The sequence below is a fragment of the Oncorhynchus masou genome, chromosome 12, assembly GCF_036934945.1.
Source record: "Oncorhynchus masou masou isolate Uvic2021 chromosome 12, UVic_Omas_1.1, whole genome shotgun sequence".
NCBI lineage: Eukaryota > Metazoa > Chordata > Actinopteri > Salmoniformes > Salmonidae > Oncorhynchus > Oncorhynchus masou.
In genome coordinates this window covers 48,904,766-49,048,944 of record NC_088223.1, presented here as the reverse complement: position 1 = coordinate 49,048,944, position 144,179 = coordinate 48,904,766, and the positions used below count along the sequence as shown (strand labels likewise).

The following is a 144,179-nucleotide window of genomic DNA, read 5'->3' as shown; positions in this document are numbered from 1 at the left end:
TTTTTTGCTCATCTTTATCAAGGGTGCCAGTAATTTTGGACCTGACTGTATATCTGTTCTATTGATAAATGTGCAACCACTAAAGATCAAACTGGATGAGCTCCGCTCGAGACGATCCTATCAACGGGACATGAAAAACTGTAATGTGCTATGTTTCTCAGAGTCGTGAAACAACAGTAAGATGAAGGGAGGACTGGTGTGTTTCTCTATTAACAGCAGCTAGTGCACATTCTCTAATGTTAAGAAAGTCTCAGGTTCTGCTCGCCTGAATTAGAATACCTCATGATAAGCTGCAAACCATACTATTGACCAAGAGGGTTTTCATCTATATTTTTCGTAGCTACCACCACAAACCGATGCTGGCACTAAGACCACACTCAACCAGCTGTATTGGGCCATAAGCAAACAAGAAAATGCACATTCAGAGGCAACGTTTCTCTTTGCTGGTGATTTTAATGCAGGGAAACTGAAATGCGTTTTACTTCATTTTCACCATCATGCCACTTGTGCAGCTAGAGATGACAAAACTCTAGATCAACTTTCTTCCACACACAGAAAAGAATACAACACCCTCCCCTGTCTTTTGCCAATCAGACCGTAACTTCATCTTCCTGCTTACAAGCAAAATCACAAACAGGAAGTACCACTGATGCACTTAATACGGAAGTGGTCCGATGAAGCGGATGCTAAGCTAGGACTGTTTCGCTAGCACAGATTGGAATATGTTCAGGGATTCATCCGATAAAATTGAGGAGTTTATCACATCAGTCACAGGCTTCATTAATAAGTGCATCGACGACGTCCTCCCCACAGTGACCGTACGTACGTACGTACATACCCCAACCAGAAGCCATGGATTACAGGCATCATCCACACTGAGCTAAAGGCTAGAGCTTCCACTTTCAAGGAGCGGGCACTAATCCGGACGCTTATAGGATATTCTGCTACAACCCCCGGTGTGCCATCAAACAGGCAAAGCGTCAATACAGGGCTAAGATCAAATCCTACTACGCCGGATCTGATGGTCGACGGATGTGGCAGAACTTGCAACCCATCACTGATAACAAAAGGGAAGCCCAGCCGATACGTGTCTATCGACGCAAGCCTACCAGACAAGCTAAATGCCTTCTATGCTTGCTTTGAGGCAAGCAACACTGCTCTCCATAGCAGATGTTAGTAAGACCTTTAACTTCTTGAAACTCCCCATCCCGGATCCGGGATCGTGACTAAAGCCTCAGGCTCATTAGCATAACGCAACGTTAACGATTTCTGAAAATCGCAAATAAAATGAAAATAATGCGTCTGCTCTCAAGCTTAGCCTTTTCTTAACAACACTGTCATCTCAGATTTTCAAAATATGCTTTTGAACCATAGAAATTGACTAATTTGTGTAAGAGTATGCAAAGCTAGCATAGCATTTTGAGTAGCATTTAGCACGCAACATTTTCACAAAAACCAGATAACCAAATAAATAAAATCATTTACCTTTGAAGAGCTTCTGATGTTTTCAATGAGGAGACTCTCAGTTACATACCAAATGCGCAGTTTTTCCTGAAAGGACACCGGGCGGACACCTGGTAAATGTGGTCTCTTATGGTCAATCTTCCAATGATCTGCCTACAAATACGTCACAATGCTGCAGACACCTTGGGGAAACGACAGAAAGGGTTGACTCACTCCTCTCGCGTTCACAGCCATATAAGGAGACAATGGAAAACAGAGCTTCAAAAATCCTGCTCTTTTCCTGGATGCCGTCTCATCTTGGTTTTGCCTGAAGCTCACGTTCTAGGGCACGCACAGAAAATATCTTGGTAGTTCTGGACACGTCAGAGTGTTTTCTTTCGAAAGCTATCAATTATATGCATAGTCGAGCATCTTTTTGTGACAAAATATCTTGTTTAAAACGGGAACGTTTTTCATCCAAAAATGAAATAGCGCCCCCAGAGCATCAACAGGTTAAACAGGTTAACATTCGCAAGGCCGTTTATTATCTACAAAATGGGATAGGTAATTATCTCTACATCTGTGAAGTGTGTGAAGTGATACAATCTACCCCGTCTCCCGGGGCAATTGTAACAGAGCTTAGGGTGAAATGTAACAGTGCAAGAAAATGCATAAATCATGACATTTACATTTACATTTAAGTCATTTAGCAGACGCTCTTATCCAGAGCGACTTACAAATTTGACATGGAACGAAATATTGAAAGCCTTTTTTGAGAAGATGAGAACAACATTGCCATGTTTAATATTTGTATGGCTGACATAATAAAATAATGATACAAATCATAAAATGTTTATTATTTTTACACTCCATTAACTGGCCCTTCTCAACATCTGAACTAAACAACTGAATGTTTGTGGTGTGTGTGTGAGTTCGAGAGAGACAGAGCGGTGGCGTGTGCGTGTGCACCCGCGCTGTGAGAGTGAGTGCTGGACATGCTGTTGCAACTAAGTTTGACCCTTGCAGCCATTAGCTAGCTTCAATTTTGGCTACATGTTAAAACTTTAGCATTGCTAACTTACGTCAAAGATAGACACCCACTGGTTATAAAGCTGATATACAGATATACATTTGATGAATCTAACTGCAAAGCAGGTGATGCCATCACAAAAACAAATTTGATCAAATGACTTTCTTTACCTCAATCTTTATTTTTTTCTCAATAAAATCTGCAGTCTGTCACAGGGTCTTGCTTCTTCATATTAGGGTTGAGGACTAAACTGAGCAAGTGCACAGTGAGTCACATTATTCTAGCTCGTTACTGATTGTAGGTATTGAGAGTGTTACAACTATCCCGTCACAACCATCCCCGGCCTCCCTTACCATATAAAGCGTCATTGTGTTCAACATATTCATCATGTCAAAGTAACTCAACAATCCACCCACTGGGCACACCACCTCATTTCAACGTGGATAATTGGGTAATCTTTGGTTGAGATGTTGATCAATGAGATTACAACCTACATTCACCCACTCAAAAATAAGACAAAAGTTAGTATAATTTCCAATGTGTTATAACTATGATTTCAACCATCTAAAAGCACAACCAAATTCCAGTGGAAAAACAATGTCTGATTTTTGGTTTAGCCGTCACCCAAATGTCTATCACTGTGCTTTCAACCATTTAAAAAGCACACTAAAGTTGAAATACAATGTCAGAAATGTTGTTTATTTATACAATTGATTGTGTCATCACTGTGCTTCATCTAACAGTACAACCAAATGACCTGTATTGCAGTTGCGATTACATTAAAAGTACACAGTGCAAGTAATCAATGCTGTTAGAGATTCTGCGTAGATTACTACAGCAATTGTCAAGATCTCCACGGACCTGCGACCTTTGCATGCAATCTTGAACTTGCACGCTTTATATGATTACATCTATAGTTAAGTAACCTCAATGTGGCCATGGATGTTGTTTCTCATTTTAAGGTTGAATGTGTTTGTAATGTTGAATTGTCAATGCAACCAAATATCAACATTTAAAGGAGATGCATCTAGTGCTTGGATAGTTTTTTTTATTTTACCTTTATTTAACCAGGCAAGTCAGTTAAGAACACATTCTTATTTTCAATGACGGCCTGGGAACAGTGGGTTAACTGCCTGTTCAGGGGCAGAACGACAGATTTGTACCTTGTCAGCTCGGGGTTTGAACTCACAACCTTCCGGTTACTAGTCCAACGCTCTAACCACTAGGCTACCCTGCCGCCCCTGGATAGCCACTGGCTTCATTCCATTCTTTGACTTGGATTTTTGGTTGCGATGGAGATTTGAATCCAACATATTGTTTATTAATTTGTAGACAAACTGGAATTGAAGCCAGACTAAGTCAATGGCACAGATGGAACTATCCAAGCCCTAGATACATCTCCTTCAAATGTTGATATTTGTTTGTGTTGACAACCAATCACAATTCAATATCATTAGAGGATCTAAGTCGCCAGAAGTATTTTTTTGGTGTGATAGGTGAAAGTTGGCACACTGTCATCAGGACATTGTTATTGTCATTTAAGTCATTCAAGGGAGAAGTTGGTTACCTGTTGCCAGAGGTGCTTCCGGAAATGAAAACCCTGGGGTAATCGGGTTCTGGGAAAAAATCATTCTGACAAAATGTGAATTTTTACTGTACATATACACATAAACATCCACCTGCCCCGAATGACTGGTTGCCACTGCTCCTTTTTAATCACATTGTTTTCCCACTCCGACGTCCGTCTCAAATACTTTTAAGCGGTCCATGACGATGCTAACTCTCTCTCTCTTAGCTAGCTCGACTATGCACTTGCCTCTGCTAGCAAAACACTTGTGCTAACATTATCGAGACTGTACCACTGAAAGTAACAGTTTTCAATTTGTAAAACCCAATTTCTTCTGGACAGAATAGTTCCTGTAGGTTCTGACTTACTCGTCTGAACCTACAGGAATATTTTGTTATGTCTCGTGGGTTTCATAACCACATCTTCATAACAGTTCAACAAGGACGAGATGGAAGACAGGAGTTTGGTTCAACCATTTATCTAGAACGTGATCAGTCAACACATGCAAACCCCCGTGATGCTCTGCGAAAAACGCCTATGGCAATACATAACAGTTACATTGATTGAGCTGTTCATGTGATAAAACTTATTTACCTGCCCTGCCAATCTGCCGCCCTTGCTAGCGCAGCTGCCGAACAGGTAATACAGGTGAGACTATGCTGCACAGATTTGTTGCGCGTAGCCCTCACACCGTCACTGTTGTCAGAAAGCAGAACAACCGAAAACCCCTTCAGTGTTAGGAGGGTAAGGAGTCTACAAGTTCCCTGACCTGTTATCACGCTTGTTTGAACATCGCAATTGAGCAGAACAGGAGAGCAGCGACAAGGTAAAATTTGAATAATATTATAATATTTAATTTAGGATTTCAGTATGTTTTTTTTTCTCTTTTTCTTAACACTTTGTTACGCAGAAAGCTAGCCATAATGTTCATTCGTAGTTATTTCACATGCTCGGAACAGGGGCAGGTGTTTGTTACCGTTGAACACAGGACAGCATGAACTCAGTTGTTATTCGGGGCTTATAATGGGGGATAAGCCGACGACTGTAGCTGAGAGCAACATTTCCAACATATACTATTAAAGATGCATTCCAACAACATATTCGAAATATATTGTTTGAATTGGATTCATACAAATAAAATAAAAACATATTTGAAATGGATGACGCAGTACACAACAAATGGGGAACCGTTTTGATTCGTGAGCACCACTCTCAAAACGAATGGCTGAAATCATTTAAAAAAAGTTCTGGCCCATCACTTTAAAAATGTTTGGTTTTTCCCCCCATTAAATAACCATGACAATATTTTCATGTATTTTCATACGGAAACGCTAACGTTTTGGAGGCCTTCAGACATTTTGAAAAGAAAGCGCAACAATAGTAGCCTACATATAAACTGAGGAGAAAAAAGACAATGAGATTATCTCCAGAATGTGTCTCAGCCTAAGTGTCAAAGAATGTGTCTCAGCCTAAGTGTCAAATAAAATGATAGTAGTTGCTATAACATTTAAGACATAAGCCTATCGTCATAGTGCATTTGAATTATTATGTTAGAATGTGTTTGGTCTTTTGTTAGTTCAATTAACAATATTTCATATTAAAAGGCCTTATTAAGATGAAATGTGTAATTTCAGACGTGTTTGTGCCCTACGTGTCTCCTACTGTGAATTCGATGTCTGTCCCCTTCGGTCCAGACATGCCTGTGCCAGTACCTAAACCACGGGCACGGTACAAGCGGGCTGGCGGGAGCTTACAGAGCCAGCTCTCTTCTGAGAGGTAACTTATCCTCATGATGTTTACTTGTTTTACCAAACACCTGATATGTTCTTGGTGATTATTTTCGAATTATATGTTTTTACATTTGTTTTCAAGGGATTTTCTATGTGATACACCTGATCCAGCGGCAAGTACAGGAAATCCTAGCAAAGGTAGACCCTGGTGCTTATCATGATGACAATGACATTGTTTGATCAATGATAAAGGTTTGGACAACATGTACATTTCCTTTGAAACAAGATGAGTTTCGTTAGAACTATCCTGTAATAACAGGTCACGTTCAATTGACTCGGCCACAGTGCGTCAGCTTAACAGCTCACCTTTCAACAACTCACCAGTGAGCGATCTGCTATTGTGCTAAACAAGATTTGTTCCGTGCAAGTCATAAAAGAGACTCCTCCCCCACTTGTCAATCAATAACGTCTGCATCCTTTTAAATGTGATGCTGAGTTTAATACGCAATCTCCAGTAAAACATTCCTGAAGCCAAAGATAGCTCCAGTGCACTGTCATAATAGCAACACAAGAAAAACTGGTTTTGTTCTAGTCACAAATACTTGTGAATCGGTGACAGACTTCTGTATGATTCACTGCTTTAATTTCTCACCAGACAATGCATCATATTTTACTGTATGCCATTTTATCTTGGGTTCACAGGTGTTCCACCCACAAATGATTTGCTGGTAGAAAGTGAAGACAATCATGCCATTATCCTAAATAAACCTCCGTTCAGCACTGCCTTCCCCAGCCCGGCTAATGACAATCAAAGCCAGCATAACTTCCCTCTCTCCAGATCTGATTCTGGAGTGACTCTGTCTTGCCCATTACTGGGCAGTAATGATCCAGATGGACTCCACGACAGATCTGCCTGGTCATCCACCCCTCCATACAGTTCTTCTGCAGATTATGACCCCGATATCACTGTGGTAGCTGACTGGGCAAAAGACCTTGGATCGGAATCTTCCAATGATGATGATGCCGTTACTGGAGAAATAAAGAACCCATCTCAGATGATCAAGTGAGTTTTAGCTATCAGGTGAGTGAAGTGAGTTTTAGCAAGCAGGTTTAAAGGCATATGTAACAAAACAGTACAGGCCATGTCCAAAGACAGCGTAGAATATGTATATCGATTTATGTAACAAGCAAAAGGTCACAGAAAACATGAAACGGTGGTAGAAACATTGAAATGGCTTTGTCTCATTCTTCTATGCCTCGGGTTCCAGTGTGGTGTCAAGGCAGGTTGGTGTTGTCCCCAATGGAGAAACCCCTCAGCCTCCTGTGGAACAGGCGTCTATGCAGACCAGACCAATCAAACAAAAGACCCCACGGTACGTCACAGCACCCCCATCACAGCAGACAGACAGTTAACAGACAGCTTTCACAGGGAGCTCAATAGAATAAAAATGATCACCTAATCAACAGAAATGTTAAGATAGTACCTGACCAATATTGTATTTCATGGTTGTAATGGTATGATATAATTGAAAACACATTGAAATTATCATTGGGGTGTAGCCAGATCAGACATGGAACAGCAGCTATTTGACGTTGAGCGTGACATCCTTGTTTACCTAACTCATCTCTGAACTCCACAAGCACCTTTGTTGATGTATTCAGATCACTGTATTCCGCATACCTATACCTAAATGTGTAGCGTATTTGTTCAAGATAGCTGACAGCTAATGAAACAGTTGTCCACGTGTATGTTTCTGTTAGATAACTCCTCTATTTGTTCACAGTGCTGCCACCATCCGCGTCAGCAGGAGAAAGCAGGCAGCAGCGAGCGGTGGTGGTGCCCAGATAGCAGAGTCCTCTCGTAGGGAGAGTGTTGTGTCCAGATCCAGCTGGCTGGATGTATGGAAGGGACGCAGGTAATGTGGAACACTGTGGGACGGGAGATATGCACTGTTAACATTTCAGCAACACCTTGCCGAAGTCACACTCTTTGATATGACGTTTCAGTTTCTATGTTTTTGGAAATGTTGAGATACTTTGTGTCCCTGAAGGCACAATGTTCTGTGGGCCACCCTGGATGGACAGTTGGTATCACTATGGAAGAAACGCACAGTGAGTGAACCACCACCACCACACCATGGTTCAATGGACCCTTCCTTTGAGTTTTGGCATAACGTTTGTTATGACATTATTGTATCGCCTGGGCTATGCCTCGCACTATTCCCCCATCTTCTGTGCTGCAGGACAAGTTCACAGACATAGTGTTCCACGTGTCAAGCATCACCGACGTCCGTAAGCAGGAGAAAGGACGCTTCTCTGTTTACTTCAGCAAGAAACACTTTGAGTTCATGGCACACAACAAAGGTGAGCCGCTGATGGATGTAGACTCTCCCTTTGGTTCCAAGTGGGTTTTGTGCTGTGCCCTGACTCTCCCCACCTCTCTCCCTGGTCCCAGAGGTGCAGGAGGGCTGGGTGACTTCCCTTCTGGCTTCTCGTGGGCGGGAACCCCCAGTCCCTCCGGAGCAGCATGGAGCCCTGACCATGAAGGGCCCTCGCAACAACAGAGTGTACGCTGCCATCTGTGGACACAACCTATGGATCTACAACAATAAAGAGGTGGGGATAGGGAACAGGGCTCAGCTATGCTCCATCAGTATATGATTGTTTGATGATTCCAGAAGACATCTTCAGTGTGTTTTGTGTCACTTAGTTACTGTCATTGTGCCGTGCAGGACTTCCAGTTGGGGGTTGGGATGACCTTTGTGTACATGAACGTGGCGTCAGTGAAGCAGACTGGCCGTCATAGCTTCAGCCTCATCACACCGTACAAAACCTTCAAGTGAGTGTCCAGCTCCTTCTCTCTCTCTCACTGTCTCTGTCTGAGCTGACTCAAGACAATTGCTCTTCTCGCAGATTATCCCATTATCTGGTCAGGTGCATTTGAGCACCTTGCTTTACTGGCTACTGAAACGCACAGTCTTTGTGTACTCTAGTTTCTCCACAGACTCGTTGAGGGAGCTGGGCGTGTGGCTGGAGAGCCTGACCCAGGTGATCCGCAGTGCCCTGTCATGCAGCGAGGTGGCCGAGAGACTCTGGGCCAGCCCATGGAACAAAGTGTGTGCCGACTGTGGCTGTGCCAACCCTGAGTGGGCCTCAGTCAACCTGTTGGTGGTCATCTGTGAGGCTTGTGCAGGTGAGCCGGTACTGCGGTGAGCCTAAATAAGTAGGCACAGAATGTGTATGGATTGCGAAATTTGCTCGACATGACCTTTGATAATAGTTTCCTTATTGTTTCTCTAAGGCCAGCATCGGTCTTTGGGCATGCATGTGTCCAAAGTGAGAAGCCTGAAGTTGGACATTAAAGTGTGGACCGAACCTCTGATTCTGGTGAGATTACTTTTCCTGTAATAGTGCTACAGTGTATGTCTTGCCAAAAACTCAGTCTAAAATAACAATGTGAAAATAGGCACTACTATATAAACTCAGCAAAAAAAGAAACGTCCTCTTACAGTCAACTGTGCTTATTTTCAGTGAACTTAACATGTGTAAATATTTGTATGGACATAACAAGATTCAACAACTGAGACATAAACTGAACAAGTTCCACAGACATGTGACTAACAGAAATGGAATAATGTGTCCCTGAACAAAGGGGGGTTCAAAATCAAAAGTAACAGTCTATCTGGTGTGGCCACCAGCTGCATTAAGTACTGCAGTACATCTCCTCCTCATGGACTGCACCAGATTTGCCAGTTCTTGCTGTGAGATGTTACCCCACTCTTCCACAAAGGCAAGCTGCAAGTTCCCGGACATTTCTGGAGGTAATGGCTCTAGCCCTCACCCTCTGATCCAACAGGTCCCAAACATGCTCAATAGGATTGAGATCCGGGCTCTTCGCTGGCCATGGCAGAACACTGACATTCCTGTCTTGCAGGAAATCACGCACAGAACAAGCAGTATGGCTGGTGGCATTGTCATGCTGGAGGATGAGCCTGCAGGAAGGGTACCACATGAGGGAGGAGAATGTCTTTCCTGTAACTCACAGACTTGAGATTGCCTGCAACGACAACAAGCTCAGTCCGATAATGCTGTGACACACTGCCCCAGACCACGACGGACCCTCCACCTCCAAATCGATGCTGCTCCAGAGTACAGGCCTCAGTGTAACGCTCATTCCTTCGACTATAAACGCGAATCCGACCATCACCCCTGACAACTGCGACTCGTTAGTGAAGAGCACTTTTTGCCAGTCCTGTCTGGTCCAGCAACGTTGGGTTTGTGCCTATAGGTGACGTTGTTGCCTGTGATGTCTAGTGAGGACCTGCCTTGCAACAGGCCTACAAGCCCTCAGTCCAGCCTCTCTCAGCCTAATACGGACAGTCTGAGCACTGATGGAGGGATTGTGCTTTCCTGGTGTAACTCGGGCAGTTGTTGTTGCCATCCTGTACCTGTCCCGCAGGTGTGATGTTCGGATGTACCGATCCTGTGCAGGTGTTGTTACACGTGGTCTGCCACTGCGAGGACGATCAGCTGTCCGTCCTGTCTCCCTGTAGTGCTGTCTTAGGCGTCTCACAGTACGGACATTGCAATTTATTGCCCTGGCCACATCTGCAGTCCTCATGCCTCCTTGCAGCATGCCTAAGGCACATTCACACAGATGAGCTGGGACCCTGGGCATCTTTCTTTTGGTGTTTTCAGTCAGTAGAAATGCCTATTTAGTGTCCTAAGTTTTCATAACTGTGATCTTAATTGCCTACCTAAGCTGTTAGTGTCTTAACGACCGTTCCACACGTGCTTATTCATTAATTGTTTATGGTTCACTGAAAAAGCATGGGAAACATTAATTTACAATGAAGATCTGTTATTTGGATTTTTACGAATTTTCTTTGAAAGACAGGGTCCTGAAAAAGGGACATTTCTTTTTTTGCTGAGTTTACATATACAAATGATGTTCTCTCTTTCTTCCATAGCTCTTTGTCCATTATGGGAACAAAGCAGCCAATGATGTGTGGGCTCACAATGTGCCGGGTGCAGAGCAGATCCTGCCGGACTCCTCTGTGGATCAGAGGGGGGAGTTCATTAGGGCCAAGTACACCAAAGGTCGATACAGACGGACCCATCCGTTAGCCTCCAGCCAGAACCTGCTCAACAAGGTCAGCCAGCCTCAGCCTACACTGCTGCTATCAACCAGTAGAGGACAGTGTACTTATTCAGGTTTTTGTTTAGATCGCTTCCAAACTTGTGTTATTACACATTTGTAAGCGTCCGTTTCGGGTTCCTTTCAATCTTAAAAGATAGCAACATACACCTAAACCTCCCAGTGTCTGTACAGGAAAAACTGTGCTAAATGAGAAGTGTTATTGGTTGTTATGGCAACATCATCCCCTCATCCTATATCCTCCAGAGGCTGTGTGAGATAGTGTGTGGCCCTAACGTCCCAGAGACCATGTCCCTGCTGTGCTCGGGGGCGCGGGTCCTGTGCCACTCAGGGGACCCTCATTGCTCCTCACCCATCTCACTGGCAGAGCGGGCTGGACAGGCCATGCAGACTGAGCTCCTCAGACACAACGAGTACACAGGTATCGACATCAGGGGTCCAGGCTCTAAGATCCACAGTACTGCTGTTGTTTTGTGTTTTTGCGTAGTCTCAACTTGTCACTTTCATGAAGTCAGTACATCAAATGTCGATCTTGTTCATCATGGTTTCTCCTATCTGTTTGTTATTCTCCTGTACAGAGCCCCCTGCCTATGTTCATCAGAAGCCCAGCAGAGACCCTGCTACCTCTGTCCCCTTGTCTGCTGCAGGTACACGTATACTATGAGTGCATCACAATTGCCTAAAAGGGGACTTCGTAGTGGGTGTGAAATTGTAAATGTGTGTGCGACAGGAGAGGAGCTCCATGGGAAGTTGGAGGAGGACCGCTTCCTGTTCTCCCAGGAGAACGACTCTGCTGCCTGTGATGTTCTGGACCTGAGGGAGGTCATCTCCATCTTCGACTGCTCCAACGGGTACTGCAACCTCGTGAGAAAGCACGCATTTTTATGATTTGATATGTGTTGATAAGACATAAGGGTGACTGTTGATTTTCGTCTCCCCCCCACAGACCAACTCATGCATTTGAGATGGTGACTCTGACGGACCAGTTGCTGTGCAGTTCTGATACAGAAGATGGTTTACTCATACACCTTCTCCATATTCTCAAGGTAGCACCAATAAACAGCTGTGAGGATAGCAACCGTTGTGCCAACTGTACTCTATCCTGTAAAGGGTACAGATAAACAGACGGAACCAATAAAGTCATGTGGTTAAAACTCATATGTTCCCCCCCCCCCTGACAGGTGGTCTTGCCCGGGCCCATAGAGGAGGAGCTGGGCAGGGGGTTTGCTATGTCCCGGGTGTCTCTGAGGGAGGGAGGAGGCCTGCAGCACAACGAGGTCTGGGCAGTGCTCCGTGGAGGTCAGGTCCTCATCTATCCTACTGACCAGCAGCGCCACAGAGAAAGGCTAACACTCAACCTCGAGACGCAATACAGTAAGTCCCATCTCGCCTCATTGTTCGGACTGCATGTTTACACAGTGTGATGTACATGCCTTGTGCAGATGAGCAGAAGTTTCATGATGAGGTAATATGACTGTGTATCTCACCCAACACTGACAGTTTTTGTTTTCTGCCCACAGAGATAGATTCCTCTGAGAACACCATAGAGCTGGTCACTGGAGAGAGGTCAGCACTACAGGAGCACTTTGTAATAACAAGTCACATTCGCATTTACTTATATCATAGCAGCAGTTTTCAGCATCATTCAAAGGAAGGAATGTATCCAATGTATCTATTGCTTGCTCTCTTCTTCCTGCTAGAACCATGTCCATGCAGTTTGAACGAGACCACAGCTGTCAGTCCTGGCACAGCCTACTGAAACGGGCAGTGTCCACAGAGAGGAAGCTGTACCAGCTGCCCCCCAACGCCATTGGCAATGTGCCCCCTGCCATCGAGAGGTGTATCTCACACATCACACAATATGGTGTGTTCCATTTGATACTGGAACAAGTATTGTAGTGATCTGGATAACAAGGAAAAATTATTCTCACGATTCTACATCAGCTCCACTCCTCTCTCTCTCTCTCTCCCAGGTTTAAAGGTGAATGGGCTGTACCGGCGCTGTGGCTTGGCCACAAAGATCAGTTGTCTGGTGGAGGCCCTCAGCAGTTCACCTACAACTACACCTCTGGAGACAGACGAAGAGGGTCTCCTGGACACTGCGGGGGCCCTGAAGCAGTATGTCCGCCAGCAGGTGGTGCTCATCCCAGAAACACACAGGAAACTGTGGGTGGAGGCCGCAGGTACACTTCATCTCTCGTGGACAGACTATGTAAACATAAATAGTACTGTAGATCTGTCCTGATACAATGAGACGGGGTAGATAACGAGCAGCATTAGTTCCGGTGCTTTTGGACAAATCACAATTCCGCAGTTGTTAGCATCTTTCGAATATTGGAAGGGGAGGGGATATTTGGACGATAGACTTCCCTGTAACTTGCAAAGAGAGAGGTTGGAGCTCTGTATTCCAGGTTCTGATCATTGTTCTATCACTTCTCTTAACACGTATGGACCCAGAACTTAATCGAGCATCTGACCAATTACTCAAGATCCTCTCCCCACAGTTTAGAGTCACCATGGACATATTTTACCAGTATCTAGAATAACAAACAAACCCCAATGCAGATGGACATTGTTTAATACAAGCTGTGATTTTAAATAATGGGGTTCTCATACATCGCCTTTGTCACCATAGCTCACACAGAAGAGACCTTTAGACTGACTACATACCGCGGACTACTGAAGAAGCTGCCCCCTGACAACAGAATCACACTCAACGCCCTCTGCGGACACTTCTACATGTAAGAACCACACACGTCCAACGATTGTCAAATTTAAAAGGGCAACGAAATTAACCTGCATGACTAATGGTTCACCATTGTCAACCCCTCCTTCTAGAGTTCAGCAGTATAGTGCAGAGAACCGTATGACAGCTCAGAACCTGGCGCTGGTGTTTGTCCCCACACTATTCCAGGAGCTGGCCATGAACACTGACATGGTGCAGCTCACCAGAGAGCTCATTATCCACTACACACTCCTCTTCCTGGTAAGACACTTTGAACTCCACCTCTTCTATTGGGTCATGGAACATATCGCAGCATAAAGCAGTAAAAGACTGACAGTGAACTAGACTAGACATTTATACCTACCATGTCTTGCAATCTACAGGGTAAAGAAGAGGAGTCTGACATGGAGAGTGAAGAACTAATAACTAAGTTATAGAAAAAATATACAGTACCAGTCAAATGTTTGGACACACCTACTCATTCCAGGGTTTTTCTTTTTTTTGGTACTATATATGGAATCATGTGGTAACCAAAAAAGTATTAAACATATCAAAATATTTTATATTTGAGATTCTTCAAAGTAGCCACTCTCTGCCTTGACGACAGCTTTGCACACTCTTGGCATTCTCTCAAACAGCTTCATGAGTGAGTCACCTGGAAAGATTTTCAATTAACAGGTGTGCCTTGTTAAAAATGCATTTGTGGAATTTCTTTCCTTAATGCGTTTGAGCCAAATCAGTTGTGTTGTGACAAGGTAGGGGTGGTATACAGAAGATGGCCTAATTCGGCTAAAGACTAAGTCCATATTATGCAAAGAACAGCTCAAATAAGCGAAGAGAAGCGACAGTCCATCATTACTTTAAGACATGGTCAGTCAATTAACTTTTAAAGTTTCTTCAAGTGCCGTTGCAAAAATACATCAAGCGCTATGATGAAACTGGCTCTCATGAGGACCCAGAGGAAGACCCAGAGTTACCTCTGCTGCAGAGGATAAGTTCATTAAGAGTTAACTGCACCTCAGATTGCAGCCCAGATAAATGCTTCACAGAGTTCAAGTAGCAGACACATTTCATATCAACTGTTCAGAGGAGACTGCGTGAATCAGGCCTTCATGGTCAAATTGCTGCAAAGAAACCACTACTAAAGGTCACCAATAATAAGAAGAGACTTGCTTGGGCCAAGAAACACAAGCATTAGATTGGACATTAGACTGGTGGATATCTGTCCAAATTTGAGAATTTTGGTTCCAACCGCAGAGTAGCTGAACTGATGATCTCCGCATGTGTGGTTCCCACCTTGAAGCATGGTGAGATGGTGTGGGGTGTAGGTGTGATGGTGTGGGGGTACTTTGCTGGTGACACTGTCAGGGATTTATTTAGAATTCAAGGCACACTTAACCAGCATGGCTACCACAGCATTCTGCAGTGATACGCCATCCCGTCTGGTTTGCTCTTTGTGGGACTATCATTTATTTTTATATATATTTGATTACAGGGTGCCCTTTCAACTTCTGCTAATTGTGGGGTTAACAAGAACATTTTATCAATAGTCATTTTCAAAACTTCTTTGAACTGTACATTGAGGTCATGGACAGGTTCAAACATATTTATTCAACATGGGGGTTTATTGTCATTTAGGTGACTGTAAAATAATAACAAAATTGTATGTTATCAAACTGTTCGAAACAGTATTATGACAAATCTCTTAGAAATAAAATGTATGACATAAACCAAGAAACATGTTTTTTTCCTTCTAATTTATTGGATGTTACCTTTTTTATTATTATATTTTTTTACCCTTATTTTACCAATAAGTTGACTTGAGAGCATATTCTCATTTACAGCAACGACCTACAGGGAAAAGGAGGGGGGATGAATGAGCCAATTGGAAACTGGGAATGGTTAGGTGGCCATGACTGTATGAGGGCCAGATTGGGAAGTTAGCCAGGACCCTGGGGTTAACAACAATACTCTTTCAATAAGCACCATGGGATCTTTGCTGACCATAGAGGGTCAAGAACCTGTTTAGCGTCCCATTCGAAAGACGTCACCCTACACAGGGCAATGTCCCCAATTACTGTCCTGGGGCATTTTGAATATTGTATTTTAGACCAGAGGAAATAGTGTCTTCTACTGGCCCTCCAACACCACTTCCAGCAGTATATGGTCCAGCAGACCAGGACCGACCCTGCTTAGTTAACAGACATTTGTGTAAAAGTTGTAAAACATTGTGCTCCAATTCTCATTGATGGTCACATTAACAAAAATAAAGATAACAAGTAATCAAAACTAGAAAAAAATCTAGTATTCCACAAAATACTAACAGGATTTCTAGCAAACAATATACTGCAAGATATTCAGATTTTCAAAATGTTCCAAAATATGCAAGAGGGGAGAACATTAATACTTAGGCCTCTTCAGTTTCTGCCTGAAATAAAAATTAGTGAAATGAATATAGGATCGTGTGAATTTAACATGCATTTATCAACATAATTGACAATGTGCCTTTTACGTTTAAACAATAAGGCATGAGAATCCTGGAATTATTGTGTGAATAACTCCCGACAAAGGGCTGTTCTTAGGCCCGACACGAAGCCAAGGGCCGGGAAAACAGAGCTTTAGGAGGGTGTTATTCATGAAAATTCCCAGATTTGAGGGCCTTATTGCTTTTATAAATGCTTTGCCAAACACAGATTAATGACATGTTTTCATTTTTTTTTTTTTTTAATGAGTAAATTAATTTTATTTAATCTCTTCACCAGATGATATAGTTCAGGCAAAAGCCAGTTATAATTCTGAGGTTCTGACCTGTTTGTTAATTATATTCATTCTCCAGTATTTGCAATGCTATGCTAAACAAATCATTGGCATCAATGGTGTATATAGAGTGCCTTCGGAAAGTATTCAGACCCCTTGAATTTTTCCACATATTATTCCACCGTATTCTAAAATGGATTAAATAAAAACCTAAATAAAACATTGCAATCTACACACACTACCCTATAATGACAAAGCGAAACAAGGTTTTAGACATTTTGCATTTATTAAAAATAAGTTGTATCTACAACTTGATTGGAGTCCACCTGTGGTATATTGAATTGATTGAACATGATTTGGAAAGGCACACACCTGTCTATATAAGGTCCAACAGTTGACAGTGCATGTCAGAGCAAAAACTAAGCCATGAGGTCAAAGGAATTGTCCGTAGAGCTCCGAGACAGGATTGTGTCGAGGCACAGACCTGGGGAAGGGTACCAAAAAATTATGCAGCATTAAAGACCCCCAAGAACACAGTGGCCTCCATCATTCTTAAATGGAAGAAGTTATGAACCACTGCCCGGCCAAACTGAGTAAGGAGGTGACCAAGAACCCGATGTTCATTCTGACAGAGCTCCAGAGTTCCTCTGTGGAGATGGGAGAACCTTCCAGAAGGACAACCAACTCTGGTGGAGTGCTGCAATCAGGCCTTTATTGTAGATTGGCCAGACGGAAGCCACTTCTCAGGAAAAGGCACATGACAGCCAACTTGGAGTTTGCCAAAAGGCACCTAAAGACTCTCAGGCCATGATAAATAACATTTTCTGGTCTGATGATCTCAAGATTGAACTCTTTGGCCTGAATGCCAAGCGTCACGTCTGGAGGAAACCTGGCACCATCCTTACGCTGAAGCATGATGGTGGCAGCATCATGCTGTGGGGATGTTTTTCTGCGGCAGGGACTGGGAGACAGGACAACAACCCTAAGCACACAGGCCCAGCTAGAGCCCGGACGTGAACCCAATCGAACATCTCTGGTACTGGTATTTTATTAGGAACCCCATTAGCTGTTGCAAAAGCAGCAGCTACTCTTCCTGGGGTCCACACAAAACATGAAACATAATACAGAATGACATAATACAGAACATCATTATAAAAGAACAGCTCAAGGACAGAACTACATACATTTTTTAAGGCACACAGCCTACATATCAATGCATAGACACAGACTATCTATATCAAATAGGGGAGAGGCATTGTGCCACGAGGTGTTGCTTTATCTGGTTTTTGAAACCAGGTTTGCTGTTTATTTGAGCAATATGAGATGGAAGGAAGTTCCATGCAATAAGGGCTTTATATAATACTGTACGCTTTCTTAAATTTGTTCTGGTTTTAGGTACTGTGAAAAGACCCCTGGTGGCATGTCTGGTGGGATAAGTGTGTCTGTCAGAGCTGTGTGTAAGTTGACTATGCAAACAATTTGGGATTTTCAACACATTGACTGCATTACTTCTTTTTATAAGAAACAGTCTCTCCTCAACTCTTAGCCAAGAGAGACTGGCACGCATAGTATTTATATCAGCCCTCTGATTACAATGAAGAGCAAACATGCTGCTCTATTCTGGGCCATCTGCAGCTTAACTAGGTCTTTCCTTGCAGCACTGGACCACATGACTGGACAATAATCAAGATTAGACAAAACTAGATCCTGCAGAACTTGCTTTTTGGAGTGTGGTGTCAATAAAGCATAGCATCTCTTTATTACAGCCAGACCTCTCCCCATCTTTACCATTGTAAACTGGTATGGTCAAAACCTATAGATTCAATCTAAGGTAACGCCAAGTAATTTAGTCTCCTCAACTTGTTTGACAGCCACACCCTTCATTACCAGATTCGGCTGAGGTCTAGAACTTAAGGAATGATTTGTACCAAATACAACGCTCTTCGATTTGGAGATGTTCAGGACCAATGCATTACTGGCCACCCATTCCAAAACAGACGGCAACTCTTTGTTAAGGGTTTCAGTGGCTTCATTAGCTGTGGTTGCTGATTGCTTTATGGTTGAATTATCAGCATATATGGATACACATACTATATTTAATGCCAGTGGCAGGTCATTGGTAAAAATAGAAAAGAGTAGAGGGCCTAGAGAGCTGCCCTGCTGTACACCACACTTGACATGTTTGACATTAGAGAAGCTTCCATTAAAAAAAACCCGTTGAGTTCTATTAGATAGCTCTGAATCCACGATATGGCAGAGGTTGAAAAGCTATAACACAAGTTTTTTCATGGTCAATTATGGTCAATAATATCAGTCTGCACTGAATTCTAACAGTACAGCTCCCACAATCTTCTTATTATTAATTTATTTCAACCAATCCTCAATCATTTGTGTCAGTGCAGTACATGTTGAGTGCCCTTCTCTATAAGCTTGCTGAAAGTCTGTTGTTAATTTGTTTACAGAGAAATAACATTGTATTTAGTCAAACACTGTTTCCAACAGTTTGCTAAGAGCTGGCAGCAAGCTTATAGGTCTGCTGTTAGAACCAGTAAAGGCAGCTTTACCACTCTTGTGTAGCGGAATGACTTTGGCTTCCCTCCAGGCCGGAGGACAAAGACTTTTCTCTAGGCTCAGATTAAAGATATGACAGATAGGAGTGGCTATAGAGTCAGCTACCATCCTCAGTAGCTTTCCATATAAGTTGTCAATGCCAGGAGGTTTGTCACTATTGATTGATAACAATAATTTGTCCACCTCTCCCACACTAACTTTACAGAATTCTAACTTGCTTTCATTATTAGTTTTTTATGCATGAATACAATTGTTCACTGTTCGTTGTTGACATTTCCTGCCAAAGTTTGTTCGCTTTGCCAATGAAATAATCTTTAAAATATGTGGCAACCTCATGGTTTTGTGATGAATAAGCCATCTGATTCGATGAAAGATGGAATTGAATTTGTCTTTCTGCCCACAATTTCATTTGAAGTACTCCATAGTTTTTTCCCCATCATTCTTTATATCATTGCTTTTAGCTTCATAATGCAGTTTCTTCTTTTCACATAATTTCTCAATTTGCAGTAAGCCAGTCAGATATGCAGCTAGACTTATTAGCCACTCCTTTTGCCACATGTCTTTCAACCATACAGTTTTTCAATTCCTCATCAATCCATGGAGCCTTAACAGTTGAAACAGTCAGGTTCTTAACAGGTCCATGTTTATCAATAATTGGAAGAAGCAATTTCATAAATTCATCGGGTCCCTGCAAGGTTGTGTGAGCTCAGCCCTCTTCTTCATTCTGCACACCAACGATTGCACAAATCAAAACACCAAGCATCACATCATTAATTTCTCTGACGACACCGTCCTGCTGATCCAAATGGATGACAACAGCAACTTCCCACTGTACCTAGGCAATGTAAACAGCCTTGTGCAGTGGTGTGACACAAACGCTCTGGTCCTGAATGTCACAGGAGCCAGGACGTCATTCACAGTGAACACATCCAGCAGTTAGACCTATAAATACCTGGGAGTACATGTTGACCATCACTGCTTGGTACTATGCAGAGTGGTTTGCAGTACAGCATTACTGCTTGGTACAAGTGTCACGCTGCAGATTTTTCTCCTACTTTCTGAGTGTGAGCAGAAAGTAGGTCACCACTGTACAGCACATTGAGCAGCTCTGACAGTCTCTCAGCTAACACCGCCATCTTCGCATCATCGTACGGTCTTTCTGTCTGCTCTCAGTCACGTACACTAACTGTATCTAACTGGATGAAAAACAGACTGAAGGAAATGTACTCACCCATCTGCCTCAGCCTTCTTCCTCTTTTTTATTTAACCTTTATTTTAGGCAAGTCAGTTAAGAACAAATTCTTACTTACCAAAAGGCATCCTGCAGGGACAGGGGCTGAGATTGTTTTTAAATAATTTAAAAAATAATAAAAAATATACGACAAAACACACATCACGACAAGAGAGACAACACAACACTACATAAAGAGAGACCTAAGACGACAACATAGCAAGGCAGCAACACATGACAGCAGGGTAGCAACACAACATGACAACAACACAACATGGCAGCAACACAACATGGTAGCAGCACAACATGGTAGCAGCACAGAACATGGTACAAACATTATTGAGCACAGACAACAGCACAAAGGGCAAGAAGGTAGAGACAAGACATCACGAAAGCAGCCACAGCTGTCAGTAAGAGTGACCATGATTTGAGATAAAACTGTCCAGTTTGAGTGTTTGTTGCAGCTCGTTCCAGTCACTAGCTGCAGCAAACTGAAAAGACGAGCGACCCAGGGATGTGTGTGCTTTGGGGAACTTTAACAGAATGTGATTGGCAGAACAGGTGTTGTATGTGGAGGATGAGGGCTGCAGTATATCCTCTTCTCGATGATCTGTGAGGGTCAAAGCACATGATTAATAAGTCACAAGCTCATTATACCCTACCTGACAACACTGTCAACCCTGTTAATGGAGCAATTAAATGATCCAATCCCAGCACTGAAAAAAGTGCTTTACAGCTAAAGCACAACATATGATTATGTTAGTTCAGAGCCAAGTTGAAAAAACACCCAGCCATTTTTCCAGCCAAAGTTGGAGTCACAAAAAGCAGAAATATAGATACAATTAATCACTAACCTTTGATGATCTTCATCAGATGACACTCATAGGACATCATGTTACACAATACATGTATGTTTTGTTTGATAATGTGCATATTTATATCCAAAAATCTCAGTTCCACCTTACGTGGAGTAATGTTTTGATTCCAAACATCCGGTGATTTTGCAGAAATACTCATAAAACATTGATAAAAGATACAAGTGTTATTCACAGACTTCTCCTTAATGCAACCGCTGTGTCAGATTTCACTTTTTTTTTACGGAAAAAGCACAGTCTGAGAATGGCGTGCAGAACCCAAAACAGCCAGAAGAATATCTGCCATTTTGGAATCAACAAAGTTAGAAACAACACCATAAATATTCACTCACCTTTGATCTTCATCAGAAGGCACTCACAGGAATCCCAGTTCGACAATAAATGACTGATTTGTTCTATAATGTTCCATCATTTATGTCCAAATAGCCACTTGTTGTTAGCGTGTTCAGCCCAGTAATCCATCTTCATGAGGCGCGAGCATTTCGTCCAAAAAAACACTCAAAGTTCCATTACAGTCCTTTAGAAACATGTCAAACGATGTATGGAATCAATCGTTAGAATGTTTTTAACATAAAACATCAATAATGTTCCAACCAGAGAATTCCTTTGTCTTCAGAAATGCACTGGAACGAGAAGTAACTCTGTTGGGAGCGCGCGTCATCAGACCAAGGCTCTCTGCCAGACCACATACTCAGAGGTCTCATGAGCCCCTCCTTTATAGTAGAATCCTCAAACCAGTTTCTAAAGATGGTTGACATCTAGTGGAAGCCCTAGGAAGTGCAACCTCATCCATATCTCAATGTGTATTCGGTAGGCCAAGCTTTGAAAAACTGCAAACCTCAGATGTCCCACTTCCTGGTTGGATTTTTCTCAGGTTTTCTCCTGTCATATGAGTTCTGTTATACTCACAGACATCATTCAAACAGTTTTAGAAATGTCAGTGTGTTTTCTATCCAATACTAGTAATAATATGTATATATTAGCATCTGGGACAGAGTAGGAGGCAGTTCACTCTGGGCACACTATTCATCCAAAAGTGAAAATTCTGCCCCCTATCCCAAAAAGGTTAAAAGCATTTCTAAGAAATGCAAAGGAATCCAAATATGTTGATATTATTATGTATGCTGTGAAGAAACAAAGACCTGGAACGAGGGATTCCAGGTTTTTTGTTGGGACAAAGCTCTAAGATAACATACTTTGGAAGAGCCTCCTTGTTGTTCATGTATTCACTGTATTCATCCTGAGTGTCAAAGTCCCAGCAACCCAGAGGACCCTTCTTGTTACCCTATAGAGAAAGACAGCAAAACTGAGGTCAAAAAGCATATCAATCACAACATAGCACACAACCAGCTATCACATTAACATACTACATAGCGGCAGACAATGAACCCAAAGGTCTAGCTAAGAGGGGACTACAGATCCAAAGCACCCACCTGGTCCATCGAACTGTAGTCCACCCCCTCGTCACTGTCCACAGCCAGGTCGTCCATACTGAGCAGACAGAGTGTAGTGTTTGAGAGATAAGCAGCATGTTATTATGCACACCTGTTTAAAATGGTATGCACGTGTTCAGTGTGTGATATTGGAAATATGTATCTGATTGGATGCACAGTTTTATTGGCAGGCCTCATTAGTTGTTGGCCAAGGTATTCAAGTGTTCTTCCTTTGAGCGGGTGCAGATGGACTCAGCTTGGAGCCTGCTATGTTGTTGGAAATAAACCTCTTTGTGATGTTAATGCTTTAAACTGTCGAGTTTCTATTTACAATAACTAAAAAGAACCTGCTTCCTTTAACGGTGATGCAACAGATTGGCGATGAGGTACCAAAGTTTTTGTCCTAAGGGGAACAGAGCAAGCAAGAAAGTGCTAGCTCCATCGAGACAGTCTGTGTAGAAAAACTAGCACCGAAGAGGTCGTTCCCGAGAATTTTCAAGTACAAAAGCCATTTTTCTAACGATTGTTGGCAGAAAGTCTCTCAATTTGTTAACTTCTTGAAACTCCCCATCCCGGATCCGGGATCGTGACTAAAGCCTCAGGCTCATTAGCATAACGCAACGTTAACGATTTCTGAAAATCGCAAATAAAATGAAAATAATGCGTCTGCTCTCAAGCTTAGCCTTTTCTTAACAACACTGTCATCTCAGATTTTCAAAATATGCTTTTGAACCATAGAAATTGACTAATTTGTGTAAGAGTATGCAAAGCTAGCATAGCATTTTGAGTAGCATTTAGCACGCAACATTTTCACAAAAACCAGATAACCAAATAAATAAAATCATTTACCTTTGAAGAGCTTCTGATGTTTTCAATGAGGAGACTCTCAGTTACATACCAAATGCGCAGTTTTTCCTGAAAGCGTCTGTGTGTAGGAGAAATCGTTCCGTTTTCTACATTGCGTCTGGCTACCGAAACAAACCGAAAATTCAGTCACCTACAACGTAAAACTTTTTCCGAATTAACTACATAATATCGACCGAAACATGGCAAACGTTGTTTGTAATCAATCCTCAAGGTGTTTTTTCACATATCTCTTCATTGATATGCAGTTCGTGGAAGCTTGCTTTCCTCTCTGTATCCCATGGAAAAATACTGGCAGCTGCCTTTTGCGCACCAATTTCGGCGCAGGACACCGGGCGGACACCTGGTAAAGTGGTCTCTTATGGTCAATCTTCACATGATCTGCTTACAAATACGTCACAATGCTGCAGACACCTTGGGGAAACGACAGAAAGGGCAGGCTCATTCCTCTCGCATTCACAGCCATATAAGGAGACAATGGAAAACAGAGCCTCAAAAATCCTGCTCATTTCCTGGATGCCGTCTCATCTTGGTTTTGCCTGAAGCTCACGTTCTAGGGCACGCACAGAAAATATCTTGGTAGTTCTGGACACGTCAGAGTGTTTTCTTTCGAAAGCTAGCAATTATATGCATAGTCGAGCATCTTTTTGTGACAAAATATCTTGTTTAAAACGGGAACGTTTTTCATCCAAAAATGAAATAGCGCCCCCAGAGCATCAACAGGTTAATGGACTTATGCGTGCCACAGAATCCAAGTGAAAAAACATTGACAGAGTTGGTTGCGTTGTTGAAAAGTCACTACATATATATATATATATATATATATATATATATTGCTGAAAGTTGCAAGTTTCATGCAAGGAGTCAACTCGAGGGTCAATTAGTGAGTACTTGGCTAGTTTAAGAAAACTATCAGCCACATGTAAATTCAGTCCGTTTCTTGAAGAGTTATTATGTGATAGATGTGTGCAGTGTTAAAAGTACAGAGCTGAGAGATTGTTTACTGATCATAGCTCAATACAAAAGACAACATTAGCACTGGCTGTGAAGATGGGATTTTCTTTTGAAGTAGCAAAGAAAAGTGCACAGCAGTTTTCACAAAATACTTTTAAAGCAAATGCAGTTGAGAAGAAAAGTGTTGCCAAGAAAATGGAGGCAACCGGTAAACCATGTTACCGTTGCGCAGGAAAAATGCCAGATGAGTGTCACTACAAAGATTGAGTGTCTGGAGTGCAAGAACAAAGGACACATAGCCAGGGCATGCCGCTCGCGTCAAGTGGGAAACAATGACGCTAATCAAGCGAAATGGATCAAGCACCTGGATGCTACTAAGGGAGAGGCCTACTTCCTGTGACTGCAGGAAGACGAGAGGATCAACGATGGTCAGCACAAGGGCAACGCACACCAGCGAGGGAGAGGACAAGAACGTCATTGCAACAGAGACGAGCATTGCGTCACACTCAAGTGCCAGAGTGATGAGCATTACCTGTACATCTCACCTCTGACTGGGGACCCCTGCAGCGGGCCCCGAATGGATGGGAGATTCCGGCAGCACCGGGCAGGCGGGAGATTCCGGCAGCACCGGGCAGGCGGGAGATTCCGGCAGCACCGGACAGGCGGGAGATTCTGGCGCCGGAGTGAAGGGCGGCTCCTGACTGACGGGCGGCTCTGGCAGCTCCTGGCTGACGGGCGGCTCTGGCAGCTCCTGGCTGATGGGCGGCTCTGGCAGCTCCTGACTGACGGGCGGCTCTGGCAGCTCAGGACAGACGGGCGGCTCTGGCAGCTTAGGACAGACGGGTGGCTCTGGCAGCTCAGGACAGACGGGCGGTTCTGGTCTGCCAGGGCGCACTGTAGGCCTGGTGCGTGGTGCCGGCACTGGTGGCACCGGGCTGGGGACACGCACATCAGGGCGAGTGCGGGGAGAAGGCACAGGATACACTGGGCCGTGGAGGCGCACTGGAGGTCTCGAGCGCAGAGCTGGCCCCACCCGTTCTGGCTGGATGCCAGCCTCCCCCCGACAAATGCGGGACGCTGGCACCGAGCATACCGACCTGTGAATACTCTGCCTCGGTACCCTGCGCATCACCCCATAGCACGGGGCCTGAACAGTCCCATGCTCACCACGGTAAGCACGGGGAGTTGGCTCAGGTCTGCTTCCTGACTCTGCCACACTCCCCGTGTGCCTCCCCCCAAAATTTTGAGGCTGAGTCTCCGGCTTCCTTGCCAGCCGTGTTCCCACATACCGCTGGTTCCTTTCTCCGGCTGCCTCTGCTCTCCTAGCTGCATCCACCTGTTCTCATGGAAGGCGATCCCTTCCCGCCAGGATCTCCTCCCATGTGTAGACTCCCTTGCCGTCCAGAACGTCCTCCCATGTCCAGGAGTCCACCTTACCATGCTGCTTGGTCATTAGAACGGGTGGGAAGTTCTGTCACGGCTGGCTGAAGACTGGACCAAGGTGCAGCATGGTAAGCGTACATTTTCTCTTTATTCAAAAATGACACCGACAAAACGAAGAACAAAAACCAAACCGTGAAGCTTTGGGCTATGTGCCCTGAACAAAGACAAAGTTAACTTCCCACAAAACAGGTGAGGAAAAGGGTACCTAAGTATGGTTCTCAATCGGAGACAACGATAGACAGCTGTCCCTGATTGAGAACCATACCAGGCCAAGACATAGAAATATAACATAGAAAAAATAACATAGATAACCCACCCCAACTCACGCCCTGACCAACCTAACACAAAGACATAAAAAGAAACTAAGGTCAGAACGTGACAGTCAAATTGGAGTCAGAAGGGATCCTTACACCAGTTAACTACAGTGAATGGGTTGCTCCAATTGTGTGTATACCGAAAACAGACAATACTGTAAGAATATGTGAAGATTTCAAGGGAACTATCAATCTGTGGCTGGAAGTAGAGCAGTATCCATTACCAAAAACGCATTACTTGTTCACGAAGCTGGAGTTGTCACAGGCATACCAGCAAGTACAACTAGAGGAGATCTCTAAGCACTATCTCACCGTTAATACGCATAAGGGGTTGGTTTAAGGTCAACGGCCTTCCTGATGGTGCTGCCTGTGCCCCAGCTATTTTTCCGAAAATGATGGATCAGATCCTACAAGGTATAGATGGGGGTAATCTGTTATCTTGATGATATACTTATCACAGGGCGTGACATAGACGAGCATTTGAGAAATCTTGAATAAGTGCTAAAATGACTGAAAATCTGCAATCTGAAGGTTAAGATAGAGAAATGTTCTTTCTTCCAGAACAGCCTAGCATATTTAGGTCATGTGATAGATGCAGAGGGGATACACCCCATGAAACAGAAAACTGAAGCTAATGAGAAGGCTCCCATTCCTACAAACTCCACTGAGCTCATGGCCTTTTCATTCGTTACCTAACTATTTTGGCAAATTCATTCAGAATCTGTCTACCATAGTTAAGCCTATGACTGCTCTACTACAGAAAGATGTCAAATAGGAATGGTCACAGAAAAGCCAAAGTGCATTGGAAGAAGCTAAGAGACATCTACTTACTTGCCAGGTGTTAGTTCACTACAAACCGGAGCTACCACTCATATACTAGCCTGTGAAGCTTCACCGGTAGGTGTAAGTGATTTCTCACCTATTGCATTTGCCTCTAGGATGCTTACTAAAAAAGAAAGGAACTATTCTCAGGTAGAGAAGGAAGCACTAGTAATGGTGTTTGGAGTTATGACATTTCATGAGTATCTGTATGGTAGGAAATTTACATTGCTGACAGACCATCAGCCTCTTCTTAAGATTATTGGTCCTAAGACAGGTGTCCCAACACTTGCAGCAGCTAGAATGCAACGATGGTCTTTGATTTTAGCAGCTCCCACATATGAGATATAGTACAAACCATCAGAGCAGCATGACAATGCAGATGCGTTGTCCAGACTCCCACTGAGTACACCAAAACTAGTGAATAGATGACTTGCCAGTCACTGCTAAGGATATAGCAGTTGAAACTGAGAAAGATATGTTATTGAAAATAGTTAAGCAGTAGGTAATGTCAGGTTGACCAAACCATGTTCCAGACAAAGTCTTTAAACCTTAAGTCAAAAGAAAGTTTGAACTTACCATTGAGGGTGACTGTATTCTTTGGGGTTACAGGGTGGTGATTCCACAGACTATTGGCAGAACTACATGAGTCATTGGGGTATATTTATGATGAAATCATTAGCTAGAAGTCTTCTCTGGTTGCATACACTTGATGAAAATATTGAAACCGATGTAAGTCTTTGTGACATATGCAAACAGCAGTGTAGCATGCCTGCAAAAGTGCCAGTACCTGGAAATGGGCATCAAGTCAATTGGAGAAGAATTCACTTAGACTTTGAAGAAGACCAAAGCAAATGTCTTTGGTTGTTATGGATGTTTATGCTAGATGGCCAGATATTGTACACATGTAGAGTACTACTTCAGCTAAAAATGATGAGGTACTCAGAACTCTGTTTGCTTCCTATGGTCTGCCCCAGGAAGTAGTCACATATATTTGTAAGTCGCTCTGGATAAGAGCGTCTGCTAAATGACTTAAATGTAAATGTAAATAATGGCCCACAATTCATTTCCTGTGAAATTAAAACTTTCTTAAAAATGAACGGTTTCAAGCATACCATGTCACCTGCATATCAGCCAGCTTCAAATTGGTTAGCTGAAAGGCTAGTGCAAAATCTTAAGAAGTAGCTATCTAAGAAGAGAGCAGTAGGTGGTATGATGTTACAGCATTATGTTGCTAACTTCCTATATGGCTACCACTACACACCACATACTAGTACACTCAAAACACCCGCAGAGCTGTTCTAAAAGAGACCGGTTCGTACATGACTGTCACTGGTCAAACCACAGTACTCGCAGAGGGAACAGACTGAAGGGTCACAAGTCGACAGTGACAAACCACAGAAGGTCAGATCCTTCATTGTTGATCAAGAGCTCTTGGTAAATAATTACAGAGGAGGAGAAAATGGTTGAATGGTGTGATAACTAAGGTTATGGGTCCTGTAAAAGTATTTGGTCAGCCACCAATTGTGCAAGTTCTCCCACTTAAAAAGATGAGAGGCCTGTAATTTATCATAGGTACACTTCAACTATGACAGACAAAATGAGAAAAAAAATCCAGAAAATCACACTGTAGGATTTTTAATAAATTTATTTGCAAATTATGGTGGAAAATAAGTATTTTGTCAATAACAAAAGTTTATCTCAATACTTTGTTATATACCCTTTGTTGGCAAAGACAGAGGTCAAACGTTTTCTGTAAGTCTTCACAAGGTTTTCACACACTGTTGCTGGTATTTTGGCCCATTCCTCCATGCAGATCTCCTCTAGAGCAGTGATGTTTTTGGGCTGTTGCTGGGAAACACGGACTTTCAACTCCCTCCAAAGATGTTCTCTGGGGTTGAGATCTGGAGACAGGCTAGGCCACTCCAGGACCTTGAAATGCTTCTTACGAAGCCACTCCTTCGTTGCCCAGGCGGTGTGTTTGGGATCATTGTCATGCTGAAAGACCCAGCCACGATTCATCTTCAATGCCCTTGCTGATGGAAGGAGGTTTTCACACAAAATCTCACGATACATGGTCCCATTCATTCTTTCCTTTACATGGATCAGTCGTCCTGGTCCCTTTGCAGAAAAACAGCCCCAAAGCATGATGTTTCCACCCCCATGCTTCACAGTAGGTATGGTGTTCTTTGGATGCAACTCAGCATTATTTGTCCTCCAAACACGACGAGTTGAGTTTTTACCAAAAAGTTCTATTTTGGTTTCATCTGACCATATGACATTCTCCCAATCTTCTTCTGGATCATCCAAATGCTCTCAAGCAAACTTCAGACGGGCCTGGACATGTACTGGCTTAAGCAGGGGGACACGTCTGGCACTGTAGGATTTGAGTCCCTGGCGGCGTAGTGTGTTACTGATGGTAGGCTTTGTTACTTTGGTCCTAACTCTCTGCAGGTCATTCACTAGGTCCCCCCGTGTGGTTCTTGTGATCATTTTGACCCCACGGGGTGAGATCTTGCGTGGAGCCCTATATCGAGGGATATTATCAGTGGTCTTGTATGTCTTCCATTTCCTAATAATTGCTCCCACAGTTGATTTCGTCAAACCAAGCTGCTTACCTATTGCAGATTCAGTCTTCCCAGCCTGGTGCAGGTCTACAATTTTGTTTCTGGTGTCCTTTGACAGCTCTTTGGGCTTAGCCATAGTGGAGTTTGGAGTGTGACTGTTTGAGGTTGTGGACATGTGTCTTTTATACTGATAACAAGTTCAAACAGGTGCCATTAATACAGGTAATGAGTGGAGGACAGAGGAGCCTCTTAAAGAAGAAGTTACAGGTCTGTGAGAGCCAGAAATATTGCTTGTTTGTAGGTGACCAAATACTTAATTTCCACCATAATTTGCAAATAAATTCATTAAAAATCCTACAATGTGATTTTCTGGACTTTTCCCCCCTCATTTTGTCTGTCATAGTTGAAGTGTACCTATGATGAAAATTACAGGCCTCTCCCATCTTTTAAGTCGAGAACTTGCACAATTGGTGGCTGACTAAATACTTTTTTGCCCCACTGTACATGGTCAATGTTTAACTGTGTGAAAAGACATGTGAATAAGATGTTGAACATCAAGCCAGGGAGACGAGGAGAAAAACATTGTCAAAGGTCAAATAAGAGAGAAAGGTTCTCAAATCTAGTTGAAGTTACATGGGAGGAGCTGTAGTTTTTGTGTCACGCCCTGACCTTAGTTTTTTATGTTTTATGTATTATTTTGGTCAGGTCAGGGTGTGACGAGGGTGGGTATGCTTGTTTTCCTGTCTAGGTTTTTTTGTATATTTAGGGGTGTTTGTTAGTCTAGGTTTATTATTGGTCTATGGTGGCCTGAATTGATTCCCAATCAGAGACAGCTGTTTATCATTGTCTCTGATTGGGGGATCCTATTTAGGTTGCCATTTTTCCATTTTGGTTTTGTGGGTTATTGTTTATGGTCTATGTGTAGTTGGCTGTCAGCACTCGGTTCATATAGCGTCATGGTCGTTTTGTTATTTTGTTAGTTTGTTTAGTGTTCTTTCTTTATTAAAATAAGTATGTATTCTTATCACGCTGCACATTGGTCTCATCGTTATGATGAACGTGACAGTTTGAGAGATAAGAAGCATGTTATTATGCACACCTGGTTAAAATGGTATGGACATGTTCAGTGCATGAAATTGGAAATATGTATCTGATTGGATGCGCATAGTTTGTTATCGATCAATAAAGACAAACCTCCTGGCATTGACAACTTAGATGGAAAGCTACTGAGGAGTGGCTATAGGATTCAGCTACCATCCTATCTGTCATATTTTTAATCTGAGCCTAGAGGAAAGTCTTTGTCCTCAGGCCTGGAGGGAAGCCAAAGTAATTCCGCTACCCAAGAGTGGTAAAGCGGCCTTTACTGGTTCTAACAGCAGACCTATAAGCTTGCTGAAAGAAATTGATAAGAAAATTGTGGGAGCTGTACTGTTAGAAGTCAGTGCAGACTTTGATATTATTGACTATTACCTGTTGTTGAAAAAACGTATGTGTTATGGCTTTTCAACCTCTGCCATATCGTGGATTCAGAGCTATCTAATAGAACTCAAATTGTTATCTTTAGTGGAAGCTTCTCTAATGTCAAACATGTAAAGTGTGGTGTACAGCAGGGCAGCTCTCTAGGCCCACTACTCTTTTCTATTTTTACCAACGACCTGCCACTGGCATTAAATAAAGCATGTGTATGTTGATGATTCAACCATAAAGCAATCAGCAACCACAGCTAATGAAGTCACTGAAACCCTTAACAAAGAGTTGCAGTTGTTTTGAATGGGTGGCCAAGCTGAATCTGGTAATGAATGGTGTGGCTGTTGAACAAGTTGAGGAGACTAAATTACTTGGTTAACTTAGATTGTAAACTGTCATTGTCAAAACCTATGGATTCAATGGTTGTAAAGATGGGGAGACGTCTGGCCGTAATAAAGAGATGTTATGCTTTTTTGACACCACACTCCAAAAAGCAAGTTTTGCAGTTTTGGTTAACGATGCTTTGTGGGAAGCAGTTGTTGATGTGTGCAGAGGGTCCCTGGTTCTAGCCCAGGTAGGGGTGAGGAGAGGGATGGAAGCTATACTGTTACACCAGTCTCTCTTGGCTAAGAGTTGAGGAGAGACTGACTGCATCACTTATTTTTATAAGAAACATTAATGTGTTGAAAATCCCAAATTGTTTGTATAGGCAACTTACACACAGCTCTGAGACACACAATTATCCCACCAGACATGCCACCAGGGGTCTTTTCACAGTACCTAAAACCAGAATAAATTCAAGAAAGCGTACAGTGTAATTTAGAGCCCTTATTGCATGGAACTTCCTTCCATCTCATATTGCTCAAATAAACAGCAAACCTGGTTTGAAAAAACAGATAAAGCAACACCTCACAGCACAATACCTCTCCCCTATTTGACCTAGATAGTTTGAGTGTGTGCATTGATATGTAGGGCTACGTGTGCCTTTAAAAAAATTGGCAGGCCTCATTGATTGTTGGCCAAGGTATTTTAGTGTGCTTCCTTTGAATGGCTGCAGATGGACTCAGCTTGGAACCGGCTATGTTGTATCCGCTGTCATGTTGGAAATAAACTTCTTTGTGATGTTAATGCTTTATATTGTCAGGTTTCTCTTTACTACAACTAAAAAGAACCCACTTCCTTTTAATCAGGGATGCAGCACAGAGAGCAAGAGAGAGAGAACACTCAAATCAAACCGGTACACCAACTACGTCAAAATGACTACTGTAGAATATCACATGTACTGTGGGTGACAATGATTAATTAGAGGTCTCGGGTGGCTGGGTAGCAGTCAGCATAGCTGTTGGACTTGCCAAAGAACTGACAGGCATTGTCACCTTCTTCATCTTTGGGATTGGGTTAGCAGATCGCATCCAACTTAAAGGTGCATACACCGCCACCTACTGTACTAAGTTGTGAGGCCAGTCACTGCCTACCTATATTACATTCTCTTCATTAGTCCTGTTCCTAAAAGGAAAAACTTGCACCACTAACCAACCCTAGACCTAAACTCAGCAAAAAAGTATGTCCCTTTTTCAGGATCATGTCTTTCAAAGATAATTTGTAAAAATCCAAATAACTTCCCAGATCTTCATTGTAAAGGGTTTAAACACTGTTTCTCATGCATGTTCAATGAACCATAAACAATTAATAAACATGCACCTGTGGAACGGATGTTAAGACACTAACAGCTTACAGACGGTAGGCAATTAAGGTCACAGTTATGAAAACTTAGGACACTAAAGAAGCCTTTCTACTGACTCTGAAAAACACAAAAAGAAAGATGCCCAGGGTCCCTGCTCATCTGCGTGAACGTGCCTTAGGCATGCTGCAAGGAGGCATGAGGACTGCAGATGTGGCCAGGGCAATAAATTGCAATGTCCGTACTGTGAGACGCCTAAGACAGCGCTACAGGGAGACAGGACGGACAGCTGATGGTCCTTGCAGTGGCAGACCACGTGTAACAACACCTGCACAGGATCGGTACATCTGAACATCACACCTGCGGGACAGGTACAGGATGGCAACAACAACTGCCTGAGTTACACCAGGATCGCACAACCCCTCCATCAGTGCTCAGACTGTCCGTAATAGGCTGAGAGAGGCTGGACCGAGGGCTTGTAGGCCTGTTGTAAGGCAGGTCCTCACCAGACATCACAGGCAACAATGTCGGCTTGTTCTGGGACCTGTTGGATCGGAGGGCTAGGGCCATTCCCTCCAGAAATGTCTGGAAACTTGCAGATGCCTTGCTGGAAGAGTGGGGTAACATCTCACAGCAAGAACTGGCAAATCTGGTGCAGTCCATGAGGAGGAGATGCACTGCAATACTTAATGCAGCTGGTGGCCACACCAGACACTGACTGTTAATTTTGACCCCCCCTTTGTTCATGGACACATTATTCCATTTCTGTTAGTCACATTCATACAAATATTTACACATGTTAAGTTTTCTGAAAATAAATGCAGTTGACAGTGAGAGGACATTTCTTTTTTGCTGAGTTTATATACCACAATTTCATAAAAATAAACATCACCACCCTATTACCTCTTCTTCAGCAAAATCTCTTACACCCAGGTACTTCTCTGCAGCTGCCACCTACACTCATTAAAACACACTACCCCATTCCACTACTTTGACCCTATCTGTTCCTGCACCATGCCAACAGCCTTGGAAGACCGGACACAACGCCTCAATACACACTATAACTCTTCTGAAGTCAAATCTTGTATACACAAATATGTCTCTGCAGCTGCCACCACAATATCTACTCTCTGTGATTTGCCTTCCATTTCTGCAGTACAGTTGATAACCATTGCTATGAACGCTAAGAAGACAACCTTACAGAAGCATAAATTATTCGTTGCCCTATCCCTCTGTGCTGGCACAAATCTACTACTCACTGGAATCCTCGCAGGATCACTCACCCTTGACCCATCCTCCACCACATTCTTCACTGACTCAGTATAGGACACCCTCTTTCTGCAGTGGTCTGACTCTGGCCACTTCAACTGGCAACTCCCGCACTGGACACTTCTGATCCCCAGCAACATGAGCACCCCTACAGTTGACACACAACTTTATCCACCGAATCTACACAATTCTCTGTCCCATGCACACTTCCCACATCTTGGAATCTGCCTCCTGCTGCAACATGACCATAAACGTTGCTCTATCAAAATAACTGATCTATCCTAATATGCTTTTGTCTGGTACAGACGCTGACTCAAAAGGACTGACAATGACTCCTCTGTTTCACCACGCTCCCCACCGGGTCTGTTTCGCATCAAATGGTGGGCTTCAAAAACACCAGGAATTTTCAACTTCAATTGCTCCACCTCCGCACTTAACGCTACCTCAGAAATCTCCGCTTTCAATGGTAACCTTTTCCTATGACCAAAGCAAGAAATACAGGTCGCCTGCTCCCTCTGGTCAGAAGAAACACAAACATATCACAAAGTCCACTACAGGTTAGAGAAAGTGTTTTACCATAGTACCAGTAATAAAACTATTGTGGATAGATTATGTTATATAAAGACATTCTCACAGAGAGGCGAATGCAGTTTCAGGTTTGGCTTTGCCTCAAATACTATCTGCTGGAGCCAAAATTACCCCTGTGAGTCTGTAACAATAATTACACATTGGCAGGGCTGCTGAGGTAGTGAGGCTGCTCTGGGGGCCAGATCATACCATGCTGTAGCCTATTCATAGACCCTAGATAACTATCTTCTGCCTGGGGGAGTTTTGTTAAGAGCCCAGAGGCTCGGTCTGAACATTAACACGCATCACTTGCGGTAGTTTTGTAAACACAAGTACCTTATCTTTCATATCAGCGATAAATTATTTTCTAAAATCAGAAGGATAAATTACTAGAATGTTTATAAGGTTAGGGTTCCCACATAGCCATATTTCCATGTGACAAGAGCATGTTGTAGTTAATTATCTTGTTAATGGTTTACACATGTTGACTGCAGTGGCTGGCCAAAAATAACTTGTTTGAAAGTTGGATCATCTTATCATTTGAGGCTTTAAAAGTGTTCTTAAACTATGATTTTTAGCATTCAAAACAACTGTTTTGAGCCAGGAAATGTGAATCCAAATATAGGCAGTGAACATTGAATGAGTAATTCAATGCTTATACACAACGGGATTCAGGAACATTAGCTAATAATGCTAGTAGTAGGTCAGATGGTTAGCTAACCAGTGTAAAATTTGGTAAAAATACTACTTAAGTAATTTTGGGGGATATCTGTACTTTACTATTTGTATTTTTGAAAACGTTTACTTTACTACATTCCTAAAGAAAAGTATGTACTTTCTACTCCATACATTTTCCTTGACACCCAAAAGTACTCATGTTAGAAGATATAGTTTTTCAATGGTTTTCTTAATATAAGTCATTTGAAATTATTTATACTTTTAATACTTAAGTATATTTGAGCAATTACATGTACTTTTGATACTTAAGTGTATTTTAAATTAAATATGTGGGTGACCTACTCCTTTACTTGAATCATTTTCTATTACTGTCAGTACTTTTTCCACCACTGTAACGTTAGTTAATTAACTAGCTATAAGCAAACGCCAAAACTAGCTAATGTATAACCCCAGATAGAACAATGAGAACATATTTGGTATAACGTTAGCTCAAACAAATCCAAAATAAATGTAATTTAGCTTCTCTCTCGTTCTCGTTTGGGCATTTTGAAATAAATTGATCACAATCTCAACTAACACATCGAGTTTGTGATCAACTGTTACATTAGAGTTAGCGTGAAGTTAAATGTATAATGGCGGCTAGATTAATTTTGATATAAATGACTGCTCGATTTGTGGCAATCTTCATCGATTGGTGTTCTTCTTGGCCCGAATTTTACGTTCATCTTGAACGTGGAAAGTGATTGGTTCAAATTACAACACTTCTTTTAAATGATTTGTTGTTGAGAGATGGGCGTGTTCAGGAATATTCACCCAAAGCAGAAAAAAACATCATGGCCGCTGCCGTAGTTCGAGGCATTGGCTCTAACCTTGCTAAAAACCTTCGAGAGATTCGTCTACATTTGTGCCAGACATCGCCTGCGAGTCAAGGAGCAAGGTAATTTCTCAAACGTGACGGCAGTTATATGTTCACGGAATCGAAATGTGTTATCCAATATTAGAATTATCACCATAGCTATGTTAGGTACTTCGCTAGCGGTCACCGCGTTACTCATAACTAGCACAAGCTACTGCACTGCCAGACAGGTGTTAACGTTACATGTGAACATAGTAGGTTAGCAAACAATTGCAATCAGTTCAACTGAAATCATTTGCAGAACACTCACCTATCTAGCTACATACAGCTCTACAACATCCTTTATATGATTTATCCTGATATTAATTCAACAGTATACATCTAAATGAGGCCGCTTTATCAGTCAGCTGCATTGCGCTTTCCCGTTACCAGTGAGACGATTGTCTCCCTTGTTTAATAGCTAGCTATTTCACTACTATGGAATAGTAACTAGTATTATGAAATGGTGAAATAACTATTTCACTGTTTATTCCATGTTCTTCAGGGATTTTGTGGAGCAGCACTATGTGGAACTGAAGAAGGCCAACCCCACATTCCCCATCCTCATCAGGGAGTGCTCAGGTGTTCAGCCTAAGCTTTGGGCAAGATATGGTGAGAGCATTGTTTCAGTAGCTAGGTGATTAACATGTTTCACTGTATGCCAATTCAACTGCGATGTTTATGGCCATGTATTCATTTGGTTCTTTCAAATGTACCTGTTTTGCAGATTTTGGTAAAGAGAGCAGTGTGGCCCTTGACAATATGAACGCTGACCAAGTGGCTAAAGCTCTGGAGACAGTTGTGAAATCAAAAGCATGACCAATCCAGCTGCCCTGAAGACAGTGATTTGTAAATTACATGTGTATCACATCTCTATTGCTGTTTTAATAAATCTGAGTACTAACTTGTGACAAGCTGCTGTGTTGATGTGTTCATTGTTTGTGTGTTCATGTGACTTTCATTCCATTCATAGGAATGTGAAGCTTGTAGGAGTGCTGATGTTGATAAGTAAATGAGTTGACGTGCACCCAATACTGTCAAACTCGGAAGGTTAATGAAGCTTGTTCTATGTACCCAATGGTCTGTCCGAGACAATGCAACCAGGCTTTCCGCATTGCAGTGCAAGGTTTATACACAAGTGTCTGGCAACAATGTAGTTTTATATTCATGCTATAGATACACTTCAGTAATTAGCTTTTGAGTAAAGAAACCAGATTAAAAGAACCATGTTCATCATTATCAATAAACCATCAAATGACATGGGAGAGGAGTTCATTGTTTTCACAAGAATGTGACTGAAATATTTGAATCCCTTTCCTTCCACAAAGTTCTGTGGCAGTGTTCATAGCTTAAAGATCAGAAAATAAAACTCGCAACATGCTAGAGTACTACACTGATAGCCACGCTAAACCAAGCATATATTAATATCTAAAGCATTTTAGAATTAGGTAACTTTGCAAACCCCATCTTCAGTGTATTTGCCAACTTTCAGGCAGTGCAAATGTGTTAGTTACTGTACCCTTTACTGTACCCAGTTCAATCAACACTTCGAATAGGATGGTATGACTATTTTTGCCTTTCCGTGTCCACATGCCTGGTTTAGCAAGGTTAAATATATGGTTAAAATCTGGATGTATCACAGTACAGATGTTCCCTAAAACAAAGTGGGGGGGATCCTGCCCTAAAATTCATGTTTAGAACTATAAGTGTGCACATGTAGAGGACAGAACTCCTTGGACTTGAATGCCCAAATGCTGACTTCATGAAAAGTAGAGAACTGTATACGAAGATGGCTTGTACTAGTGAATATACTCTACCTTCAAAGTTCTAATGCAGCTGTTTTGTTTTTATCTCTTATCAAATCATTTATGGTTTAAATTAAGTACCTTACTGTGTTTTAAAATAAAATGGTTAAAAAGAGACAAAAGTAGCTTCTTAGCAAAGAGGAATTTCTCAAGCAAGAATTTTGCTTGGACTTTTTGCCTGCGCTGGATTTTAATTATGTGTGGTGGAGCTTTCAGCACCCTGTGGCAGCAGTAATGTTAGCATCACCCAAGTGGGTGATACATAGAGTTATTGGAGAGGAGTAGATAGCTAGTTAGCTAACCATCAAGCTACTAAGCCCGGAGCAAGGACATTGGAGACAGGATAGTGAGGTGAGCTGCTGAGGCTGCGGACCTGTGTCACTGTCTGACCGGCTCCCTCCTCCGTGACCATCCATGCCTGAAGTTCCTCCACCTATAATGCCATCGCAACTGCTTCAATTCGTCATTCATTCTTCCAGTCCCTAGCTTCCCTACTGTGTTACAATGTTATTGTTTTGTTATGTGCTTTGGGATACGCAATTCAGATTTTAGCTGCCATGTATTACAAAATAAAACTAAACAAAAAACAACTCATCACAGAACACATTTTCTAATCTGATGTCATACCTGGCTTCTGGCTCTGTTAAATAATAGATATGTGCTAAATCAGCTCAACCAAAAAACAGACTCTTCCTGTTCAAACTTTGGTTCATGTGACTAGAAATATCTTCTCCTGCTAAACCATATCGCTATGATGGTCAATGAACCATTAATAACACATTGTCTCATTTACTCTCTGTGTGTATATCATGACAAAACCATCAGATAAATGCTGGAGCAGATGTGTGAGTTTCAGTGAGTAGAGTAAATATGAACGCTAACCGCATGGGTATAGTCTTGTGCTTTCCATGTTGGAACATGACACGTTTGCCTGTTTCCTCTTATTTTTCCTTCCACCAATGCCAACTGCTCATTCCTCTGGTCCAACCACTTTAAATATAGGAACATCTTCTAACATGAATGATCATTGGCAGATCATTGTCTGCCATTCAGTAAAAATGATATTGGATCTCAAATACCAATCTGTACTGTCATTTATTTTTGTATTCTTATCGTTATTTCAATCACATTACTGCAGTACAGACAACTACAGCAACTATACCACTGAAATACACGTGTGAAAGAGAAGTAGGCTTACTCTAGTAAAGAGGAAATGCATAACCATGCATAATCAGTAACCTGTTCAATGAATGAATGCCCATTAACAACTCCCCTATTGGCTGTTACTTTGTGCCAAGGGATGGGAGGGAGGGGAAGGAAAGAAAATATTTTTCCCTCACAAATAAAATCTTACATGGGTTGACAGAAGAACTGCTAATGGCATTAAATCTCTGTCAATAAACATACAGCCAAGTAAAGTTTCATGTAATCCTGACTAATGCCAGAACAAATCCGGTGAATGTTTTGGTATTATTGCGGTCTAATAAAGTCTAACGCCCTGCTTGCTGTGAGTGTTACAACTACACCCCTTCTCAAAGCAGGTCTTTGCATTTAGGGCGTTTGCACCGTATCCTGTGACTTCACACACACTTCAACCACTGAGGACGATTAATCCATCAATTCGATAGAAAATCAAGAGTTCACTTTCATGCTCTCTGTTTTGTTGGAACATTCCCTTTCACAAAGCTGTACAGTTTCAAAGTTGTTAATGCTGTGTCTCCTTACAAATACCTATTTCCTTTTTCAGTGTGGGAGGAAAGGACTTTCAAGGACAAAAGGCAAACAGAACGTTTCAAAAACCTCAGTAACGAAACTATGGAAGACAGCTCTTATGAACTAAGGTTAATAATCGGAGGCACTTCCCTCTCCAGTGGAAAACGGAGAGAGAAAATCAACGTTTTCAATGGTGGAATGCTACAGAGCGGTAAAAAACCCACTGTCTGTTTCCTAATGCCCAGGTGGACCATAAATATCCAGTTGCAGCCAAGTTAAACACTAACACTGGAGCTAAAGCTAACCCCATGGCAGCAGAGACACTCCTCTGCCCTGGGGCTGGTCAACAAGGTTATTCTAGGTACACAGGCATACTTCATATTCAAAAAAAGAAAACAGTTGATAAAGAAAACATTTGCAGGCATAGATGTTAGTCAGACAACGTTGGTGGATTCCTGACACTTGACATTGTGCTATGATAACTTTTTGGTGGTGGCGTCGCAGGGAGGCAGCAAAATCCTTGCTTTGTGTTGAGTGAAATCGGATGAACTTCTGGCACACTTTTGTTGCACTGTAAAGGTAATATTGTGCCTAGGGGTTTAGAGGGAAGAGGGATGTACTTGTTAGGCAGTGGTGAAAAAAGTACCCAATTGTCATATTTGAGTAAAAGTAGATATACCTTAATAGAAAATGATTCAAGTGAAAGTCACCCTTTAAAATGCTACTTGAGTAAGTCTAAAAGTATTTGGTTTTAAATATACTTAAGTATCAAAAGTAAATGCAATTGCTAAACTAATACATAAGTATCAAAAGTAAAAGTAAAAATCATTCCAAATTCCCTATATTAATAAAACCAGATAGCACAATTTTTTTTTACATTTATTGATAGCCAGGTGCACACTCCAACACTCAGACATAATTTACAAATGAAGTATTCGGAACATGACACATTTCCCTGTTGCCTACCACCTCCATTTCCTGCCAGATCAGAGACAGTAGTGATGACCAGGGATGTTCTCTTTGTAAGTGTGTGAATTGGACCATTTTCCTGTCCCATTAAGCATAAAAAAAATAGCTTTTGGGTGTTAAGGAAAATATATGGGGTAAAAAGTACATTATCTTCGAAAGGAATGTAGTGGAGTAAAAGTAAAAGTTGTCAAAAATATAAATAGTCAAGTAAAGTACAGATACCCCCAAAAACGACTTAAGTACTTTACATCCCTGTTGTTAGCGTGTGTGTTTTATTTGACAGCATGAAGCATACCATGTGAAAACACAAGTATATTGCAGGGGCCTCTAATGGTGACAGGTAAATCTGATTCTCCATCAACCTTACATATACAGTTGAAGTTGGAAGTTTACATATACCTTAGCCAAATACATTTAAACTCTTGTTTTTCACAATTCCTGACATTTAACCCTAGTAAAAAGTCCCTGTCTTAGGTCTGTTAGGATCACCACTTTATTTTAAGAATGTGACATGTCAGAATAATAGTAGAGAGAATTATTTATTTCAGCTTTTATTTCATTCATCATATTCCCAGTGGGTCAGAAGTTTACATACACTCAATTAGTATTGGTAGCATTGCCTTTAAATTGTTTAACTTGGGTCAAACGTTTTGGGTAGCCTTCCACAAACTTCCCACAATAAGTTGGGTGAATTTTGGCCCATTCCTCCAGACAGATCTGGTGTAACTGAGTCAGGTTTATAGGCCTCCTTGCCTATACGCCTTGCCTACACGCTGTTTCAGTTCTGCCCACAAATTGTCTATAGGATTGAGGTCAGGGCTTTGTGATGGCCACTCCAATACCTTAACTTTGTTGTCCTTAAGCCATTTTGCTACAACTATGCTTGGGGTCATTGTCCATTTGGAAGACCCATTTGCGACCAAGCTTTATCTTCCTGACTGACGTCTTGAGATGTTGCTTCAATATATCCACATAATTGCCCACCTCATGATGCCATCTATTTTGTGAAGTGCACCAGTCCGCAACGAACCCCCAGGACATGATGCTGCCACCCCCGTGCTTCACGGTTGGGATGGTGTTTTTCGGCTTGTAAGCCTCCCCTTTATTCCTCCAAACATAGTGATGGTCATTATGGCCATTATGTTTTTTTTATGGCGGTTTTGGAGCAGTGGCTTCTTCCTTGCTGAGCGGCCTTTCAGGCTATGTCGATATAGGACTCGTTTGACTGTGGATATAGATACTTTTGTTTCCTCCAGCATCTTCACAAGGTCCTTTGCTGTTGTTTTGAGATTGATTTGCACCTTTTGCACTGAAGTACGTTCATCTGTAGGAGACATAACGCATCTCCTTCCTGAGCAGTATGACGTCTGCGTTTCTCATGGTGTTTATACTTGCGTACTATTATTTGTACAGATGAACGTGGTACCTTCAGGCATTTGGAAATTGCTCCCAAGGATGAACCAGACTTTTGGAGGTCTACCATTTTTTGTAGAGACTTGTGGAGGTCTTGGCTGATTTATTTGGATTTCCCATGATGTCAAGCAAAGTGTGAAGGTAGGCCTTGAAATACATCCACAGGTACACCTCCAATTGACTCAAATGATGTCACCTAGCCCATCAGAAGCTTCTAAAGCCATGACATAATTTTCTGGAATTTTCCAAGCTGATTAAAGCCACAGTCAGTTTAGTGTATGTCAACTTCTGACCCACTGTAAATAATTATTGGAAAAATGACTTGTGTCATGCACAAAGTAGATGTCCTAACCGACTTGCCAAAACTATAGTTTGTTAACAAGAAATTTGTGGAGTGGTTGAAAAACAAGTTTTAATGACTCCAGCCTAAGTGCATGTAAACTTCCGACTTCAACTATACCTTCTCTTTGTAGTCGCATCCTAGCCGAGGGCATGTAGTCTATAAAGGGATATGTAATGCAGTGCTAAATTACTGCACACATAGACTGATTAGGAGGTAGGTGTCCTGTTTCATGATTCTCTCCTCTCTCACACAACCTCTGGAATACAGCAGTAGCCACAGCATAAGCCTACATGTAGGTGGACTAAAGCCTACCTACTCCCATTCTGACATTAAATAATAGTCACTATCATTGTCATGAAAATATGAAGTATGTCGTAGAACTTTTGAAATGCAGCTCCTTAAATAACACGGGCATGCTTGAGCACCAGAAAGGCCTAATTGTGGTATGTTCACTGTAGCCTACTCCCATTCAAACTGTAATAATAGAGCGATTCTACCCGTAATCCGAGATTTTTGATTTATGTTCGTTAAAAAAAAAGACCTTGTAGCATAAGAAAAATGCATTTTTTTCAATGCAGGGTCTAGACAACTTTCCTTGAAATGAGCCGCACCGGGCTTTTCTTGTACCAGGGGCAGAGGGTGGGTCCATGAAGGGGTCTTGTTTCATGTTCGGTGATGAGACGCGGGCGGAGTTAACAACAACCACTGAGAGGAGAAATAGTGGAAAAGATAGGCTAATGTAGGCTACTGTAAATATCAAACTATACTTGGCCGGCCAGTGTTTAGTGGGGACTAGGGAATGGTTATCAGCGCGCCTGGAAACGATGCAACTTTATAATGTGCAGTAGTAGCTTTCAAAGTTTAGAGGTCAAGTTTACAGAAGAGAAGCTTGGACGTTGTAAACGCAGAAGACCGTCATGATGACGAATGAGAATCTGCGGCAGAAACAATGTTTCCACTCTGCATCCTAGGATCATCAATTACGCGCGTGTGTATACGTATTATTTCAAGAATGTGTGTAATGCAAAAAGATAAACCAGAGACTAGAGTGCGAGTACCCTAACAACTCTGTCCAAGTGCACTCTAAAATCAGTAAAAATGCACGCAGTTACCAGCCTCTCAATGGTCAGTTTGCTAAGTTTTGGCTACCTATCCATGGACTGGATCAAGCCGAATCAAGTGGAGGAGCACACTCAAAACGATGCCTCTATTACGTTTGAGCCTAAGCAACCACCACACATTATATTCATACTGACGGATGACCAAGGCTTCAATGACATAGGTTATCACAACCCGGACATTCGGACTCCAACTCTGGACAAACTGGCCGCGGAGGGGGTGAAGCTGGAGAATTACTATGTTCAACCTATCTGCACTCCGTCACGCAGTCAGTTGATCACGGGCAGGTAAGCATAAAAGCCTCACCATCAGCATCAGGCGTTTTGACACGGATATCATTGAACATATGCTTGTAATTGGTTCTCTTGATCACAGATGAAACATAACACGTATTGTTTTAAGTAGGCAACATTATCGGCAATGACAGTGCACAGCCAGGTGAGTAATTACAAGTATAGAGAAACCGCAAAACGTTATAATGCATCATCTCCTGATCAAGATGCTGGTTGCGTTTGGTGATAAATATGTGCATGCATGGTACAAGGCATTCCTTTGTTAGCCAACTTGTGTTTCCCGTAGGGCCTAAGAGTCCCTAAGACTCAGAGTCCCTAAAAAATCTGTCGTTCTGCCCCTGAACAGGCAGTTAAACCCACTGTTCCTAGGCTGTCACTGTAAATAAGAATGTGTTCTTAACTGACTTGCCTAGTTAAATAAAGGTATAAAAGAAAAGAAGAAGAAAACGACTGAACAGTGCAGTGCCCTAACATATGTAGAGTACTTTGAAATGTCTCATCCGGCACTGAAAACAACTGTAAAATGTTTGCACTGATGCTGTGTCCCTTGAGCTGACTCATCCAGAGCAACCTCAACATTTACTGGAAGTACTACTGCTGGCATCGACAGTATGTCATAACAGATGAGTTAGATGATCATTCATAAAGTTAGGAATTCTCAGCGAATGAAGGCGAGTTGGGAAAGCTAAACAACATTGGTTCGTTTTCCCACAGACATTGAACAGAGATTGAATACATCTTCAATAGAGGTCAGGGATACTGTCATTTGCCAAATAGTCACTTATTCTACTATAACTTACCAGGAAAGAGCTGTAAACTGTTGGGGAAGATCAATGCTGTAGTAGATACCTCTGTTTCTACCCAGGGTACATGAGCAGAAACATCTGCTGTCGAGAGCAACGTGGAGAGCTGCAGGATGAGGCCAGTATTGTGAAACAATGGATGAGGGCTGCTAAAGACTGGATAAACACAACCATATGAGCGCCCGGGTAGGAAAATAATTGAAAGGGAACGACACAAATGCTTAGATGGAGTCCTTGCCTCCTCAAAGTTAATTTGTCTGAAACACAAACGGGCTATATTCCCTCTATCATTAGTACTTGTTGATATGGTTGTACTTGTTGATATGTCCGAACATCTCTTAAAGTTCACAGCTTGGGGGAGGTCTCATCAGGACAATGTACGTTTGTGGAAACATTTTGTGAAAGTGGATTGCAAGGAGCTCTGTGTAATTTTTTTCATTGCAGGGCTTGCTTGACCAACATACCATACAGCTGCTGCTCTGCATCCTGAACAATAGCTGTGGGGCCGTCAGTGTGTGTGTGTGTGTGTGTGTGTGTGTGTGTGTGTGTGTGTGTGTGTGTGTGTGTGTGTGTGGTTCCTCTCTAGGTTTCTTCCTAGGTTTTGGCCTTTTTTGGGAGTTTTTCCTAGCCAACATGCTTCAACACCTGCATTGCTTGCTGTTTGGGGTTTTAGGCTGGGTTTCTGTACAGCACTTTGAGATATCAGCCGATATACGAAGGGCTATATAAATAAATTTGATATTTATTTGATTTGAGTGTGTGTGTGTGTGTGTGTGTGTGTGTGTGTGTGTGTGTGTGTGTGTGTGTGCGTGTGTGCGTGTGTGCGTGTAATGGGGTTGGTTGGTAGCCTGTCACTAGAGGGTCTCTCGCAGAAAGACAGTTCACCCCAGAGTTTCACCCCAGTGTATCTAAGAAGAACTGAATGAGCTGTTTTCTCTCCAGCAACTCTCAGCTAATGAACAACCCACGGGGGGGGGGGGGGGGGGACAGGAGCAAGACAGTTGTTTTTTTGGGCTGAGGAGTGAGGACATGACACACTCCCTATGTGCCTGAAAGAGATGTGGACGGAAGGCCAAGGCCTAATAGACACCATCCTATTGGCTGTTATTAAAGCTGTGAGGAAGGGAGAGAGAGGGAGAATAGAGCCATGGACTGTTTCTGTGTAGGTGTGTGCATATCTGCACTGCATCACCCATTACATGAACCCTCAGTGGACTCTCTCTCACCACATGCTCATTTGGACTTTGGTGTGGGTCGTGGGAGGAAGGGACTTGGTCTGAAGGAAGTGGAGTGCGTCTGCTTACTGCAGTGTAGACCACCCAAATATCAGACCACGCTAAGAACCTGGGTGGGTGGCCAGACAAACGTTATATAGGGACAAGGTGCAAGTGTTTTCATGTGGTACGGTGTAACTGTAGTACTGCACAGTAATAAAAATAGGTACATGTTCAGGACTGATGAAAACTTCAATATCTCTTCTTTTACCTGGAATGTTTTGGTATTTCTGTTAGTGGCCGGCAGCACCTTTTCAACATCAGCCATTGTGGTGTTTACTATAGTTCAGTAGGGGGATATACTCGTTCTTCTGATTCCTGCAACATTCCTTTGCTCTCTCACCCATATCCTTGCAAAGTATCCCAACACTACCCTTCTCCTTCCCTGGTGGGTGACAAGCTGTTGTACACTTCTGGCTGAAAACAGATGCTAATCTTTAGAAGAGTTTCCTTCAAGACTAATTGACTTAATGAATTGCCTTTTATGTCTTGAAAGCTGCACTCCGACTGTAAAACAAGCTTTGCCAACCACCTAGTAATTTAATGGTTCGTAGATCACAGCCTACTTATCTGTGTGGAAAGTGTATCTTCAATAAGAGTGTTCTCAGCATCATGACTCTATTTATCAGCTCCAGCGTTGAATGGGTTTATTTTACACAATGAAAATAAGATGAATGTTGGACATTATTTCTCCCTACACAGATACCAGATCCACACAGGTCTCCAGCACTCTATCATCCGGCCTCGCCAGCCCAACTGCCTCCCTCTGGACATGACCACGCTCCCACAGCGGCTGCAGGAAGCGGGGTACGCTACTCACATGGTGGGCAAATGGCACCTTGGCTTCTACAGGAAGGAGTGTCTGCCCACGCGCCGAGGCTTCCACAGCTACTTTGGCTCTCTGACGGGCAGCGTGGACTACTACACGTATGGCTCCTGTGACGGACCAGGCCTGTGTGGCTATGACCTCCACGAGGGGGAAACCGTTGCCTGGGGCCGTGGAGGCAAGTTCTCTACCCACCTCTACACGCAGAGGGTACGCAAGATCCTATCCACTCACGACCCGTCCCGCCAGCCCCTGTTCATGTTCCTCTCCCTCCAGGCTGTCCACACGCCCCTTCAGTCACCCAAGGCCTACATCTACCCCTACCGCGGGATGGGGAACGTAGCCAGAAGGAAGTACTCAGCCATGGTGTCCATCGTCGACGAGGCTGTGCGCAATGTCACCTACGCTCTGCGCAAGTACGGCTACTACCGCAACAGTGTGCTCATCTTCTCCACTGACAACGGTGCCCAGCCGTTCACTGGGGGGAGTAACTGGCCCCTACGAGGGCGTAAGGGGACCTACTGGGAGGGAGGGGTCCGTGGGGTGGGCTTCGTACATAGCCCCCTGCTGCGTCACAAGCGGAGGGTTTCCAAGGCCCTCTTGCACATCACTGACTGGTACCCAACCCTGGTTGGTCTGGCTGGGGGTAACGTGTCACAGACTGAGGGTCTTGACGGCTACAATGTATGGCCAACTATCAGTGAGGGCAGGGAGTCCCCACGCCTGGAGATCCTCCATAACATTGACCCACTCCACCGGCGCTCTGGCCTGGCGTCTGGGTCTGGACAGGAGGCCCAGCATGTGTGGGACACCTCGGTCCAAGCTGCCATCCGGGTGGGGGACTGGAAGCTGCTAACAGGGGACCCGGGCCATGGAGACTGGGTCCCACCACAGGTACTGGCCAACTTCCCAGGCAGCTGGTGGAACCTGGAGCGGAACACTGAGGGAACAGGGAAGTCTGTGTGGCTCTTCAACATCACAGGAGACCCCTATGAACGCAGTGACATGGCTGTGCAGAGGCCTGATGTGGTCAAGAAGCTGCTAGAACGTCTGGCCTACTACAACAGCACTGCCGTCCCTGTTAGGTTCCCCACCGACGATCCCCGGGCCAATCCAGACCGCAACGGGGGGGCCTGGGTACCCTGGGTCGGGGGGGATGAGGACGAGCCGAAATGGAACGGGGTTTATAAGAAAGGGAGGAATAAAAAGAAGAAGAAATGCAAGCTGTGCAAACTGAGATCCTTTTTCAAGAAACTGAATACAAGGATAATGTCCAATAGAATATGAGGTGGGAAAGTCAATGACACTCAGTCACAAGTAGCCTATACATTTTACACTGCAAGAGTAATCTGAGCCAGCAAACGCGTTGTGTGTGACAATGGAAAATGATGTTTACTATACTGCATCTCTTTGAGTGTGCTGTCATATGTTTTTTGGATGTAGGACTATTGGGTTCTATTGTGTTTATTAAATGTTCTATTTGATCCACTTGTAGTGCGTAGCTAAGTGAATTCAACATGTTTATGTTGACCTGTTTTTCTTTTCTATATTTTTGAAAATATCTAAGTAAAGAAACAACTGTTTTAATTCAACAGAAGCTAATGGGTGATTCCTCGTGAACAAAACAAGCCCATGATTTTGGGGACTTTCATATCATTTAATCGATAGAAGAGTCCTTTGGAGGAAGGATTGTTGACATGTATTTGACATTTGTATCTTTTTTGGCCTTACCTGGGCCTCCTTTTAAAGCTGTGATCCGCGATAGGCAAAACAGAGCCATTGGCCGCACCAAGCGAATTTGTTTTGTAAAAAAACATTTGTAAATCAAATCAAATGTATTTATATAGCCCTTTGTCCATCAGCTGATATCTCAAAGTGCTGTACAGAAACCCAGGATGCAGGTGTTGAAGCACGTTGGCTAGGAAAAACTCCCTAGAAAGGCCAAAACCTTAGAAGAAACCTAGAGAGGAACCAGGCTATGAGGGGTGGCCAGTCCTCTTCTGGCTGTGCCGGGTGAAGATTATAACAGAACATGGCCAAGATGTTCAAATGTTCATAAATGACCAGCATGGTCAAATAATAGGTCAGGAAAAGGTAGCACGTCCGGTGAACACGTCAGGAGTCCATAGCCGCAGGCAGAACAGTTGAAACTGGAGCAGCAGCACGGCCAGGTGGACTGGGGACAGCAAGGAGTCATCATGCCAGGTAGTCCTGAGGCATGGTCCTACGGCTCAGGTCCTCTGAGAGAGAGAGAAAGAAAGAATTAGAGGAAGCATACTTAAATTCACACAGGACACCAGATAAGACAGGAGAAGTACTCCAGATATAAGAAACTGACCCTTGCCCCCCGACACATGAACTACTGCAGCATAAATACCGGAGGCTGAGACAGGAGGGGTCAGGAGATACTGTGGCCCCATCCGATGATACCCCCGGACAGGGCCAAACAGGAAGGATATAAGTAGTACATTCTATAGTTTTCTATCGCGCGTGCAATGATGTGCTGATGTCTGAGGGAAAAAACAGTGTTCCCTGTTTAAAAACTTCTTTGCTATTGTAATATTGCAAATGGACATTGCAGTTTCACCGTTATCGATTGCAGCTTTAAGACGTGTTAGTGTTTTACAGCTTTCTCTAAAATATGAGTAGTATTTGGAGTTAAATAATAATTGTCTTACATTAATTAATGCATTTTGTAAAATATAGACATGTAAAATGTACCATTTTTGATTTGGCAAATTTTTCTATTGTTGAACATAATATATTCAATGGGCATATCTAAGTTCCAGAGTAGGATCTTTGCTAGTTTTAAAGTAATGGTCCATTTTAAAGAGAAATATGTGCATGTGAGGCAGGTTTCCATTGAAGTTTATACTACAAAGCAAAAGCTATGTCGCAAATAACACTGCAACATGTGTAATGGAAACTGCAGCAATAGAATAAATGTTCTAAAGATCAACAAAATGTTTATCCATTTGACAGGGGTGGGTTTTTTTCTTTGGTTTTTCTTTGTTTATTGCGACAAATGATGTAACCTGTGTTTTTTCGAATACATGATTATTGACGAATAATTTCGAAGGTACGTGGGGCATGGTGATGTCATCACATAACTACAGTGCCTTCAGAAATTATTCATCACATCCCTTGACTTTAAAAAATAAATAAAAATTGTTACAGCCTGAATTTAAAATGGATCAAATGTAGATTTGTTTTGTCACTGGCCTGCACACAATACCCCATAATGTCAAAGTGGAATTATGTGTTTCTAGATGTTTACAAATAAAGGAAAAATTTTATCCCGAAATGTCTTGAGTCAATACGTAATCCTACCCCTTTGTTATGGCAAACCTAAATACGTTCAGGAGTAAAAATTCACATAAGTTGCCTGTACTCCCTCTGTGTGCAATAATAGTGTTTAACAGTTTTTTAAATGACTAGCTCATCTCTGTAACCCACACAAACAATTATCTGTAAGTTCCCTCAGTCGAGCAGTGAATTTCAAACATAGATTCAACCACAACGACCACTGAGCTTTTCCAGCGTCTAGCAAAAAAGGGCACCTACTGTTTTGTTACATGGGTAAAAATAAAAATATATATCCGTTTGACCATGGCAAAGTTATTAATTACACTTCATATTGCTGTATCAATACACCTAGTCAATACAAAGACACAGGCATCCTTCCTAACTCAATTGCCAGAGAGGTAGGAAACCGCTCAGGGATTTCACCATGAGGCCAATGGTGACTTTAAAACAGTTACAGAGTTGAACTGCTATAGGAGAGAAGTTAGATGCTTCAACAACATTGTAGTTACCCCACAATACTAACCTAATTGAAAGAGTGAAAAGAAGGAAGCCTGTACAGAATTAAAATATTCCAAAACATGCATTCTGTTTGCAACAAGGCACTAAAGTAATACTGCAAAAGAAATGGTCTTGAATACAGGTGTTATGTTTGGGGCAAATCCAATACAACACTTACTGAGTACCACTCTCCATATTTTCAAGCATAGTGGTGGTTGCATCATGTTATGGGTATGCTTGTAATTGTTAAGTGGGGAGTTTTTTCAGGATACAGAAGAAATGTAATGGAGCTAAGCACAGGCAAAATCCTAGAGGAAAGCCTGGCTCGGTCTGCTTCCACTCGACACTGGGAGATGAATTCACCTTTCAGCAGGACAATAAGCTAAAACACAAGGCCAAATCTACACTGGAGTTGCTTACCAAGAAGACAGTGAATGTTCCTAAGTGGTCTGGTTGCAGTTTTGCCTTAAATTGGCTTGAAAATCTATGGCAAGACTTGAAAATGGCTGTTTAGCAATGATCAACAACCAATTTGACAGAGCTTAGAGAATTTTGAAAAGGATAATTGGCAAATATTGAACTTTCCAAGTGTGCAAAGCTCTTAGACACTTACCCAGAAAGACTCCCCGCTGTAATTGCTGCCAAATGTGATTCTAATACGAATTGAGTCAGGGGTGTGAATACTTATGTAAATGAGATATTTCTGTATTTCATTTTCAAGAAATGTGCAAATATTTCAAAAAACACATTGAAACTTTTTCTTTAAGGGGTATTGTGTGTAGATGTGTGATTGAATCCATGTTGATTTCAGGGTGTAATGCAACAAAATGTGGAATAAGTCAAGGGGTATGAATACTTTCTGAAGGCACTGCATAAAGCTCAACTCCACATATGTAAATGCCTACTGCTTGCTAAATCTATTTTTTAACTATATATATAAAAAAATGTTTCTTTGCAGGACAAGGATCGTCTTGACTTTCAAGAATGCCCCAATTGCTTCGCTTGCTTTCCTGGTTGGCTGGATGCAAGTTTCAACATCCAATTATTTCAGATATACGGGAGTGCAAGTCTCACCTTGGCAAGGACCATGGCAATAGGCTCATTTGACACATGATTAGTATTAGAATACGGCACATATTAGTCTACCCTTGCATTCAGTCCATGCTGACTTGTGTGTGCTACCAGAGACATGAAACAAATAGGTGGGAAGCATACAGGCTGTCGCAAATTGGAACATTTGTCTATAAGTAGCAGAGATCCACTCTAGAACGTTGATATGCATGTAGAGTGTATTATGGTCAACAATATATTGAAGTATTCGCCAGATACATTTTAAAATTATTTTTTCAATATTTTTAAATGTTTGTAAGAAAATACTACTCATGTTACATAGCAAGTGGTGAAGCTTCATGTGAGACCATTGTCTGCTTTGTAGCACCTACAGAGGAAACGTTATGGGGTCTTAACGGACTTAACAGACATTTAGGTCAGGCCAAAATATCTCAAACATTCCAACTTGAATTAATTATTTCCCAATTATGCTTTAAGATACAAATATCAAATATATGTCAACAATCCTTCCTCCAAAGGATAAGGATAACCTTTTGTGAATATCCACAAAATCATGATCTTGTGTTGTTCTAGTTTTCACACTAATGTCATATTCCTCTTCATTTCTTTGTGAAACCCACAGACATCCTCACCTTGACAACAGACACAGACCATTGGTCGCTTCTTATACAAGGCACTTCCTTGAAAGTACTGTATGTCATCCTACACCAGCTGATAGGCCAAACTGGTCTCATAGACTAGATGTAACATATTAAATGTCCATCCGGGACCCTGAAATTAGAATGATATGTTACGTTTGGCATGGTTAAATAAGACAGATGGATACTTAAGGCTAAGGAAAACTGAAAAGAAAAGTGTTGGTGAAATGGAATATATTTCAACTCTCCAATGGAAACCATTAAACTCTGTAGTTAAAGAATCTGACATGGTACAAGTGTCTTCTTTTTTCTAAGCCCATAACCATGTGTGTGAGGTGTATACTTTTGTTTCAAAGTAGATTTGTTTAAGACCCTGATTTTGCCCACTGCAGTAAATAGTTAAACCCACTTGGGGACTACTTCTTCTACACACCATAAATAATGTTTTCACCAAAACACTACAGTTTGCTCTCCGTCTTCCCATTTCCCCGAGAACAGCATGACACAAGCTATCAGGAAGCTAACCAAGAAAACAACTTAACTGAAGTAGAAAGTCAAAGTATTTACTGTGGCTTTCAAAAAGACTAAAGATCGTTAGAGAAGTGAAAACAGAAAGACTCATCCAAACGTAATTACCTGTATCTCCTGACCTAATCGGAGGCGTCCAAGAAAAACAAAATGTCCAGGAAAAATACTCGGGCAATTATCTCTTATCTGCAACTGTTCAGTAAACTAGATGTAAATTGATAGTTTAATGGAATGAGATAGCTGACAACATGCTTGGTTGAATCTGGCAACTTAAGAAATATATATATAAATTTTTTCTATCAGAAATTGATTTATCCATTTAATATCATTGGGCTCATGCCCAGAAAAGATATACATTATGTTTTGGAACAGATTAATCACACTAAAATGTTTCTCTAGATTGTTGTTTCTTAAAAGTCTTCCCCTCCTCTCTCCCTCACTTTGGCTAAAAGGGTTATTATTTCTCTCACAAATCAAAACATTTGGGAAAATGCATGCTAATTTAGAGCACGTCACAAAGACGTAGCTTGTAACAGAAAGGACAGTTAATATATCAAATATAATATATTTTTTGTGACTGAAAATAGAGAAATCTGCCATTGGAGACCTCTCCAGTTGACAGTGAGTTGAAGAAGTGTTTGTTTGCGCTTTGGAGAAGGTGGCATGGAGCAACGTGGTTTTTCTTTGCAATGGATGCATCTCAATCCACCACGTCCATTGTACACAATTTCACGTGTACAACATCTACAACATTGGGTTAATTCCTTTTTTACTGGCCAACTAGACAAGATGTAATGGAACAGACAATTGTAGTTGTAACGGATCTCGTCCTCCTCTTTTGAGGAGGAGAAGCGAGAAGGATCGGAGGACCAAAACGCAGCGTGGTAAGTGTTCATAATGTTTATTTTCAAACATAAACTGAACACTACGAAAATACAAAACAATAAACATGAAATGAACGAAACAGTCCCGTGTGGCGACAAACACTGACACGGAAGACAAACACCCACAACCCAAAACTGAAACCCAGGCTACCTAAGTATGATTCTCAATCAGGGACAACAGTTGACAGCTGCCTCTGATTGAGAACCATACTAGGCCGAACTCAAAAACAAACATAGAAAAACAAACATAGACTGCCCACCCAACTCACGCCCTGACCATACTAAAACAAAGATAAAATAACAGAACTATGGTCAGAATGTGACAGTAGTCTACAACAAGGTGTGAAAAGGAGAATACTGTTTTAATTTATTCAGCTCTTCTAGAGTACAAGTAGCCTAGGGAGGGTAGAACCGCTAGGGCATACATTTACAATAAATACTGTTGTGATTTCAGCAGAGTTTCCTGGCAGGGGGCCAAGCAGGCATCTGGTTAAGGGTTTTTAATGACATCCCCCTCATCACTTCCTTCCCAGGGATCTATCTAACACACACAAACACACACAAACAAACAAACAGAAACTCCAAAAAAAGGGGTTAAATATGTGTCAAAAAATATTTATTTCCTGAGCTTTCTTATATCAGGACAAACACTTCAAAACCTTTCTTATGATTAAAATCTTTACTGTCTTTTTTGTTGCCATTCATGTATGTGTTATTTGTTTATACATAAAGGGGTCCTGAAATTCAAAATACATCTTATGACCATCTTTAACTCTCCTGCTGTGTTCCGGTTGAATTGGACCCATTTACAAGTTCTCTCTGAAAAATGTAGTTCATTTAATTTGAATGTCATAAGGTTCCATGACTTTGTCCATTCAGGGCATCTGAACACACAAAATACATTTGGATGATTTTCATTACATTTTGAGTGTTTTATTTAACTTTTGTACACATGTGGTGTTCCCGGTCAAAAATGACCGGTCATTTGCAATGAATGGGTGAGACTACAATTAGTGTATAAAATTGAGTTCAGGCACATGCCCATTCATCAGATGGACACACTTCCTCTCCCAGACCCCCACATGCATGTGTGTTTGAGCATACACACACACACCTCACTCCCCTTCTTGGCTTCCATGGCAACCCCCACGGGAACCTTTCCCCAATAAAATCTTTCCCTCACGGGAACCACACCTGTTGGCCTTCTCACAAACAATTGCAACATTGTTTCAATAATATATATAACTTTTCCGCAGCTTTGGTATATAAAGCTTTTTTGAGGCCTTGCTCACAATTCGTTCTGTAGCAGCACAATGAACAAACAATATACTGTGTGTGAGGTTCTTGATCATGTCTTTGATCATGACACTGGTGAGGAGGAGAGAGTCCTTGTTAAACTTTGACACAAAGTAGTCTGTGATAAATAGCACAAAATGTTTCATCTGAGTATTTTTTATAGTGAAAATAATCCATACATTATGCTTTGTTTACTCAAAAACGAGCTGTATGAGCTCAGGTCAATGAGGCCTACAGGACATAAATAGCAAATAGAAGTTCAAAACTTGTAATGTTCACAAGTTGATAAAAAGATCTAACACAACATTAGGTGATAATATATGAATTATTATGGATTTATAATCAGCTATGATTGGGCGGTCATTTTGGACCGGGAACACAGAAAGAATTAAGATGACTGGAACACAACAGGAGGGTTAAAACAATCCCATATGTCATCTTTTACAATGTGAAGAGCTTTTACCATTTGAGCTCCAATCCTCCTGTGACCTTTGCCAGTATGAAAAGGAGCATGGACGGTGTACAATTGGCATGATCCACATCATATTTCAAATTGGCATGATTCACATCATATTTCAAATTGGCATGATCCACATCATATTTCAAATTGGCATGATTCACATCATATTTCAAATTGGCATGATTCACATCATATTTCAAATATTTCACATAATATTTCAAATTGGCATGATTCACATCATATTTCAAATTGGCATGATTCACATCATATTTCAAATTGGCATGATTCACATCATATTTCAAATTGGCATGATCCACATCATATTTCAAATTGGCATGACTCACAAAATATTTCAAATTGGCATGACTCACATAATATTTCAACTTGGCATGATTCACATAATATTTCAAATTGGCATGATTCACATGTATTTCAGACACTATCTCTTCTGTTCCACTTCCGATTAGGGATGTGTTAGACGGGTATATTTGTACATCTCACCAGCTCCTATTATAACCCCCTCAGAGAAGTCATCGCCATAATGAGACAGTAATGGCTGCCCCCCATCCAGTGGCATTAAAGAGCGGCTGACTTTAAAAAAGCAACGAATCCCTTTGAAATCGGCCTACAGTATGTGGCGCCGATATAGGACAGAAACAGTTATTCTCGTGTCAAAATGTACTACAAAGTGTAAATAGGATAATTTTGGTAACGAAGTCAGTCTCGTCTAAAACAGAGTTTGGAACCCCCATACGTCACAACGGGTAAATGAAGGTTGGGTTTCGATTTGATGATGTCCATTTGCCCACTAGCATGCGGTGATTGCTCTCTATCCAATAGCATAGACAGTGAGACAGACCAGCCCAGCAGCTCCAACTTCGTTTACACATTTTGTTTTACTTGAGAAATACTGCACCAAACACCTTAGTTAGATGTAAAATTGCGCAACTTAAACATCCTCGGGAAAACATACAAATGAATGACATATTTCTTTATTTAAGTGAAATAGGCTTCTGTGTCTACATTGTCTCATAAGGGACAAACATCGTTAACCAAACGCAGAATTGCTCAGGAAACACACCTCCACACACCTCCAAGACTGAAGTCTTTTTTCCCCCTTCAAATTAGCAAAACATAAACACAGGTGCCAATTGACGTGTTCAGTGGTTCTTTAAACACCAGCCCTGATGATAATACTCCGTACAGCCCTCTAGAATATCTTCAAGGAAAATGGTTCATTGTTATTCTCAATTCCCTGCTAGGACTATTAGGCACATCTAAAGGGAAAGGGATGGATGTGGTAGAGGATGAGTTATGATTTTTTTTCCAGAATGGTGGAACATTTCTATCAGTGAGCACTCAGAAAATAAGCTTGTTGAAGTTCTTAGCTCAGTGCAGTTCTCAGCAGAGGAGTCAGTCAATTCAAGGTCTATTCCATGTTGGTTCAATGTAATTCCATTGAAATGACGTGGAAACAATGTTGATTCAACCAGTGTGTGCCCAGTGGGGAGGACTGTGCTGACTGACTCATGCCTCTTTCACTCTCCATGTTCTTTGTTTAGGACAATCACTTCCAGGTTCTCATCATTGTGGTTCGCTCCTTATGACTGGGTCAGATTTCTATCAGGACATTGCAGTCAAGAACAGGTTTTTACACTGTTAGCTCATTGCCTGCCAGTCCTCTTTCAGAGCTTGATTCTATGGTATGCTGTATCCCTGGCTGCACTCGCAGGCCCTGCAGACAAAATCAACCTCAAAGTCTCCTAATCTGATCCAGCACTCTGCTGTACTGTCATGCCTCAGTCTCATCTCAGATTACCATGCGTTATTGACTACGACTGCCAAAGAATGTTCTCTGCTCACTGGTGGTCTTGGAGACCTGGTTTGGACTATTAAAGTTAGTTACACAGTCACATCAACCCGACTTGCTACCTGTGCACCACTGGCTTCTGACATCCCTCTCCCTCTCGCTCCCTCGCTCATTTGCACGCACGCACACACACACACACACACACACAGACTGCCTACACGTTAACATTATATTGGCCTGCTGGCTAGGTCATCGGTTCAGTTGTCAGTAGGCTTCCTGTCAGTGGTCATAGCTAATGATCTCACCCAGAGGTAATCTAATAATGTCGGCGAGCAGATCCTACAGGCACCTAGCTTCTGGATTGGTGTGAGCATCCTGCACACCAGCAGTCTCTCATGCGAGTGGCAACATGCAGTAGTGGGGGAACAAGGTTATGGTCCACTGCACTGTAGAAACATACAGTACATACAGTAACTGAGGCTGTCAACATTGTTGATGTTCATGTGATTTACACTCTCCAGCATCATTAGCATCCTGGAGCCTGGGGGATAGTCAGACTTGACCTTTGCCTTGACTCGCTCTCACGCACCTCTGCGTTTTCCTCTACACAATGCACAGCCTTTCAATCATAGTCAGATTGGGGTGGAAAGATCTGCTCAGACTTGTTAGACCTGAGTTTGACTTCTGTCTACAGAGCATTCCTCACCAATAATAGTATAGTAAATCTAGTAAATAGCCACATACACTTTAGTATACCAAACATTAGGGGCGGCAGGTAGCCTAGTGGTTAGTGTTGGGCCAGTAACCAAAAAGATGCAAAGTCGAATCCTCACGCAAACAAGGTGAAAATCTGTCGTTCTGCTCCTGAACAAAGCAGTTAACCCACTGTTCCTAGGCTGTAATTGTAAATAAGAATTTGTTCTAAACTGACTTGCCTAGTTAAATAAAGGTAGAAAAACACCTTCCTAATATTGAGTTGCACCCCCCCCAGACCAGCTTTTGACTCCAATGCTTCCCACAGTTGTGTGAAGTTGGCTGGATGTCCTGTGGATGGTGGGCCATTCTTGAGACACACGGGTAACAATTGAGTGTGAAAAACCCAGCAGCTGTGCAGTTCTTGACACAAACCGGTGTGCCTGGCACCAACTACCATACCCCATTCAAATGCACTTAAATATTTGGTCTTGCCCAGTCTCTGAATGGCAAACATACACAATTCATGTCTCAATTGTTTCAAGTCTTAAAAATCCTTCTTTAATCTGTCTCCTTTCCTTCATCTACACTGATTTAAGTGGATTTAACAAGTGACATAAATTAGGGATCATAGATTTCACCTGGGTTCACCTGGTCAGTCTCTGTCATTTTGTATACTCAGTGTATTTCTACTATATGAAATTAAATCTTCATACTTTTTATTCTAAGTCTCCACTGGAGGCCCCGATCAGGAATAAATGTCAGTGGGAAGCTCTCTTGGAGACCTAGCATCGTACCCCTGGCAGAGGTACCATTGATGCTGATTCTGTCTGTCAGGTCGCCAAGCTCCACAGGAGCAGAATTGCAGGAAGGAGCCTCGGGACTCCCTGGGGAACGCATGGCATTCAGTTCTAAAACGGGGTGATTAGATAAGCCACTGAATGTCATTAGATTAAAGGGCGGAGGAAGTTATTAAGAACTTGTTGTGGGGTTTTGCTCCGGATGCGGTTGAACTGGACGGCTGTTAAAGCAGAGACTGCAGTTGTCTGTATATTCACTTGTGTCAAGTTCCAGTCTCTAGTGAATGTCTACACACCCCTTGCACAGTCTTCAGATTTTGCTGTCTTAAAACTAATTCTAAAAGGGATTAAAATTGTTTTCTTTCCTACCGATCTACACAACTGACCGGACATAGAGAACATCCTCTGGATTTATCCTTTGTATTCCTCTGGATTTATCCTCTGTATTCCTCTGGATTTTCAGGAATGTTGGTGGCAGCATCATGTTATGAGTATGCTTATATGAAATATTAAATGAGCAAATCCCAGGTAAAAGTTAGAGGAAAACCCATCGGACAATTACATGTTCATGCCAAAGATACATCAGAATGAAGTGTTGTGATGGCTTGGAGGGGGAGGGGTGCCGTCTTATCGGCTCTTTACCAACCATGCTCTTTTGTTTGTTTCTTCTCCTTGTTTGTAACTTGTTTTGTACATAATGTTTCTCCTACAGTATCTCATGATTGAAAAGAGCTTCTGAACATCAGAACTGCGATTGCTCACCTCAAACTGTATGAAGAGTTCTTCTTGAATGAGTCGGACTGGAGGGATATAATAAAGACACTCGACAAGGTCCAGATCCCCATTATTCGCTGGAGAAGGAAACACAGATTTTGCGGAAAGAGATCAGTGTGCCTAGTGAGGATCAGGTGACGAGTGGCTATTCTGCCCATGCCTTCCGTCCTGACAGCTAACGTTCAATCTCTGGAAAATAAATGGGACGAACTGAAAGCACGTTTATCCTACCAACGGGACATTAAAAACTGTAATATTTTATGTTTCACCGAGTCGTGGCTGAACAACGGCATTAAGAACGTACAGCTGGCGGGTTATACACTCTATCGCCAGGACAGAACAGCAGCCTCTGGTAAGACACGGGGTGGGGGCCTATGTTTTATGTAAACAACAGCTGGTGCATGATATCTAAGGAAGTCTCAAGGTTTTGCTCACCTGAGGTAGAGTATCTCATGATAAGCTGTAGACCACACTATCTACCTTTTTTAGTTTTCATCTGTATTTTTTGTAGCTGTCTGCATACCACCACAGACCGATGCTGGCACTAAAATCACACTCAATGAGCTGTATACCGCCATAAGCTAACAGGAAAACGTTAATCCAGAGGTGGCGCTCCTAGACTTTAATGCAGGGAAACTTAAATCAGTTTTACCTAATTCCGATCAGCATGTTAAATGTGCAACTAGAGGGAAAATAATTCTAGACCACCTTTACCCCACACACAGAGACACGTAGATAGCTCTCCCTCGCCCTCCATTTGGCATATCTGACCATAATTCTATCCTCCTGAAAAAATTAAAGCAGGAAGCACCAGTGACTCGGTCTATTAAAAAAAGTGGTCAGGTGAAGCAGATGCTAAACTACAGGACTTTTTTGCTAGCACAGACTGGAATATGTTCCGCGATTCTTCTCATGGCATTGAGGAGTACACCACATAAGTCATCGGCTTTATCAGTAAGTGCATTGAGGACGTCGTCCCCACAGTGACTGTACGTATATACCCCAACCAGAAGCCATGGATTACAGGCAACATTCGCATTGAGCTAAAGCGTAGTGCTGCCATTTTCAAGGAGCGGGACTCTAACCCGGAAGCTTATAAGAAATCCTGCTATGCCCTCCAAAGAAACCATCAAACAGGCAAAGTGTCAATACAAGACTAAGATTGAATCATATTACACCGGCTCCGACGCTTGTCGGATGTACCAGGGCTTGCAAACTATTACAGATGACAAAGGGAAGCACATCCGAGAGCTGCCCAGTGACACGAGCCTACCAGACAAGCTAAATAACTTCAATGCTCGCTTCGAGGCAAGTAACACTGAAACATGCATGAGAGCGTCAGCTGTTCTGGACGACTGTGTGATCATGCTCTCCGCAGCCGATGTGACTGCAGGGCCAGATGGATTACCAGGACGTGTATTCAGAGCATGTGCTGACGAACTGGCAAGTGTCTTCATTGACATTTACAGCCTACCTTCAGCCTGTCTGAGTCTGTATTACCAACATGTTTCAAGCAGACCACCTTAGACCCTGTGCACAGGAAAAACTAAACACATCCGTCTGCAACTGGATCCTGGACTTCCTGTCGGGCCGCCCCCAGGGGGTAAGGGTAGGTAACAACTCATGATGAACTTTGTGGGCACTATGGTGTTGAACGCTAAGCTGTAGTACCGGAACAGCATTCTTACATAGGTGTTCCTTTTGTCCAGGTGGGAAAGGGCAGTGTGGAGTGCAATTGAGATTGTGTCATCTGTGGATCTGTTGAGGTGGCATGCAAATTGGAGTAGGTCTACAGTTTCCGGGATGATGGTGTTGATGTGAGCCATGACCAGCCTTTCAAACCACTTCATTGCTACCAACGTGAGTGCTACTGGGTGGTAGTCATTTAGGCAGGTTACCTTTGCTTTCTTGGGCACAGGGACTATGGTGGTCTGCTTGAAACTTATTAGGTATTACAGACTCGGTCAGGGAGAGGTTGAAAATGTCAGTGAAGACACTTGCCAGTTGGTCTATGCATGCTCTGAGAACACATCCTGGTAATCCGTCTGGCCCTGTGGTCTTGTGAATGTTGACCTGTTTAAAGGTCTTGCTCACATCGACTACAGAGAGAGTGGTCATACAGTTGTGCAGAACAGCTAGTGCAGTCACGCATGATTCTGTGTTGCATGCCTCAAAGTTAACATAAAAGGCATTTAGCCCGTTCGTAAGGCTTGTGTTTCTGGGCAGCTCGCGGCTGTGTTTCCCTTTATGGTCCGTAATTGTTTGCAAGTCCTGCCACATCCGACGAGAGCCAGAGCCAGAGCCAGTGTAGAAAGATTCAATCTTAGACCTGTATTGACACTTTACCTATTTGATCGTTCGTCTGAGGGCATAGCAAGATTTCTTATAAGCGTCCGAATGAGTGTCCTGCTCCTTGAAATTGGCAGCTCTAGCCTTTAGTGTGGATGTTGCCTGTAATCTATGGCTTCTGGTTGGGATATGTACGTACAGTCACTGTAGGTCGACGTCGTCGATCCACTTACTGATGAAGCCAGTGACTGAGGTGGTATAATCCTCAATGCCATTGGATGAATCCTGGAACATATTCCAGTCTGTGCTAGCAAAACAGTCCTGTAGCGTAGCATCCTCGTCATCTGACCACCTCCATATTGAGCGAGTCACTTGTACTTCCTGCTTTAGTTTTTGGTTGTAATCAGGAATCAGGATTTGCCAAAAGGAGGGTGAAGGAGAGCTTTGTACGCATCTCTGTGTGTGGGGTAAAGGTGGCCTAGAGTGTGACATGCTGGTAGAATTAAGTAAAACGGATTTAAGTTTGTATGCATTAAAGTCCCCGGCCACTAGGAGTGCCGCTTCTGGATGAGCATTTTCTTGTTTGCTTATGGCCTTATACAGCTCATTGAGTGCATTCTTAGTGCCAGCATCGGATTGATGGCTACGAAAAATATAGATGACAACTCTCTTGGTAGATAGTGTGGTCTACAGCTTATCGTGAGGTATTGCTTGCCTGAGGTACCTAATGCAAGCAATACATCAAGACTTCCTTAATATTAGACCTTGTGCAGCAGCTGTTATTGACAGATAGATACTCACCACCACCCCTCATCTTACCAGAAGTAGCTGTTCTGTCCTGCCGATGCACACAATGGGGGCCAACTGTATATTATCCGTGGCCTCCCGAGTGGCACCCCGGTCTAAGGCACTGCATCGCAGCCGTCCTTGCCCGGAGACCCATGAGGCGGTGTACAATTGTTTCAGCACAGTCCTGATTAGGGGACGGTTTGGCCGGCCGGGATGTCCTTGTCCCATTGCGTCATAGCAACTCGTGGTGAGCCGGGCGCATGCACGCTGACTTTGGTCGCCAGCTGTACAGTGTTTCCTCCGACACATTGGTGCGGCTGGCTTCCAGGTTAAGAGAGCAGTATGCCGAGAAGCAGTGCGGCTTGGCAGGGTTGTGTTTTGGGGGAATTTTGGCTCTCGACCTTCGCCTCTCTCGAGTCCGTACGGGAGATTCAGCGATGGGACAAGACTGTAACTACCAATTTGATATCACAATACTGGGGAGAAAAAGGTGTAAAAAACCTGTATAATATCCGTTTCATCATTCAGTCACGACTCGGTGAAACACAAGATATTACCATTTTGAATGTCCCGTTGGTAGGATAGTCTCGAACGGAGCTCATCCAGTTTATTCTTCAGGGATTACACATTGGCCAATAGAACGGAGGGTAGAGGCGGGTTTCCCACTCCTGACGTCTTTTATTTATATTTCTTAAATTTTATTTCCCTTTGAAAATGTGGAGTAGGTTGTGTAGATCTATAGAAAAAAATCTAATAGAATCCCCTTTTAGATTTAATTTCAAACACACACACACACACACACACACACACACACACACACACACACACACACACACACACACACACACACACACACACACACACACACACACACACACACACACACACACACACACACACACACACACACAAAACAGACAGACAGACAGACAGACAGACAGAATACATAAACAGAGTAAGAAAGACATAGGGAGAGAGAGAGAGAGAAGGGCCAACTATGCTCCGGAGATCAAGTGATGATGACTCATACCTTTGTGTTGCCATGGTGACGTTGGAATTTTTCTGGTAGAGGTACTGAGTGAGGGAATCTTGTGAGCATACAACAATAGCACAACCTGCTAGGAGGCAGCCGAAACACACACACCTATGTAGGCAAGAGGAGCAGTCGCTCATCTCCTTTAGGCAGGCCAAAAATGGGGCACAGAAATGCACCTTCTTTGTTCCTTCCAGGATGGTTATATGATTCACCCTCTGTGAGCTCACACTCGTAGCAGTCTATGTCCTCACTTGTTTTCTCCCCTCTGCTATTATTCAAGGCAAAACTAGGACAAGTGAGATTATATTGTGTATATTTAACAGTTGTAGTTGTATGAGTGGTGTGCAGGACCATGACTCATTTCAGTTCATGCCAATTTGAATGTACAGGGATTGCCTTGCTCATACATTTTCATCATCATGTCATACTATCAACAAGACGCATATTTGGTTTTCTAGATACACTCTTAGAAAAAAGGGTTCCAAAAGGGTTCTTCGGCTGTCCCCATAGTTAAACCCTTTTTTGTTCCAGGTAGAACCTTTTTTGGTTCGAGGTAGAACAATTTTGGGTTCCTTGTAGTTTGGGTTCCTTGTAGAAGTGTTCTACCTGGAACCCAAAAGGGTTCTACCTGGAACCAAAAGGGTTCTACCTACTACCAAAAAAAGGGTTCTACAAAGGATTTTCCTATCGGGACAGCCTAAGAACCCTTTTAGGTTCTAGACAGTACATTTTTTTTCTAGGTGTGTAGACCTTGTGATCTGAAGCTGAAACCGTTTAAATGACAAAGGCCTAGGAAAACCTGTGATCAAATCAGATATGTGACAATAATTCATGATTCAGTTCCTCTGCATTTGTGAACCATGATTCAACGTATACTGAACAAAAATATAAACACAACATGTAAAGTGTTGGTCCCATGTTTCATGAGCCAAAATAAAATATCCCAGAAATGTTTTGTACGCACAAAAAGCTTATTTCTCTCCAATTTTGTGTACACATTTGTTTACATCCCTGTTAGTGAGCCTTTCTCCTTTGCCAAGATAATCCATCCACTTGACAGGTGTGGCATATCAAGAAGCTGATTAAACAGCATGATCATTACACAGGTGCATCTTGTGCTGGGGACAAAAAAGGCCACTCTAAAATGTGCAGTTTTGTCACTCTGCCAAAGATGTCTCAAGTTTTGAGGAAGCGTGCAATTGGCATGATAATTTAATTTTCATTTCTCTACCATAAGCCACCTCCAAAGTTGTTTGAAAAATTTGGAAGTACATCCAACCGGCCTCATAACCGCAGACCACATGTATACACAAGCCCAAGACCTTCACATCCGGCTTCTTCACCTGCAAGATCGACCAGCAAGGGGAAACTGAGGAGTATTTCTGTCTTAATAAAACCCTTTTGTGGTGAAAAACTCATTCCAATTGCCTGGGCTCCCCAGTGGGTGGGCCTGGCTCCCCAGTGGGTGGGTGTATGCCCTCCCAGGCGCACCAATAACTGCGCCGGTGCCTGGTCATGTGAAATCCATAGATTAGGGCCTAGTGAATTAATTTAAATTGACTGATTGCCTTATATGTAACTCAGTAAAATAGTTGAAATTGTTGCATGTTGCATTTAAATTTTTGTTCATTATAGATGCAACACATTGATGCATGTCATACCGCCTGTAAACACTTGGGGCCAGTAATGATCTTGTGTTATACTCCTCTCCATTAGTGCCTCGGTCGTCTTCGAAGGGGGGCAATTATGATGTTTGTGACTTAATGCAGGGTTTCCCAAACTCGGTCCTAATCCCCCCCCCGCCCCTCTAGCACTACATAGCTGATTCAAATGAACCGGCTCTTCATCAAGCTTTGATTATTTGAACCAGTTGTGTGGTGCTGGAGGTAAAACCAAAATGTGCACCCAACCCAGGAACGAGTTTGGGAAGCCCTGACTTAAAGCACCTTGACAGTCCTTGAAAGCCCCTCTTCTCGCCACATGAGGCAAATTAACAGCTCTGTGAGTTGCCTGAATAGACATGCGTTCTAGGCACGTTATAAACGAATATCAACATGAGCAGGTTGCTCTGATTGGGGCAATAGGCTGCCTGCCAGAAACCAACAGCGGATCTGAGTTCATTGAGTACATTTGCCATGAGGAAATACTCCAAACATTTCTTCTTAATGAAGACTATAAGTAACATGAAATTATTTTATCAAACCCATGTGCATCGCCATAGCCTCTTTATATAAACCTAATCTATTTGGGGAAGGATGGAAAGAAATAAAGAAATAAAACCTTCCAGATGCACAATGCCAGAACTCCTGTCCAAGAGAGGAGCTTTAAAAGAGTCTTTGGCGCACTCCAAATCTAGGCCTAATGCCTTTGAGACTTAATCCGAGGGACTGAACCTAACATTAATCCCATATGCCCCGGCAAAGGCTTTCAAGAGATTGGGATTTGCAGATGAGGATCAACCCTGACCAGCCTGTATCTATCCATCTGTGGGTTAGCTCTGTCCCTAGCTACACAGCTACATCAATAGAGATAGATAGATCTTTGTATCTTTGCTATTATGGCATCTGTTACAGCATGGGCAGTGCCATTAGGCTATCTCCATTTTAAAGTAGTAATTTACAAACCATAGGCAACCCAAATTAAATAAGAAGATAATGCTCTGATCATTGGCTGATTGCTCCCAACTCATTGGAATCCCCACCCAGTAGACTACTTTAAATGGTGAAAGCACCTAATGGCAATGTCCCTGCTAAAATAGGTTATATCAATCTAGATCAGCGATGGGCAACTCAGGGTCAGAGCTGGCCCTAGCCCTGTTGGGGGGCTCCCCCCACCTTGCGAACAAAACATTGTAGCGGCACCCCTTTGACAGCAGAGAGAATGTTTTAGAGGAAATGTCCTGCAAATTTTTAGATCCAAACCCTTTCCATTCTCAAGAGCAGAGTTCTGCAACTGGTGACCTGCTGGTCGAATTTAGCCCACGGTTGTTTTATTTTGGCCCCAAGTTTTCTGTACAAAACATTTTCTTTGTTGGACAAAAAACACTGGACAACAACTGGAAATCAGCTCCAAGTGATTTTAATTTTGGAAATCTCATCCCAAGTATTCCCACGCATAATGCGATGTAATCGTATACAAGTGTAAACAAGGTTTGAAATCATTATGTTTAAATCAAATAATATATATCTGTTTGGGCTACTGTAATTATGTTCCGGGCCCCCGAAACATCCACTCAAGAAAAATTTGTCCAGTGAATTTAGTTGATGATCCCTGCTCTAGAGTTTTCTATCTAATTTCTTACCCATTTATTTTTTCACTCATTTTTCTCCCCAATTTTGTGGTATCCAATTGGTAGTTACAGTCTTGTCTCATCACTGCAACTCCCGTACAGACCCGGGAGAGGTGAAGGTCGAGAGCCGTGCGTCCTCCGAAACACAACCCAACCAAGCCAAGCAGCACTACTACTTCTTGACACAATGCTCACTTCCCACCCGGAAGCCAACCTCACTAATGTGTCAGAGGAAACACTGTACACCTGGCGACCGTGCCCACCACAGGAGTCACTAGTGCGCGATGGGGCAAGGATATCCCTGCCGGCCAAACCCTCCCCTAACGACGCTGGGGCAATTGTGCGCCGCTCCATGGCTCTCCCGGTTGCGGTGGGCTGCAACAGAGCCTGGACTCGAACACAGAATCTCTAGTGGCACAGCGAGCACTGTGATGCAGTGCCTTAGACCACTGTGCCACTTGGCGACTAATTTCCTACCAATTTCTTACTCAGTTTATACAGCATCTTGTGTTAACCAAGACATTTGCAGGTGTCAATCAAAGAGGAGATTGATGCCTAACACTAAACCTTCAACCAAAGAACAATATATCTCTGTTTTGGAAAATGTTGGTGATACGGTATATTTCTAGCTGTATAGTCAATATGAATCATCCAGAGTCTTGATATTAAAGACAATAAATAAACAAAATGTACAATACATTTCCATGTCAGTTGAGAACTCTGGACATTAAATTGAACTACAATAATATACATAATCAGTAATCATCTGAAATTATAGAACACGCATACATTAACAGTGCCTTCAGGAAGTATTCACACCCCTTGACTTTTTCCACATTTTGATTAAAAATGGATTAAATAGAGATGTTTTGTCACTGGCCTGCACACAATACCCCATAATGTAAAAGTGGAATTCTATTTTTAGAAATGTTTACAATTGAATAGATGTCAATCTGAAATGTTTGGAGTGAAGAAGTATTCAACCCCTTTGTTAAAACTAAATACACAACATGACCAAAAGTATGTGAACACCTGCTCGTCGAACATCTCATTTCAAAATCATGGGTATTAATATGGAGTTGGTCCCCCATTTGCTGCTATAACAGCCTCCACTCTTCTGGAAAGGCTTTTTACTAGATGTTGGAACATTGCTGTAGGGACTTGCTTCCCATTCAGCCACAACAGCATTAGTGAGGTCGGGCACTGATATTGTGCGATTAGGCCTGGCTCGCAGTCAGCATTCCAATTCATCCGAAAGGTGTTTGATGGGGTTGAGGTCAGGGCTCTGTGCAGGTCAGTCAAGTTCTTCCACACCAATTGTCTATGGAGATTGCATGGCTGTGTGCTTGATTTTATACACCTGTCAGCAACGGCGTGGCTGAACTAGCCAAATCCACTAATTTGAAGTGGTGTCCACAGACTTTTGTATGTACTGTATAGCCTAAGTTCAGGAGTAATAATGTGCTTAACAGGTTACATAATAAGTTGCATGGACTCACTCTGAGTACAATAGTAGTGTTTACCTTGATTTTTTAATGACTACCCCACACATACAATTATCTCTAAAGCCCCACAACCACAAAGGCCAGGGAGGTTTTCCCATACGTCACGAAGAAGGGCACCTACTGGTAAATGTGTCATTTTTAAAGCCGACATAGAATATCCCTTTGAGCATGTTGAAGTTATTCATTACACTTTGGATGATGTATCAATACACCGTCACTACAAAGATACAGGCGTCCTTCCAAACTTAGGTGCCGGAGAGGAAGGAAATTGCTCAGGGATTTCCCCATGAGGCCAATGGTGACTTTAAAACAGTTACAGAGTTTAATGGCTGTGATAGGAGAATACTGAAAATGGATCAACAACATTGCAGGTACTCCACAATACTAACCTAATTGATAGAGTGAAAAGAAGGAAGACTGTACAGAATAAAAATAAGTTTGCAACAAGGCACTAAAGTAATATTGGAAATGTTATGTTTGGGGCAAATACAATACAACATATTACTTCGTAGCACTCTCCATATTTGCAAGCATAGTGGTGGCTGCATCATGTTATGGGTATGCTTGTAATCCTTAAGGACTGGGGAGTTTTTCAGGATAAAAAACAAACAGAATAGAGCTGAGCACAGGCAAAATCCTGGAAAGGAGACAAAGGGCTGTGAGACAAAGGTTTAATCCTAGACACATGGAAAGTGGGATGTATGAGGATACGGGGCAATAGAAGATGAACAGCAGAGGGGCCAAGGACTTTAGAGATGGGGAATGAACCAATAAAATGGGGGAAAAGTTGTCGAGACTCCACCTGGAGGGGTAGCTCATGGGTGGACAGCCATACCCTCTGTCCGGGCCGATAGCTGGAAGCCGGGGTACAGTGGTGATCCGTCTGTTGCCGAAGAAGAGAGGACATGGCTCTCTTCCAGGTACACCGACAGCGGTGGACGAACATCTGGGCAGAGGGTATGCTGACCTCTTTCTCTTGCTCAGGGAAGAGCGGGGCCTGGTAACCCAATGAACACTCGAAGGGCGAGAGTCCAGTGGTCAAGCAGGGAAGGTAGTTGTGGGCATACTCTCCCCACACAAGTTGCTGGCTCCAGGTGGGGGGTTGGCAGAGACGAGGCAGCTCTGATTGTCCGTTTTTATTTTTTTATTTTACCTTTATTTAACCAGGAAAATCAGTTAAGAACACATTCTTATTTTCAATGACGGCCTGGGAACAGTGGGTTAACTGCCTGTTCAGGGGCAGAACGACAGATTTGTACCTTGTCAGCTCGGGGGTTTGAACTCACAACCTTCCGGTTACTAGTCCAACGCTCTAACCACTAGGCTACCCTGCCGCCCCTGTGAGTGAAACCTCAGAGGACAGGCTGGCCGATGACCCAATGAGGGTGCAGAATGCCTTCCAAAACCTGGATGAGAACTGAGGACCCCGATCAGGGACCATGTCGACCATGGATCCGGAAGACGTGCTGCTCCATAAGCTGGGCCGTCTCCTTGGCTGAGGGTAACTTGGGAAGGGGAATGAAATGTGCAGCTTTGGAAAACCTATCCACTACAGTAAGGATGGTGTTGTTGGGAGACCAGTGACAAAGTCCAGGGAAATATGGGACAAGGGGCGATGAGGAACAGGGAGTGGTTGAAGGCGGCCAGCTGGAGCTTGTCGTCGAGTCCTGTTCTGTGCACACACAGTGCAGGCAGCGATGAATGTGGAGACTTACGTAACCATGGCTGACCACCACAAACATTGGCGGATGAAACCCAGGGTCCGACGGAAGCCGGGATGATAGGTGAGTTCAGAGGAATGGGCCCATTCCAGGACCGGGGACCGGGCCGAATCTGGGACGAACATCCGGTTACAAACATCCGGCTGCACCTTTGAGAACCCAGCTCTCAATACCCCAGACTAGTGTAGCTGCTAGACAGGAGGTAGGGAGGATGGTCTCAGGGTTAGCTGGTGTAGTAGCGGAACTATACGGGCTTCACATTCTTGGACCCAGGGCGGTAAGCGATGGTAAAATTGAATCGAGTGAATAACAGAGCTCAAAGAGCGTGCCTTGAGTTGAGGCACTCGGCGGTGCGGAGATATTCTAAATTCGTATGTTCGGTCCACATTAAGAATGGATGTCCTGCCCCTTCAAGCCAGTGAAACAACTCCTCCAGCACCATCTTGACCGCAAGCGCCATCTTGACCATTCCCCGATTTTCCACGTCATAGTTCCTCTCAGCAGATTTGAGATGATGGGAGAGGAAACCGCAGGGATGCAGCTTTTGGTCCTGGACAGAACACTAGGACAGGACGGCACCCACTCCAATGTCCGAGGCGCCAACCTCCACCACAAACTGACGGGATGGGTCCAGATGGATTAGGATGGGGGCTGTGGTGAAACAGTGCTTCAGATCCAGAAACGCCCGTTCAGCAGCTGGGGACCACGGGAACGGAACTTTGGTAGAGGTGAGTGCAGAGAGGGGGAGGCCAGGGTGCTGTAGCCCCGAATAAAGCGTTGGTAGAAATGAGCAAATCCCAGGAAAAGTTGAAGCTGCACTCTGGATGTGGGTTGGGGCCACCGCTCTCACCTTGTCAGGATCCATCTGAATGTTCCCTGCAGCGATAACGTATCCAAGATAGGAGATAGTAGAACGATGGAACTCACATTTCTCCGCTTTAACAAATAGCTGGTTCTCCAGGAGGAGCTGGAGAACTTGTCAGACATGGAGAACATGCTCTTGACCCGACTGAGAAAAGACAAGGATGTCATCAAGATAGACAAACACAAACCGGTTCAACATGTCACAGAGCACATCATTGACCAGAGCCTGGAACACTGCGGGAGTGTTGGTCAGACCAAACAGTATAACCAGGTACTCGTAGTGTCCACTAGCCGTGTTGAAGGCTGTCTTCCACTCATCTCCTTCCTGTATCGAAACCAGGTGGTAGGCATTCCGAAGGTTAAACTTCGAAAAGATGGTCGTCCCCTGGAGAGGCTCGAAAGATGAGGAGATGAGTGGTAGCAGGTAACAATTTTTACAGGCATGTCATTAAGGCCCCGGTAGTCGATACACGGGAGCAGGGTTTTGTCCTTCGTTTCCACAAAGAAAAACCCTGCGCTGGCAGAGGAGGCAGAAGGACGCAGCTAGAGAGTCCTCAATGCATACCTCCATGGTCCTGGTCCCCATGATAGACAAGGAAGGAAGCTGCCCCCAAGGTGGTGTGGTGCCCGGGGGGAAGTTAATAGCGTAATCGTAGGGTCAATGGGGAGGAAGGGATGTGGCGCAAGCCTTGTTGAAAACCTCCAGGAGGTCCTGGTACTCGGTGGGAACAGTGGAAAGATCCGAGGCTTTCCCCAAGCCTGCAGAAAGACCTTACAGAAAGACGTTCTGCAAGGCAGAAACCGTGGACAAGCGAGTGTGGCTGAGAACAGACAGGCAGAAAGGTCGGAACCGGAAGACTAGAAAACTTGAGAACTGGTAACACAAGGAAAAACATGCTGAGACAAGACGAACTGGCAACAGACAGACAGAATACGCAGGTAAATACACAGGGGATAACGGGGAAAATAGGAGACACGTGGTGGGGGGTGGACACAAGCACAAGACAGGGGAAACAGATCAGGGTGTGACATCCACCAGACACTGGGAAACAAATGCACCTTTCAGCAGGACAATAACCTAACACACAAGGCCAAATCTACACTGGAGTTGCTTTAACAAAACGACATTGAATGTTCCTGAGTGGCTTAGTTACAGTTTTGCTTAAAACGGCTTGAAAATCCATGGCAAGACTTGAAAGTGGCTGTTAAGCAATGTTCAACAACCATCTTGACAGAGCGGAAATAATTTTTCAATAATGTGCAAATATTGTACAATAAATATTGTGCAAAGCTCTTAAAGACTTACCCAGAAAGTCTCACAGCTGTAATTGCTGCCAAACCTGATTTTGATTTTTTTTCATGCATTGAAGAGGTGTGAATACTTATGTAAATGAGATATTTCTGTATTTCATTTTCAATAAATTAGCAAACATTTCTAAAAACATGTTTTCACTTTGTCATTACTGGATATAGTGTTTGTTGATGGGTGAGAAAAAATGTCTGTAATCCTTTTTGAATTCAGGCGTAACACAACAAAATGTGGAATAAGTCAAGGGGGTACGAATACACAGTAAAATGTTCTATCTCAATAATTAACATGGTGTAATACAGCCTCATGCTGTACAACCTCAACCTCCAACCATATGGTTGAAGGTTGAGATTGTACCGGTTGAAAGTTGAGATTGTACAGCATGAGACTCTATTCCACCATGTTAATTATTGAGACAGAACGTTTTACTAATGATGCTCACATTATGCGGTTGTTTAAGCTCCCACACATGAAGGCACTTATGGGCGTCTGTCTAGATAAGAGCATCTGCTAATTTACTCCAATGGAAATGTATTTGGAAAGAAGGCCTATCTCTCTTCTCCTACAAGTTATTCTCTCTCCCTCTCTCTCCCTCTCCCTCTCCCTCTCCCTCTCTCTCCCCCTCTCCCTCTCTCTCTCTCTCTCCCCCTCTCCCCCTCTCCCTCTCTCTCTCTCTCCCCCTCTCCCTCTCTCTCTCTCCCCCTCTCTCCCTCTCTCTCTCTCAATGTGACAATCATTCTTGCAATCCCTGCATTCACTGAATCTCCCCTTATCCAGAGAGAAGAAAATGGGAATCATTTCCTCATCATGCTCTCCCCTCCTTCCTTCTCATCCCCTGCTTTCTGAGGAGATGTTCTCCCACCCAGCAGACTGTGAATGCTCATCCTTGTCCATGCTTGACAGAAATGCTTTCACTCCAGGCAGAACAACAGAAGGCAGCAGCAGGAACAAAGCTGTGTGGTTGACGCATGACCTGTAACAGAAGTGATTCACTCACAAAGCCCTGGGCCGGGTCATCTGCTGGAGTTGGAGGAGGGGACTAGGGTGGAACCTTGTTGTTGTACCCCCCCCCCCCCTTACAGTAGAGTGCATACATTTTTCATACTGGTCCCCCATGGGAGTTGAATCCACAACCCTGGCATTGCAAGCATCATGCCCTACCATCTGAGCCACTGGACGGAAGAGGGTGGGGGGGGCTGGGCAGTGATGGAATCATATTGAATCTCCCAACCGTGTCAGAGGCCGACTGTGTATGTCACCAACGAGGAATGACCTAGTCAAGTTTTTTGTTTTTAATCTGTTCCCTATGGGGGTCTGCAGGTTCACAGTGGCCTTAATGCGTTAGTGGCTCAATGGGTTGTGATTGACAAATGGGGTTATGAAGGAATCATCAATGACAAATGCAGTACTTAAGGTATCTTCCTCATGGATAATTGTATTCCCTTTCTTCTATATGTGACATGGTTTGCACTAGACTAGGGTCTGGTCACTTGGCCATGGTGTGTAATACATTAACCTATTATTTTCATGATTGTACACCAGGGGGATATGTAGTCAAGCTGAAGCAATAGAAAGATACATTATTGATATCTTAATATCTTTGGGGCTTGACTAGGTACGTTGGTGGATTGAAATGGCTGTCTATGTAACGGTTTTCCTGTGTCGAAGGAGAGGCGGACCAAAATGCAGCGTGGTTGAAGTTCATGTTTTTTAATAAGACAACTAAACATGAACATAATTCAAAACAATAAACGTGGAAAACCGAAACAGCTCTATCTGGTGCAACAAACACAGAGACAGGAACACTATACAAAAACAATAAAACAACCGTGAAGCTAATGCAAACTGTGCTGAAACAAGCAATCCACATAGACAATCACCCACAAACAAACAGTGCAACCCAGGCTACCTAAGTATGATTCTCAATCAGAGACAACTAATGACACCTGCCTCTGATTGAGAACCATACTAGGCCGAAACTTAGAAATCCCCAAATCATAGAAAATCAAACATAGACTGCCCACCCCAACTCACGCCCTGACCATACTAAATAATGAATACAAAACAAAGGAAATAAAAGTCAGAGCGTGACAGTCTATGGAATTGTTGACTGCGTTAATATTGCAGTTTGGTAAGTATTTGTGTGTATGCACATGTGTTTATATGCGTTTGTGCTCATTTATGTCCTTTTCCATATGTGTGCGCTGTTTGAACGCCAGCGTGTGGAGCTGCCTCCTCTCCTGCCTGTCTGTCTGTGAAGTGTGCACTTGGAGAGGATGGGGATGCAGTTGCCATGACAATGGGGCTGTGTATTCAGGAGTGCAGGCAGAGCTGCGATTGGAGGAACCAAGCGAAGCGGGCGGGTGAAATGCTGAGCAAACCTGTCAGCCAGCATCCCCCATTCACTTCCACTCGGTAGATCAGGAAGGTGATAGAGACGCTTGGCTCTCATCAAGGCTTCCAACAATCTTCCACAAAACATTTCACTAAAGGCAAGGACCACCTGAAACCCACCACCTCAGATCCAGCATGGCCACCATTACCTGCACCCGCTTCACTGAGGAATTCCAGATGTTTGAGGAACTGGGCAAGTAAGTGCCACTGGAGATTTTACCTTTTTTTTACTAATCCAAAGTGGTATTTGGAATTGCATTTCTGGCCTGTGTGACAATGAAAGATGACCCCTGTTCAGTTTGAGTCAGAGGCATATGTTTACAGTCAGTGAGGGAGGCAGGGTTGATTACATATCTGGTGGCAGAAATGAATGACATTAGACTTCTGAGGAATCCCTTTATGGTAGGAGAGGGGGAAAGGTCATTTTAGCTGATGAAATGTCATTTGTTATGAGAGAAGGGGAGAGAAAGAATAAAAAGAATGGTGAAGAGATGAAATGGAGGAGTGAGAGAGAGAGAGTGGCTTGGTGCTGAGAGTTTAAGAGGGAACAGGTGGCAGTGGCAAGTCAGGGAGAAAGGTCTCACTTCTGATGGAGCAATGTGAAACGAGACACATCTCCCACCTGAGAATTATTTCAGAACTCTTGACAAATTCAGGTTTGCTGAATGTGGTGCGTCTGGAGAGAGGAGCATCATCAATCAGAAGACAAAAACCGTAGGTAGCTAACTGTTATCACAGGAAGCTGGATGATGTCACCGAGTGTCTTATTGGAAATTCAGTGGAATGAGGCGAGATGTTGAGACTTTAATATTTTATATCGGTGCTCAGTCGTTCACTTTCATCCTCTACAGGTTAACACACGAAACACACATTCTCCTTCTTTCCCATTATCGGCTGCTACGAGACGGCGCAATAATGTCGATTGTCTGATAAGTTCCCAAAGAATTCACACCAGCTCAAAGAACGTTGAATTGTTCACTACCAATCGAGATAGAAAAGAGGACACATTGAAGTTGTTTATTCTCGGTGTATTGTGTTAATAAAATATAATGTTATTTGTCACATGCGTTTAATACAACAGGTGTAGTAGACCTTACCCTGAAATGCTTACTTACAAGCCCTTAGCCCAACAATGTAGTTTTAAGAAAATAGAGCTAAGAAAATATTTACTAAGTAAAACTAAAGTTGAATTTTTTTTTTTTAAGTAACACAGTAAAATAACAATAATGAGGCTATATATATAGAGGGTACCGGTACCGAGTCAATGTGCGTGGGTACAGGTTAGTCAAGATAATTTGTACATGTAGGTAAGGGTAAAGTGACTATGCATAGATAATAAATGGGGGGTAGCTCACTATTTCAGATAGTCCTTAGGTATAGGTGTTTGTGTTTGAGATTTTAAATTGTCCTGGATTGTAATGCTTGATGGTGCTACTTGAAATGCTTGATGCGGCTATATGTAATGATTGATGGTGCTATATGAATGCTTGATGGTGCTATATGTATTGATTGGTGGTGCTATATGAATGCTTGATGGTGCTATATGTATTGATTGATGGTGCTATATGAATGCTTGATGGTGCTGTATGTATTGATTGATGGTGCTATATGTAATGATTGATGGTGCTATATGAATGCTTGATGGTGCTGTATGTATTGATTGATGGTGCTATATGTAATGATTGATGGTGCTATATGTAATGATTGATGGTGCTATATGAAATAATTGATGGTGCTATATGAATGCTTGATGGTGCTATATGTAATGATTGATGGTGCTATATGAATGCTTGATGGTGCTATATGTATTGATTGATGGTGCTATATGAATGCTTGATGGTGCTATATGTATTGATTGATGGTGCTATATGAATGCTTGATGGTGCTGTATGTATTGATTGATGGTGCTATATGTAATGATTGATGGTGCTATATGAAATGATTGATGGTGCTATATGAAATGCTTGATGGTGCTATATGAAATGATTGATGGTGCTATATGTAATGATTGATGGTGCTATATGAAATGCTTGATGGTGCTATATGAAATGCTTGATGGTGCTATATGAAATGCTTGATGGTGCTATATGTAATGATTGATGGTGCTATATGAAATGCTTGATGGTGCTATATGAAATGCTTGATGGTGTTATATGAAATGCTTGATGGTGCTATATGTAATGATTGATGGTGCTATATGTAATGATTGATGGTGCTATATGAAATGCTTGATGGTGCTATATGAAATGCTTGATGGTGCTATATGAAATGCTTGATGGCGCTATATGAAATGCTAGATGGTGCTATATGAAATGCTTGATGTGCCCCTTGTGTTTAGAGCATTGTAATGTGCTCAACCATCTGAGTTTGTGACACATCTACAGAAAGGGTCCCCACCCACACTGCTACTCCCCCCCTCTCTCTCTCCCTCTCTCTCCCTCTCTCTCTCTCTCTCTCTCTCTCTCTCTCTCTCTCTCTAGCACGCACGCACGCACGCACACACACACACACACACACACACACACACACACACACACACACACACACACACACAGGCAGCCAAAGATGCTTACATAATTTCATTTGGGGGTGGCAATCGAATAGTTTGACATGGACATATTTCATAATACATACAGTACTATATATACACTACTGTTCAAAAGTTTGGGGTCACTTAGAAACGTCATTGTTTTTGAAAGAAAAGCAAATTTTCTGCCCATTAAAATAACATTAAATTGATCAGAAATACAGTGTAGACATTGTTAATGTTGTAAATGACTATTGTAGCTGGAAACAGCAGATTTTTAATAGAATATCTACATGGGCGTACAGAGGGCCATTATGAGCAACCATCACTCCTGTGTTCCAATAGAACGTTGTGTTAGCTAATTCCAAGTTTATCATTTTAAAAGGCTAATTGATCATTAGAAAACCATTTAGCAATTATGTTAGCACAGGTGAAAACTGTTGTTCTGATTAAAGAAGCAATAAAACTGGCCTTCTTTAGACTAGTTGAGTATCTAGAACATCAGCATTTGTGGGTTCAAATACAGGCTCAAAATGGCCAGAAATTTCTTCTGAAACTCATCATTCTTGTTCTGAGAAATGAAGGCTATTCCATGCGAGAAATTGCAAAGAACTGAAGATCTTGTACAATGCTGTGTACTACTCCCTTCACATAACAGCCCAAACTGGCTCTAACCAGAATAGAAAGAGGAGTGGGAGGCCCCGGTGCACAACTGAGCAAGAGGACAAGTACATTAGAGGGTCTAGTTTGAGAAACAGACGCCTCACAAGTCCTCAACTGGCAGCTTCATTAAATAGTACCCGCAAAACACCAGTCTCAACGTCAACAGTGAAGAGGCAACTCCGGGCTGCTGGCCTTCTAGGCAGAGTTGCAAAGAAAAAGCCACATCTCAGACTGGCCAATAAAAAGAAAAGATTAATATGGGCAAAAGAACACAGACACTGGACAGAGGAAGATTGGAAGAAAGTGTTACGGACAAACAAATCTAAGTTTGAAGTGTTCGGTTCACAAAGAAGAACATTTGTGAGATGCAGAAAAAATGAAAAGATACTGGAGGAGTGCTTGGTCAAGCATGGTGGAGGCAGTGTGATGGTCTGAGGGTGCTTTGGTGGTGGTGAAGTTAGAGATTTGTTCAGGATAAAGTGGATCTTGAAGAAGGAAGGCTATCACTCCATTTTGCAACGCCATGCCATACCCTGTGGACGGCGCTTAATTGGAGCCAATTGGAGCTAAATCCTACAACAGGACAATGACCCAAAGCACAGCTCCAAACTATGCAATAACTGTTTAGGCAAGAAGCAGTCTGCTGGTATTGAGTCTATAATGGAGTGGCCAGCACAGTCACCGGATCTCAACTCTATTGAGCTGTTGTGGGAGCAGCTTGACCGTATGGTATGTAAGAAGTACCCATCAAGCCAATCCAACTTGTGGGAGGTGCTTCAGGAGGCATGGGGTGAAATCTCTTCAGATTATCTCAACAAATTGACAACTAGAATGCCAAAGGTCTGCAAGTCTGTAATTGATTCTTTGACGAAAGTTTAAAGGACACAATTATTATTTCAATAAAAAAAAACATTATTTATGACCATGTCAACGTCTTGACTACATTTCCTATTCATTTTGCTACTAATTTAAGGTATGTTTTCATGGAAAACAAAGACATTTCTAACTGACATCAAACTTTTGAACGGTAGTGTATACATATATATATTTTTGTTAACACGAAACTCTCACAGGTGATGGCTGTGCTGCGCACACATCGATGTCTGATGAATTAGCTGACATTTTAACATTCATGAATGTAATGTGAGTGCAATTTTCCGGATCAGAACAGATCTGAACAATGGAAGTGGCAACGATGATTACGGCACTGAATGATCCACAGCCGTGTCCCTTCTGTTTCCGACCTAACCTGGCCTTTTTCCTGATGTGTACTGACAGTAGTACTGAGGAAATAAACAATGTTACAGTGGCCAGGGTGAAGCCCTGTCTCAATCTGGATCCATTATGGTAGGCAGCACACAATCAAGTTCATGTGTCGTTTCGAGACTCACAAGCAATTCCTAACACAGTAACTCAATTAACCAATCCTTCCAGAGCAGAGGCACAGGATTACCATGAGGAAGTGCGGCTGAGAGAGAGAGAGAGAGAGAGAGACGATGCTATCTGTTTCATCTGGTTCGGGCAGAATGAACTGTCTTGTCTGCCCCCCCCCCTCCCCCCTCCTCCACACACACACACACACACACAGCCGATCCACAGGGCTCCTTTGATCTACTTGCTGTTTCCCTAAGGCCACTTGAGCTACGCACACAGAAGGAAAAGGCCACAATGGTTGAATAAAAGAGTCGGCAGTTTAGGTTTGGTTTGGAACAGAAGCTTGGGATAGCACTGACCTCGTGTCTCTGTCTTCAGTTTGAAAGGAGGTGGCGTCTCAGTCATGGGGATGGCGTGTTCTTAAACTCCAACCTGATCTGTTTGGGATCATCGGCCAAGGCCTGATTTTGTTGCAATCATGCTATTGTACAGCTCAAAAGTTTTTCGTGCCTACTGGCAAGATGCCAGTTCAAATATCAACCACAGTATTTGTCAGATTTTCCTAAAAGAATGCCCACAGTGCAATTGTCAGGGAATGTATTTTTCCAGTCAGACTGTGAATGAGTGCTATAGCCTCGGTCTGTATTTAGCTGGCAGTTTAACTTTGACCATGAAACGAATGAGATATTAGCCATTTTAGGTGCAAAAACATTATGTTCAAATGAATTGGAAAAGGAAATTAATATTCACCATAACTGTGCAGTTCAATATGCATTTTTGTCTCCTGCTTTTTCCCAGGGGAGCTTTTTCTGTGGTACGTAGATGCCTCAAGGTCCTCTCAGGGCAAGAGTATGCTGCTAAGATCATCAACACCAAGAAGCTCTCTGCCAGGGGTAAGTCTTTCTTATCACACTCCAACTCCCCTAAATATGTTTTAACAGTCCTTATGGCGATTATTGCATTGTTGGGTTTTCAGTTTGCAAGAAAGGCATTTCATTGTACTTGTGCATGTGACATTAAAACTTGACACTTGAAACTCATTTCATCCTCAGTTTTGCCAGAATCCTTTGTTGGGTAATGACTGACCTGGAAAACGCTGCTGGCTCACATTTCTAAAATGGTTTGAACTGGCTGGATATCTGACTGTGGGTTTTTCACAGTTTGATTGGCACATTGATATTTCAGTCTCTCTGCCCCCCCCCGTGCCCCTAGTCCTAAAGAAGGCAGCCCTACTTATGAACATCTGTTCAATGAATGATAGTTGTAACATTATCCAATGGGACGTAAACTACTGTTTTTGATGAGTTTCGTCTGTGATCCTATGCTTGACAGCGGGTTTGGAGTAAAATACTTCTCCCTAGACATCAAATTGATATGGCCATTACTCTTAGTATTGCTGGTCCGTTGAAATGAATAACCTTAAAACTAGTTGAGACAAACAAGTAGCAGTGAGTTCATAATAGTTCATAATAGTTCGTAATAGTTAATAATAGTTAATAATAGTTAATAATGGTTCATAATGGTTCGTAATAGTTCATAATACTTCATAATGGTTCATAATAGTTAATAATAGTTAATAATGGTTAATAATGGTTCATAATGGTTCATAATGGTTTGTAATATTTAATAATAGTTCATAATGGTTCATAATAGTTAATAATAGTTAATAATGGTTCATAATGGTTCATAATAGTTAATAATAGTTAATAATGGTTCATAATGGTTCATAGTGGTTCATAATGGTTGATAATAGTTAATAATAGTTCATAATAGTTAATAATGGTTCATAATGGTTCGTAATAGTTCATAATAGTTGATAATGGTTCATAATGTTTCGTAATAGTTAATAATAGTTAATAATGGTGAATAATAGTCAATACTGGTTCATAATGGTTCATAATAGTTAATAATGGTCAGTGGCACCAAGGTGCCTTCAAGCTGGAATCCTTAATGATGAAACTGCCACGACTGTTTGGGGTATTACAACAACAAAACAGTTACTGCAAACAACGAACACTGTTTTCTTCCCGATGACATCATTGCACGTGCGATAGAACAGCAGAATATGTCCTGCGCTTTTTTTGTGACCAAACTGCTTGACGCTCATCACCTCCGTTTCGTCTAACTAAACAATAACAATAACAAAGCGGCTGAGGGAGGACAGTGGTTCTGTTTCCCATAAAACCAGGATTCCGCCTTTAACGTTAATTAAAAGGCTAGCATAAACCAAGGCATTCTGAGGGACCACACAGCAGCCAAAGTATTCTTCTTTTCATTAAAAAAATAATAATCTGATTTCCGGGTGCTGTTGAGATGAAAAACCTTTTCTGTGTCTAAAATGGCATCCTATTCACTACTTTTGACCAGGGCCCATGGGGCCCTATACAGGAAATAGGATGCCATTTCGGATGCAGCCCTACTGTCTGGTAAGAGCGTGGGAGGAAACAGAATGCCCCACGGGTACGCGAGTTATCAGCAACTCACACCTCTTACACAATGTTTATTTGATAAACGGTTCATCAACGTATGTACCTCATCACATAAAACAGTCAAAAAAATCAATGACATATCTTGTATTAAAACTATAGATAATGTTCATATGCATGGCACACACGCCACACGCACTCACTCAAGTCAAAGGAATCCACCCTAACTCATTCGAGACCTATCATGTCTCCTTGGGAAACACTGTAAGGCAGTCAGAAAGTGGACGTCTGTCATAATGCATCCACTTGCATTCATTTTGCGTTGGGCTGAGCTGAATTGGCCTTCAGGGGTTGAGCCTGAGCGGCAGCAGCAGTTGAGTGGTGCCACTCGATTGAAACATGTTGACATCTCTGCTACAAGGAGACTGCGAAAGAGTACACAAATAGCACAGAGGAATGGCCGGGAGTATGCGGGAATTCGTTTATGCAAATTATACAGTTGCATAATCTTACTGCCACCTATAGTCTTTTGACCTGGTGAGCCGGTATTTTATACTTACAGTAGCTATAGCATTAGCACTAATGAGGGAAATCCATGGAGGTGGTGGTAGACTTACGTTGTCAAGCGCCATATAGTGGGCCTTGGCTGTTAGGCTGCTCAATCAATTCAAAGGGGGTATTGTGTGAAATACATTTGAGATTTGGGTGAATCTCCTTTTTACGAGCATGTTACAGAGTGGTGGAGTGCAGGGAGCATGACTCCTCATTGAACTAACCCATGTAGCTGCACTGTATCACAGAGCTGCTGGCGGGCAGACAGGCGGAGAAAGTGCGCTGAACCGGAGGAGTGCACCAGAGAAAGAGACAAAAGACAAGTAGAGCTATTCATAAAATATTTCCTCTCCCCCTCTCTGTCGACCTATTGAGAGAGAGAGAGAGAGACAGAGAGAGAGAGCGAGCGAGTGAGAGAGAGAGAGAGAGAGAGAGAGAGAGAGGTGTCTTGTATTAACCGGATGGAGGATATTCTAGCCTGAGGTAACTTCTTACTTCTGAGAATGTAATGAACAATAAATAGGCGATGGAAATTTCCTCCACTTTGCGTCTATCTCTTCACTTAGATCTGTACTGTACCTACAGTTCTATGTGATATATTTCACTTTGCATCACGACAATTCATTATCTATGAACTTTTTTACATTTTTTTAAACTTTAAAATAAAACATGTAAAAATCTACACTGTTTACATTGCTAACAGCCAGATTAAATTCAAACATCATGGCCGTGTATTGTAAACTGTTAATCTTAATTTGGGTACTTCGTGGTCAGATTAACAGAGGAATGTGCTTGTTTTTCATAAATGTATTTCTGTATTTTTTTAGCTTTCCTATGCTCCACCTTGATTGAAGTATTTATGTCTATAACTTTTGATGTCTATTTGCTGCTGAGCTCCCTTGCAAAAGAGACTTCGGAATCAGTGGGACTCCAAGCTAAAATTAAAATGACCATACAAATAGAAAAAATATGTAATCAGCGTCAGGAATCCTGAACAGATCACGGCAGCAAGCCCTGAACTCTTGTGACCCCGGCCAAAACATAAAGTCAATTCAAAGTTGACAAGGTCATCATCAGTAAGAGAGAAGTGACTGTGTAAGTGACTGTGTATCACAGCCACGCACACCCACTCACTGCCTGTGTGTCAACACACAGGACACTGTTGCCTGAGGAGGCATGAAAGCCTCAGCGGCTCCTTTGTATGGCAGCAACTCTCATCTGAAGTCGTTCGGCTGTGCCAGACTGGCAGGGAATGGAAGCACAGCCACGATGACAAGTGCAATCTGACAATCGGGGCGGCAGTGTAGCCTAGTGGTTAGAGCATTGGACTTGTAACCGGAAGGTTGTGAGTTCAAACCCCCGAGCTGACAAGGTACAAATCTGTCGTTCTGCCCCTGAACAGGCAGTTAACCCACTGTTCCCAGGCTGTCATTGAAAATAAGAATTTGTTCTTAACTGACTTGCCTGGTTAAATAAAGGTAAAAAAAAAAAAAATCTCTGTGAAACATTCGGACAGGCCCAGGTTCACTCCTCTCATACAGGGGGCAAGTGCCGATCCAGTTTTAATTAGCTAGCTACAATATAAGCAGAATTTGCTGGTTTGAGCGTGTTATTGGGTCCTCATCCCCTGGTTAACGATTGATTCTAACAAAGACAGCTTCCCTCTCACCTCAGCTGTGAAGCCCACTGCCTTACAGTGGCGTTTAGTTTTCTTGAGCATGGCCTTATTTCTATTACAGCATGTTGGATGTCTGTCATTGATATTCTGTTCATCCAGTTCAATCTAACAGCGATAGATTTAGGCTGCTACATGATACTTGAATTTTCCCTATACCCATCATGAGGTTGCTGCAACCTAGCCTATGAATGACAGTTTACAACGTAGATGCACACAGGTTGAGAGACAAATTCCAGGTGACAGACAGTGACATACGGACAGACAGTGACATACGGACAGACAGTGACATTCAATACCGCCTTGCACACTCTTGCCTCCATCTAGCTGATATAGGGTATGCTCATTAGTCCAACAGTTGTAAATGAGAGTTTATATTAGACAAAATCAGGTATGTTTATCCTCGTTTTTCTTACGTTTAAGAAACATTTTCAACAGAATCAGTGGAATGAACTCACAGTTCATTTTCATAGCAACCACGTTGTATCCCTTCATGCATCTATGCACCTTCCTACTCTCACCTTTTCCCTTCACTTATGGACTTCAATGTATGTGACCAGGCAAAAAAATCACTCCAAGCCAAACCGCTACATACAGTCTACATCGTTGTCACCATATTAACGAACGTAAAATCTTAGTCAGCATAGCTAATAGAACTAACGCGTTAGTAAACCCGCTACAATCATGGAGTAACGTTCCAGTGTACAGTCAGTAAGCAGTTACATCGGTGGGCCCCAGTGGCAATAAATGAGTAAATCCAAAAACTTACCTTGGCAGGGAAGAGTTCCAGTGTTGTGTTAGCAAGTCACAGATAGCTAGCTAACATAGCATCTATCTGTTTGAGCAGGGTGTTTGCTAGCTAAGTAACATTAAGTGAAACTGAGGGTGAAAATAAAATTACAATCTCTCTCTCTCTCTCTCTGTCTATTTCTCTCTTGCTTCTCCTTCATTTTGGAAGATATTAAATTGTTGTAAACTGTTCAACTACTGTCTTTGTCTCTCTTTGAGTCAACTACTCACCACATGTTATGCACTGCAGTGCTAGCTAGCTGTAGCTTATGCTTTCAGTACTAGATTAATTCGCTGACCCTTTGATTGGGTGGACAACATGTCAGTTCATGCTGCAAGAGCTCTGATAGGTTGGAGGACGTCTTCCGGAAGTTTAAGTCTAAGTCTGTGTAAGTCTATGGAAAGGGGTGAGAACCATGAGCCTCCTAGGTTTTCTATTTAAGTCAATGTACCCAGAGGAGGACGGAAGCTAGCTGTCCTTCAGCTACACCAAGGTACTACCCTACAGAGTGCTGTTGAGGCTAATGTAGACCTTCTTTACAAAATAGTGTGTTTTAATAAATTATTTGGTGACGTGATTATATTTAGTATAGTTTTATCTAAAAAGGATAACCATTTAAGTTTTACAATTGACATTTTTATGAAATTCACTGAGGAGGATGTTCCTCCCCTTTCTTCTCTGAGGAGCCTCCATTGCTGCCTTACTCTACCTCACCATGTCCCACCTCTGTACTCAGTCTGGTCCCGTAACATAGTAAAATGTAAATCCGACACCCAGCCTGGAGGTGTGTTGGGTCATTGTCCTGTTGATAAACAAATGATGGTCCCACTAAACGAAACCCACTTGGGATGGTGTATTGCTGCAGAATACTGTGGTAGCCATGCTGATTAAGTGTGCCTTGAATTCTAAATAAATCCCTGACAGTGTTACACGCAGAGCACCCCCACACCATCACACCTCCTCCTCCACACTTCACAGTGAGAACCACACATGCGAAGATCAAGACAAGGTGGCTGGAACCAAAAATCTCAAATTTGGACTTATCAAAGAAAGAGTTCCACCGGTCTAATGTCCATTGCTCATGTTTCATGGCCCAAGCTAGTCTCTTCTTCTTATTAGTGTCCTTTTAGTAGTGGTTTCTTTGCAGCAATTCGACCATCAAGGCCTGATTCACACAGTCTCTTCTGAAGCATTTATTTGGGCTGCAATTTCTGAGGTGCAGTTGACTCTAATGAACTTATCCTCTGCAGCAAAGGTAACTCTGGGTCTTCCTTTCTTGTGCCGGTCTTCATGAAAGCCAGCTTCATCATAGTTCTTGATTGTTTTTGCAACTGCCCTTGAAGAAACTTTCAAAGTTCTTGACATTTTCCTTATTGACTGACCTTCATTTCTTAATTAAAGTAATGACGGACTGTCTTTTCTCTCTGCTTATTTGAGCTGTTCCTACCATAATATGGACTTGGTCTTTTACCAAATAGGGCTATCTTCTGTATACCACCCCTATCTTGTCACAACACAACTGATAGGTTCAAATGCATAAAGAAGAACTTCTTAGGGATAGCCCCCTTTTTTTCAATTTTCACCTAAAAGACCCAAATCTGTAGCTCAGGCCCTGAAGCAAGGATATGCATATTCTTGGTACCATTTGAAAGGAAACACTTTGAAGTTCGTGGTGGAAATATATGAGAATATAGAAATATGAGAATATAACACAATAAATCTGGTAGAATAAAATACACCACCAGCTTTGAAATGCAACAGAAAGGTCCCAAATCTAGCCATCACTCTGGTTGTAATTCCGATGGTGTCCACAAGAGCAATGTATGTGAAATGTTTCAGACTGATAACTTGAAGTATGAGCAAGATACATGCCATTTAGTGTGAAGTCACCCAGGTACATTTGGGCGAATCGTGAAGGGCACATTTACATTACATTTTTCTGCAAGAATATCGTCAAATCTGTAAACTTGGACTTTGATTGAGCTTTTCCATATACTTGCAATTTTTGTCCAAAAGGAAAAGGCTTACTGTCGCACAAGGTTAACAGACAAATTTTGCAACAGATATGGGGTTTCTGCATACTCCCGTAAAGCCCAGCTCATTGGCTATCTAGCTAGCTTTGACTGGTTGAAACAACATTTAGGGTTAGATTTTCACAGATTCTTTTCTTTGCAAATTGAACGAGTGGAAATACAAAATCAATTGTGCATGCTATATGGACCTCTCCTCAAACAATAGCATGGCATTTTTTCACAGTAATAGCTACTGTAAATTGTACAGTGCAGTTATATTAACAAGAATTTAGCTTTCAGCCGATATAAGACACTTATATGTACCAACATTGGTTGTTTCTCTAAAATCTGAGATCGTGACACACAACGCTGCATGATTTACAACTGCCCCGTTGACGGGACTCCTATTTAAGAAGGAAATAAATTCCACATGTTAACTTTTAACAAGGCACACCCGTAAATTGAAATGCATTCCAGGTACTACCTCATTAAGCTGGTTGAGAGAATGCCAAGAGTGTGCAAAGCTGTCATGAAGGCAAACGGTGGCTACTTTGAAGAATCTCAAATATAAAATATATTTGGATTTGTTGAACACTTATTTGGTTACTACATTATTCCATATGTGTTATTTCATAGTTTTGATGTATTCACTATTATTCTACTATTATTCTATGTAGAAAATAGTAAAAATAAAGAAAAACCCTTTTAAATGGTACCGTAAACGAAACGTAACATATACTACTAATTGGAGTGTTCTGGATTTATGTGTACTATGTTACATCTACCAGTCCAGGCTGCTGTGCTGTATCATCCTCCTCTCCTCTCCTTTATCCCTGGAACACAACTCCCATTTCACCCGGTCTCCCATCCCTCCTCCGCACAATAGATTCTTCTTTTATCCATTCCTTTCCCACTAAAGCCCAACACACTCAGTCCTATTAGGGGATTTTAAGGGTCACTGTCTGTTCAAGATTGTGCATTTCACGTTGCCATGATGCAAACTTTGTTCAGTGTCATAATGAAGCATGGACTTTACACTTGGCTTTCCAGGTCTTTTACTTCACATTTGTTGAAGTGTTACTGAACAGCATTAGTCACTAAGGTGAGAGAGATACACAACTCTATACCTTCCCCGTGGTGGGAGTTTGTGCAATGTGCACGTTCTTTGTAATACCAAGTCACTTTGTGTCTTGCGTGGGAGACTTTACTGAGAAAGACTGTGATGAATCAAACGCTCTGATGCATTAATATTAATGAGTTAACCATTCCTGCCTTTGAGAATCATCCAAGGGTTTTCTTCAGTTGGTTGTGATGCAACCCATATAACAACCAACTGAACTGCTGAAGGAAAGGCTCCTGAGCCAACTGATGGCTCAGTGGAAGACAACATCAATACCAACATATTTGCTTAACATGGGTGAAATTTACTTGTATTGCTAGGAGGAATGTATATTGTATCCTGACTCATATTTCCAGAGTCAGAGTGTATCTGAGCTACTGCTCTTCCAGATAAGCACCACTTGCTTGATATTTACAATGCCATTTGGTGAGTTTAAATAGGTAGTGTTGTGTGTTGTACTGAAGTATCAACATTTCAAAACCATTCTATTGTATGACAACTACACTAAATATCTCATCACAAGAACCACAGCATTGTGACACGAACATTGACCACCAGAAGAGTCTGATATTGGCTCGATGTTCTGACCATGTCCTCCTACTGGGCTCTCATGTGAAGGGCGCACGGTGACACATCATTTAAACAACAACGAGTGCCATAATGGACTGCTGGGTGCAGCCTGATTGAAGGGCCCTCAGAGGACCTGACGTGGGCCTGCTGATTCACCTGAGAGGGAGGAAGCGGAGGGAAGAGAGGAGGGAAGGAGGGATAAAGCGTGGAAGGAGGGAGGGAACAGAGGGAAGAGAGAGGAGCGAGGGGAGGGAGGGAGTGAAGAGAGAGTAGGGAGGAAGGGGAGGTACAGGCAGTAGGAAGGGTACGGAGGGGAAGGAGAGGGTGTCAGACTGAGCACATGCTGACTCTCTACCTACTGACTCTCTACCTACCATGTTTGACTCTATTACTGTTGTTTTTTTTACCACATTCTTGCCTGCATGCTCTTTTTATGCCTCCCGTGTACATGCAGCATTGCCGGGGAAAAGTGGTGGTAGTGGTGTGCAGATGCTGGTGGGCGTCTATTGTAATAAATCCATTGAGAGTATGCACCATCAAAAATAAATCCATTATTCATTCGTTTAGACAGGTCCTAAGAAACAGAAGACTAATCAACTGTATTGTCAAAAGAATAGAATAGCATATTTTGAGTATAATTAGGCCTATGTTACGGGTCTGTGCAGCCATGGTTGCCATCCAAATGAAATCAATAGTTCATTATTTTGTTCGTTAACCAGACAAGACACACCTACCCAGTCACTTTCAACAGACATATATTTTATAGTAAGAATATAATGGAATATAAAGTAGTAAAATACTAATAATATTCTTGATTTAGGCTACATTACTCCATGCTACATTACTCCATGTTTCTGATGAGTGATAGATGAGCAAACGAATAGATGAGCTATATCACCTCCACTTATTTGCCCAGACAGAAACCGATGATACAAATAGCCTATAGAGACGGAGATTCAGTGAAACAAAATCACATTAAGTCACAAGTTTTTTGGTCGGGAGTAGGACTTGGCTACTAAGCGACTAGGAGTGAAATAATCAATTTGTTAAACTACATAATATGGCAAAATGTTGAAATAAATAAGACAACTAGACAAGATGCTCATGAGCAGCACTCACCTCAACCTAGCTAACATTTCCCCAGCCTATTTGTAGCCTATAACCAGTATTCAAATAGAGATTTAGTGAAAACAAAAATCTGACATTGATTGATTTATCAAGACAAGTCCCCAGGCTTATCTCAAAGCAGCAGGATGAGGCTATTCCAGTCATATCACATCGGTGCTGATGTGATTATCATTTCGTTGACCACACGCAGGTAGGCTATTCCAATCATATCACATCGGTGCTGATGTGATTATCATCTCGTTGACCACACGCAGGTAGGCTAGGCACATCGGTGCTGATGTGATTATCCAATCATATCACATCGGTGCTGATGTGATTATCATCTCGTTGACCACACGCAGGTAGGCTATTCCAATCATATCACATCGGTGCTGATGTGATTATCATCTCGTTGACCACACGCAGGTAGGCTATTCCAATCATATCACATCGGTGCTGATGTGATTATCATTTCGTTGACCACACGCAGGTAGGCTATTCCAATCATATCACATCGGTGCTGATGTGATTATCATCTCGTTGCTCACACGCAGGTAGGCTATTCCAATCATATAACATCGGTGCTGATGTGATTATCATCTCGTTGACCACACGCAGGTAGGCTATTCCAATCATATCACATCGGTGCTGATGTGATTATCATCTCGTTGCTTACACGCAGGTAGGCTATTCCAATCATATCACATCGGTGCTGATGTGATTATCATCTCGTTGACCACACACAGGTAGGCTATTCCAATCATATAACATCGGTGCTGATGTGATTATCATCTCGTTGACCACACGCAGGTAGGCTATTCCAATCATATCACATCGGTGCTGATGTGATTATCATCTCGTTGACCACACGCAGGTAGGCTATTCCAATCATATCACATCGGTGCTGATGTGATTATCATCTCGTTGCTTACACGCAGGTAGGCTATTTCAATCATATCATATCGGTGCTGATGTGATTATCATCTCGTTGACCACACGCAGGTAGGCTATTGCTTCAAATGTTTTACAATGATTGGATGACTTTGGGAGTTTTATTAAGTAACAATTTGAGACATACTTTCAATTGGATTAGCCTATTTTATTCCAGTATTTTCCCTGTTCCATGATATTTATTCCCACAGTAATTCCAGCCTAGTCTCATAGACTAGAAGTCACAGAGTAAATGTAAATCCTTGACACTCAAATTAGGAAATGTTAGGTTTGGCATGGTAACATAAGACTGTGGGATGTGGTTGGTTAGAATTTTAGCTGATCAGCAACTTTACAACTACTTTTTAGCTACCTTGCAACTACTTAGCATGTTAGCCACATAGCCACCTAGCTAGAATTCATAACGTATCGAACGATTTGCAAATTCGTAACATATTGTATGCTTTGAAAGTTCGCAACATATAATGCAAAATTGTAATTCGTAACGTATCATACGAAATGGGTGATGGACATCCACAAATGAATACATACCATATGAAACATAACATATCATACTAAAAGGAACTAACATATGGAATTGTTTTAATATGGTTATACTATGGGTCCTTTAGATATTTACATTTGAATTGTAGGACCCCTTTAGGTATCAAAAAAAAGTATATATAATATATATTAGCTAAAATATTGAATTTGGCCTTTACTACTATAGACCAGATAAACACATTGAATAACACATTCAGAAATGCAACAAAAAAAGAGCTAGAAAAAAATAGATAGATTTACTACTAAAAGACCAAAATATATCACTTTTGCAACGAGCTGTCAAAATGAAGACCAGAATTGACATGTTTCACTATAACTAATCCAAAAACATCTAGTTTTCGATTAAACAATTTAGCAGCACAGTGTGTGCCAATGCCTCCTCAGCATTATGGTTTCATACTAAGCTGTAGGCAAAACCTTACTGAAATGATTACTAGGTTTTTTGGCAGAAGTAAAAGTTTCGGCTTTTATACCGGCAATACCTTTCAGATATAAAGAAAAGGCAGAAAAAAAGTTGGCGGTACTGTAAAGTCTGAAAGGTACAACATTTGCTGTTTCTAAAAATGCTGTATTTGAGACTTTTTGGAGACTTTGTTCATTATTATTATTATATTATTATTATTATTATGTTTAGCCATGGCCCCCATACTGCAGAACAAGCAATGAAGAAGTCTACTGCTGGTGCGGTAAGTTTCTCAAAACCAAAATAGCTTCTGGGCCCTTCTATAACGTCCCTTTTACATCAAAAATAGAGATTTGGTTTAAAAAAAAAGTCAACCACTCCTTTAACCGACCCTGTATATAGTATGGTACTAACTGACCCTGTATATAGTATGGTACTAACTGACCCTGTATATAGTATGGTATTAACTGACCCTGTATATAGTATGGTATTAACCTGACCCTGTATATTAGTGTGGTATTAACTGACCCTGTATATAGTATGGTACTAACTGACCCTGTATATAGTATGGTATTAACTGACCCTGTATATAGTATGGTACTAACTGACCCTGTATATAGTATGGTACTAACTGACCCTGTATATAGTATGGTATTAACTGACCCTGTATATAGTATGGTATTAACCTGACCCTGTATATAGTATGGTACTAACTGACCTGTATATAGTATGGTATTAACTGACCCTGTATATAGTATGGTATTAACCTGACCCTGTATATAGTATGGTATTAACCTGACCCTGTATATAGTGTGGTATTAACTGACCCTGTATATAGTATGGTATTAACTGACCCTGTATATAGTATGGTACTAACTGACCCTGTATATAGTATTAAACTGACCCTGTATATAGTGTGGTATTGAACTAACCCTGTATATAGTATGGTATTAACTGACCCTGTATATAGTATGGTATTAACTGACGCTGTATATAGTATGGTATTAACTGACCCTGTATATAGTATGGTATTAACTGACCCTGTATATAGTATGGTATTAACTGACCCTGTATATAGTATGGTATTAACTGACCCTGTATATAGTATGGTATTAACTGACCCTGTATATGGTATGGTATTAACTGACCCTGTGTATAGAATGGTATTAACTGACCCTGTATATAGTATGGTATTAACTGACCCTGTATATAGTATGGTATTAACTGACCCTGTATATAGTATGGTATTAACTGACCCTGTATATAGTATGGTATTAACTGACCCTGTATATAGTATGGTACTAACTGACCCTGTATATGGTATGGTATTAACTGACCCTGTATATAGTATGGTATTAACTGACACTGTATATGGTATGGTATTAACTGACCCTGTATATAGAATGGTATTAACTGAACCTGTATATAGTATGGTATTAATATGACCTCATGCGTTAAATCACAGGTCACAATAATATGATGCACATAATTAAGTTACTGTCTAATGAGTTGGTGTGCCTCTGTAATTGGCCATGGTAGACATGGCAGACATTTATTCTTGGGATAATATACATGCAGATGCTTTGCTCAAAAATGATTAGTGAGGATTTTACATGTACTATTTACTTTTTTTACACAAAGCCTGCCTCTCTACTTGCTATGTAGAGACTGACTTTGGGTTGGGGACCCTAAGGTTCAGGTGTAAAGCTCAGGTGTAAGGCTCAGGTGTAAGGCTCAGGTGTAAGAAGGCTCAGGTGTAAGGGTGAACAGAATGGATTGCATGGAGCAGGGAAAGACACTTGGCTGAGTAGCACAGAAGGCCCATTAGCATTCTGATAATATACTGCTAGGCCATCGGGAGTTGGTTGGAACATTTACCCCAAAACAGCTGTGAGTGAGCTTTATTTCTGACTTTAGATTTTTTTTAAAGGCATCACAACCAAAAGGTGTATTAGTTATGGTCAAATCAACTCAAGGCATCACAAAATCCAAAAGTGTATTTATTGTGCATCTACATGGAGGCAAACTGTGCAGGTCTTCGTCCAGGGTCAGGTCTATGTTTGCCTAGATAAGAACCTTACAGATTAAAGTCCATGCAGCAAGAGTGCAAAAGGAGACCACCCATTGGCTGCGTCGATGTGCTAATCAATACTGTACATATGTGAAGTTGTAAATCCATTGACTGAACAGTGGACACCAATGATACTGTACAAAGTTCCACTGGTATGGTGTGTTGGACATATCCTTTTCTGCGGCTTATGTCATTTGCTGTTTGACTGTTGTTGGGTAATACGTGATTGGGAAACTGTTTCGTAAGGTTCATTGTAGTCTCACACTCTCCTTGTATAGTGCCATTGACCTGTGCTCAGTGTTGTTGAAGTTTTTATTTGAAATCCTCCCTGTTGGCGGATTTATACAGGGTCATAATAACTAAGTTTGCTGTGACTTTTCCCTCTGTAGTTTTTTCAAACTCATATATCTTATATTTCTATTTCTGGTATATTCTGTAGCGTTGCTTAGCAACACCATTTTCAAAGTCTAGAACATATCTTTGCTTTTACATTACAGTGGATACAGTACAGTACGGGAGGGCTGTACGGAGGGGAGATTGTCATACACTTAATAAAACGCTGGTACGGCAGCAAATATTATAGAAGTAAAGAATGAGGGGATATTTGTTTCATATCTTATCTCTCTAATGGTGGAATCCCTGAAACCATTACTCATTTATAATGATATAAATGTAGTTGCTCCACAGCACTTGGGGTTTTGTGAAGCTTCCGCTCACACAAGAAAAGCCTGGATGATGGAGGAGGCTTGGTTTATCCAATCTCCGATGCGATCATGAACTTGATGAAGAGGACAATGCCTTTGTACGACTTTAGGGCTGATACAGGCCTTCTCCGTCCCCGATTGAGCTCTACAGATTGTGAAGGGCTGTATTATTAAATAGAGGGGTAGAAATAAGGAGGGAATAGGGGGTCTCCTCTTCCTCATTTGTCAATTTGGATTGCTCATTAATACCGCAGAAAGCCCTCCGCACTCACACAGGAAGGTAGCGTTAATTTGGCAAAGCGTCACTGTTATTTCACTGGCTTCCCTCCCCCTCACTTTCATTAGTGGGCAAAGTGGCTCGTGGCGACGTGAACTCTCTCTTTTCCCGAACCTCCTCCTTTGCACCGTGCCACCACCACCCCCTCCCACCCACCCACCCACCCACACCCTCCCACCCACACCATCATTATACATTACCAGCACTGTTAACCGTCAGCATCTACAGTGCCTTCAGAAAGTATTCAATACATGTTAGAATCACATATGACAGTGATTACACCTGTGATTCTTTCTGGGTTTGTCTCTAAGAGCTTTGCACACCTGGATTGTACATTATTATTTAAAAACAATTATTCAAGCTCTGTTAAGTTGGTTGTCTATCATTGCTAGACAGCCATTTTTAAGCCTTGTCATAAATTTTGAAGCCGATTTAAGTCAAACTGTAACTAGGCCATTCAGGAGCATTCAACGTCGTCTTGGTAAGCAAATTCAGTGTATATTTGGCTTTAGGTTATTGCCCTGCTGAAAGGTGAATTTGTCTCCCAGTGTCTGTTGGAAAGCTGACTGAACCAGGTTTTGCCTGTGCTTAGCTATAGTCCGTTTGTTTTTATCCTAAAAAACTCCCCAGTCCTCGCCAATGAAAAACTTTCCCATACCCAGGGCTCCTGAGTGGTGCTGCTGTCTAAGGCACTGCCTCTCAGCGCTTGAGGTGTCACTACAGACACCCTGGTTCAAATCCAGACTATATCACAACCATCTGTGATTTCGAGTCCCATAGGGTGGTGCACAATTGGCCCAGTGTTGTCCGGGTTTGGCCGGTGTAGTCTGTCATTGTGAATAAGAATTTGTTGTTATCTGACTTGCCTAGCTAAATAAAGGTGAAATGATACAATACAGTCATCACCATGCTTGCAAATATGAAGAGTGTTGTGTTGGATATGCCTCAAACTTAATGCTTTGTATTCAGGACATAAATGTAATTTCTTTGCCAAATTGTTTGCAGTTTTACTTGAGTGCCATGCTGCAAATAGCAAGCATGTTTTGGAATATTTTTTATTCTGTACAGGCTTTCTTCTTTTCACATTTAGGTTAGTATTGTGGACTAACTACAATGTTGTTGATCCATCCTCAGTTTTCTGCTGTCACAGCCATTAAACTCTTTAACTTTTTTAAAGTCACCATTGGCATCATGGCGAAATCCCCGAGCTGATGTATTGATTCACCACTCAACGTTTATTAATAACTTCACCGTGCTCGAAGGGATATTCAATGTCTGCTTTAGATTCTTTTTTTTACCCATCTACCAATTGGTGCCCTTCATTTGCGAGGCATTGGAAAACCTCCCTGGTCTTTGTGGTTGAATCTGTTTGAAATTCACTGCTTGACTGAAGGACCTTACAGATAATTGTATGGGTGGGGTGAAGAGAGGAGGTAGTCAATCAAAAATCACGTTAAACACTATTATTGCGCACAGGCAGAGTCCATACATCTTATTACGCCACTTGTTAAGCAAATACAATTTCTCCTCCTTTTTAGGCTTGCCAACAAACTGCTTGAATACTTATTGACTCAAAACATTTCAGTTTTTAATTTTTAATTAATTTGTAAACATGTAAACATAATTCCACTTGGATATTATGGGGTATTGTGTGTGGGCCAGTGACACAAAATCTCAATGTAATCCATTTTAAATTCAGGCTGTAACACAACAAAATGTGAAAAAAGTCAAGGGGTGTGAATTCTTTTTGAAGGCACTGTACAGTATTTTTTCCTCCTGTATCATCAATACTGGTATTAATGGTCCATTGTAGCTGGGATTTTTTAAATCTACATTTCAAATCATTTCTGGGTGACAATTAAGTACCTTACTGTGATCACTTTCAATTAAAATGGTCAAAAATAAACAAAAATTGCTTCTTAGCAAAAAGCTATTTCTCAAGCAAGAACTTTTCTAGGACTGTGCGGATGTGGTCTAAGTGAGGGACCTCATTGAAGGAACCTAACCTAACGGGAGGGATATGTGTCCTGAAACAGATGTTATTTATGGAGAGGTTTGAAACTCCCTTTGTTATTCGTCTATTAACTTAAACCGCTAAAACGCCAACTTGAAAAAAATGCGGACATTTCAGGCCTTCTTTTCAAACATCTCTTAAGGGAAAAGGGTATTATAATAATATAAGGGTATTATAACAGTATTATTCAGTATTTAGTACTTTATTAGGATTCCATTAGCTGTTGTCAAAGCAGCAGCTACTCTTCCTGGGGGTCAACACAAAACGTGAAACATGAGAGAACAGAACATTCATTGACAAGAACAGCTCAAGTACAGAACTAGACACATTTGCTTTGCCTAGAGGTGTTGCTTCATCTGTTTTTTGCAACCAGGTTTGCTGTTCACTTGAGCAATCTGAGATGGGAGTTCCATGCAATCATGGCTCTATGTCTTACCATCTGGATACTGTGAAAATGTCTGGTGGGGTAAGTGTGTGTGTCAGAGTTGTGTGTAAGTTTTTATTGTCATTTGAAATGTGTATTTCTTATTGAATGTTTAAAACGTACAATGTACTTGCAGTGAAGCCGCTCAACAACTACATCACATTAGTCATCTGACAGACTCTCATCCAGAGTGACACACAGAAGCAACCAGGGTCAACGCCCTGCTCAATGGCACATCGACAGATCCCTCACAAGGTCAAAAAACGGGGACCTAAACCAGTGATCCATCAGCCCCAAGCTCCCAACTGCCAGCCTTCCAAGATGCCCCCCCCCCCCCACACACACACACACATTTCCTCAAGAGCTGCCCCTCAACCATCCGAGACCCCCCCCCCACAGCCTCAGAATAAGACAAATTAATAATAATAATAAAAAATACAAAAATCCATTCCCCACCCCCAAGACCCCCTGTGCACCAACAACCAACAAAATGAGCAAAAGAGAATAAAAGAGAAAGACAAAGGAAAACAGAAAACAACAATGCAAAAATCAATAAAGACATCAAGGACAACTGAAAATGTTTGAGTGCAATACACGGCACTATTTACCTGTGTGTGTGTGTGCCATGTTGTGAATGAATGACATGTTGTGAATTTGAATGAGAAACTGTGTAAAAACACTGCCCCTTAGTGTCATTCAAACTTACATGTTGTTATGTTTTATTTTGACTTAATAAAAAAAAAAAATACTTTTATCTTTGACCGTCTTTCTATCCCCCGCCCAGCAACTCCACTCCCACTTGTCTCCAATTCCACATCCCAACCCTCAGCTTCCCTCAGCACCTCCCACCTATCTCTGCTGGCCACCCTCTTCACATTTTTACATTTCTACAGCTAATGCACAGCTGTCAACATCCTGGTCCTCAAATTAAACTGGTATACTTTCCTATTTATGCAATTTTTATTCCTCCACCAGTTTTGATCCTTTATATTGGGCGGACAGACCAGTTCCCTGCCTCTTCCCGCTTCTTCCTGCCTCCTCCATTTTGGTGATTATGCTGTAATCAATTGGTTCTACTCTTGGATTGAGCAGACCTTCCCATACAATTCTGATAACTCCATGAAAGACATAACTCTACTGTTCCAATGTACAATATAATTTAAAAACAAAATACAATTTTCAAACATTCCCATAAGTACAGGTATTTTATCAACCAGCACATTTGAGTTCAGCCATAATATTTGTTCTCTTTTCAGGGGGGTAAAATTCGAAATAGTAGCCAGCTCTGCAAAGCTTGTTTGAAAAAGAGAGAAACTTTGACTAAAGTATCATTTTTCTTTTAATCGAAAATGAGACATGGCAATCTGCACAAAGGCAAAAAGGCCGTTTTTAAACAATGGATGAGCGTTTCTTAAAAGTAAAAAGTAAAACTTTTGAATAAGTGAAGCTTTTAGAGAAGTTTAGCGTTTTTATATTTAATGATCTCAACACACCCAAATCATTATATAGATAGGCACACTTAATTTTGTCTGGTTTAGCATCCCAGGTAAAGCTAAATATTCTTTGCTCATATTATTTGAAAAACAAATCGTCAGGAGTAGGCAGCACCATAAGTAAGTGAGTAAACTAAGTTATGACTAAGGAGATAATCAGGGCAATTTTTCCATAAATAGACAGGTATTTACCATGGTTGCAGGATCTTGTCTTATTTCTATTGAAATTGTGGAGAGCTCATTTATACCTTTTGTGATATGAATTCCAAGTTTGTCTACTTCACCGTCAGCCCATTTTATAGGTAAACTGCAGGGTAATGTGAAGTTGTACCTGTATCTTTTAAAGATCCAATACGTAATATTGTACACTCATCATGTAACGATCCTCTTCCTGTGAATGACTGGACCAAAGTGCAGCGTGAGACGTGTTTATGATATATTATTAAAATCAGAACACTAGAAAAAAAAATAACAAAGAGGAAAACAAACAGTTCTGTAAGGAAACCAACAATACAGAAAACAACTACCCACAAAACCCATGTGGGCAAGAGCTACCTAAGTATGGTTCCCAATCAGAGACAACGATAGACAGCTGTCCCTGATTGAGAACCATACCTGGCCAAAAACAAAGAAATACAAAAACATAGAAAAAAGAACATAGAATTCCCACCCTAGTCACACCCTGGCCTAACCAAAATAGAGAATAAAAGCCTCTCTATGGCCAGGGTGTGACGTATCATGATTAGGTTTTTGTCCAAAGAGTCCAGAAAAGTTATCTAAATCTTCAATGACACATTGCAGGCATCTAGCTTGTGGACTTAATATAAAACTTGAGTCATTGGCATACATGGACACCTTTGTTTTTAAACTGTGTGTAAGTGGACTATGCAAACTATTTGGAATTTTCAACACATTAATATTATACAAAGAAGAAGTGATGCAGTCAGTCTATCTTCTACTTTTCACCAAGAGAGACTGGCACGCATAGTATTCATATTAGCTCTCTGATTACAGTGAAGAGCAAGATGTGCTCCTCTGTTCTGGGCCAGCTGCAGTTTTTCTAGGTCTTTTTGTTTGCCGAATCTGACCACGTGACCGGGCAATAATCAAGGTTAGATGAAACTACAGCATTCAGGACTTGCTTTGTGGAGTGCGGTGTCAAAAAAAGCAGATCATCTCTTTATCACGGACAGACCTCTCCCCATACTTTACAACCATTTAATCAATATGTTTTGACCATGACAGTTTACATTCCAAGGTAACGTCAAGTCATTTAGACTCCTCAACTTTCTCAACAGCCACATAATTCATTATCAGATTCTAAAGGTCTAGGATGATTTCAGAGTCAAAGTGTTGAATAGTCAGATGCACAGAGTTGCAGGTGTTATTGTAGTGTACGGCCAAAATCTTGGGCTTCGAGCTCCAATATGCAGGACTAAGTGAAACAAAATAATGAAAATTGGTGCCATCTTAGCCATCTATCTGCAGACAACCAGCTCCATAGACAGTCCATCATCAGGCCACAGAGCTGCTGCACCAGAGCCAGACCAGCTCTGGCCTGACAGTTGAATTATTACACAGTTCTGTACATTGTATTTGACATGGAAGCTGACAAAAGGCCCATGTCTGGGAAAGAAACATACTGTATCCTGCATTATGAACCTGTTTGTGTTTTTTTCCCCCATTTCAGATCACCAGAAGCTGGACAGAGAGGCCAGGATCTGCCGATTGCTGAAGCACTCAAACATCGGTGAGTTCTTTCGTTTTGGAGGCCAGTCAGGTCATGCTGGCTTCCTCATCCTATTCTCACTCTTTCAGTGTATCTCAGAAGCACTATGATCCATTCATATTCTTTTTTGGTTATTCTGTCTCATTGATTGGCTGACTCCACAATATCTGTTTTCCAATGAGTTACATTATATACATTCTTTCACACTACCTAACATGAAGTATTTCAGACTGGGACACTTAAAAAAAGATACGTCACTAATCTTGGATCAGATTCTTTTGGCAGCATAGTAAACTTATAGTTCACTTTTGATTGCGTTGATGTAATCTGCCTCCATTGAGCAGAATCATGCGCCCAGTGAAAGTACGACAGCCATCCAGAGAGACAGACAGCTAGCTGACTGTCATGGTTCTTGTGAGTACAGCCGGGGAACATCACTCTGTGGCACCATCAGAGCCGGCTCAGGACCACAACGTGTTATTTACTGATTAACAGGCTGAGAAGCACTTTTCTACTTTTCCCAGACCCATAAGTGTTTAATAATGCATCCCACTCGCTGCCATGGACAGGATTGACTGTAGGAGGATCTGTCCTGGTACCCCAATGGTGGAACGAGGTTCCTCCTGATGCTAGGACAGTATAGTCCCTGCCCATCTCACCGAAAACGTCTGAAACCCTACCTCTTTAAAAAATCAAATCTTAAATAAGACATCTCAGTTTTATCCACCCCCCATAAACAAAAGCTTTCACTTCTATTTTTCTACTATCACTGATTTTGCTGTTGCTACTTTATTGAGTAAAATTGTACTTACTATGACTGTGATGTGGTTGTCTCACCTAGCTACTTGACCTAGATGAATACATTAATTGTAAGTTGCTCTGAATAAGAGTGTCTGCTAGATTACCGAATTGTAAATATAACTGCATTACTAATCTAAAGATTTAAAATCTAAACCATTTGAAGTGTGTGTGTGAGAGAGAGAGAGAGAGAGAGAGAGAGAGAGAGAGAGAGAGAGAGAGAGGGAATGAGAGAGGAAGAGAGGGAGCATGACTTGACTGTACTGTACAGTATGTCGAACCCAGCCTCCGAGTGGTCAGGGAGAGAATCAATACGAGTGTGGCCTGTGGATGCCCTCGGATAAGGTTGTATGCTGTTTTGTGATCTGTCAGGGATAGAGGAGAGAGAGAGAGGGGGAGGCTGAAACATCCAGCCTTCTATCAACATAAAACTGAATTCCTACTGCTCCTAAACAGACAGACTGGGAGGAAAGGAATACATTATCTGCTGTCATCTCGCTGAATATTTGCCCCTGTGGCCGTGTATGCATTTTATAGCCCTTGTGGGAAATTTGCCTGCACAGACTGCAGCTCAATAGAATAAAGATCCTCAGCGTCAAGCTCTCCCCTGATAATGTAGTCAAGTTCCCGGGTTCTGTACAGTATAGGCTCTGACGTGAGCTAGCTGCCTTTTTCTGAATCAGTCGGATGCATTGAGACACACTGCCCTCATCCTGTGCTCTCTATCCCTGAGCCTAACCGACCATCACAGGCTATTAAAGAACTGGCCCACATCCAGCCTTTTTCATGTGCTCCTACGTCCACCATGCTGTTTGAGACGGTGCAGAGCAGCAGTGAAAACCTCCCAATTGACTTTGCAGCCTTCGGATTGACTCGTTTTGTTTATCGGCACATTCTTTACATGGCGGCCTTCCTCTGCCGAAACCGGGGGTGGTTATTCATCCAAGAGCCAAAGTCGGCCCACATAGATCCAGGAGAGGAGAGAACCAACGTGTTGGATGAATTGGCTCTGATACTCATAATTCAGACTCACCACGCCAAGGGCTAAGGGCCAGGTTTGGTACGTTTGGTTCTCAATAGAATAGGCCTGTGTTTTTTTTGTTGTTTGTTGTGTGATTCCTGGGAATGGATTTTGTACAAGACCCACTCAAACCCATTATGACAGTGACACCCATATAGCGGTTTGGAGATATCCTAATGGCTCATGTTTATCATGCTTGGTGGATTGACAGCAGTCCCTACCTATACGAGGATGTTGCCACAAATGAAGGCATTGTGTTCTGCTAGGGATAATTGGCGTATCAGCGTCGAGGCTCTCAACCGTGTCATAAAGCGTTCCTCAGTGTGTTGTCATATCGCTCTGTGGGAGAGACAAAGCACTTCAACCATCCCATCCCTATTCAGCTGGAATTCCTTCTTGAATTGCGGTGGTAAATGCTGTCCTTTGACGCCACGTAAAAACAATTTCAAATGACAAAAAAAACAAACATGACAAAGCATACCTTTTCTGTTTTGTTGAACTGTTAGTTAACACGAAGACATATGTAAGTCTGTTGTACTGCAAAACATCTATTTGTATGCATTGTAGAATCTACAGGGGGGCAGGCAAATTGGCTTGTCCCACTGGATGTGTAGAGGTGTAGTGAAATGTTTTTGGGGGGGATTTAGAGAAATCTATCTGTTATTTTGAATACTAGACAGTTAACAAAAGCATTGAATATATTATGTAGATCAATAGAAACAAGGGCTATTGAAATATAGAATGAATTATATCACTTTTGTGAAATATTTTTTAAAGGACTGTAGATTTCTAGAAAATGTACCCAACATTTCTCATTGGTGTTACTACTTCTACTGGTGGCATAATGTTCTCATAATGGTCAAAAGAATATATATAAAATGCCATGCCCAAATGCCACCGTAATCCCAAACACATCTATATTCAGCCTAACAACAGCCTGGATAAGTGATTGGTAAAGGAAAGCTTCTTTAAAGAGGCTGACATCAAAGATTCCAATCGAGAGCTCTCAGGAAATACACCGTTTGGGACAACCTAGGCACAACCCCTACCAGAGGGAAGAGTGTTCTCTCTGCTGACATGGAAAGCCCTGCCAAGGGAACTAAAAGCAGACAGCGACAGGCCAAAAGCACCACCACCGGTAAGTAACACCAGATTGGCCTTTTCCTCTTGCCAAAACCCTCTTTGTGAACAAAACAGCAGTTCAGGGTCACAAAGGCTATCAAAACCGACGAGGACATTTAGAATGTCAGTACTTCCATAAAACATTCCCTCTCCACACCTCCGTTAGGATTTCTGCACTTTTTTAGGAAATAAGACGTACTTTAAGTGTAGACAAAAACTACAAGCAAAACCCAGCAAAAGGAAGTGGGGGGAGGGGTGGGGGGGTTGTTTTAGCAATGTTGACAGTGGCGAATGCAAATCAAATATTTTCAGGCAACCTTTGAGCGGAATGAACTCAGATGGCTGTTTCAGGCTTATGTAATGGTGAGACTGTTGCTATGTATCCAGTGTTGGCAGGTGAAGGTATCTCAACTGCAGTCTTCCACTTTGTTCCCCTTTCTATCTCGGCACCCACACACAAGCGCACGCGTGTCCTCTCCCTCTCTCTCTCTCTCTCTCTCTCTCTCTCTCTCTGTCTCTCAGTGCGTACACGCCCACACACATGCACACAGAGCAGCACAACACTGCCTGCTGGGGGAGGGGAGGAGTGTGGTGGGTACTGGTGGGTAGACGAGAGAGAGAGAGATTCTCTCCATCGTGGAGACAACATATGGACAGCAACAGGACACCAGAAGCACTATCTAAGCTTGACTAAAATCATTCATGAACAGTGTGTATCACATCACTTCAGTCAGGCCTATCTATAATCAAAACCTAGATATTCTCCAAAAAAAGAGTATGTGAACACCTGCTCCTCGAACGTCTCGTTCCAAAGTCAAGGCATTAGGGACTTGCAGGGACTTGCTTCCATTCAGCCACAAGAGCGTTAGTGATGTCTGGCACCGTTAGTGATGTCTGGCGATTAGGCCTGGCTCGCAGTCAGCGTTCCAATTCATCACAAGGGAGTTCGATGGGATTGAGGTCAAGGATCTGTCCAGGCCGGTCAACTTCTTCCACACCGATCTTGACAAACCATTTCTATATGGACCTTGCTTTGTGCACAGGGCATTGTCTTGCTGAAACAGGAAAGGGCCTTCCCCAAACTGTTGCCACAAAGTTGGAAGCACAGGGTTATCTAGAAGGTCATTGTATGCTATAGCGTTAAGATTTCCCTACACTGGAACTAAGGTGCCTAGCCCGTACCATGAAAAACAGCCCTGGGCAGGTACTGTACCATTCTCCTGGCATCCGGCAAACCCAGATTCGTCCATCTGACTGGAAACCCATTTCATGAAACTCCCGACGAACAGTTATTGTGCTGACGTTGCTTCCGGAGGTCATTTGGAAGTATAGCAACCCGAGGACATACGATTTTTATGCGCTACGCACTTCAGCACTCAACGATCCCATCCTGTAAGCTTGCATGGCCTACCACTTCACGGCTGAGCCGTTCTTGCTCCTAGATGTTTCCACTTAACAATAACAGCACTTAGAGTTGACCGGGCCAGCTCTAGCAGGGCAGAACTTTGACGAACTGACTTGTTGGAAAGGTGGCATCCTATGACGGTGCCACATTGAAAGTCACTGAGCTCTTCAGTAAGGCCATTCTACTGCCATTCTACTTGCATGGCTGTGTGCTAGATTTTATACACCTGTCAGCAATGGGTGTTGCTGTAATAGCAGAATCCACTAATTTGAAGGGGTGCCAACATACTTTTGGCCATATAGTGTATTTTGAGGAATGTAAGACACTGTGATGACATATGATATGTAAGACATATGCAGTGGACTGGGTGATTGAGATGTGTGATTTAGACATATGCAGTGGACTGGGTGATTGAGATGTGTGATTTAGACATATGCAGTGGACTGGGTGATTGAGATGTGTGATTTAGACATATGCAGTGGACTGGGTGATTGACATGTGTGATTTAGACATATGCAGTGGACTGGGTGATTGACATGTGTGATTTAGACATATGCAGTGGACTGGGTGATTGAGATGTGTGATTTAGACATATGCAGTGGACTGGGTGATTGACATGTGTGATTTAGACATATGCAGTGGACTGGGTGATTGAGATGTGTGATTTAGACATTTGAAGTTTATTGACTATGCATTCTATGTGTGAAATATTTGCGCTTTCAATTTCTACATAGGTTGACTTATTTTCTCTCTTTTCTCCGTCCAGTGCGTCTCCATGACAGCATCTCAGAGGAGGGGCATCACTACCTGATCTTTGACCTGTGAGTAATGCACTGCTGTGAATTTATCGACTGCATCATTCCGTCTGCTTTCACGCACACATTGGGGATGATTGACATGAATGACACAGTGTTTTTCTAGTTTGGGTGGTAGCTTGATGTGAGTCTTGATGTGTCTCCTGCACACACTTATCAGAGCAGTCCATATAAGATGGAACCACAGTGAATCACTATCTACCATTAATGCAAGTAGAGGTCCTGAATTCAAATAGCTCCTTTGTAAGCTATACAGTACAGGCTGTGGTTTGGATCGAACTGCTAATTATGGCTAAAAAGCTATGTAGTGTTGAGTGTACTCCGTTTGAGTGCACCGTAATAGTTCTATAAAAGTCAATATTATATGCATTTTAAACACTCAATTTATGTAATACCTTTCAACGCCTCTCAAAGAACTGTTGATTTCAGTCTGCAAAACAGTAATTACAGTCCGCTGGAGGCGTTGAATGCTTTTCATTACATAAACTGGACATTGTAGCATCGGTAAAGTCTTACACGATTGTAACTTCGAGAACTCTTCTTGCATCTGTTATGAGATGTCTTCTTTTACCTGCCTCTTCCCTGATAATGTATCTGAATGAAAAACAGCTTTGTAAGTGTGAGAAAGTGAGCAGCAGAACAAAGTGTTGCATAAGACGATCTTGATGACAATGCAAGTTATTCTTAACTGATTTGAAACAGCAGGGTATTGTCAAGAAGCAGTCGCATGAGCACAACTCCATACAATATATTCTCTTTGCTTATTGTGCCCTATCGTTTGCTATAAGGCCCAGTGCAGCCCCCTGTGTTTTATATATATTTCCACACTATGAGGTTGGAATAATACTGTGAAATTGTGAAAATTATGATAATGCCCTTTTTGGTGTAAGAGCTGTTTGAATTTCAGCCTTTTGTGGTGGGATGGAGTTTTGGTCTGCCTGGTGGCATCACCATGCTGTGAATTTGTTAATAGACCAATAAGAAAGAGTTCCAAACCTCTCTGCCAATAACAGCTAGTTTTCAGTTTGCCCCTCCCGACTCAGTCCGACTCACTCCCAGACAGTCTTAGCAAAATTCTTGCTTGAGAAATTGGTCTTTGCTAAGAAGCTATTTTTGTTTCTTTTTGACCATTTTGACCACAGTAAAATACTTAAGTGTTACCCAGAAATGATTTGATACTGACATAAAAATGGCTGAATTGCGCCTTTAATCCTGTGAGATCAGCCACAGATACATAGTGAAAGTTTCAAAAGGACACAAATGACTAGAAAAATACAAACTAAATGACCTTGGATAGTCTTTAAAGCTGACACATTTTGGAGCAAACTGCTTTGTCAGAGCCCAATCACTTTGTACTAGCAGGTTCATAAAATAGGCCCACAAATACAGTGCATTCGGAAAGTAGTCAGTATTCACCTTTTCCACATTTTGTTACATTGCAGCCTTATTCTAAAATGGATTAAATAAAAATGTTTCCTCATCAATCTACACTCAATACCCCATAATGACAAAGCGAAAACAGGTTTTTATGTAAATGCCTTATTTACAGTGCCTTGCGAAAGTATTCGGCCCCCTTGAACTTTGCGACCTTTTGCCACATTTCAGGCTTCAAACATAAAGATATAAAACTGTATTTTTTGTGAAGAATCAACAACAAGTGGGACACAATCATGAAGTGGAACGACATTTATTGGATATTTCAACTTTTTTAACAAATCAAAAACTGAAAAATTGGGCGTGCAAAATTATTCAGCCCCTTTACTTTCAGTGCAGCAAACTCTCTCCAGAAGTTCAGTGAGGATCTCTGAATGATCCAATGTTGACCTAAATGACAAATGATGATAAATACAATCCACCTGTGTGTAATCAAGTCTCCGTATAAATGCACCTGCACTGTGATAGTCTCAGAGGTCCGTTAAAGCGCAGAGAGCATCATGAAGAACAAGGAACACACCAGGCAGGTCCGAGATACTGTTGTGAAGAAGTTTAAAGCCGGATTTGGATACAAAAACCGAGTCATGAGGTCGAAGGAACTGTCCTATGAGCGCCGAGACAGGATTGTGTCGAGGCACAGATCTGGCGAAGAGTACCAAAACATTTCTACAGCATTAAAGGTTCGCAAGAACAAAGTGGCCTCCATCGATACATACATGGAAGAAGTTTGGTACCACCAAGAATCTTCCTATAGATTGCTTCCCAGCAAAACTGAACAATCGGGGGAGAAGGTCCTTGGTCAGAGAGGTGACCAAGAACCCGATGGTCACTCTGACAGAGTTCCAGAGTTCCTCTGTGGAGATGGGAGAAACTTCCAGAAGGACAACCATCTGCTCAGCACTCCACCAATCAGGCCTTTATGGTAGAGTGGCCAGACGTAAGCCACTACTCAGTAAAAGGCACATGACAGCCCTCTTGGAGTTTGCCAAAAGGCACCTAAACGACTCTCAGACCATGAGAAACAAGATTATCTGGTCTGATGAAACCAAGATTGAACTCTTTGGCCTGAATGCCAAGCGTCATGTCTGGAGAAAACCTGGCACCATCCCTACGGTGAAGCATGGTGGTGGCAGCATCATGCTGTGGGGATGTTTTTCAGTGGCAGAGACTGGGAGACAAGTCAGGATCTAGGGACAGATGAACAGAGCCAAGTACAGAGATATTTGTGATGAAAACCTGCTCCAGATCGCTCAGGACCTCAGACTTGGGCGAAGGTTCATCTTCCAACAGGACAAAGACCCTAGGCACACAGCCAAGGCAACGCAGGAGTGGCGTTGAGGCAAGTCTCTGAATGTCCTTGAGTGGCCCAGCCAGAGCCTGGACTTGAACCTTATCAAACATCTCTGGAGAGACCTGAAAATAGCAGCGACGCTCCCCATCCAATCTGACAGAGCTTGAGAGGATCTGCAGGGAAGAATGTGAGAAACTCCCCAAATACAGGTGTGCCAAGCTTGTAGCCTCATATCGCTGCCAAAGGTGCTGCACCAAAGTACTGAGTAAAAGGTCTGAATACTTATGTAAATGTGAAATGTCCGTTTTGCAAAAAAAATCTAAAAATCTGTTTTTGCTTCGTCATCGTATGTAGACTGATGAGAAACATTAAGAAAAAATCTATTTTAGATCAGGGCTGTAATGAATACTTTCCGAATGTACTTTATCTGACTCACCAACACCACGGGAACCAGCTCCCAAGTGCAACATTTCTCCAATGCAGCAGCAAGACAGGCAGGGTCCTCTGCTCTGGAATCCACTCTTTTAGTGGAGGCTGTCTGATAGATGGATGGCCTCACACCCACCTATTAAATGGGAGCATGGACTTCATCATACTGACAAATTGACAAGGCAATTTTCCCACACTTTCCCACACTGAAGGCTGCTTTGATCTTTGAAATGTCAGCACCCACGCCCTTGCACTCATTGCAATACATTACACACTGGTATGTGTTGCCCTATGCCCTGAGAATGCATATTTTAAAGGATTCATACTCTCATAGTCTATACTTTGCAACAGAGAGACAACGGCTTGAGTTTTGTCAATGATTTGCCTTTTCTCACACCAGAAATGTACCATTGAGGTGCCTGTTAGGTGTCTCAGTGGCTGATATGAAGGGTACATGGAAGGGTGTATTTCTCTCACATTGGCTCCATGCTCCAGTCCACCTGCATCCTTGAAACCGGCGGCCTCACAATCCTCTCTTCCTCAGAGTGACAGGCGGGGAGCTCTTTGAAGACATTGTTGCTCGAGAGTACTACAGCGAGGCCGACGCCAGGTCAGTGAAACCACCTCACAGACCGACTAGGGTTAAGTGCCTTGCTCATAGGAACAGACAGATTTGTCACCTAGCCGGATCAGGGATTCAAACCAGGGACCTTTCGGGTTACTGGCCCAACGCTCTTAAACGCTAGGCTACCTGCCGCCCACCACATATACCCAAGCACAGACGCACACAGCATACATCAAAACACAGACACGTGAGAATAGCAATGTAGACATTTCAACGTAATAATTTGAGCCGTAAAATGTATTCAATTAGGTGGATTATACAGAGGTCACCGCACTCCCAATCCAGAGAGATTAGAGAGGACCTAAAGGCATAGATATAGAACCCTGACATATATTGTCTAAAGCTTTTCATCCCAGGCTATACAACCCTTTCTTGTGATGTAGTCAGTCAGAGGCCTTTCCTTTTTCCCCTGTAATTATTGGAGTGTTCATTTGGATTGAACAGCTTTACCTGCATAAGCCCCTTCACGGATAGAGCATTTCCCCACTTCACCTAGCCAGTGAAAGCAACTGACTGGGCCATTGATTTGCAGTGGCAGAGCGACAGGGCTACAAAACAAATGAACGAATAGAATCAAATGGAAACAGATGGCTGTGGAGGTGTAGGAGTGACCTCCAATCAATGGACACGTTTCGCTCCGGGCGTAGTGTATCAGTCTCTCTCTCTCTGCGGACCGGGCTCTCGCTAATCCACTACTTGATTGACAGCTGAGTGTAGTGGCTAATTAGCCTCCCACTGACAACCAGCCCAACATGAAGACATTCATCAGACAGACTTTGGCCCATACTACTGTGTTGATCGACAGCTTTAGGAAAATGAATGGCCAAATCTAACGCCTCGGTGTGTCTTTGTAGGTGCAGAGACCATCTCCCCCCCCCCCCCATATGATGTGTGGATTAATGCTGAAGCAAAGCCCATTTTCAAGAGCACTCAATTTAATGCCACCGAACTCCCAGCCCACTCAGCCGCTCTGTTTTCTCTCTCTCTCGTTTCATAGCCATTGTATTCAGCAGATTCTGGAGGCAGTGCTTCATTGTCATCAGATGGGAGTCGTTCACAGAGACCTCAAGGTAAGATTTAATAAGGAATCAATTAAAAGACACAGACGATATTCGGCACAGTCCCCGACTGTTTATCCACTGCAATACACTCACTTTGATGCCATTGTTGCCATTTGTGTGTGTTGCAAAATTCAGTTTGTCACATTAGATTTGAATTTAAAGACAGTATACCAATAATCTTTAGATTATATATTTGTTTGTTATTTGAATTCATTTAAGTACATTTCAACCATGCGTTTTAGTCGTCCAGACTCCTTAGAGCAACAATCAGCAGTCGAAAAAATAAAGCTTTCTGCTCGCTGCTGTTTCAGTAGAAAGCTGACAGAGCTATGGATGCAAGGAGTCACCATCCATGATGTCAAAAGTACAGTTTTAACCACGTGTTTGAAGCTATACAGTGTTCGTTTACATTTATTTTTTGCAAACATTGAAGTCAAACAACCTTATATTTTGGGTTCTGGTGGGGTACGACCGTTGAACGAAGCTCACGTGAGGCATTTACCAGTAACGTTCTTCAAGAATCAATGGATATCATTCATTTATAAGTCCAAAAATGGATGTAGCAATTAGCCGATTAAACCCTTTAAGGACACATCTATGTAGTCAATGTGTGCTCAGGCTTTAGACAACAGACCATTTGGGCTGCGATTAGAACCTTTGTGTTCCTGCTGAATGGTTCTGTGAGGACCACCTCTGTGAAATGGGACATAATTGCACTGTGGTTACAGTGGAGAGGGAGCGTGGGATGAGGTGGGATGTTAGCAAATCTGTTTCCAGCCATCACACCCCCCACGCTGTTCTCACAAAGAGGTCTGACGGGAAGAAGAGGAGGAGGAGGAGGAGGAGGAGGAAGAGGGATAACTAGTCGTAAAACATACGGTTGAGTCAGCAGCATATCGGACAATAATAACTTTGTCAATACCTCTGCAGTCCTCTAGTCATATTTTATTCAGTTCAGGAACATTTTCTTGGGGACATTCAGCACCACAATGTGATAGCAGGGCAGTTCAGGTGGAGCTGGGACTTGATGGGTGGTTGGTTAGGGAATCCACCTGTCACCTCCTCTGGTCCCCACAGTGAGTCAGGTGTTACTAAAGACCCCCTGACCTGCCTCACCTCATGGCTTCGTCCTCCTGTGTGTCATAACTCTCTACAGTGTCAACTGCATTCTTAAACTGCACTGCTATTTTCTCACGACGACTTAGCGCCGTATTGATTTGTAGTCCAAGAAAATCACGAGTTAAAACCGAATTTGATACTACCACGTGCTGTAGCGGTCAATCAGTGTACACACTTATTTTCTCACCATCGTGTCCCATTTAGACGGATTTAGCTTGCAGGCCACAATCACCTGAGATGGCGACTGCAACTCAAAGTCATGACCCGGGTTGTGTGACTCTGAGGGCACACCCTCTTCCTATCCACTCCGTTTGGTTCTGTCTGTTTCATCTGTCCGGAGTCTGGATGTTACTGCTGACTTGATGGCGACCATCAACTTCCTTCACACAACACATTGACATGACAGACAGAGGAATTCGGCAGTAAGCAAGAGGAGAAGCAGACGTATGTGAACAGAATATCAAAAGCCCTTACAAAACATTCAGGGGACATGCTGCTAATTCATGTCCTCTGCACACAGTTTGACGATTGTAGAATAGGCATTCATTACAGTGCAACAACCGTCAATCCATTGTTCTGTTGTCAACTTGTCATGTACAGCACGTGCACTTCATATCTCAATGTCAGCACGAGGGACCCATAAAGGAATGGGGTTTCTAATTTACATGAGAAGCGGCAACAAACCCTCACACCATCTCCATCATATCAGACAGCGTTGTGTGTGCTACAGAAACTGCTTTGTTGTTGTGTCAATGAAGGACAGATAAAGCACAGGATGGGTTCCCATTTATAATCACACGTGTCCAAGTGTCGCTATCAAAATCTCACACCCTTTCAAGGGTGCATTTGGCTGCGTTTACACAGGCAGCGCAATTCGGATCTTCTTTCAACTAATTGGTCTTTTGACCAATCACATCAGGTCGTTTCGAATCAGATATTTTTCAGAGCTGATCTGAAGACCAATTAGTGAAAGAAAGATCACAATTGGGCTGCCTGTGTAAACGCAGCCTTCTTGCTCAATCTTTCAAAGGTACATTTTGTAATATTTCTTACAGACTGCTTCAGCACTCACACTGTTATAAACATACACTAACAAATTCCCGTACAAAGAGATACCCTCCTCCTGGCCCAGATGGAAGATGGAATGATAAAATTGATTTCTGTGTGTGTTTGGGTGTGTGTGCGCGTGTGTGGTGTATGTCTATGTGTATCAGGGGGTAGATAACATCTCATAGCAGTAGCAGAGGGGGGGGGGTGTCATTCCTCCACCTGTGTGGGAGGCTGGATTTATCAGAGCTCTGCAATGCCGCAACCACAAAAGAAACTAAACACTATTCAATCAGGCCCAAAATCATGTCTGTCTGTCACCCTATTCCTGCTTGTGCTCAGGTCTCTTGTCTCTTCTCACTGACTGATTGGCTATTCTCTCTTTGTACCCAGCCTGAGAACCTTCTGCTTGCCTCCAAGTCCAAGGGTGCTGCAGTGAAGCTGGCAGACTTCGGCCTGGCCATCGAGGTTGAGGGGGAACAACAAGCCTGGTTCGGTAATGGCTTATGGCTGATATTAGTCGTAATTACACACACAAAAAGAAATTATAAACTGAAATGCAAATAAGGAATGGCTTCTAAAGCAGGTCTACTTATGCAAGATTTAAGATGTATAATCAGCAGGGAAACTGCATAGGGAGTCACATAGAGTCATCAAAGAAGAAGAATGGGTTTTCTGAGCACAAAGAATTCCAGTCGCAATCGTCAGAGGGAAATAGATAATGAAAAGACTCCCGTGGAATCCAATCAAAACAACTCTTTGCCTAGAACATCCTCAATTAAAAAAAAAACAGCTACTCTGGAGAAATAGCAACCACTAAAAACAAACGGACATATCATTAAAAAAAACACCATTAAGGAAGAAAAGATGACTTCCGCAGCACCATGACTACAACAGAAGACGGGCTGTTTGCTGCTTGTTTTATTTATGAATTGTCATCCAGAAGTAGAAATGTCACCACAGCGTCATCCAGACTCTTTAGTAGTGAGGCCTGCTGTGTAAAACCATCTTGTTGGAATAGGTTAGGTACAGCTTATTTTTCATCACTCTGCTCTAACTAACCTAACTGACTGACTGGTGTTGCCTTGTGATTGGTGCCCTTAGGTCCGGAACAGGGCCGTGCACAGACCCCCCCCCCAGACTTATTATAACACACTCATTCATCGCAAATTGTGAAATGACGGTCACAGAAAATCTATGATTTTTAATCCAGCCAATCCCATGAGACCCTGGGATAGGAGCTCTCTCTGCTGTTCCAATGCTGTGGTTTTCTGTGTCTGCTTGAGGATGTCCTCAGTCATTTCTTACAGTGCCTCTCTTTCAGGCAGAACAGCAGAAACTGGATCAGCAGCACAACTAGAGCTGCACGACCAGGTGGACTAGGGACGGGGACAGCCAGGTAGTCCTGAGGCATGGTCCAAGTCTTCCGGGAGGGGAGAGAGAGATGGGAAAATTAGAGGGAGCGTACTTAAGATCACACAGGACACCAGATCAGACAGGAGAAATGCACCAGATAGGACAGTCTAACCCTAGCCCCCCGGCACATAAACTATTGCAGCATAGACACTGAGGACTGAGACAGGGTGGATCGGGGGAAACTGTGGCCCCATCCGACGATACCTCTGGGCAGGGCCAATCAGGCAGGATATAACCCCACCCACTTTGTCAAAGCATAGCCCCCACACCACCAGAGGGATGTCAACAGACCACCAACTTACTACCCTGACACAAGGCTGAGTATAGCCCATGAAGATCTCCCCCACCACAAGAGCCTGAGAAGACGCAAGACCGGACAGGAAGATAACGTCAGTGACTCAACCCACTCAAGTCGAGCATAACGGGGGAATAAAAGCCTGGCTAGACGTGATGCACGCCTCCTAGGGACGGCATGGGAGAGTGCTAGCAAGCCAGTGACAGCTCCCGTAATAGGGTCAGAGGCAGAGAATCCCAGTGAAGAGAGGGGCGCAAGCCAGGCAAAGACAGCAAGGGTGGGTTTGTCACTCCAGTGCCTTGCCGTTCACCTTCGCACCCCTGGGCCAGACGACACTCAATCATAGGACCTGATGAAGGGATGATTCTTCAGTAAAGACTTAAAGGTTGAGGCCGAGTCTGTGTCTCTCTATTGGGTCGGCAGACCATTCCATAAAATTGTTGCTCTATAGGAGAAAGCCCTGCCTGCAGCGGTTTGCTTAGAAATTCTACTGTAGGAGTAAGCAGGCCTGTGTCTTGTGACCGTCATGTACGTGTAAATATGTACGGCAGGACCAAATAGGAGAGATAGGTAGGAGCAAGTCCATGTAACACTTTTGTAGGTTAGCAGATAAACCTTGAAATCAGCTAGGTCTTTAAACAGGAAGCCAGAGGAGAAATATGGTACATTTTTTTCACACACCTTCACAAGTGTGGTCTCAGTAGTATGATGGGGTCTAAAACCAGACTGTCTTCAGGAAGGCAGTGAGTTGCTGAGCAAAGGCATTTTCAAAAGAAATGTTCGGAGGAATGGGATATTTGACATATGCCGATAGTTTGCCTTTTTCAGGAGATCATCCATGTAGAGGAGTGCTGGAGCACCCTCTGAAAAATCAAAAAAGAAGAAAAAAAAGTGGTGATGGACTGGGCCTTTACTTGTCCTGTATTAGCGACCGATATAGCCGTATGTAGCGCAGGGAAAATGTATTATTATAATCCTGCACCACCCCCGTTGACAAAAGAAAAAAGATCAAACGATGATACTTACATTATGTTCACCGCTTGCAAGATCCACTGTCAAGGACGGTACAGCAGGCGTCTTCAAGATTAGCTTCCTGGCAAGACCCATCGAATGTTCTCCCCAATTGACAAAGCAACTTCGCCCGAAATGTGGACTGCACACAAATGATAAGATCTTGATTTTCTGTTCGGCCTGTCCACCCGAAATGAAAAGCTGCCACTGCTGTCGTATGTCTTCATTCTTTAGAAAATAGTGAAGCGTTAAATTTACACTGACTTCCAGTAACAATACAATGTGCTTTTGCCGGCATGCTAGCAAGTAGCTTGCTAGCCGACAGTCACGCCACACATGAAAGGTTACCAGTATTTTTGGTCGTGTGTTCTGCTTGAGCTTACGGTTTGTAAACAAAGCCATTGCAAGGCATAGGCGCACGTGTTGTTGGTTTTAAGCCGGTACATATTTAAATGATTAAACCATTGGTGTATTACATTTCTATCATCATGTTCAACTTAATAAAAAACACGGTTTCCCATCTCAAGAGGTTAAATAAAACAATGACTATAGTAAGTGCCTATTAAGTGCCAAATAAGGTATAAGGGTTGAACGTAACAGGGTTGACGATTTCATCTTAGAGCTAAAATACGTAACTTTTTGGGTGACCCGACCAAATTCACATCTGTCATTCTCATTGAAAGCAAGTCTAAGAAGTGGCAGATCTGTTCTATGTGTATTATTTCTATGCTTCCTGTTGTTAAGTTTTGTTTTTGCGTCTTTTACTTTTGGTTTTGTACACCAGCTCCAAACAGCTGAAAATAGAGGATACAATGATTCAAACAGCGGTTTAGAGGATACAATGATTCAAACAGCGGTTTAGAGGATACAATGATTCAAACAGCGGTTTAGAGGATACAATGATTCAAACAGCGGTTTAGAGGATACAATGAAATGATTCAAACAGCGGTTTAGAGGATACAATGATTCAAACAGCAGTTTAGAGGATACAATGATTCAAACAGCGGTTTAGAGGATACAATGATTCAAACAGCGGTTTAGAGGATACAATGAAATGATTCAAACAGCGGTTTAGAGGATACAATGAAATGATTCAAACAGCGGTTTAGAGGATACAATGATTCAAACAGCGGTTTAGAGGATACAATGATTCAAACAGCGGTTTAGAGGATACAATGATTCAAACAGCGGTTTAGAGGATACAATGAAATGATTCAAACAGCGGTTTAGAGGATACAATGATTCAAACAGTGGTTTAGAGGATACAATGATTCAAACAGCGGTTTAGAGGATACAATGAAATGATTCAAACAGCGGTTTAGAGGATACAATGAAATGATTCAAACAGCGGTTTAGGGGATACAATGATTCAAACAGCGGTTTAGAGGATACAATGATTCAAACAGCGGTTTAGAGGATACAATGATTCAAACAGCGGTTTAGAGGATACAATGAAATGATTCAAACAGCGGTTTAGAGGATACAATGATTCTCTACGCTTTACTTGCTTGTTTTGTCACATAAACTGAAATTATGTGAACTATTAGAATTTTAGCAACCAGGAAATGGTGGAGTTATTTCTGCATAGTGCATCTTTACTAAATCAGACATAAATCCCTTTGTGACAGGGGAAATGGAAGGTTGCTGTGTGCAACAGGGAGGAGCAATTGAATGCAAGCTTTTTTTTTAAACATGACATTTTTAAAACATTTTGAGCCTGTATATCTATGGGTAACAGTTTTGTGAAGTGTCATGATCAAACAACTCAGTTTACCGCCAAAAAGAGTAGAACCAGCTCACCTGCTTTGACACCATATTTTGATTATTATATGTTCAATGTTTCTTTTGAAAAAATAATTTCTAAAGGAATGGTTTGACCATATTAAAATGAGAGTTCAGTTCATGTAACAGGGTTGACTTAAAATGAATCACAATTTGTGTTGTTACTAATCACATTAAGGAAGTAATACTCTTCAGAAATGACTTTGGCCAAAGCAACAATATAAGTAGATCTTTACAATGCAGAAAATGCAGAATTTTGGTACTTTAGCAAGTATTTTGTTCACATTAAAAATCAGATTTATCAAAATCCCTTTGTGGTCTATATTAAAGGGCACTTCGCTGAATATAACAGCCTTTTAAAATTTCAAAAGGAATTCCTTTGGTTGAACGACCCATATACGTTTTAAAACTAGGAACTAGGAATGTCTTTTAGTTTTCAGTTCATTTTAATGAACCAGAGGACACTTATGCAATACCCACAATTCATTTTTAAAGACGTACATCTCTTCGATCAGGATGATTTTCTAAAACCTCTGGGGGATGCCTGGCTGGTTGATATATTTTTTATATTTTCTAAGAACTGCTGGTGGAGCTGTAAGAGCCAGCTCTGCTGCTTCATTATAATCAGGGTTGGGGATTAGGTGATGACATGTAATCAGTTGCATGTCATTTGATTAAAGACTTAGTTGAACTGTAATCCGTTACGTTACTAGCAAACATATTGTAATCCGATTACAGATACTTTTGAAGAAACAAAATAATTACTCATTGGATTACTTGTGCAAAAAAACAAAAAAACATTATGAAACCTTTCTGTTTTCTCAATGACATTCAATTCAGGATGGAAAAAAATGTGTAGGTTTAAGTTTGTTCCACCTGAACAAGTCTGAGCACAAGTCAGAGACCACTATGATGATACAACAAATGTCTATAATGGCTCCTTTGGATCCTTTGTCTTTTTCTAATGCCTCTTGAGGGGAAAGTAACTGAAAGTAATCCGATTAACTGAAAGTAATCCAAAAGTAATGTTACTGATTAAAATTTTGGACAGCTGACTAGCAACTGCAACTGATTAAGTTTAAAAGGTAACTTACCCAACCCTGATATTCTAATTATTCTATACACATTACACATTCATGGAAACGAGTCTCGATATTTCAACCTTTCCTTTGTTCACGGTGTGTCAAACCCCAGGCTGATTCCATGGGTCTGGAGAATAAATGGAGGAATGTATTCTTCTTCACTGTTTTGATGATTGATATATACAGTCATCCATAATCTATCCAAGTAGCAAGCAACCTTGTTAACTGTCAGTGATCATCATTTCACATGATTATTAGTGGATCTGCTGGGACACGTTTGGGACAAAACAAGGCTGGAACATGAGAAGATGACGTGAACCCTTAAAATGAGAGTGAAAGAACGGTCTCATCACCCCCCATAAAGAGTTTAACGTCCAGACTTACTGTAGAACGTTAGAAACCTGTCTGGTTAAGGTAGATAATAAGGATATGGACTGCATACCATAGATGAAGCCCTATTGAGAGACATGTGAGGCAGGCGGGCCCAGGAACCTGTGGATGATGTTAAGTTAATCACTCTCTCTTAACATTCCGGGGGAAGATAATGATCAGAGCAGGTCTCTCTAACACTGTGCTCTGTTCTTGGTTTGTGACAGAATACTAAGTTCTCAAGGAAGACTTCTGTCTTTTCTTTGTTGTATTGCGACAAAGGTTGAAGTATTCTATGCATTCAAGAATTTTAAAGATGGTTATTGCTCATCACTTTACTGCACTGTATTACAGTATATAATGGATTGATATGGTTAGCGTCACTTCACACATAAAACAACATGTGCATTTGATCGAAACCTATATCTATATGTATTGTATAGCATTACGATACCAGTATTTAGATTGTTATATGGAGCTATACTTTATCACCCTCTTCTTTGACTTTCACCGAGAGTATCCCTTCTGGAACTTTATAAAATGGTCCGTTTGGATCCTAGATGTGATTCAAGATAATCCACGATTACTGCCTGCGGTTTATCAATCCCCTGTCTCACAGCCCATCCAGGCAATTCATAAACATAATCTCCAATGGGAAAAAGCACCTCTACATTATTTCCCATTGCTTGTTGCCTAGCATTTGATTTCAACAGAGCTGTGTTATCTGTGACTATTTGCCTCTGTCTGGATGTGATGCAGGCTTTGCAGGGACACCTGGCTACCTGTCTCCTGAGGTCCTGAGGAAGGACCCATATGGCAAAGCTGTGGACCTGTGGGCTTGTGGTAAGCAGGGCGCCTTTCAGATATCCACCTCTTTCCTTGTTTGTTTTTGTCTACGTCTGAGTTGCTTCTCCCTACAGAAAGCATGACATAGACTTCACACCTGATGTGATGAGTTTCCTCATTTATACAACTTTGTCTTTATGTTATCTCAGTCGGCCAGACTGGGGATTCTAACCTACTAGAGTTATGTTGACCAAAGAAACTATGATTTAGTGCACCAGTTTATTTATGGGGGCCTGTTGGTTTCATCCCAAGGTGCAGAGATGAGTTCTCTGTCAGAGCAGAGGAGAGAAGGCAGCCGTGCATTGATCTGATCTGAGCTCTCTCTACACTCTTAGGGTTTCAAAAGGGTACTTTTAAGTTCCAGGTAGAACCCTTTTTAGTTCCAGGTAGAACCCTTTTTGGTTCCAGGTAGAACTCTTTTGGGTTCCATGTAGAAACCTCTGTGGAAAGGGTGCTACATGGAACCCAAAAAGGTTCTACATAGAACCAAAAAGGGTTCTACCTGGAACAGCCGAAGAACCCTTTTTGGTTCGAGATAGCACCTTTTTTTCCTAAGAGTGTATGTCTATGTACATACTGTACCACAGGGCCTCTGTGTCAACAAGGTGGCAGAACTCACGCTTCAATTGGCCCTCCTCTGGTCTATTTTTTATTGATTTATTTATCCATTATTTTATATTTAGATAGACGATCTAAATTATACCCGATGTGTGAACAACTTTTACCCAGAACGTAGTACGTGTATATAATCAATATCATATGAATCATATGTAAACATGATATAAACTTTGACAATATGTAGTGGTACAGGAACCTTTCACATTGCACATTTGTCACATGCTTCCTCAACAGCAGGTGTCGACCACAGGAGGTTGGTGGCACAGTAATCGGGGAGGACGGGCTTGTGGTAATGGCTGGAGCGGAATCAATGGAATGTATCAATATACATCAAAAATACTATTTTCAGGTGTTTGATGCCATTCCATTTGCACCGTTCCTGACATTAGTATGAGCAGTCCTCCCTTCAGCAGCCTCCTGTGGTGTAGATGAACAGTGAAAAGCTAACTTACAGGCCCTTCCAAGCAATGCAGAGAGAAAAATATAGAAAATATTATAACACAAGGAATAAATACACAATGAGTAATGGTAAATTGGCTATACCGGTAGCGAGTCGATGAGCAGGGGTACTAGGTCATTGAGCTAGCTATGTACTGTACATATAGATAGGGGTAAAGTGACCTGACAACAGGATAAGTAATAAGCAGTGGCAGCAGTGTGTGTGATGAGTCAAAATAGTTATTGCAAAGTGGGTCAATGCAGATAGTTTGGGTGTCCATCTGGTTAACTATTTAGTAGTCTTATGGCTTGGGGGTTGAAGCTGTTCAGAGTGCTGTTGGTTCCAGACTTGGTACACTGGTACCGCTTGACATGGGGTAGCAGGGGGAACAGTTTGTGACTTGGGTGTCCTGGAGTCATTGACAATTTGTAGCGGCTTCCTTTGACACCACCCTGGATGGCAGGGAGCTCGGCCTGGGGTGATGTGCTGGGCCGAAAGAACTACCCTTTTGAGCGCCAAGGAGTTGCCATACCGAGCAGTGATGCAGCCAGTCAAGATGCTCTCAATGGTGCAGCTGTAGAACCTTTTTGAGGGTCTTTTGATGCCAAATCTTTTCAGCTTCCGAGGTGGGAAAGCATTGTCGTGCATGTTAATTAATGGACCATGTTAATTCCTTAGTGATGTGGACACCGAGGAATGTGAAGCTCTCGCCCCGCTCCACTACAGCCCTGTAGATGAGGATGGGGGCGTGCTCGGCCCTCCGTTTCCTCTAGCCCCACGTTCAGACCTTTGTCTTGCTGACATTGAGGGAGGGGTTGTTGTCCGACATAATCTAGAATGAGCAGTTTAACCTCGTGGTTTGATTTTTTTTTTTTGAAGGAGAAGGCCCATCGCTATGCATAGCTGTATTTCTTTGCCTTTTTATATTGACCTTGAGATGCATGTGGGCTTCATGGCCAATGGGTTCATGGCCAGGCTTCGAGGGAGTGAGAGGAAGTCACAGGATACGTAAGGTTGATGGCTAAGGGGGGCAACAGTGTGGGAATGAGGGAGTAGAAGAGAATGAGGGACAGAGGAGGGGTGTATGGAAGACATACAGTCAGGTCCAAAATTGTTGGCATCCTTAATAAATAGGTGAAAAACGTATAATTATACAACTAACCATTTTGTATGCAAAACTATATTATTTTATACTAATAGAATTTCTCAGATTTCTTTTTTTTCTCTCGCAAAATCTAAAAGATAGTGGTCAAAATTATTGGCACCCTTGCATTCAATACCGTTCAATACCTCACCTTGCAAGGCTAACACACTGAGCCTTTTTCTAAATTGTCATGAGATTGTAGAACAGATTGGGAGAGATCTTAGACCCTTCTTTGCTCATCTTTATCAAGTTTGCCAATAATTATGGACCCCATTGTACACACAGGGTACACTACTTCTGCAGCACCATTTCTTTTCAACAAACATAGAGATATTAATGTAAACACACACGCACGCGCGCACACACACACGCATGCATACACACACACGCACACGCACACACGCACACACACACACACGCACACACGCACACACGCACACACGCACACACACACACACACACACACACACACACACACACACACACACACACACACACACACACACACACACACACACACACACACACACACACACACACACTGTACATAAATACCTATGTACATATGTGAGTGATCAAGGTTCAGATGTATTGATTTCTACATTACCTTTTCTTTTCACCAAAGGTAGATAGATGTATGTGCTATATGCTAGTTCATTCTTGAGTAACTGGAGTGATGGACAGTCTCCTATTGTGTAGTGATGTATATTGTCTGTACAGGTGTGATCCTGTACATCTTGCTGGTGGGCTACCCTCCGTTCTGGGATGAGGACCAGCACAGACTGTACCAGCAGATCAAGGCTGGGGCCTACGATGTGAGTCACATCCCTCCTAGCTCCTGTTCTTAACAATACGATATTACTTTGTTGCTCACGGCTGCTGGGGAACAGTTGAAATGCAGTGTCTCTTCAGGATTGTGTAACACACTAGTTTCCATGTAGATGAATCATCTTCAATTCAGTGCCTGGTATAATTGTGGCATTCTGCTGGGAGGAAAAAAAGATCTGCATGTTTTTTTCTTCGTCAATTACAGTCATAGTATCCCATGGCACACTCCTCCCTTTCTTGTTCCGCTACTCTGCCTACAGACTTCGGGAAATCGTTTGTATTGTATACTAGTACACAAAAATACAATCACTGTCCCATTCATTGGAACGACGTCTGTGATTTCTGTCCAAAACGGACACATTGCAGGACATATTATTTTCTCCGGAGGCTAAAATCTTTCAAGGACATTTTGTCTTTTAATCCGTCAAGCAATAGCTTTAGTGATAGCAGGGAGGCTGAAAGAGGCCATCTGTTAGCTACAAGGCTAGTTGTTATCACAATGTAGATCGCTGATTGACAAAGGTGCGTGTGTTATTGTCATCACAACCCGTTTACTGTGGCTTACATGGCACACTCTACACTTTTTTATTCCTCTACTCTGACTACAGACTTTGGAGAATCGTTTGGGAAAGGGATTTTCGCTCATTCGAATATCATCACCAGCTTTATATTCCCACTATTTATTTATATGTAAAGGCCATCAGCTGTGCTATGTCTCCTCTTACATGTACTGTAGTTCCCCTCGCCTGAGTGGGACACTGTTACTCCAGAGGCGAAGGATCTCATTAACAAGATGTTGACGATCAACCCTGCCAAGCGCATCACAGCCTCTGAGGTCCTCAAGCACCCGTGGATCTCAGTGAGTGCAGAGCGACCATGTCCACACATTCTCACGATGGCCACGAGGTGCGGTAGGATTCGACCCTGTATCGAACCGGGCATGACTTTTGTTTCTCCTTCTCTCTCTCTCTCTCTCTCTCTCTCTCTCTCTCTCTCTCTCTCTCTCTCTCTCTCTCTCTCTCTCTCTCTTTCTCTCTCTCCTCTCTCTCTCTCTCTCTCTCTCTCTCTTCTCTCCTCTCCTCTCCTCTCCTCTCCTCCTCCTCTCCTCTCCTCTCCTCTCCTCTCCTCTCCTCTCCTCTCCTCTCTACAGCACCGCTCCACTGTGGCCTCCTGCATGCACAGACAGGAGACGGTGGAATGCCTGAAAAAGTTCAACGCCAGAAGAAAGCTGAAGGTATTGCAGAGCTCCCGGGGAGCAAAATGAAGTGTCGATATGATACTGGAACATAACATGGTCATCTCTGTATTGCCCAGAAATATCTGTGAGGGGGTTTGAACTCAATAGTACGGTTTGAATGAGGATGGAAATGTGATGCCTCTATTGAGGCAAAATGTCTTTCATTAGACGAGTCCATGGTTCAAGATGTGAGGACGTCTCTTTGTTTGATTTGTCTCACGTGGAAGCTATCTAATGCATTTGGTTTTGTACATACGGCTTTTGTGTTTGCCCTCTTACGCAACCCCTTTCAGGCAGATTGAATCTTGGAATTCATTGAATTCATTCTGAATCATTGAATTCAGCTTCCACTTAAGGAATCGGAACGACCTACACCTTAAAACTAACAAATTGTGATATTCATGCAGTGACACCAACTGCTTTTTGAATAGAGATTGCCCATGCACATTTCATTTGGCACTGTTAAGACAGAACATGTTGAAGTACTCTAGGTCATTACATTGACAGTAAGCAGCAATCCAAGCTGTTGATAATACATGTGAGCATCCTACTCAAGCTGTTAATGCTATATTCTAGCCAAGAACACAGTAGAGTATAAACTCTCCTTTTTCAGGAATCCCTTTGTTCTTTCATCTTATGTAACGATCCATCTCTCTTTGTTCAAAGGGTGCCATTCTCACCACCATGTTGGCGACCCGAAACTTCTCCGGTAAGTCAAGTAGAGGTGCCCTGTCGAACGGTCCTCCTCTCCATTCATGAGTGGGCTTAATAATCGGCCATTAAGCTGACACTTTTATCCAAAAGCGACATACAGTCATGCATGCTTCCTTTTAAAACATTTTTTTTTTTTACGTACGGGTGGTCCCGGGAATCAAACCCACTGCCCTGGCATTGCAAGTGCCATGCTCTACCAACGGAGCTACAGACTAGAGGACAGATTAACGGTGTCCCTAGGGAGGTCACTATCCTAGAGGAGTGACATGGTCTCAGATGGCTGCTCCTAGACTTGGGGGGCTCCAAGCCCATGGAACAGGGAGGGGATGATGACAGCCTGTGGAACTCACTGGTCATGCATCAGGACACTTCCCCATTCCAGTTGACACTCCCCTGTCAGACACTTTGGTCCGGATATACCAACACATTCACTGTCCCATTCATTGGAACGACGTCTGTGATTTCTGTTCAAAACGGACACATTGTAGGATATATTATTTTCTCCAGAGACTAAAATCTTTCAAGGACATTTTGTGTTTTAATCCGTCAAGCAATAGCTTTAGTGATAGTAGGGAGGCTGAAAGAGGCTGGCCATCTGTTAACTAAAAGGCTAGTTGTTATCACAATGTAGATTGTTGATTGACAAAGGTGCATGTGTTGTTGTCATCCCAGCCCACTTACTGTGGCTGAGCCATCTGCTATTGGATCCTCAGTCCCTCCATGACTTCACTCAGATGGTTCTGTGCCATAGAATCCACCGCTGAACTAGTGGAACAGAATGTGGCTATTTACCATCCCTATGTTGCTGTAATCTGCAATGTTCTGTCAAAATCCTCTCATTTATTATACACCTCTTGGTTACAAGGAAGGGACGGCTTGATGAACAAGTCACAGTTGAACATTGTTTTGGAGAAAAAAAAATCAAAGCAGAGATGGAGGGATCCCCTTCCAATCTCACAGTTTACACATCTCTACCAATCTCCATCCAGCAGAGTTTATCACCCCTCATAGCTCCATATAACCATTCTTATATCAAAGAAGTGGACCTGAAGGGGACAGCAGGGGAAATTAATAGCAGTGAGGGGACATCTTTAAATGGGCACGCATTCTCATACCAGTCAGGAATAGACCCCCACCCTATATCTCCCACCTGCCAGGGAATTCTGTCTGAAAGCCAAGCCCCCACAGCGTTGACCCTCGAGGCCTTGTGGATTTAAAACCATCTCAGCACCTCTAACCACTACCATTCATCTTTCCCTTTTTCCCCCGGTCTATCTTTACCCTCCAGATAGCCGTCGAGAACTACAGTCCACAGATACTGTATAAGGCAAGATTACCACTTCATGCCTATTTACAATAATGATAATGTCGCTGTAGCCAAATCTCCCCTTTAAGCTTTTAATAGCCTTTTTTTCTAGCCTATTAACTTCTATTATGCTTGGGGTGGGTCGGAAGTGCTGTGTAAACGCTGGTCCAAGGCCAGATTTGCTTTTAAGATGGTAAATAGTGTGATTTGGATTAGGGTAGAGAAAGCAGACCTCGGGTCAGTGCTTGGGGTTACCAGAGCCATTCCACTGCATATGGGGAGCAGACCAGGGGGAAATCCCATCGGCGTACAGCCACAACCCCTCACAGCCCCCAGCTGCAGGAGAGATTTGGGGTCACAGTGCCAGGGAGCTAGGGGGCTGCGAGGCGGGGATCAGGCTACGCCCCAGCTGACGAGAGGCCAGACGAGAGGCCATGCTCCACACAGCCCTAGCCCACTCCAGGGCTAAAATTAGTAGCCATGTTGATGAAAATAAAGTGGGGGAAACACCCTGGCTCAGCTCTCACAGAGAGGACATCAAATAAATGATTCCAGCTCAGAGACGAGGAGGAGAGGAAGGGAAGAGGATAGGTGGAGGGAGCGGGCAACAAACTGGACCAGAGCACTAGGAATAACAGGACGTGATGTACTGTATGGATCATAGCCAAACTCTAGAGAGTGAGGGAGTGGGGCTGGAATGTGCCCATGGTATCTCCCAATCTCAAGTGCTCCTATATCACGCATCCCTCTCACCCACCCAGCCAGCCTCTGTAGCAGAGCCCAGTCTGGTTCACCAGAACCTCTGGTGTTACCCTACAGAGTAAACCATTTGAAATTTGTGTTTTTCTATTTTTGCTTTTACTGTGCTTTATTTCCCTAAAAACTCTTATTTGACCAGTTGAATGACCTGAGAGAATCTTCAACAACCCGTTGGGTTCGGATGCTACTACGGACTCTTTCGGCAATATCACTGTCTCACCCGAGTTTATGATCAGTGGAGAGCAGGAAGAGGGCTTGGATTTGAAGAAAATATCACATTTGATTTCCCAGAGACACCTGGATCTGATTTACTCCATTTTCTTCTAACTCTTTTTTTTTGCGTTCGACTGAGTGTTGGCCATGCCCTTCGCCCTCCTCTTTTGGGCTTTTGTGCCCTTTTTGATCGCCCTGTCCCTGTTTCTCTTTGTGTCCCGCGCAGGAGGTAACAAGGCCAACAAGAAGACGGATGGTGTGAAGGTAGGGCTCCAGCTCCATAGGGATCTCTTTTCTCACCGTGGAATAAACCTGACCTGGAGGAGGGCTTTTGGAGGCTAGCCGTTTAGTGTATATAACACACGCTGTCGATAGACCATTATCATTTCAAAATCTGGCCGTTATTCAACATGTTGTGAAAGGTGAAAGGTGCTTTCACGTCAAAAGCTTCACTTGCGAAATGGAATAATCCGACATGCTCTTTGAAAACATCTGAACACAGATCTAAGTACAATGTGGGATTATGGGAGTTTGACTGTTTGCTCCATTCTCTCTGAACATGCTGGCCCCACCCAAAGCCCTGATCTCCTCCAGTGTGCAGAACTGGAGCTGCTAATAGCCCCCGCTTCCCTGTTTGTTTGCCCCCGTACACAGTCTATTGTCTCGGCCCCATTCCTTGGTGTGAGACTTGGCGGTGGAGTGGAGAGGTGTTATGTTTAGTTTTGCCCTCATGTCACACTGTTCAGATGCACAGAGACAGCTGGCGGAGGAGCAGTCCAAGTTCAGTCCTCTTCCTTGACACAAGTCCAAAGTTGTAAACACACACCTTTCCTGTTTTTTCCTAACTGGTGGGCGAATTCCCCTACCAACATATGCAGTAGCACACAGGAGAACAGAAGAGTCATATCAACTCTGTTCGACAACATGCTTTGCTGCAACACCGTCCAATGTTCAGCATATTGTCAATTAGATAGGTAGCGAATGAGATTAGCGCTTGGACATCTTTTCAGTTTGAGAGCCAAAAGGAGAGAGAGTCTGTCTGTTTATTGATGTCGTTCGTCTGTTCCAGTATGATGAGTCTGTTTTGTGAGTTAGTGTGTGTGAGATACTATATACATGTGTCAGGGGATATGCTCCACCTGTGGTAATCCCCAGCCAGTCCAGTCCATGGTGTCTGATACTGGGATAAGTGAGGCATGCTGCTGGCCACTCAGCCCTGCCACCTCTGCCTTATCAAAGGCATTCCTCCCTGACGACAGCCCTGCCTGGCCCGGAGGTTTCCTAAATGACACGCCGCCGCACGGCCTGCCAACCAGACGGCTCCGAGAGGTGTCCGGGGGGAGACGACAAGGACACCGTGGCAATACGAACCCCAAACACACACCAACACCTTCAGCCTCAAACCCAACCACACACACACACACACACACACACACACACACACACACACACACACACACACACACACACACACACACACACACACACACACACACACACACACACACACACACACACACACACACACACACACACACACACACACACACACACACACACACATCCTCCCTCTGCAGCATGGAGGTCTCCCTCTCCTCCCTCTGTTGCTCCCTGGCTTCCGTCTCCATCTCATCCTGCGTGTTCCTGTCTAACCTCTTCTCGTTTCTCTTCCAGAAAAGGAAGTCCAGTTCCAGCGTCCAGCTGATGGTGAGTGTGACCTCCCCCCCCTCCACCCCCCTCCCCCATCTTCTTGACAGCGCGTCTCTGCCGCGCTCAGCTTTCCGCCTAACAGGGAAAGTGATAATAGCGTTTTAAAAAATCCAAACGAACCAAAGAACAAGCAAATAAGGCTGTCATTCAAAATGGAGCTGGACTTTCTTTTTGTTTTTTTTGTGTGTGAACATCCCATCTCTAACGTTGCCTAATCCCGCTGCTTTTTATATGCTCTTGTGTGTGTGTGTGGGGGGGGGGGGGGGTCATCGTGGGGTACCCTATCTCTCCTTCTCTAGGTTTTTGCCTCCCTCCTGTTCCTCCCTCCCATATCCCACCCTACTCCTCTTACCACACAGACCTCTGATTAACCAAATAGCCTGTTCTCTCTCTCTCTGAAAGGTGCAGACAGGCAGGAGGCCGGCTGTCTGTCCTAGGTGTGTGGTGTGTGTGTGTCTTGACTCGGATCTTCCACTCACCCTCGTGTGGAGAGAATAACACCTGCTGTAATTGAGTGTAGATCTCTAAACCTGTCTGTGTGTTGTTTCTAGGAATCCTCAGAAAGCACCAACACCACTATTGAGGATGAAGACACCAGAGGTAAGGCTATCCCTTTCCTCTCACCTCTCACAGTCTCACCACCTGCAGTCTTTACGTGTTAATAGGACAGGGTGACAGCTTTCAGGAGGAATATACAGTATCTCCGCTAAACCTAACAGATACCCTATGCGCATCATGTACTGTATGTTACTCACACGCACACACACACACACACACACACACACACACACACACACACACACACACACACACACACACACACACACACACACACACACACACACACAGACACACACACACACACACACACACTCTGGCTCAGAAAGTGACATTCAATAATGCTATAAATAACTCTAACACCCGCACAACACGGCTATGAATAGGTTCACTCTTACTACAGTTACAGTCCACTTACAGTGCATTCGGAAAGAATTCAAACCCCTTGACTTTCTCCACATTTTGTTACAATACAGCCTTTATTCCAGAATTGATTCAATTGTTTTTTTCCCTCTTATCAATCTACACACAATACACCATAATGTTTTTAATTTTCACATTTATATAACTATTTAGACCCTTTGCTCAGTACTTTGTTGAAGCACCTCCGGCAGCGATTACAGCCTCGGGTCTCCTTGGGTTTGACGCTACAAGCTTGGCACACCTGTGTTTGGGGAGTTTCACCCATTCTTCTCTGCAGATCTTCTCAGGCTCTGTCAGATTGGTTGCTGCACAGCTATTTTCAGGTCTCAAGTGATGCTCAACCGGGTTCAAGTCTGGGCTCTGGCTGGGCTACTCAGAGACTTGTCTCAAAGCCACTCCTCCTTTGTCTTGGCTGTGTGCTTAGGGTCGTTGTCCTGTTGGAAGGTGAACCTTCACCCCAGTCTAAGCGCTCTGGAGCAGGTTTTCATCAAGGATCTCTCTGTACTTCGCTCCATTCATCTTTCCCTCGATACTGACTAGTGTCCCAAGCAATTAATTACTTTAAAAAATACTGACTAGTGTCCCAAGCAATTAATTACTTTAAAAAATCATACAATGTGATTTTCTGGAACTTTGTTTTAGATTCTGTCTCTCACAGTTGAAGTGTACCTATGATAAAAATTACAGACCTCAAATACTTGTTCTCCCCACTGTATATGTTGATTCAGAGGTGTAAAATAACCACAGTTTTGGTGTTAATAGAGCTTGCCAGTTTGTAGTCCTAAAAACCAGAAATGAGTTACCTCTGGTTCGTTCAGCCATTCCTATGGGGAAAATGAATTGGCGAAAGAAAAAGATTTTGGGGTAAACGGCAAAAATAAGGTCTGAGGTTAACACAGGTTTTGGAGCTCTTATACGTTTTGTTCTATGAGATAATATCAGTAAGTTAACATGACCGTTATGAATTATGAAGCGTTTATGTGTTTTAAAATTAAATAAATGCTTCAAAATGTACAAAAAAGTGACCTTAGCAGATTAAGATTATTTAATAGAACAGAACATTTAAACTCTCCTAAGCCTGTGTTTACCACATATCTTATTTTCGACATTTATCCAAAACCCTTAAAAAACTCAATTAACTTTACCATAACCTTTGTTCAACAAGCCATGACAGAGTCAATGCCTACAAAAAGACGCCATTACTATTGCTCTCTATGACCAGAGTTGAACCAAAACCATGTTATCATCATATTTCCCAGCATGCTCTACTGCTGGTAGATTTCTTTGTAATTGTTTGTTGTTTTAGTGTTTGTGCATGCACATTGATTGATTCATTCATCTTCGGCTACTCAAATATAAATAACATACATATTTAAAAATATTCCAAACTGTTACTTGGATTTATCGCATCCGTTACTGATATGATTGTTCCACTTTAGATGTTTAAGGTTGTCTCACACATTATTCTACCAAACCCTGGCAGTCATTCTGAATTCAGGTTGTGATAAAAAAATTGAAATGTTGGCTATCCCCACTCTGGCCAGCATAATGTGACTTGCAGGCATGATGTGGCTTGTAAACTATGAGTTTCAGGCCACTGTATTAGGGTATAACTCGGCCCTCAAAAGAAGGCCTTATGAAATATGTATTGTCTTGACTAAAACCATTTTAATGACAACATATTCACTTAGGATCTCAGTTGGTGAGGGCCACAGGACTGAAAATGAATGAACGCAACAACCATGTCTCTGTCACTAGCAAAAATAGACGTGTGGTACTGGTTACTCTAAAATTCACTCTAAAGGCACCTTGGGAAATATGCAAATGAGGCATTAAGCATTAGAGCAGGGCTATTCAATTCCAGTCCTGGAGGGCTGAAATGTTTCTGTTTTGGATTTCTGAACGGTTCTTCAAAGAACCATCCCATTCATGATTCTTCAGAGACCCTAAAATGGTTCCCTTCTATCCTCGCTCTCAATAACCTTATTTGGATCCTAACTTGCACCTGTATTTTTAAGAGTGTTCGAAGAGAAGGGCCTGTGAGTTAAGCCTCTTTGACTAGGAGAGGCTCGTAGATTTTTTTAGGGGAAACAAATGTGTACATTTCAACACCTTATCTCCTTCCGGACGTAGTTCCAGAAAATTGCATTGTGATTTCTCCAGGGAGGAGTGAGATCCATGTGGCAGAACTGCAATCCGGGTGATGCAGAGCAACTGTGTGGGTGGAGTGGGCGGGACGAGAGATAGAACTGTGTTCTCTGCAGTGGTTGGAGGAGGTGCTCGGGGGGGGCTGAAGGAAGGATAGAGAGAAAATTATAATTCTATGAGTTCTGTATTTACAGAAGAGGAAAAGTGAGTTAGGAGGTCAAATTGTGAGGATGTCACCCCTGTGAGCGACCCCTCTTTACCATATGCAAGGCGCGACCTTGCTTTCCCAACTCTGAGCTGCGACCCAGAGCTGGTGGGAGTAAAAGCTCTCTCGGCACAAGCAGCTCTCCGTGTGGGCAGAGAACATCCCCTTCACACGCAGTAAAGCACTGGGAGGCAGTCGGCAGCACACGCGGACACACACACACGGACACAAGTCCACACACATGCATGTACAAAGCACACACACACACTTGGTCACACACGTGGACACACACATGCATGTACACACGCATGCATGCACAAACGCATGCACACACACACACACACACATTACTCCTACTATATAATGTATCTTTGAAATGGTACCTCACAGTCTCAGCATACAGGAAAACTGTGTTGAATTTTAGAGGATATATAATCAAAACCCAGGGCTTTACGAAGGAGGGATCTCATTTATTTCTTCCAGTGCCAGGCATATTGGAAAATAATGAATTTTACTGCAGTCCCATTCATCATGGTGGTTGTTGTCAGTAATTTCAGTACAGGGCTGTACGTTTGTGCTGTGTGTTTGAGCTGTGTGTTTGTGCTGTGTGCTTGAGCTGTGTGTCTGAGCTGTGTGTCTGTTTCACAGTGAGGAAACAGGAGATCATTAAGGTGACAGAGCAACTTATAGAAGCCATCAGCAATGGAGACTTCGAGAGCTATACGTAAGTAAACACATCGTGTACTGTACCTTCCCATTGCTGTTCACCCACTGTACTGCTGTACACTCTCAGATAAAAAAGGGTTCCAAAAGGGTTCTTCAGCAATTCCCACAGAATAGCCCCTTTTGGTTCCAGATAGAACCCGTTTTGGATCCAGTTAGACCATTTTGGGTTCCATGTGGAACCTTCTGTGGAAAGAGTTCTACCTGGAGCCCAAAAAGGTTCTAAAAATAAATTTAAAAAAGGGTTCTTCAAAGGTTTCTCCTATGGGGACAGTCGAAGAAACCCTTTAGGTTATAGATCACCTCCTTTTCCCCCCCTCTAAGAGTGTATATAAGTAACATAGATGGAATAGAAACAAATGTTAGTGACATCTGTTTCAATGCAATTCCACTGATAGAGTCTGATGAGCTCAATTGTGACAGTGCAATTGATAACTCCGGGTTTGGCTATAGACGTTAATCCAAGATGGCATTAAGGCGGTTGTGAGGGGAGAACTCCTTAGGTCTATGTCCTTACTGATTTAGAGAGAACATCAGTCTCAGTGCATGTGTCTGGAACTAAATTCCTCTGATAAAGGAGGGTAGAAAAATGTCTGCCTGACCAATCGAGGCCATTTGAAGGCTTAACAAGCTGATCCCTTGGTCAAGAATAGCTTGTGCATGTCAATAATTTGCTCCAGAATGTTGCACGTATGCTGCTTGGTAATATATTCTATGTAAACCGTATGAATAACGTTGTATTTAATTATATGCAGCTCTTGAACTGTGTAAACGGTAAAAGTGATCAATTCAATATCCCATCTTGAAGTGCTTCAGTAGTGTGACTCTCACCCAGCCCACTGCACAGTGCCAGATATAGATTTCTTCAGGAGCAGGTTTTTCTCCAAAGTTGGCATTCTGAGGAGAGTAGCAACCCCCCAGTCTGTCCCTCGCATGTCTGTCACAACTTGTGGCCAGGGGGTCATCGGAGCACCTGTTCAAAACCAAGGGTATAAAATTCCCATCCAGGCCAGGAGGGGATTTTTTTAGAGGTGGTTGTTGGAGGTTCACAGTCATGGTAGCGCTGTCTGCCAATTACCAAGGCCTGGAAAGAATCTTCTGCCTGCATGCTCAACTCTTTTACAACCATGCAGTGATCTGCCATGTGAGTGAGTCACATGCCCCAAATACTGCAAAAGCAGCTCTGACTGGGTCTATGAGGGTCAGTCTCACCGCTTCACTGAAGCACTTCAAAGAGCAGAACAGAAGATAACCTTGGCTCTATTTCTCCCCAGTTGTCTTACTGCCTCTATCCCTGCTTCTGTCTCTCTTTATTTTTTTTCCTCTCTCTCTCTCTCTCTCTCTCTCTCTCTCTCTCTCTCTCTCTCTCTCTCTCTCCTCTCTCCTCTTTCTCTCTCTCTCTCTCTCTCTCTCTCTCTCTCTCTCTCTCTCTCTCTCTCTCTCTCTCTCTCTCTCTCTCTCTCTCTCTCTCTCTCTCTCTCTCTCTCTCTCTCTCTCTCTCTCTCTCTCTCTCTCTCTCTCTCTCTCTCTCTCTCTCTCTCTCTCCTGTAGGAAGATGTGTGACCCCAGCGTGACAGCGTTTGAGCCAGAGGCTCTGGGTAACCTGGTGGAGGGACTGGACTTCCACCGCTTTTACTTTGAGAACTGTGAGCTGCTTCCTTCCTCCGCCTTCACTCCTACTATATGTCTTTTGAAATGATAAATATACGTTTTACATCACACACAGACAGGTTCAACCTATAGGAAAACTGTTTTGAATTTCAGAGGATATGTAATCAAATCCCAGGGCTGTACACAGTATGACTATAAACCTCTTGCTATACAGCAGTAACAATCCATTTATTGTCCCAGTGAGGGAGGAAGTGACACTTTAGTATAATATATCTTTGGAATGCGCTTTAATAGTCCCTTTGTGCCAATAAGCTCTAGCTAACAGTATCCATAATAAGTGACACAATGTCATTTATATTTCATTAGATGTGGTTAAGATGTTTTATTATTTTTATTATAAACACAATAGAACCACAAAATACTTCATGAAAATACACAAAAACAAAATATACACAAGATTATAACATGAAAACAAAGCACATCTCAAATACATCTCATCAATAAGGAGAAAACCTTGAAAATAAAATCTAATTGATTACCAGGTAACATTCATTAAAACAATGATACTTTCTCTAAGCCTGTGCCGTTTGAAAGCATTTTGCCCATAAACCATTTCTTATGGTTTATTTTTAAATTCCCTAGTGTAGGGATGTATTTTATATGGTTTGGTACACCATTCCATTCCTCTGCACCAGTGTAATGGAAATAGCTTTTTTCCAGCCATGCTTCTATAGCGCAGCGGTCTGATATTGCCAACTGGCTCTGGTGTGATAGCTATGAGAGTCTCTAATGAAATGAATATAACCAGACAGGTAACTGGGGGCAAGATCATTTATAACTTTTTAAAAACATCAACAGTTTGATCTGCACCACCAAATCAACCGTTCAGTCCCCTGAAATGTGTGTCCTATGGCTGAGCTTGGAGTGCAATTTTCCTTTGTTTTGTTTTTGGACGTTTGAAGTTTTGTTACGCCACTGAATCATGAGATACAAGCATCGGCATAGTGGCAATGTATCTGAGATGTTGCCAGGGTCCTCATAGACTCTGTATCCAGGAACTTGGCTACCCTTGCCAGGAACGTTGTCATGGAGTGAACCTTCCCAATGACCTTCAGAGCCATGAGTTCAACTGTCATGTGTTGGTCCAGTTCACACACCAAGTATGTAACAGAGCATTTTTTCCCCCTTCACCGCTACACCATTACGCTTGACAGAGAAGTTGGAGGAGTTTCTCACGTTGTGTTCGGGAAACAAACAGGATACATTCTGTCTAAATGCAGAGAAAGTTTGTTGCCTGGATAACCACTTACTGACTTTAGTCAGTTCGCTGCTTAGGGTCTTTTCAACGGTCTACTTATTCTTATGTGAAACCAAGAGGGCAGATTCATCCACATACAGGAACAGAGGGCATGAACAGGTGGAGTCTATGTCATTTAGGTAGAGCAACAACAACAAAAAGCAATGGCCCCAAAACTGTGGTGTCCCCCCAGTGAACCATTTATCTCCTTAGTATCAGACAATGTCCTGCCCACATCCACACTTTGGACCCTATCAGTTAGGTGTGGCTTCATCCATAATAAGGAGTCGGTGCCAAAACCAATTGCTTTCAACATACAATACGAACTGGCACAGAGAGACAGGAAACACAGGGATAAATATACTGGGGAAAACAAGCGGCGCCTGGAGGAGGTGGAGAAAATCACAAAAAATGCAACTAAAAGTCTTCTGTTTGAAAAAAAAATCTCCATCCAGCAGTTGAAGCAACCATTCCGAAGCAATGTACAGAAAACTGCACGCATGAAAAACGGGCAATGAGATGATATAGGAAGATCTAGGCTGGTATTTCAAATCAAAACAGCTAGCTAGTTGATTGGAGAAGTAGTCAAATATCCAAACCAATTCAAAATTGATGATTTAAAAAACAAACTTGATTTCTGTATTCCACTTGTAACGAAGACGCAGGGAGTCAGGAAGCAGGTGCAGTTAGTGAGTTTAATAAGAACGAACCGAGTGGATAGACGAATAAGAGTGGCATATGAACACAGAAACAATACTGCCTGAAGGGTGATAGCAATGGAGGGATAGATAAAGGGTGAGTAATCAGGAAAGTAATGAAGTCCAGGTGTGCCTAATGATGAGGCACAAGTGTGCGTAATGAAGGTTGCCAGGTGTGCGTAATAATGGGTTGTCAGGATCGGTGGTTAGTAGACCGGAGACATCGAGCGCCAGAGAGGGGGAGCGGAGGTATACGTGACAAAACTTGAATAGGTATCACCCAAAGAGGTCCTGCTTTAAATTACATTGAGCTAATAAAGGCTGACATTCGTGATAGTGAAAATCTGTTAAATTTGTGAACGTCTCAATCCACATTAAACAGACAAGGGGAGAAGGACTAAAGGGCCCCAATTTTTGTCATTGTGAGCATATGCAATGTGTCTGCCTCCAACATAAAAAAACAAATGTTTGACTTCCCCCACAAAATGACTTATTTACTTATTTTAGGTTTAAGGAAGGTTGTAGGTCGCATTCTTTATCGGAGAACTATGAACATTTTTGTATTTAGATCCGCCTGCTTGAGACAAATTCCGCTTTGCTTTGCCATGTCTGTGCCCTGATGCAGTCCAGCTGGATTCATGTTTTTCTAAGGACCGCCCCCCCCCCCCCTCCCTATGACATAACATTGCAGTGAAGTAATATAAATGGATGTAATGATGCAGCTGACCAGTAGATAGAGGCAAATACAGGTTTATTCGACTGGGGATGTTGACATCTTCCTAGGAATGTCTTCTGACTTCTAAAACGGTGGGACACCAATAAAATAAGTAATGTAAACATATACAGTATTCGGATGCAAACATATTCGGAAAGTATTTAGAGTTTTTGACTTTTTATTCTAAAATGTATTAAATGATATATATATTTATCAATCTGCACACAACACCCTTATCAGGTTGTGTCAGGTCAACCAGGTTGGATGGGGAGCGTCGCTGCACAGCTATTTTCAGGTCTCTCCAGATATGTTAAATCGGGTTCAAGTCTGGGCTCTGGCTGGACCACTCACTCTGGAGCAGGTTTTCATCAAGGATCTCTCTGTACTTTGCTCCATTCATCTTTCCCTCGATCCTGACTAATCTCCCAGCCCCTGCCGCTGAAAAACATCCCCACGGCATGATGCTGCCACCATCATGCTTCCCCGTAGGGATGGTGCCAGGTTTCCTTCAGACGTGACGCTTGGCATTCAGGCCAAAGAGTTCAATCCTGGTCTCATCAGACCAGAGCATCTTGTTTCTCATGGTCTGAGAGTCTTTAGGTGCCTCTCGGCAAACTCCAAGCGGGCTGCCATGTGCCTTTTACTGAAAAGTGGCTTCCGTCTGGTCACTTTATCATAAAGGCCTGATTGGTGGAGTGCTGCAGAGATGGTTGTCTCCCATTGCCAGAGGAACTCTGGAGCTCTGTCAGAGTGACCATCGGGTTCTTGGTCACCTTCCTGACCAAGGCCCTTCTCCCCCAATTGCTCAGTTTGGTGTGTTGGTGGTTCCTAACTTCTTCCATGATGGAGGATACTGTGTTATTACGGACATTCAAAGCTGCAGACATTTTTTGGTACCCTTCCCCAGATCTGTGCCTCGACACAATCCTGTCTCGGACAATTACTTCGACCTCATGTCTTGTTTTTTTTCTGACATGCACTGTCAACTGTGTGACCTTTATATAGACAGGCGTGTGCCTTTCCAAATCATGTCTAATCAATTGAATTTACCACAGCTGGACTCCAGTCAAGTTGTAGAAGCATCTCAGGGATGATCAATGGAAACAGGATGCACCTGAGCTCAATACTGAGTCTCATAGCAAAGGGTCTTAATAATTATGTAAATGTGATATTTCATTGAATATTTTGTCATTTTTATACATTTGCAAAGATTTCTAAAAACTGTTTTGCTTCATCATTATGGGATATTGTGTGTAGATTGATGAGGAAAAACATTTATTTAATCCATTTTAGAATAAGACTGTAATGTAACAAAATGTGGAAAAAGTCAAGGTGTCTGAATACTTTTTGAATACACTGTACCTATTTTTTAGTACATCCAGTGCCCGATTTTGGGGACTGTCAGCTTAAGATGTTTTAAGCATTGTTGTGAACACAGAAAAATCCAATTTAGTTTGTTTTTCTATTGAAAAGTGTGAAAAAACTGGGGGAAACCGAAACCTGCAAAAACAAAACAGAGAAAATGAAATTTGTGGAAAAAAATGGAATTAGATTATTTTTGAAATACAAAATGGATTTCCTACCAATGTTTTTTGCTGTGCATGACTGCACTTTAGAGCGTGTGTCATCTTGCAGCACTGCATTTTGGGGGAAAGTTGAGGTCATGTCCAATACTAGCTATGCACTAAAGAGGGAAAGAGGTTGGGCCATCCTAGAAAAATTTTAGAATAATATAATATAATATATACAATTTACCAGATGCTTTTATCCAAAGTGATTTACAGTCATGCATGCATACATTTTTACGTATGGACAGTCCTGGGAATAGAACCCACTATCCTGGCATTGCAATGCTCTACCCAGGTGCATGACACTTTGAAGCCTATTTAATATGATTTAATACTTTATTAAGCAGTGCTTATGCCCCCCCCCCCTTATAAAACACAGGTTTATGTCACATTTGACATTGGTGGTCATGTCACACAGTTATGAGACATTTAATAAACCCTTTATAGAGCATGACATAAATGTGTGATTTCTGACACGTTGATGTAGTGTTTATGAAGACTATTTAAGCTGCATGTAATTTAAAGCAGGACCAAGAAATATATTTTTTATTAAAACAATGCAGGAGTAAACTACCAAGGCGACAATTACAGGATTACAGGAAGTTGTGGAGAACAGAAGCTTGTTGAGAACAGAAGCTTGGGGCCAGTTTCTGTAAGTGAATATCGCGCTCATTAGCTGATGCAGTGGCTGTGTCCAGCCGTGGCTGCAGACAGCACGCTTCTGGCTCATTTGTTCCCTGATTTCTCATTTGTGGTGAGTAATGGACCAACCCTGCTCTGCTCTAATCCTCTCATATCAGCCACTGTTCTCCCAGGCAGTGGAAACGGCTCTAATGGGCTTGATTGGGCTATTTGGGAAAATGGCAGAGCGAGAAAGAGGAAGTGAGAAACGGAGAGAAACATAATGAGAGTGTGGCAGGCTGAGAGAGACATGCTGATATGATAACATTAATGAACCCACTCAAATATTAACTACATAAAGCATTGATAAGGGAAAAGTGACATCATCAGTGAGAGAGAACATGGCATACCTAGTCATAAACCACTGTGAAAATTCCTGTAGAATGACTTATTAACTGACTGACTATTGTCTTATTTGTTTGCTACTCCTCACCCCAGTGTGGTCTAAGAACAGTAAGCCTGTCCACACCACCATCCTGAACCCCCACATCCACCTGATTGGGGAGGAAGCTGCCTGCATTGCCTACATCCGCATCACCCAATACATCGACACCAACGGCATGCCCCGCACCGCCCAGTCGGAGGAGACACGCATCTGGCACCGTCGCGACGGCAAGTGGCAGATAGTCCACTTCCACCGCTCTGGATCACCCTCCGCCATCACCAAGTAAGTCAGTCTGGTGAGTCTCCTCACCGCTCTTCTACTGTCTATACTGGAGACAGATCTCAGATCAGGGCCTGCCATCTGGTGGGAGTTGTTGCAATTGCATGCAGGCCTGTTATTACTCAATGCCAGAGATACATTAGCTGGACAGGCACAGACTATGTTTTCAGTGTTTCTTTTTCGTCACTTTAATTCCCTCCTATTTGTTTTTGAACGAGGTCAAGTTAACCTTTCCGTTTCTCTGTCTCCTCCCCTGCGCCCAGCTGAGCTCCAGAGGCGGGAGGGTTTGAGTGAGACATCTCTCTGAGTGACACAGGTGGGTGACCAGCTGGCTGCATGGGGACACAGAGGGATGCCCACCGACCGGCCTGAGGAAACACGAGCCCGCTGCATCTCATCTCTTTACTTGAAATCAGATTACTCCTCTCAACGCTGTCTGTCACAAGCCAATCGCATAAATGTCACACCGTGTCAGGCTCTCATGTATGTATATATGCTGTGTGTTTCAGGACCATCTCGGCGCTTGTCATTCGATCTCTGCTCTGACTTTGTTTTTTTTTCTTGTCATGTTTCATTGGCAGAGGCACAATTAGTACAAATGGATGTATGAGTGGGGTTGAATCTCTAAAGCACTTGCCGTAATCGCCGCCTAGATCTTTTTTTTACACGTGACTTGGCCTTTTCAATGCAGTTGCACTTACACGATACCGTTACACACCGCCACGCCATCCTCTGACCCCGGACTTGCAGGCTATGATAGAAACATTGACGATGTACCATGTGTCACTGAACCAAAATATCTACTGTACATGTTTGTTTAATTTGACATGGATTGGATTATAAGAAGTGGGCAAGCATTCGCGGACAGTGAAATGTTCCTTTTGATTATGGGTCTTATGGTGTATTCCACAGTTGATAATCCACCACCCCATGATCATGGTGCCTCGAGCACATTTAGCGTAGACAACAGAGGAAACCGTACGTTCCCCTCACAGGTTTAAATGATTGAATGGTGGACCGCTGGTCTGAATAGCCACTCACCTCATGTGATTATATGACTAGGGCAACAAACTGCCATATCTGGGCTTCAATACTATACACAAATACAGATTTATATCTACAGAAACAGCTATATTCAACATGGGTAGGGTACTGTAGGTGAAAGTAATATTAAAGTGCTTCTTTAGGTTTTTCCAATGAGGACTGTGGGTGTACAGATCTTCCCTACCTATTAGTGTTATCAATACAAACCCTCTTGCTTGTTAGAGCAGTTTAACTTACTTGCAACAGATAGTGTAAAGTACAGTATTCTGCCTACTACAGTTTAAAGTAAGAAGCAATTTGCAAAAGACCACTACCACTACCCCAGGATCTTCTGCAATAAGTCAGATTGTTAAAAATAAAATAAAAACTGAAGAGAGTTCTGATAAAGATTTGGTGTGGATTTTAAAATGGCAATGATTTTAAGTGACTTTGTTTTATCCATGTGTTCCATTCCTTCTGTTTCTTTCCTCTCCAGTGTTAGCATCACATTATATTGCATGCAAGTGTAAAATGAGCGTTGGTTCTCTCTGCTTGGGCTTGTAGTCCTCAAAATGTGTTAAATGTGACATTTCAGATGTACTCTGAGATTTTACCAGTGTTTTATCTTTTTACTGTCAGAAGAATGTAAATACTGGACACATTAGAAAATTATATCACCTCTATAAGCTACAGTATATGTTTCCCTATGTGCTAACAATGAATTCCTCACAGAATGTTTGATTGTGCTGGGAAAAAATGCCCGAAAGGGATTTAGCTTTTTTTTTCTCCAAATTTGTATACCATTGGCAGTTCACTATAGACGAATATCCCACTTTGTACTGCAAAGCAATTTGTGAACAAAACCGCTGAATATGGCAAATGTTTTCCTCAAAATATTTGTTAGGGAAGGATACACCAAGAACTCCAACTGCCAAATGCTCTGTGTCTTTTCTAGAACTGATTCTACAGAATGTATACTTGTTTTATACAGTAGTTTAGTCTTATTGTGATAATGGCCAGGCCTACTGCCACTTTAATACGGCATTAGAATTTCAATCAGACTGTTTCTCTGATGTTGCGGATGTTCCGCTCCTCGCACCGTTGACAGGAGCACATTGAGAGGACCTCATGGTACTGTATAAGAGCACGGCTTTTTTTTATTATTCTGGTTAAGTTACACTTTCTTTTGAGGCATGCACGTTTGTAACGTACCGAAGTTGACGTGTGTGTGTGTTTAGAACAATACATTTTCTAAAGGGTCAAAGTAGTAATTTGCCGTCGTTATATAATATCTTGTGAATGTGGGGCTGTAAATAAAAGGATATTATAATGTCAAAGGCATTGCCCGTCTTTTACAGTGTTTTGAGTGGTCCGAGTTTTTGTAACGTGATATATAGGCCTTCGATCATTGGTATTCCTGTTGCTGTGAAATAATGTTTCTTTCTTGGACCTTTCTTTGAAACGTTGACCTTTTAAGGCAATTTCCTTAATGCAGGATGCAATTTCTTTTCAAACTGCTCCACGCTTTGAGCGGTGCCAGTTTTATGAAACCACTTCTGAGAGATGGAAAATGAGACCCACCACTCCAGTTACACTTTGGTTTTCATGTTTAGGCCTACAGTATCTGGTTTCCTTCCTGTATTGAGAGTTAGATTCATGTTTTGTTTTTTTGTTTTTTTTACGAAGCGCTTAAAGTAGAACATCTTGTTGTTACATTTGTATATTAGTGACTACAGAGTCCTTGTTGTGTATAGCATTGCACATCTAACACAGAACTAGTCCAGATTGTATTAACGGTATTTAATGGTGTTTTTCAAAAAAGCACAACATTAATCAAAGCATGATATGCCACCTGTAATCCACAACGTCTGTCTAATCATCTATATGTGGTATCCCAATCTTTTTGTTGGTATGGGCTTGCATTAAGAGCTATTGTTACTTTGCATCAAACTAGATTCATTAAAGGTTTGTTTCATTTGTGTTTTGCCTGACACAAAATAAACATGATGACGCCTAACTAACCTCAAGAGACACCTTACAAATGGAAAGATCTGTTTAAATGTATATATTCACTTTTAGGTTCCCTTTTTTGTGTGGAAACGATACATAGAAAGTGTTTCAGCTGCCCACGAGGCCTTAAAACATTAAGGTAGCAAATTTTGGCCACAAACTGAGCGGATGTCAGGCGTCACACGTTGTTCACATTATTTTCACACTGTAGAAGAGAGGACTAAGATGAGATAACAGCTATTCAAGGAGCAGAACCATTTTCTAAAGCACTATACATTTTGCCCACTTTCTCCAGGACTTCTTGGCCATTTTGACTTTGGTGAGGGATACTGGTCAGTATACGTGTATGCATTTTCTCTATCTAATGAGTTATATGCCGATGTAAGTTGATACTTGAGGAAAAAGACAGGTCTAGCGTAAATCTAAGATAATACAAGATGCGGTCTACTATAAATTGCATGCTGGACACACTAGTCCTGGACTGAAAAGCTATTTCAATGGACATTCTTTATTGATAATGCTGTGGACTAGGCTTCCTCTCTGTCCAGGAAACTGACCCACATCGTTACTAAGAAAAGACAGTAACAGTTATTTAACTTGGATTAAAAAACCAACCCATGCAATGATCATGTATTAAGAATCTGGGATTATACAGTGGTATCAGGAGATTTTTAAGGTTTTGCCTATGGAAAGATTTAGCTCCAGGATAAAAGGGAAATTAAAACATTTATACTAAAGTGTGGCAGCCGAAATTGGACCATTTGCCTAGAGATTAAGTTGACCTGTTTGAGAGGGGCAGAAATGCTGTAGCTTGGCACACGAATGGGCAACCTTAACTCAGTGTAAACATGGTATGCGGATACAGTACTGAATAGCCTATAAAAAACAATACCAACATTTGGACCTATTGTTTGGATCTCTACAATGAGTTTGATAATAATGTTTGTGCAGCTAATTTAGATTAAAGGTAGTGACCTTTCATTTGTATTTTATTTCACTCTTAATTATTAAGAGGAGCCCAATTGAGACCAGGGTCTCATTCTCAATGGTGCCCTGAGAACAAAACAATTCACAAATCAACTTGCTAAGGCAATTAAACAGCAAAAAATAAACTACAAGAGAGCAGGTACAGATATTGTACTGTACTGTACTGTTTAGGGAGAGGAATGATCTATTTCTATAAAAGAAGCCTACTTTAAGTCTCAGCTTCTTAACTAGCTTCTCCGCATGTTTTTTAAACCTCACATTTTTGTCAATCCAAAAGCCGAGGTATTTATAGGGGGGAACCTGCTCGATGAGAGAACCATCCAATGCATAACCATCCAAAATATTTCTATGAGAATTAGAAAACAACATACATTTACTTTTTCCGCATTAAGTACCAATTTTAAATCAAACAAGGGCTTCCTGTAAGGCAGTAAATTCAGATTGCAGCTCCAACATAGCCTGGTCAGCAGTAAGCATCTGCATACAGATGAATGTTGCAGGTTTTTGCAGATATATAAATCTTATTTATATTAACAGTAAAAAGGACAAGTACCAAAATCAACCCCTGCGGGACACCTTTGGTAATATTGAGGTGATTTGACACCATCAGAAAGCACACATTGTGTCCTGTATGAAAGATAGTTCCCAAACTACTTGCATAGACATACAAACTACCTAGAAAGGAAACAGCCCCATAAACATACAACAACCCCTAGACCAGACAAAACACATAAATCCCCCATGTCACACCCTGACCTAACCAAAATAATAAAGAAAACAAGGATAACTAAGGCCAGGGCGTGACAAATATGTTATGAATACCTAACAAAATAATAAAATACAATGTTTGCAAGCAAGCAGAGTAGGCTAGTTATGGTTTGCTATTCACTTCAAGCATGCACCTACAAGGGCACAGCATGCAGAACTGACAAAGTCTGTCTGTCGCCCTGACAAACT

General features: G+C 42.4%; 4 protein-coding genes across 8 annotated transcripts; all 4 read left to right on the top strand.

The window, feature by feature from the left end:
• Positions 1–4,665: 4,665 nt before the first annotated feature.
• Positions 4,666–15,391, top strand: LOC135550252 (arf-GAP with Rho-GAP domain, ANK repeat and PH domain-containing protein 1-like). 3 transcript variants are annotated; one of them, XM_064980876.1, is made up of 24 exons: positions 4,666–4,866; positions 5,735–5,816; positions 5,913–5,968; positions 6,473–6,833; positions 7,039–7,143; positions 7,555–7,686; positions 7,822–7,882; positions 8,014–8,134; positions 8,226–8,386; positions 8,503–8,609; positions 8,764–8,963; positions 9,072–9,157; positions 10,741–10,923; positions 11,175–11,349; positions 11,507–11,575; positions 11,659–11,779; positions 11,875–11,974; positions 12,110–12,302; positions 12,449–12,494; positions 12,629–12,792; positions 12,902–13,111; positions 13,564–13,669; positions 13,767–13,914; positions 14,037–15,391. In XM_064980876.1, the coding sequence occupies exons 2-24, from the start codon at positions 5,737–5,739 to the stop codon at positions 14,088–14,090; spliced, it is 3,039 nt and encodes a 1,012-aa protein (XP_064836948.1). In that variant the 5' UTR covers positions 4,666–4,866; positions 5,735–5,736; the 3' UTR covers positions 14,091–15,391. The 3 variants fall into 3 exon arrangements, with proteins under 3 accessions (XP_064836948.1, XP_064836947.1, XP_064836949.1); XM_064980875.1 differs by having other exon boundaries at positions 5,675–5,816; XM_064980877.1 differs by lacking the exons at positions 4,666–4,866; positions 5,735–5,816; positions 5,913–5,968 and having other exon boundaries at positions 6,784–6,851.
• A 20,550-nt stretch (positions 15,392–35,941) lies between these two features.
• On the top strand, positions 35,942–36,952 carry LOC135549122 (NADH dehydrogenase [ubiquinone] 1 alpha subcomplex subunit 2-like). Its single transcript, XM_064979171.1, has 3 exons — positions 35,942–36,080; positions 36,544–36,650; positions 36,766–36,952. Exons 1-3 carry the CDS (start codon positions 35,977–35,979, stop codon positions 36,855–36,857), a joined length of 303 nt encoding a protein of 100 aa, XP_064835243.1. The 5' UTR covers positions 35,942–35,976; the 3' UTR covers positions 36,858–36,952.
• Positions 36,953–42,980: 6,028 nt separating this feature from the next.
• On the top strand, positions 42,981–51,351 carry LOC135550249 (arylsulfatase I-like). The gene is made up of 2 exons (XM_064980871.1): positions 42,981–43,687; positions 46,473–51,351. Exons 1-2 carry the CDS (start codon positions 43,380–43,382, stop codon positions 47,881–47,883), a joined length of 1,719 nt encoding a protein of 572 aa, XP_064836943.1. The 5' UTR covers positions 42,981–43,379; the 3' UTR covers positions 47,884–51,351.
• Positions 51,352–74,576: 23,225 nt separating this feature from the next.
• LOC135550250 (calcium/calmodulin-dependent protein kinase type II subunit alpha) lies at positions 74,577–142,204 on the top strand. Of its 3 annotated transcripts, XM_064980872.1 has the most exons (19): positions 74,577–74,747; positions 79,913–80,007; positions 99,937–99,996; positions 105,088–105,142; positions 108,835–108,900; positions 109,913–109,985; positions 112,536–112,638; positions 118,857–118,940; positions 121,865–121,959; positions 122,709–122,831; positions 123,123–123,206; positions 123,876–123,918; positions 126,428–126,465; positions 127,876–127,908; positions 128,463–128,511; positions 131,894–131,969; positions 133,520–133,614; positions 138,977–139,205; positions 139,466–142,204. In XM_064980872.1, the coding sequence occupies exons 1-19, from the start codon at positions 74,686–74,688 to the stop codon at positions 139,467–139,469; spliced, it is 1,467 nt and encodes a 488-aa protein (XP_064836944.1). In that variant the 5' UTR covers positions 74,577–74,685; the 3' UTR covers positions 139,470–142,204. The 3 variants fall into 3 exon arrangements, with proteins under 3 accessions (XP_064836944.1, XP_064836945.1, XP_064836946.1); XM_064980873.1 differs by lacking the exons at positions 127,876–127,908; positions 139,466–142,204 and having other exon boundaries at positions 138,977–139,209; XM_064980874.1 differs by lacking the exons at positions 74,577–74,747; positions 79,913–80,007; positions 99,937–99,996; ... (9 more) ...; positions 127,876–127,908; positions 139,466–142,204 and having other exon boundaries at positions 125,808–126,465; positions 138,977–139,209.
• Positions 142,205–144,179: the final 1,975 nt, after the last annotated feature.

Excerpts from the sequence above, each read along its gene's own strand:
- LOC135550250 (XM_064980872.1), top strand. The coding sequence starts at position 74,686 with ATGGCCACCATTACCTGCACCCGCTTCACTGAGGAATTCCAGATGTTT. Across the intron at positions 121,960-122,708 it reads TCAAGGCTGGGGCCTACGAT|TTCCCCTCGCCTGAGTGGGA; the intron begins GTGAGTCACATC and ends CATGTACTGTAG. Across the intron at positions 128,512-131,893 it reads TGAGGATGAAGACACCAGAG|TGAGGAAACAGGAGATCATT; the intron begins GTAAGGCTATCC and ends TCTGTTTCACAG.
- LOC135550252 (XM_064980875.1), top strand. The coding sequence starts at position 5,713 with ATGTCTGTCCCCTTCGGTCCAGACATGCCTGTGCCAGTACCTAAACCA. Across the intron at positions 8,610-8,763 it reads ACACCGTACAAAACCTTCAA|TTTCTCCACAGACTCGTTGA; the intron begins GTGAGTGTCCAG and ends TGTGTACTCTAG. Across the intron at positions 9,158-10,740 it reads GGACCGAACCTCTGATTCTG|CTCTTTGTCCATTATGGGAA; the intron begins GTGAGATTACTT and ends TTTCTTCCATAG.
- LOC135550249 (XM_064980871.1), top strand. The coding sequence starts at position 43,380 with ATGCACGCAGTTACCAGCCTCTCAATGGTCAGTTTGCTAAGTTTTGGC. Across the intron at positions 43,688-46,472 it reads AGTCAGTTGATCACGGGCAG|ATACCAGATCCACACAGGTC; the intron begins GTAAGCATAAAA and ends CTCCCTACACAG.
- LOC135549122 (XM_064979171.1), top strand. The coding sequence starts at position 35,977 with ATGGCCGCTGCCGTAGTTCGAGGCATTGGCTCTAACCTTGCTAAAAAC. Across the intron at positions 36,081-36,543 it reads CCTGCGAGTCAAGGAGCAAG|GGATTTTGTGGAGCAGCACT; the intron begins GTAATTTCTCAA and ends CATGTTCTTCAG. Across the intron at positions 36,651-36,765 it reads TAAGCTTTGGGCAAGATATG|ATTTTGGTAAAGAGAGCAGT; the intron begins GTGAGAGCATTG and ends CCTGTTTTGCAG.